Source organism: Sparus aurata, chromosome 11, assembly GCF_900880675.1.
Source record: "Sparus aurata chromosome 11, fSpaAur1.1, whole genome shotgun sequence".
Lineage (NCBI taxonomy): Eukaryota > Metazoa > Chordata > Actinopteri > Spariformes > Sparidae > Sparus > Sparus aurata.
This window is the reverse complement of record NC_044197.1, coordinates 24,436,627-24,580,022: the sequence shown is the minus strand read 5'-3', so window position 1 is coordinate 24,580,022 and position 143,396 is coordinate 24,436,627. Positions and strand designations below refer to the sequence as shown.

At 39.8% G+C, this 143,396-nt stretch overlaps 7 protein-coding genes across 17 annotated transcripts in view; 5 read left to right on the top strand and 2 right to left on the bottom strand.

The window, feature by feature from the left end:
- Positions 1 to 7,777, top strand: part of LOC115591869 (dipeptidyl peptidase 9-like) — a 16,303-nt gene extending 8,526 nt beyond the window's left edge. The window contains exons 8-21 of the mRNA XM_030434245.1: positions 161 to 289; positions 803 to 864; positions 956 to 1,056; positions 1,180 to 1,357; positions 1,439 to 1,598; positions 1,774 to 1,853; positions 2,058 to 2,228; positions 2,495 to 2,630; positions 3,255 to 3,400; positions 3,871 to 4,017; positions 4,224 to 4,376; positions 4,925 to 5,067; positions 5,292 to 5,403; positions 6,541 to 7,777. Of these exons, the coding sequence (XP_030290105.1) occupies positions 161 to 289; positions 803 to 864; positions 956 to 1,056; positions 1,180 to 1,357; positions 1,439 to 1,598; positions 1,774 to 1,853; positions 2,058 to 2,228; positions 2,495 to 2,630; positions 3,255 to 3,400; positions 3,871 to 4,017; positions 4,224 to 4,376; positions 4,925 to 5,067; positions 5,292 to 5,403; positions 6,541 to 6,633 (1,811 nt within the window). The 3' untranslated portion in view covers positions 6,634 to 7,777. The remainder of the gene's footprint in view (positions 1 to 160; positions 290 to 802; positions 865 to 955; positions 1,057 to 1,179; positions 1,358 to 1,438; positions 1,599 to 1,773; positions 1,854 to 2,057; positions 2,229 to 2,494; positions 2,631 to 3,254; positions 3,401 to 3,870; positions 4,018 to 4,223; positions 4,377 to 4,924; positions 5,068 to 5,291; positions 5,404 to 6,540) is intronic.
- A 1,382-nt stretch (positions 7,778 to 9,159) lies between these two features.
- LOC115591871 (angiopoietin-related protein 4-like) lies at positions 9,160 to 19,386 on the bottom strand. 2 transcript variants are annotated; one of them, XM_030434255.1, is made up of 9 exons: positions 19,253 to 19,386; positions 15,128 to 16,010; positions 12,269 to 14,122; positions 11,874 to 11,984; positions 11,493 to 11,574; positions 10,845 to 10,958; positions 10,185 to 10,280; positions 9,807 to 10,097; positions 9,160 to 9,663 (listed from the first exon to the last, which is right to left on the bottom strand). In XM_030434255.1, the coding sequence occupies exons 3-9, from the start codon at positions 12,743 to 12,745 to the stop codon at positions 9,482 to 9,484; spliced, it is 1,353 nt and encodes a 450-aa protein (XP_030290115.1). In that variant the 5' UTR covers positions 12,746 to 14,122; positions 15,128 to 16,010; positions 19,253 to 19,386; the 3' UTR covers positions 9,160 to 9,481. The 2 variants fall into 2 exon arrangements, with proteins under 2 accessions (XP_030290115.1, XP_030290114.1); XM_030434254.1 differs by lacking the exons at positions 15,128 to 16,010; positions 19,253 to 19,386 and having other exon boundaries at positions 12,269 to 14,328.
- Positions 19,387 to 30,883: 11,497 nt separating this feature from the next.
- kank3 (KN motif and ankyrin repeat domains 3) lies at positions 30,884 to 71,789 on the top strand. Of its 2 annotated transcripts, none has more exons than XM_030433615.1 (12): positions 30,884 to 30,969; positions 57,194 to 57,268; positions 58,516 to 58,600; positions 59,368 to 61,149; positions 61,907 to 62,009; positions 62,194 to 62,421; positions 62,572 to 62,662; positions 63,305 to 63,524; positions 63,716 to 63,858; positions 68,949 to 69,149; positions 70,650 to 70,751; positions 71,554 to 71,789. In XM_030433615.1, the coding sequence occupies exons 3-12, from the start codon at positions 58,564 to 58,566 to the stop codon at positions 71,614 to 71,616; spliced, it is 2,970 nt and encodes a 989-aa protein (XP_030289475.1). In that variant the 5' UTR covers positions 30,884 to 30,969; positions 57,194 to 57,268; positions 58,516 to 58,563; the 3' UTR covers positions 71,617 to 71,789. The 2 variants fall into 2 exon arrangements, with proteins under 2 accessions (XP_030289475.1, XP_030289474.1); XM_030433614.1 differs by having other exon boundaries at positions 58,512 to 58,600.
- A 4,449-nt stretch (positions 71,790 to 76,238) lies between these two features.
- On the top strand, positions 76,239 to 78,515 carry LOC115591544 (GTP cyclohydrolase 1-like). The gene is made up of 6 exons (XM_030433628.1): positions 76,239 to 76,569; positions 76,840 to 76,949; positions 77,320 to 77,375; positions 77,502 to 77,533; positions 77,635 to 77,719; positions 78,010 to 78,515. The coding sequence occupies exons 1-6, from the start codon at positions 76,305 to 76,307 to the stop codon at positions 78,137 to 78,139; spliced, it is 678 nt and encodes a 225-aa protein (XP_030289488.1). The 5' UTR covers positions 76,239 to 76,304; the 3' UTR covers positions 78,140 to 78,515.
- A 3,536-nt stretch (positions 78,516 to 82,051) lies between these two features.
- LOC115591542 (phosphatidylinositol 3-kinase regulatory subunit gamma-like) lies at positions 82,052 to 102,066 on the top strand. Of its 4 annotated transcripts, none has more exons than XM_030433625.1 (12): positions 82,052 to 82,655; positions 85,774 to 86,515; positions 88,880 to 89,020; positions 89,848 to 89,953; positions 90,059 to 90,157; positions 91,323 to 91,503; positions 91,785 to 91,910; positions 91,992 to 92,134; positions 92,272 to 92,448; positions 93,910 to 93,981; positions 94,358 to 94,519; positions 94,987 to 102,066. In XM_030433625.1, exons 2-12 carry the CDS (start codon positions 86,278 to 86,280, stop codon positions 95,174 to 95,176), a joined length of 1,635 nt encoding a protein of 544 aa, XP_030289485.1. In that variant the 5' UTR covers positions 82,052 to 82,655; positions 85,774 to 86,277; the 3' UTR covers positions 95,177 to 102,066. The 4 variants fall into 4 exon arrangements, with proteins under 4 accessions (XP_030289485.1, XP_030289484.1, XP_030289482.1 ...); XM_030433624.1 differs by having other exon boundaries at positions 88,868 to 89,020; positions 91,788 to 91,910; XM_030433622.1 differs by having other exon boundaries at positions 88,868 to 89,020.
- A 2,391-nt stretch (positions 102,067 to 104,457) lies between these two features.
- ifi30b (IFI30 lysosomal thiol reductase b) lies at positions 104,458 to 109,344 on the top strand. The gene is made up of 7 exons (XM_030433627.1): positions 104,458 to 104,681; positions 106,093 to 106,281; positions 106,397 to 106,468; positions 106,559 to 106,648; positions 107,190 to 107,342; positions 107,898 to 107,966; positions 109,131 to 109,344. The coding sequence occupies exons 1-7, from the start codon at positions 104,544 to 104,546 to the stop codon at positions 109,188 to 109,190; spliced, it is 771 nt and encodes a 256-aa protein (XP_030289487.1). The 5' UTR covers positions 104,458 to 104,543; the 3' UTR covers positions 109,191 to 109,344.
- Positions 109,345 to 109,402: 58 nt separating this feature from the next.
- LOC115591540 (cAMP-specific 3',5'-cyclic phosphodiesterase 4D-like) overlaps positions 109,403 to 143,396 on the bottom strand; it is a 102,736-nt gene continuing 68,742 nt past the window's right edge. For 4 of the 6 annotated variants that reach the window (XM_030433616.1, XM_030433617.1, XM_030433621.1 and 1 more), the window contains 15 exons: positions 130,286 to 130,477; positions 129,534 to 129,575; positions 128,260 to 128,296; positions 124,954 to 125,027; positions 124,821 to 124,870; positions 124,318 to 124,430; positions 120,885 to 120,978; positions 117,974 to 118,146; positions 117,787 to 117,885; positions 117,318 to 117,482; positions 117,012 to 117,111; positions 116,031 to 116,185; positions 115,263 to 115,385; positions 114,586 to 114,768; positions 109,403 to 114,303 (listed from right to left, as the gene is read on the bottom strand). In XM_030433616.1, coding sequence (XP_030289476.1) covers positions 113,746 to 114,303; positions 114,586 to 114,768; positions 115,263 to 115,385; positions 116,031 to 116,185; positions 117,012 to 117,111; positions 117,318 to 117,482; positions 117,787 to 117,885; positions 117,974 to 118,146; positions 120,885 to 120,978; positions 124,318 to 124,430; positions 124,821 to 124,870; positions 124,954 to 125,027; positions 128,260 to 128,296; positions 129,534 to 129,575; positions 130,286 to 130,477 — 2,158 coding nt within the window. In that variant the 3' untranslated portion in view covers positions 109,403 to 113,745. The remainder of the gene's footprint in view (positions 114,304 to 114,585; positions 114,769 to 115,262; positions 115,386 to 116,030; positions 116,186 to 117,011; positions 117,112 to 117,317; positions 117,483 to 117,786; positions 117,886 to 117,973; positions 118,147 to 120,884; positions 120,979 to 124,317; positions 124,431 to 124,820; positions 124,871 to 124,953; positions 125,028 to 128,259; positions 128,297 to 129,533; positions 129,576 to 130,285; positions 130,478 to 143,396) is intronic. The other 2 variants (XM_030433618.1, XM_030433619.1) reach the window with 1 other exon arrangement.

Below are 143,396 nucleotides of genomic sequence, written 5' to 3'. Positions count from 1 at the left end.
ATATTCAGGTAAGAATTTGAAAAAGTGGTTGAAAGCAAATACAGAACGTGTTAAATGGATCAGTCATAACAACAATGAGGTTACCTGTGTGGTTTGTTGCTACCTACTTGTGGTGTTCTCTTTCTCTGACGGGTTTTACCGGCCTCTCTTTCTGTTTCAGAATCAGATGGCGGAAAGACTCTGCAGATTCTGTACGAGGAGGTGGACGAGTCCGAGGTGGAGATCATTCACGTTCCATCTCCAGCTTTGGAAGAGCGCAAGACAGACATCTACAGATACCCACGCGCAGGTACAAAGAAACGCAGAAAAAAAGTTGGAATTTAATAAACTTTACTGTCCAGCCAATGTAGGAAAAATTTCTTTGGTCTAACCAAGAAAATAAAAACACATCTGTAAGATACAGAAAAGGTTGATCTTTTATGTTATTATTTATGTGATGCATTTGATGTGTACTGGTTTCATTTGTTTTTGTAATTAAATAAACACTTCACACACAGGCTGTTTTCTTGAAATCCAGCAAAAGTTTTATTAACATTCAGCTCACAAAAAATGCTGAAGAAAGTGAATGAATTTCCCTCCTCCTGCAAGCAAAAAAAAATAATGATATAAATAAAAACCTGCTCCTGAGTGCTCCAAAGGGAACCTTTATAAAAATCTTTACATATTTCTTGTGAAGCTCAGTCAGTACAGCATAATATTTCTATTGGCTAACAGTGTTTATCCAGGCCTCTGTTAATATCATAAAGGTTTCATGTGTTTTTTATGTATGTTTTGTATGTAACTCAGTTTTGTTTGTGTCCAGGCAGCAAGAATCCCTATATCACTCTCAAAATAGCAGAAATAAGGACAGACAATCTCGGCCAAGTGAGTGCCTGCTCAGTGCCACAAAACTTTTTATTTCACCATGAAGTTTGTCAGAGAGATGTTCAAAGTCAACCTGGTTTTTCCCCATCAGATTGTCAGCACACAGGACAAGGAGTTGGCTTTTCCTTTCAGCAGCCTGTTTCCTGAGGCCGAATATATCACCAGAGCCGGTTGGACCAAAGACGGCAGATAGTAAGTATTTTCTGTAAAATCTAGAAAAATCCTGTGTTTCTAATATGACCTTTTAAATATTGAAAAACTCCAGATGCTTCAAAACCCAAAACATATTCAGCTCTTGCTCTCTGTGTGTGTCAGTGCGTGGGTGGTCATGATGGACAGACGGCAGCAACACCTCCAGTTGGTTCTGCTGCCTCCAGAACTCTTCATTCCAGTACCTAAGGACAAGACCAGCAGGCAGGAGAGCCTGGAGGCTCTCGGAGACCGCGTTCAGCCCTTCATCATCTACCAGGAAACCAGCGACATCTGGATCAATGTGAGGCCCGACACCACAGCTCTCTGTTCTGTTGTTATTCATGCTGATGAGACCCGTCATGATCGTCTCTTTGTCTCTCAGGTCCACGACATCTTCTATCCATTCATCCAAACCAGCGACGATGAGATCACCTTCATCACAGTGAATGAATCAAAAACGGGTTTCTGTCACCTGTATAAGATCACCTCGGTGTTACAGCGGGGCAACTACGACTGGGCCAAAGGATATAATCACTCTAATGGTAATTAATGGCCCAGCCCTCATGGCTAGGGTGTACCAACCAGTGATTAATAATGTAGAATATAGATGCAGTTTTAACGCCGGCGTATACAGAGTATTGCAAAGTTGAATGATTACACAAAACTATTATGCTGATTGTTTTTCAATGAATCCACTCACCTTCTCTTCTCTCTCAGATGATTTCAAGTGTCCAGTCAAAGAGGAGGTGACAGTAACCAGTGGGGACTGGGAGGTGCTGGCCAATCATGGAGCGAAGGTAAAGCCCAGAGCAGCACTAATAAATCACCACAAGCACTCATCAGTGCTACCTCATGCTACTCTGAGTCTCTTATTTATTTATTTTTTTTTTTACTGTAACTGACGCAAATTAATGTAAAAAAAAAAAAAATGAGATAGTGATTCTTTATCTCTTGCACGTGTCTTTACAAGTCCTTTTTTGTTCTTGCTTTGCGGTGTTCAGCGTTCATCCAGTCCTCAGATTTGGGTGGACGAGGCGAAAAAGCTGGTTTACTTCCAGGGAACCAAAGACTCTCCTCTGGAGCATCACCTCTATGTAGTAAGCTACGACTCGCCCGGTGAAATCGTCCGACTCACCAAACCCGGCTTCTCCCACAGCTGCTCTGTGAGCCAGGTAAACCAACACACACACACACACACACACACACACACACACACACACACACACACACACACACACACACACACACTCCGTGTCAGTCCCGTTTCTAACAGATACCTAAAAATGTGTATATATAATATACTGCATATGTAAAAAATATTTGTTAGTGTTCTTCTGTACATGAAGATATTGTGTTCCTCCACGGCTATCAACAGAATATAAATAGTTGTAAATGTTGTTTAGCCTTGTCATGTTTTTTTTTTTTTCCTTCCATGCAGACCTTTGACATGTTCGTCAGCCATTACAGCAGTTTGACCACGTCTCCCTGTGTTCACATCTACAAACTGAACGGCTCGGACGATGACCCGCTGCACAAAGAGCCTCAGTTCTGGGCGAGCATGATGGAGTCTTCTGGTACCGAGAACATTCTGATTTAACTCTTTGTTTATCGCAGATGAAACGTGAACTTTCCTTTCGTTGCTTTGCTTTATCACCTGTTTAAGATGACACTTATATCCGGTCATCGTTTTCGAATAGATCACATGAAGTTAGAACAAGCGAATCAACCAACTGATTACTGGAGGTCGTGCACCTCTATACTTTACAGCTCTTTATTTATTTGATTTATATAAAGTTCGGCGGTGTATAAAGCTAACTTTGTTTGCATGCTAGCTGTTTAACATATAGAGTGAATGCATAACTTACTGGTTCATAGTCGTCTAACAAAATACAACTCCACAATGCTGGGTAAACACCTGGCAGGTCAACCTCCTCCGTCACCATTCATTTTTGTTCCCATCTATTTCTCAATAATACTGCATAAACATGATAAAGCAGAGAAAAATAAGCTTCTCTCACGTTAGCGATGGCATAACTAAATGCATTTCCTGGCGCAGGAAAATAGAGGCATACAACATAAAACAAACCTGTGTGGAAACGAGGCTTTAAACTGAATAAAATTACTTTAGACTTGTATTTAAAATTATGTTCTAACAATATTATATTACATCAGTATATTTTTTATTTTTTTCCCCCCAGGTTTTCCCTTCGACTCCACTCCTCCAGAGATCTTTAGCTTCACAGGGAAGTCGGGCTTCGATCTGTACGGCATGTTGTACAAACCACAGAACCTGGTCCCCGGCAGGAAGCATCCCACCGTCGTCTTTGTCTACGGTGGTCCGCAGGTTTGTTCTCCTCTTGTAGACTTGGCTATAAAACAGTATAGGATTTGTCTTTTGTTCTTTGTCAACTGAATGCATCTGAGCAGAATGTGATAAGCAGAAAATATGGATTTAGTTTGCCTGCATTACAGTTCTTCTGAATCTTAATGAACCACCCTGTGCTCTAGCTGCTGATTTATTACAAACTTGCTTAGTGGAGCCAAAAAAGTGATGACTTTCTTTTAATTACTCAGTTTTCTTTTTTGTCAGCAGCTCCTGTTTTATAAAACCATTACAGTTCTGCTTTACATCTATAATAATACATCATCTTAGATTTAAGGCAGATTTTCGAGCAATTAGCTGATCATGAAGAAAAGTGGCAGTCAGTGTTTTGCTTGTGGACACTGTGGACAATTTAGTCACTGTGACGACGTCGAAGTGACGGTTGAAGCTTAAGAGTTTTATTTCTGTTAACACATTTTCTTTCTGTCCAGGTCCAGTTAGTGAATAACTCTTATAAAGGAGTGAAGTACCTGCGGCTGAGCACACTGGCGTCTCTGGGCTACGTTGTGCTGGTCATCGATGGGCGGGGTTCCTGTCAGCGAGGACTCAAGTTTGAAGGAGCTGTGAAGGACAAAATGGTAAATTAAACCATAAAATCTACATTAAAGGGATTTAGACATGTATTTATAGGATAAAATGTATTTATTTACTAACATAATTTGGTGTTTAATGACTATATTACTAAAGTTTGACTTTATGAACTTGGATAAGTAGTTGTGTACAAGTTGTTAGTTAAAGTGTGCCCATGCCAGTTGAGTTCACCTCTCTGTTCTCCTCCAATCAGGGGCAGGTGGAGATTGACGACCAAGTGGAGGGTTTGCACTACGTAGCTGACAAGTACAAGTTCGTGGACCTGAGTCGTGTTGCAATCCACGGCTGGTCGTACGGAGGCTTCCTGTCTCTTATGGGCCTCATCCACAAACCCGACATCTTCAAGGTCAAAACCATGAACGTTTACTCTTCCAATGCTTTAGTTAACATTTCAACTACATCACAAATGAAGGGAGCGCTGGTGTTTTTGTACCTTGTTGTTATCATTTACAGGTAATTTTGTGCAACTCTTTTTTTTTTTTTTTACTGTTACAGCCACAGTTACTATTGGTGTGACTACCTGCTTCCTTGAAAACATAGCCCGTTGAAGCCTGAGCAAAGAAATCTAGCTTCAAACGATAGATTTAATCCTGCATAATCTTTAATAACATTTTATGCATTTCTTAGTGGTACGAGTGAATCTAACAAAGTAATCCATCTTAAAACATAATCATGGCATACATGTTTCTGTTCGTTTCACCTCCCAGTTGATTCAGCATGGTTTTACAGAATTGTAACGGGTGATCATAATGACAAGAATCCAGTTTTGCATTTCTGTCCTGTTTTGCAACCTAATTTTCAATGAGAGAATCATGATGTATGTATTTTTTTAATTTTTTTTTTAAAAAGCTTCTGTTTGACTTCCTGTTGTTCTTTTTTGTTTGTTTTTTTCAGGTTGCCATCGCAGGAGCTCCAGTGACGTTGTGGATGGCCTATGACACAGGCTACACAGAGCGATACTTAGACACGCCTGAGAAAAACCAGAAGGGATACGAGGCTTGTTCTGTTGCGCTGCATGTCGACAAACTCCCCAACGAGTGAGTCATTTGTTGCTACTACTGTACCTACTGTCATAACAAAAAGGCTGTTTTCAAGAGTTAATTTCACAAAATTACACGGATTGTAGGTAATTTGTAGGTACATCTAGAAGTAGGTAGAAAAAGAAGAAGTCAGCTGTAGTATAAGTTACACTTGCTTCTCTGTGTTTGTAGGTGAACATGAGTAGAGAAACTAAGAGATCTATCCTTTTTGTTAAATGCAGGCCCAACAGATTGCTCATCCTGCACGGGTTTCTAGATGAGAATGTGCACTTTTTCCACACCAACTTCCTCGTGTCTCAACTCATCCGGGCAGGGAAGCCGTACAGCCTGCAGGTGAGAGGATTCACTCTTAACACTTTAGTGTAGACTGTCATAAAGATGTAAATCGGATGTTTATCTTGTTCATAAACTAAAGCAAGTCAGAAGAGGTCAAAGCTCCAGGAACATTTGTAATTTAAAGAATGACTATCCAAAGACCATCAGTGTCATCAAACGGCACATTACAAAGCACGTTTTAATATTAGTATGAAACAGAAATGGCCTGTTATGTTGGATCTTGTTATCATTGCAGTTTTTCCTGTATTTCTATCCAGGACAGGGTTTCTGAGTCCTTCAAAAAGTCTTAAGTTGAATGTCTAAAATGAATTTGAAACCTTAAAATATTTGATATCCGATTTTGACAGGTCTTTATAATATACTGGATTATAAAGTTAACGTTGCTTTAACTTCAGTTTTGCTTTTAATTTTTTGAGAAATAATTCTACAAAAGGAAACCAACATGAAACCAATAACGTCTGAAACATCAGAGCCCACCCAACTAATGTGGCATCTCTACTACTACTTCTATAGATATGAACTTCTATTTATGTAAATGATCCTTTCATCTAATATGTGTACGGCAAGTTCAACAAGATCTGGCCCAGGCCAATCACATTTTGTGTTTGATCGAAGCTTGTTTTAAAATAACCAATAATGATGATGTAATAACAAATTTGGAGACAGCTGCACCGTGTGCAAAAAATGTTTGAATTAGGAACCTTGGTGGGGCCCGTCCATGCAGTATTTTTCTGTATTCACATTGGGAGCTCACCAAAGTCTCAGTTTGCGCTAATGTTAATTTCTGCAGCTCTGATAAGAAACCTCCAAACAGTAGGTTAGAGTATGTATGTGGAATAATAAATTTTCACTGTCCATCAATTATCTTCAAAAGTCTTAGATTAGCTCGTTAAAACCTGCAGAAACTCCTGACGGGTTTTGAAAAGCTTATAAATGTATTTGATAATTTCCCACCAATCAAGTGAAGTAAATGTACAAAATTGCTTGTGAATACAATCCTCCTCACCAGCCGTACATCGTTTATCATACTGTTTGATCGAAAAATGAATGTAAATTATCGGAATTAAAGAAATGAGGGGGGCCAAGTAGAATCCAGCGAATTCTGCCATGATTGAACGTGTTTCGTTTTTCCAGGTTTATCCCAACGAGCGACACAGCATCCGGTGTCCAGAGTCCGGAGAGCATTACGAGATTACACTGCTGCACTTCCTCCAGCAGAACCTCTGATAAGCCTTTCTACACACTGACCTTCCCTGTCCTTGCTTCCTTCCCTACTCTCCCTGCCTCATCCATTTATTTAAACCTGCAGTTATTTCTCTTTCACTTGATTTTATGATGTGTTCAATTCAAGCTATGCCAAACCTTATCACACCTCAAGAGTTGTTGTCAGTTTTACACGTGCAAAAGCATTTCAGCATCAATAAATCGTCACAAGATTCACACTTTAGTAGAGTCCCTGAATTAGACCATCAATGAACAAAGTCTGTGTATTGCAGTCGAGGGAAATCTGCTGATTTCTTTTTGCCCCTGACAGCAGAGGGCACCTTTCATTCAGAACAAACCAGACTGAAGCTCTCTTGAGACTATGATGATGGTAGACAAAATCATGATGCGACAACGACGACGATGATGTTTAAATGCTGCTCGTTGCACCGCTAACACAGGTCAGCAATGCAAAAAATACCCAAGTGGACCTGCTGCGCCCAGGAGATTTCTCTTTTTTGTTGTTGTGCCGTTTCCTGTTTTTATTGAACTCTCACTTTGTTTTTCTGGGACCCGACTGATAAAGTCTTGTTTCTGTGTCTGAATAAACACTGGAGTGAACTCAGTGAAGCTCTATGAGAGCAGACGAGAAAGCTCTTTAACCCCCTTTGTTGTACACTTGTGCTCTCGTGCTGTCATAGATAACTTTATGTGGTGTGTCACACTTCTATCTACATGAGAAAAAAAAAGGCACATACCACATTTTTATGTGTATTGGAAAAAGGTATTTTTATGATTCTTATGCATTCATAAATGGTGGAAATATGTAGCGACCTGTTGCTGTTTCACTCGCTTGCTTTAATTTTCCGGGGAGCTTCTTTTTCTTCTGCTGCTGAGGACTTTTGCACATATTACATGTTTGCCTTGGTGCCAACAAACTGACCAGTAAGATGATGTTTGACCCAACTGTTGGCGGTCTGAGGTGCCTTGTAAGAGTTTAAGAGTGCCTGCTCATATAGTGAATATCAGGGAATCTGTCTGAGGACCTACAACAGTAAAATGCCTTGTTACATGTGTGTCTGATGACCATCTGTATCATGACCTGTACATGGTGAAATGTATTCTCAGACATTGAAGAAATAAACGGAAGTGAACAATCTTTTTCAAAGTCTTGTCACCAAATGAATTGTTTTTAAAAAAGCAGTTTAGATGTAATTCTTTGAATGAACTAACCAGCCCAGTCGGCAGGCAAAAATGATGCCTTTACTGACCAACTGATTCATCACATTTGCACGTGTCAGAGGCTTTGCACCATAGTGACATTCAGGAAAGCAGATGGAGACTGCTGTCAACATTTTGAAGAAGGCCTCTGCACATCTCCAACCATGTTGATTCAAAAACTGGTATATTAAGGCAAAATGTTCTTTTTCTAACCCTGACAAAGTTGTTTTTGTGGCACAGCATTTTCATAAAACAGAAGATTGAAGCTAAAGAAATGTAAAGTTTCACCATATCTGTAGTCTGGAGGAACATAGGCTACTTTGCCAATATTTATCCTGGCGATTGGGTTGAAATAACTCAGAAATGTTAAACCAGTTTTAGGCCTTTGTTAGTGTTAAAGTACAATGAAAACGATATATACTACGGTGGCCTAAAGTTACAGGTGGAGATTCAGCAGTGACAATGTTTTAAGTTGTGAATGTGAGACTAAAGGAGTTTTATCCCCTTCATATATATCTTGTGATGTATTAACCCTAACCCAAGACGCATCTGTAGTACCACGTTCTCCAGCAGGGAGCAGTAGTTCCAAGCAAATTATGGTCAACCCTTCAAAAACTCAGGAGATGTTAAAACAAAATTAAAGCATGCGAGGATAGCGTGTTGGAAGCCACTGAGAGGCATTCGTTGAAAATCAGATTGATTCCAAAGTTTCCCTTGGTGACCCTATGTCTTCATAAATATGCAGTCAGTCAGCTCAGGGGCAACAAACACTGAAAGCACAAATGACTTAAAATAACTTGCATACTTATTGACTCAGTGACAGCATTGGTGTAGGATGTGAGTTGTTAGTTCACATGTTGACAGATTTTTTTTATAGCTGTATTTTGGGGCAAATGATTCTCCGGTCAGAGAAAATTAGCTTGAAGGATAAAGTATTACATAAAGTAAACAATTCACCCTTTACTTGAGTTCTATAGAGACTCATAATAATTTAACCTTTGTGAAAACAGCCCTCTTTTCAGGCTTAAAAGAGTTATTTTCTGATCTTATCTTTTTAAACAATATGGTTATTGTTACTGTCTTGTTTATAGAATATTGATTATTATAAAAGAGAGCATTATTTATGCACACGTATTAATATCCGGGATGATATAAACATGATATATACAGATACTGTACATATGGATGAAAACAAACTTTAAAATGACTAAAGATGATGGTTAAATAGGTTTTTTCTTAAAATAGAATAATATGTTTCTTTGTGGTTTTCGTTGTATGCGTTGTGTTTTTTGCATTGTTGCACCTCCAAGCATGAACAAAGAGCCAGAATTCACTCAACCTTTTAAAAACTTTATTTCCATCTACTTCATAAAAATGAAATAAAAAGTGTTTAAATGTAATAAAACATCACATCATCAAAGTATTTAAAAAAAACATACATATTACAAAATAAGGTTAAGAAATGAAACCCTTATAAAGGGAATAAAGTAGAAGCCATCAATATGACTGAAACATGAGTTATCATATAGCATAGCATAGAAATGTGAAGACTGATCAGGAGATCAATAATGTGCAGATTGGAATGAAATCAGTCTGTTGTCGACATTTAAGTGCATAATGTCGTCTTTGGTCCAGTTTGAAACTGATGTGCTCATTGTTTTATCGTGGCAGGCTTGATCTTCAGCAGAGTTGTCTTCAAAGAGACGTTTTGTCCCTTTGAGGACGTCCAAAACATCCCTCGTCTTCTGGACTGCTGCGGTCTGACCACGCTCGGCCTTCTGGGATATCTGCCGTTGAGGTTCGAGTTACCACAGCTGTTGAACCACCAACCGCCTACAACAAAAGAGGGGATTTTTCGTTATGAAAGAATGCACTGACCTTCAGTTTTCACGTTTTTGTTGCTGGTGTTGAGATTTTAGGTTTATTTTAAGGATTTGAGAATCTACAAATGCCCAGAGACAGTGAAGCAGTCGCACCTGAGAGCAGCTCAGCACAGTTGACGTCTGCAGCGAGGTCGTTGTCTCTGTCGGCCGTGGAAAAAGGAAGACCAGACTCTTCGGTCGACATTATTTTCTCCTGACTGCCGGATGAAGCCTCCTCCTGCAGGTGGAGACTGAACTTCTCCTGCTCTCCCGCAAGCTGGAATCGATAACGAGCCGCCTGCTGCTGCTGCTGCTGTCCCTCCCAATCAGAGAGCTCCACCTGCAGGACGTACTGGCCTTGTTTTGAGAGGGAGTGGATGTTCTCCAAGCCCAACCAGAACTCACCTGAAGGACGACAACAATCAGATTAATTTTGAGGTCTAGCGATGCAGATTGTAAAGAATTTTTTCAGCTTCTTCTGCTCGTGCTCACCGTTCAGGCTGCCGAAGCCTCTCTTGTAGCTCTCCCACAGCTGGTTGAAGTTCTGGGATCCATCGAGACGTTTCTGGATGACGGTCCATCCACCTTCTGCGGAGAGAGCAGGGGGAAACGGTTGAGCTAAAGAGGCTCAGAGCACTTCACAAGTTTTATTTTATTGATGCTATATTGGGAAACTTTCTCTTTGTCTACTGAAGTGGAAAAATGTGAGATTCTTAGATGTTTTAGGGCAGAGCTGATATCCTTTCTCTTCTTGGCAAGAGCTGCAACGATTAATTGATTGCGCAAAAAATAATCACAAACTATTTTGATACTTTCAGTCAAGTTTTTGGATTCTGGACAGTTGGTTGGTTGAAGGAACGAACTAATGACGTCGCGTTGGACCCTGGAAGACTGTGATGAGCACTTTTCACAATATTTTTTAGCATTCTATCGACTAAACAAACAACTTATCGTGATAATAATCTGCAGATTAATTGGTAACGACAATAATCTTTAATCGTAGTTTTTTACACAAGGGTGGATACTGAACACCAGGGTGGACACTTTGCTCTGGAATGAGTGGTTACAGCCGTTGAGACAGGTGCGGTTTTAATCAATCCCTCTCCTGCAGTGAATCAGTGTGTTTTAAATCAGAGGACCTGTTCGACTCACCTGAAGTCATTTCACAGAGGACGTTAAAGGGCTGTGTGCCCTCCGGTTGGATCATGTAGACGCCGCTGGCTCGCTGCCCTTGTTCAAACAGATCGTGGCAGTCTCGGGCCAAACCTGAAGAGAAACCAAAGCACAAAAAAATTCAGTAACGGGGTCATCGAGTATTTTTTACATTTATTTTTTCGTTCAGACTGAAACAGCGGAGCCGAGCAGTCGCTTTTCAAGTATGATTCATTGCCTTACATGTTACTAAAGAGCAAAGCTTAGTGTGTCATCCAAACGTACAGTTCAGTACAGAACAGTAGGTGTGTGTTAACAGCTGATCTTTGGACTGCGTGAGCTGCTCTGCCAGCGAGTCAAGTATCATAAACTCGGGTGCAAAGGTGAACACGTTTTTTTACAACTTTTCTTATTCAACGTTGTCTGTCGACGTGCACGCTGTCAGGGAATCATTTTGCACCTCAAAAATTCGCCAAAAAATCATTTGAGGAGATGTTTTTCTTTACTTATGATCATAATATGAGGAGACATGAGAGTTAACTTGCTCCTGACTGAAGGATCAACAGTCGAGGTCGAATCTCTCTCTTTTTCTTTGCAATGTGCATCTTCCATCACTTTTAAACCTATTTTTCGAACACTTTTTCTCACCTGTGATGCTGTGCTCCGCCTCTCCTCTCAGCACCGTCTCTTCGTCTCTCCGTCTGTGTGATTTGACTCTCTTGTGTCCAACCTGGTGGATCACAGAAGCATGGAGACAATAAGATTATCACTTTGTCACATAATGATAGTAATGTATCCTGTTAAAGCTGCAGAAACTCAAAATCTCTGCCAGTGTATTTGCCTAAGGTCTAGTCAAAATATCACGTTACAGTAAGGATAAGACACATTATCTTTTTGTTTTCTCATGATGGCAGACGTTTGGTTGGCTGTAGCTCTCAGATTTTCTCTCTTTAGCCTCCAGCTGGTTCTTTTACCGGTAAACGTGGGCTTAGTCATGTCAGGTGTTCTGTTAAATGTGGTGTGGCTCACCTTGCTCTGCAGTGTCTGCAGGTGCAGACTCTGCTTTTCCAGTTTGTCCTGTTGCTGCTTGATTTTCTCCACCAGCTGATCGATGCGTCTGTTCTGAGACTGCATCAGCCTCTGGAAACAGAAAGAAAAGAATATTAGTTTTGGGAAAGTAGGTTTTTTTTGTCATATTTGTTTTTTAGCTAACTACAATTTCCTGGGGTATTTTTTGCCTCCAGATAATCTTTCTTAAAGTTTAAATGATCTCTGATGGATGTGGACACTTTTTTGGATCATTAATTGATCTGTGTGTTCAATATTTTTAACGTTCTCATTGTATTAATCGTGACGTAATGACACAGGACTAATATTTCACATTTAAGCGAAAAGGACAACATGAATTAGTCTTTTTATCTCACCTGGATAAACGAGACTCCTGTGTGATCACTTATGTTGCTGTCCACGACTGGCACCTCATCCACCTTCTCCTCCAGCCTCTCCATCCTGGTCTGGACGTCCTCGCTCTGCCTCTTCACCTCCTCCGCCTTCACCCTCACCTCCTCGGCCAGCTCTGCCACCAGCCTCTCCCTCTCCTCCACCTCTTTGCTCCTGGCCTTCAGAGCCTCGTCTTGCTCCTGCTGCCTCCTCTCCAGGTCGGCCACCGTGCCGTTCAAGGCTTTCAGTTTGGTGTTGACGTCTCTCATCTGGGCTTTGGTCTTGTCCACGTGCTCCTTCAGACCCTGGCCCAGCTGCAGGAGGCCGTGAGCCACCACGTTCACGTCGTCCCAGGAGGCATGCTTGTCCCGGCCCGGCAGAGCTCTCCTGTCCGTGGGGAAACCGGCTGCTGCGTGCACCAGGATGGTCAGCAGGAGGATGAGGAGCTGTGGCATCTTCATCTTGAGAATGTGTTTCAGTTTGAAGACTGGATCTGATGTCTCTCTGTGTCCCTGTTGTCTGCAGCTGAATGGCAGTGTGAGGGTTTTTATAGCTCAGTGCTGCAGCAGAGGGCTGCTCTGATTGGCTGTCAGAGCTCGGAGGTGGAGATGAAGGGAGGCGGGGGATGTGGAAAGTCTTTCATAGAGGTCTCCCTGCTGAGGACTTGTACCATGATGCAATCAGTGCTCTGAATTACTGATTAAACAGTTGCTGCAACAAGCCCTGTGCTCAGATTTGGAAACGACAAGATTAACTGTCGTGTTTTACAACTAATTAACTTTCCGTATTTCTTGTATTTCAAAGGTTCTCTGTGGAACCTCTGTGTTGTGTAGGAAGCCAGTCGTTACTTTGTGTGAGCAGACTCCATTTCTCAGCTAGTGTTAGCTCCTGCTGCTCTCTGCTAAAGTTTGACGTCATGTTACAATCCACTCACCTATGACCAACAGAAAAGTGATTAATGAATGTAAATTGTATAAATAATTACAAAGTATGAGGGGTAACAACAATGATAAAAATGGAAGGCCACAAAGAAATGTGAATTGAAAAATGAAGTGATTTGATCAATTCAAAGACGATTTGATTCAACAAGTCATGATTTGATGAAAACAGAGCCATGTTTTATCATTTAAAAAACCTGTTCCTCCAGGGTGAAAGAAACCAAAAACAACTGACAAAAATAGGAAATGACTGAAAATGCTCACAAGTTAATAAAGAAAGTGGAAACAAAACAGTATTTCTGAAGAACTTTACAAGTCTGCAGCAGATTGTGGTCCAGTGACAGTTTGTAGTTTTTTTTAAGAATGTAAACATCCAGCTTTAATATTATATCATATATTTGCTTTAAAGACAACCTCAAATATTCTAAGTGTATTTTCATTATCAGTTAACCTGCTGATCAGTTTCTCTAAAAACAGATTTAGAATTAAGTCTTATTTCTTTCTGTCGAACAGTCCAAAAAACCCCAAGATTTAGAGTTTACTACAAATTAAGACCAAGAAAATATGTTAACTTTCGTTTTCATCCTTAAAAAAAAAATCCCAATTTTACATCCCCACCTCACTGGAGATTTATAAATGTTGTGATATACTCTGTGATTCCCTTGTTTCTACATTATTCTGGCAGTTAATCCAAAACGAATGAACCCAATGCTGAGACGTCTGTTTCACCCGTGTAAAGTTTTGTGTGTATTAACATTGTACACCCTCAAATAATGACCACGGTTGTCAGATTTAGTATCTTTGTCCTCCACAAATAAAATCCACACAGCTGAATCTTGTTGTTTTTCTCAGCGAGTGAAGCCTCCTCTTGCTGTGTGTCTTCAGCATGAATTAGGAATGCTGGGGGAAAAAAAATCAAAGATGGAGGAGTCAGTGTGAGAAGTAGGGGAAAGTTCACCCCTCAGGCCTTTTTACACACTCATTCCTGACAACAAAATCCAACAATCACACATGCATGCACACACCCAGACACAAGGCACGTGGTGCCCTGATGAGGTGCAGATGCCAAACAGTCAGACACACACATGCAGGACATTGTGGCAAACCACATTTCTCAGAACAGGGAAACACATGACACACTTTACAGCCCCAAATGAGACACTTCTAGTTTCTAAATTGTGAGAATGTACTGCTTTTCTTTCTCTCATGTGATAGTTGACTGGATATTTTTGGGTTATGGACAAAAACAAGCAATTTAAAGATATAAAATGCAAGAATTCCTTAAAGATCCTTAAAGAAATGTTGTTACCTTGTTGTTCACCATGTTCACAATCATAGTTTAGTCTGTTGGCATGCCAACATTTGCTAATCTCGGCCTTGTGATGGCGCTAGTCGAAAAATCAGTGGATCAACAACAACCCAGCCGCTAGATTAAATGTTGGCAATCTGCGTCCAAGCGTTTGTTGCAACTTTATGTTTCTTTATGTTCAGTTTTCTACTTTATGTTGTGACAGTGTTGTGCTTGTGCTGTGGTTAGGTTTGGGCGCAAGAAGAAAACTTGGTTAGGGTTAGGAAAAGATCATGTTTTGTCCAAAAATAGTTGTTTTGGTCGCTACAAACACAGCTTGAAATTGTCCCCAGGTCTCCTTAAAAACACCCGTTAATATCACGCTTATAAATGTTGAAACACAACATGAACAGCGGTCACTGGCTTGGCAGCTTTCTTGCCTGTAACTCCACCACCATCCGCTCCACCTTTCCGGAATTGAGTCAGTTCATGAACAAGTACTGAGAACGTGATAAGGTACTCATTGTAGAAATGTCAATATAGTAACTATGACAGGTACAAATTAGAGCGTCAGATGTTAGTAGTATTCATCCTCTGTGAACCATGAATGTTTGTACCGGTTTCACAGCAATCCATCCGATATTCATTTGGATATTTCGGTCAGGACCAAAGTCGAGGACAGAGCAGCATTTCCACCTATAGAGCCACGAGTCCAGCAGAGCGTGAAAACAATAACATGTCAACAAAAGGTAAAATGTCAGTGTGTTTAAAGTTTGCCTTTAGTCACTGGGTTACACCCTGCTGTAAGACAAAACATCTATTATTTTCCTCAGGAGTTTGTGGAGACCAAAAACAGATCTTTAAGAGAGTAAATATTGGACTAGCATTCACCAGGTAGTCAGAAACCCGACTCGTGTCAACAAAAGGTAAAATGTCAGCGTGGTTACTGCTGCTGTATGAAAAACAACGATTGGCTCCATTTTTAAAAAACTAAAACTGAAAGAAACATTCAGTCAAAGAGACAGTCAAAGAGAAACTGTATTGTATATTTGCATGACATTTTGCACAGTTACAAAGTGCATCGAGATAAAAACTAAGACAAACATTGACTAATATGAACTAGGATACCTGATGTGTTCTAAATATAGCTGCGGGACGTGTACCTACTGTTTCAATATTATTTTCTGTCAAAGTTCAGACTGCCCTGAAACATGACGCTTCAATGAGACTCTCCTGCACATGACGGGTCCCGATCCCCGTGATTCAGCGCACGTATCTGTAGGCTGCTGTTCTGCACGTATCCTGAAACCTCCTGCTCTCAGCTGACGTGAGGCCAAGCATTGTGAGTAATGCTGCTGTCTCCTGAATCAGCTGGACGAGGCAGTTTCCACGTTACTCGGCTGCATCAGGACAAAGTGTTCGACTCGCAGACGAGGTTGTGTTTGGACGTGGCAGCTTCCATGTTCACGCCTCGGCCGGGTTACAATAACAGCTGCTTTCCTGCAAGTGAGAATAAACATTCAGGGGTTCAGAAACTGGAAGATGAGAGTGTTTGTGTTTTAAATTTTGTGGTGGTCATCAGAAAATCCTGTAACTAAATCTTCAGAGTCAGGATGTTCTGAAATCAGTTCAGAAAATGTTCGTGCTTTGATCCAAGATTTTATTGACAGCTGCGAGCAAAATTTGAGCCAAAATTCACAATAGTCTTCCACATCCTTGTTTTTTTTTTTTTTTTTACTTATGTGACGCTTTTAAGAGTTGAACAGTCTTTGCCTTCATGTTTTGCTTTTTGTTAAAGCTGCAGAAATACTGTCACATCTCCAATTAAAGACTGCAGCTCACAAGCAATACCTTTCAGCTAAAAAGAACCAAGAGCTGCAATTGCATTGCACATCATCACCTCCTCTCATCCTGGTTTCACTCTAATTTTAGTTCAGAAACGTTTTTACACCGAAGGATCATAATTAAGTGGTATTTGCTCAGATCACTTAAAGGTGGCAGATCTGGCTTAACACCACAGCCAATGTGCGTTTCTGCAAACCATCAACATGTTGCAGCTTTTCTTTAGGTTCAGTATTATGTTTTGACAACGCTGTCCTCGCGCTCTGTTTAGTTTTAGGCAATAAAACTTCTTTAAGGTTAGGAAAAGATCATGTTTTGGCCTATTTGACCTGTTTCGGTTGCTGTAGAAATGGCTGAATATGTTCCCACTTTGAGTCAAAGACATCTGTTTTTGTCGGCACAAAAAAAAAACTTGCTGGTGGTGTCACACTTACAAATATTGAAACACAGTCTTGATCTGTGGTCACTGGCCTGGCAGGTTTAACTGTCAACATTTTATCCTGGCGACTGATATCAATTATGGGTGTCACCAGTGTAACCGCCCGAGAAACTTTAAGAGAATTAATTTTCAAATTACATTTCTACAAACAAGGCCTGATATTTCCTACACTTGCTGAACTTTCACTGGCACATCCAGTGGACACAATAAAACCCATGTAATGGTACGTTCAGGCGACGTCGTGTTCAACGTTCATCGAAGAAATCCATTCAATGAAACACTGAGGTTGATGATATTTGGTTTCTTGACGCTCCAACTACACAAACTGATGTATGTTGATGTGTTTATGCAGTCGGACTCACAACTGAAAATCTCTCACAGGGTTTTCGGTCACCGTAGGCAGCTGCTTTTAGAGAAAAAAGCTGAGAAAACAGCCAGAAACACAACTCCAAACTCAAGATAACGAGTTAACTGCTGGCGAGTTAACCATATCCACTTTATAAGGTGACTGATTAAATGTCAGTGTGTTCACAGTTCATTTTGCATCACAAAAGTCACCCAAAAAAATCACTTAACACAGGTTCAAAGTGATGCTCCACCATAAAAAAATCTTTTTGGTATGAAATATTTGCCCTCGCTAGACTTAAAAGTCCGATGCTGCATTCGTTCAAACTATTGAAACATTTTAAAATAAAACTTAAACACTGGACCATTCTTTTTAATTGAAAGGAACTTCAGGAATTTAAAGGATTTTTATGCCATTAAGGTCACACATGGCTGAAATATGAGATGAAATGAAAAACTTTTTGTTTCAAAAAAGATTCTTTGCATTCCTTTATCAAATTACAATCAAGTTTTCTTCATGTGAAACAAAATATGACGCATGCTTACGTAGGCTCAACGTTTAACGGCCAAGACCAAAGATAAATAGAATGAACTCACTGACATTCACTTAATACACTCCGGTTCAAATTAGCCTTATTATCAATGTGTCAGTGTGGCAAAGTTCAGTTGTAGATGCTGAGTGCCGTCATCTCCCTGCATGTTTTTTTGGATAAGCTTTACACATCCATCTCTGTATCTGTGATTTGAGAGAGGTGGATGACACTGACAGGCAGATAAATGAGAGCTTTGCCCCTAAACTTCAGATTAAGCTCTCATCTCCTACACATCCTCAAACAACCCTGTTTGTGAGGCTCGGGGGCAGATTACAGCTAAACACCATGTCCCATCGGATCTGCACATGTACAGCACATGAGCTTCCACAGCAGGGCGGGGAGTTACTGGTGGGGGGAGACAGTGTTTTCAGGCATCAGTGGGTTAGTGTGTGAAAGGTGAGGGTGTTGTCACGTGCCTGGTATGTTGCATCAGCCTCTCGGGCAGAAAATATCTCAGGACTCTGTTAAGGATCAGACATGCACAGCTGGAGGGCGACTCGCTGGGAGACTGAGCCCAGAGCGACAAAAACATCCGCAAGTGCTGCATCAAGATCAGAAGTTATTTTAAGATTTAGTCAGGATTTTTGTATCAGTTACTTCAAATGACACAGTCAGGTTACTTTACAGAGACTTTAGCCAACATCAAGCTTATTGACTGATTTTGTAAGCCGATAAATACACCGAGTAGAATTCTGCTCACGCATCCGTATCACCTCAGCAATGGCATACACAATTAATGTGGATTAAAGGAAAGGAATAGTTTGATATTTTTTGGAATTTCACTTATTCAAGCTCTTGTCAAGAGACGATCGTACCGAGACATGTCGCCAGGCCCCAGGAAGAGCACAGGCTCTGACGGTGGATGGATTTCTTTGAGCATCACGACCCAAACTGTGTATTACCATGTGTTTTTTTATTTGCACTGCTCCTTCTCAAACAAACTAAACTAAAACATTTGAAGCTACCGCTAGCAGTTAGCTCATCTTAGCATAGAGACTGGAAACAGAGGGAAAAGCTAGCTGGGTTTCTGTCTGAGGACAATGAAATCCGCCGACCAGCACTTACTCTCACAGATCTACACGTTATGTCTCATTCGTTAAGATTTTTGGTTTCCAGACTATTGCCAGGCTATTTCTTGCCAGTATCAGTAACTTAATGGAGCCTAGCTGAGCAAAGGTTGAGCAAAATTGTTAGTTAGTGATCTTTAGAGGTGCTGGTAGGTGGGTTCTGTTAGCTTTTTAAACAGAGCAAGGCTAGTTGTTTACAGTCATTATGCTAAGCTAAGCTAACCAGCTGCGAGTGTCATATCTATTGGATGTGTATGAGAGAGAAATCAATCCTCTCATCTGACTCTCAACAAGCCTACCTCAAAATGTCAAACTATTTATTAAATCAAAATTTGCTTTGCAGTTTTTCATGATCTAAACAGCAAGTTATATCTATTTCCAGTCTGCTTTTAAATGATCTAATTACAAACGGACACAAATCACAAGAAATTCTTATAAGAAATGCCATAATTTTACCTTAATGTTTTATTCTTCTGTTTGTTCATTCACATGTTTCCAAGAATACATAACAAGTTTTGCAAAGCAGTCTTCAAGTCTGTCTCCTGTCTTCTAGCAGCCCTTCAGTACATTTGGCACGACAGAAAAGTGTGTGAAAGGTAGCGCTCGGGTACAGTTTCATATGTTGATGTCATGGGGGACGCCTTAAAAGCAGCTGTTATTTACAATTCAAAGGTTGATTCGCTGTTCGTTCACTTGCATCACACTGACCTTTTACCCAGATTCCACGCTCACACAGCATCTGTATCCCGGTGTTCCTGCACGCTTTGCGAGCTGCTGCCTTTTTTTTTCCTTTTCTTTTTTTTTTGCAATCCGATTCTTCAGCTTGAACTTTAACCTAGAAAGCATCATTACCATCAAGGCATCATCTCCCTGATCAAAGAGTGTAACTTTACTTTTCCTGTTTTCATCAGAGTGTTAATGAGGTCACAGGGCAACAACTGTTAAACACTGTCTCTGTACTTTAAGGCTGTTAAATTAGCACCTAAAGCAGAAAGTTCATTTTCGTTGAAGTATGTGTTTCATGTTTTCTGCTGTGCTTCAAAAAAGTCTCCTTATCATTATTGTTTTTGATCAAGCAGCATTATCAAGTCAAACTAATTTGTTCAATACTTCTGACAACTCCATTTTTTGCTTTTACTTACTTTTACTTTTTTGACTTCTGTGGATCAAACGACTGGTGTGCTTCTAACAAACTCGCTCATGCGACAGTTTGGCATTTTGACAGCTTGTTTTTGTAGACAGCCATGTCTGAAGACGGGGTAAACAGCTGGCCATTCCTGAAAGATACAAGATACAGGAATTTACAGATGTAGTGTAACCAAAAAACTAAAATATGTTCTGATTTCCTGATTTAAAAAGACACACAGGTACACTCAGTTACCTTACCTAAGTAAAATATTACAAAAATGCAACCTGATTACTATGTTTCTTATGGATTACCTCAATATCAAACATATGCATTGACATACTGTACTTAACTAACACCGACAACGGACGAGTTCTCTGCTTCAGCGCATCATTATGAAGTAAATTATGATTGCACAATGTGATGGATATAGAACAATGAAACCATCACATTTACACTGGTTCCCCCTATCACTGTACAGTTTTACGCGGTCACTGGGTGATTGCATTAAGTCACGTCTCGTCCTGTGTTGTTGTTATCTGCAATTCTGAGGGAAACAGAAACAATCCAGTCGTCTTCAGCACAGTGGCACCAACAATAGTGCACCTCAGGAACTTTAGGGGGGAAACATTTTCTGTCGCCACTTTAAGTTCCGTATATAACCATAACTATGATCTTTTTCTCACCTGGTAGTCTCGATGCCTTAGCCTCACAAAACTGTGACAAAACCACAACAGTAACCACATGATTAATACTTTCGACCAATAGTAGTTACCGGATGTAACTCCAGTTCTATGATACATGCGGCTGTTGCAGTTATTGTCAATTCAATAACCTATTCTATTGTTTTGGTGTGAGGACTGAGAGAAAGATCACACTATGTTAACTGTCTCCCCTCTGCACTTTGGATAATCAAGATGTAAACCTGTGTGAATATCCGAAAGTTACAGAATTTGAAGGATGCTGAACCTTGAGTTTGCACATTGTAAAAATATTTGTGTGGCTGAAGGTTTCCATTACTGTTGGACCAACAGACGGCTTCTGCTGAAGCACGTTAAGTCTTGTTCAGACTAACATGAGGAGGGTTTGTTTGTGCTCAATGGGCAGCTGGATTTTGTGCTTTTGTTCAAGAATGAGATGAGCTAGTGTCTGTTTTGGCCCAGAGGTTGTGTTTGCATCAAGAAGACCAATTAATATTCTTTCACATGAGACCTCTCTGTTTACTGTCTTTCTCTTAAATCCTTAAAGTCCCTACAGGAAGTACGGTACTGTCTATAGGCCCATGCTGCCGAGAAGAAATTCACCTAAACTCAACTAAAGCTCCATGGGACATGCGACTTCGACCACATCAGAAAATCAAACAAGAGTTTCATCACTGAAATGACATGTCCACCTTTTAAAAGAATAATGCTGGTTCCTAGTTTCATCACATTTCATCTTTAAACTCACCATCTCCCAGTCTTTTTACATAAAATATAAATAACTCATCGATCTCTGCTCCATTTCTGAAAATATAACCCCAGCTCACCTCTCTTTGTCAGGGTTATAACCTCCGTGTCAGCCTCATGGGGCATCACTGGTTCACAGCACCCTCCCATCACGCTTTAAGCTTTGCTTAGCCGTGAACTCACTGTGATACAGGTCAAACCGCTCTCTTACAGAATTCAACTTTCACCCAGAAAGCAGGAGGAAAGCCTGACGGGGGTGAGAAAGAGAGGGAGGCGTTTATATGTTCAGCCCAGATGACTGCGTTTCTAACCACATGTGTGGTGTTTATAGTTTTTAGGATGTTCTGAGATTAATATAAAAATCCAAAGAAAATAATCAAAATTCTTACTTACTTATTTACTTACTGTGTCTATTATTTAATTCCCATGGACCAAATCTTTCTGCAGACAGTGGTGCAAGTCGTAATCAGAATATCATGAAGAGATTTAATGAGTAGGAGGAATATTTAAACTGCAAAAGGTGTGAAAAAGTCTTTCCTGAAACCAAACTTAATAAAGCAAACATTATTCACATGATTTCATAACATTTTTATTCAACATCCCAACATTAAATACCATCACATTAATAATATCAAAGGGGGAAAAAGTTAAACTGGATATTGTCAAATTATACATATTAACTGGGATTTGTAGATCTTTGTTAGCAAAAGACTTACGTTGACAGAAAAGAAAAAAAAAAGTGTTTAAGAAATAAATTGACTTTTGTTTTACAGTCATGTTGATAAATAATTTTGTAGCTTCAGTCCAATGTCACCATTTGAGTCTTGCATAATGTAATTTTTCTTTTCTTTTTTCATGCAGTTGAGCTCCTTCAGTCTCAAGATATGGGTCAGTTTTTCCATTAAGAATATTTCCTCAACGATTATTAGCCGCTGGTTCTTTGTCCACAGAGCCACCTTTCCCCAGTTTCTTGGAATAGCTTTTCTCCTTGCTACTTACACTCATTTAATCATCTGATTGATTGGTTTGATTGTGTCACTTCCCCTGAGAGAAATGTCAGAAATAAAAAAGTGGGCCAAGTAGTTTTAGCTGGTTGAGTTTGACGTGTGCCATTGCATCGTCCAGTCAGCGTCTTCTGCATCTCAAGCTGCAGACCAACAAATGTGACTGTGTGGGTGCCTTCATCTGCTCGGGAAGGTTTTTTTCAGAGGAACTTCAGCCCTGGACGAGGATCCTTAGGAGGAATCAGCTGGTCATTTTATTTTTTGTACGATGGTTTTTGTTGACATGTAAAAACAGCTCAAGCTTTTTCATGAGTAAGCCAACTAATTTGCCTGATAACAGCAGGTCTTTTAGATGGCAGGGAAAAAACACACAACAATGAGTTGAAGGAACAATGAGTTCTTGAGGTTAAAAGTTCTGGGTGCTCTGGGTGGAAACAGAGCTTTGGATATCTAATTCTTGGAAGAAATATTAAAATGCATTCAAATGTCTTAAAATCCACCTGTTTGCTCAAGGTAATTTAGATTATTAAGTTGCTTGTCACTGCTTCTGGGATAGGGAAGTTGGCAAATGAGACTAAACTTAACATAAACAGAATTCAATCATTCCCTCGTCTGTGAACATTTGTGTCTGAGTCACGTCAGATAGATTTGTATCAGCAGTGGTTGTTGTTCAGTAGTGTATTCACCATAACTGAATCATGTGTGTCCGTGTTGGAATTCAGTTGAATGTCTAAACTCAGCACTCACCAGAGAGTCTGGTTCTCTGTCGTCTTTTCCCCTCTCTACTCTGTAGCGTTCTGTAGTGTTCACTTTCATGAAGTGAAGTACATTTCCCATCCAGATCCTGCCGATGGTCAACATAGAGCTCTCCTCCACCGATCGCTGCTGCAGTCAAATTGATAAACTTGTTGATAAACAGGAGGGAAGATGAATTCACTTTTTGATCCGAAAATTACAGAGGTAACCTCTGAGCTCTCCTCGCATTGGTAAGTGGCTCCGGATCAGAGCAGAATTTAACTCTGGGATGTTTATTCCTCCATAAAGTCTATCTCACTGTCCTCATTTGATTGAGTTTATCTAATGAGCAAACTTGAAGTTGACATAAGAATTTGTGTTGTGGAACAAAAACAATTACAATTCAAAGCGCCACCTTGCAATAAACACTACAGTAAATGATGATTATTATTATTAGCTTAATAAAAACATCAATCATTAATGAAACTTGTCATTTTCTGAACACACAAAGGGATATTCCGGTATATGTTTAATCCATGGTCTAAATCACCGTGACACTGTGTTAGACTCCCTCTCGAGAGATCAAGTTAGCAGGCTGCTAATTTACGGAGTTTTATCAACCTCAGAAACGACCGCACGACAACAATACATTGCAGTAAATGGATCCAAATATAAACCGCCACCAAAAAGCCACAAATAATGCTCAGAATAGCACCAAACTTCAGCAACAGCACAAATAGGTTTCTCAGCACATAGTCTGGGGCATCAAACCTTCGCTAGCTTAGCTAGGGAAGCTATTGTGAAGCTAAAAACAGATTTCAACTCTCCTCCATCAGCTTCCGGGTCGTGGAAGTCCCGACGCGACGATTACCGAGTGCGATTAGAAATGCTCAATTCCGTTCTGTTCCCTGTCCGCTCTCGATAGTAACTGTTATAAACTGGCAGGTAAGACACATATGAACTTTGATTGCTTTTCCATGGAGTCATAATCATACATTTTCATCCATAAGCAGCGGAACTCTACTGCACTTGGTAATCGAGTCGTCGGGACTTAAGCTTTAATGCCCCAGACTATGTGCTGAGACCCTATTTGTACTGTTGCTGAAGTTTGGTGCTGTTCTGAGCATTATTTGTGGCTTTTTGGTGGCGGTTTATATTTGGACCCATTTACTGCAGTGTATTGTTGTCGTGCGGTCGTTTCTGAGGTTGATAAAACTCCGTAAATTAGCGGTCTGCTAACTTGATCTCTTGAGAGGGAGTCTAACACAGTTTCACGGTGATTTAGACCATGGATTAAATTTACACCGGAATATCCCTTTAAACTTGTTTTTCTGAAGCCAAACCAGGAGCTTGTTTCCCTCCTCAGAGACCTTGAAACTTATTCAAATGTGTTTATGGCTTCTTCCTGTTTGGTCCAGCCTGCACTCTCCTTGAGGCCCGGTGAAAAGAAAACATGTTTTGCTGCCAGCGCCTCTGGACTTTGATTCATACTCACTCAGAGCTGACGGACAGGTATCCTCCTATCTCCATCCTGTCAGTACCACTCGCTGCTTGGTGCGGAGGTGACTTTATGGGTTTTTGTTCTGATAAAGAGCTGCTGGCCTCTAAATGTGTTTGCCCCTGCTCAGTCAGTCATAGTGTACAAAGGTTTATACAAAGTTACAGTTAAGAGCGTTTCAGCTAACGTTCACAGTGAAAACAACAGTAGAAGTGACCTGACATGAACCTGAGATCACGGCTGAGGTGAAAGCAAAAAGTAACCTGTGAGCAGATAGAACTGTAAATATTAGAGGGGCACGCACCCTGGTCTTTACAAAACAACAACAAATCACTGTTTTTTTTTCGGTTTAGTCTAAAGATCAGGGTGTTACTTTCACCTGTGTTTCATGAGTAATATAAAAACTGACACCCAAAATGATCAAACCCTGGAGGAATCACTACTTTTTGAGTTTTCTTGACTTCAGAAGTAATAAAACATGATTTGATCAAATACAAGATGGAGTAGATGAATACAGGGATTGTTTTTCCATGAGGAGAGAATGATCCATCCTGTTTCCAGTGATGTCACTAAGTGCTTAAATTGCATTGTGGGTAAAGTAGGTTTTCAAAGGGAATAAAAATAATAATAATAAAAAAGAAAAGGCTGGTTTTGCTGTAATGATTTGTTTTTCAATCTACTCATAATGAGTGCAAAAGGGTTTTAAGACCAGCCTACATTACCCAAAATGCAATTTAGCCACTGAGTGACATCACTGGAAGCAATTCCTCAGATTACATACAGCTTCAACCTTGAACAAAAAAACATTGAATAGTGCAGCTTTAAAAAGAGAAAAACATGTTCTACTTATATACTGTATCTAAATATATTTAATATATACTGTAGCAACAACAGCTAATAAAGAATAGTATAAGCTACTAAATTGTCTTGCTGCAGAGGAAACTGCATGTAATCTAATGAACTGCCTCACGTGATGTCACTCAGTGGCTAAATTGCATTGTGGCTAATGTAGGCACCAGATTTTGAAAAGCACTCCACTGGACTCATTATGGATAGTTGAAAAAAATAAATCATCACAGCAGAACAAGAGAAATCACCTTCTTACTGCAAATATTCTTTTGCAAAACCTTGTGCCTACATTACCCACAATGCAACCAAGCCACCGAGTGACATCACTGGAGGCAATTCATCAGATAACATGCAGCTTCTTTTATGCAGCTGTGAAAAGTACAAAGTATGTGTACGTATGTATAAAACTCAAATAGAGTACAAGTACCTTAAATCTGTACTGAAATATACTTGAGTAAATTTACTTGTTACATTCCACCACTACTTACATACATGTGGAGTTAGCACGAATTAGCAGTTCCTGGCTTTGTCTGTGTTTCACTCATAAATAAAAACCATCTCGCCCGTGGAAATAATGACGCTGTCTGAGAGCTACAGCGATACTTTCTCCAACACCCTCTTCTCTTTGGGTCCTTGACTCTCTCTGATCATTTACGATGTTTATTGCCACCAAAGTTTATAATGTGATAAGAGGCGTCAGTACGCGGTGTCGGACTTATAGGACTGACAACAGCTGATTAATGGTTTGTGTCTGAGCTGTGATGTAACAATGAAGAACAATATCTTTAGGTCAGGGTCATGTCATAAGGGCTTTGAGTGAGATAGATTTTGTTTCTGAAATGATAAGCAGAAAAGATAAAAATGTACTGTGCAATACAGGATTTGCACGACGACAGGAAGTTGTTGTTCCCTCACTTCACAAAAATAAGTGCAACTACTAAATGAAGGGACAGTTTACCTTTATATGACCTCACTTCCTCTATTCTTTGTTCAGTAAATAATTCTTGATCAATAAAAACCTACATCTGTTCTAAGAGAATAATACAAAAAAATAAATAAAAATCAGTTTAGCTGACAGCAGTCAAACAGGGTTGAGGAGGATGAAGGTGTGTTCATGTCTCTTGGGTCTGATCCACGTCACTGAGTGAGTGTGACCCTGTGGACCAGAGGTCAGGCCGACCTGGAGGAAAGAGAAACTATAAAGTGTCTCAACACATCCGTCATCCTGCATCTGTACGCTCCATCAGGAAACTGTCCGTGTGTAAACCGACTGCTGCGCACGTTCACCCAGTGGGAGGGAAACAGCTATTCACGTGTTGATCATTAAAATTCAATTATGTGATATACATTCTGCATAATGAGTACTTCTACTACTTTTTATACTTCAAGTTAATTTTAATTCAAAGTAAAAGCAAAAATCAAATGCATTTCTACAAGATTGAGGTACTTTTTCTCTCAGTTGTAAAGTGTAAGTAGTAAATGGAAATACTCAAGTAATGCTACTGTAAAGCACTAATACTCCAAAATGTCTTCTTTGAGTAAAAAGATGTCACTAGAACTTGATTAAAAGTAAAGACATTGTGTTGAAATATTACTTTGGTAAAAGTGAAAGTACCTCATATGAATAGTACTTAAGTTCAACTCTCAAGTACTGTGCTTAAGTACAAGTTTGAGGTACTTGTACTTTGCTTGAGTATTTTCATTTTATTCTACTTTATACTTCCACCGCACTACATGTTGGAGGCAAATATTGTACTTTTTACTCCACTACATTTATATGTTAACTTTGTCACCTTGCAGATTACATGCTGCATCAGAGCCAAAGTAGTTTTATATATATACATATATATAATATAATATACAATGTCCTAAAGTATCAAAAGATCAAGTAATATATACTACGGGTCGACCGATTATGCTATACATATATATATATAATATTATATATCAGAGTCAATATTCCGCATTTTTCTGATTATTATAATTGTGTTTTGGTTAGGGTAAGTGACTGTCGATAAAATCAGTTCATTAAAGAATGCAATCTGGAAAGTAACTTGTACCTAAAATTATCCGATGTACTAGTGTAAATAAATATATAATAATATTTTCCTCCACAAAATAGTGGGATGAAAGTAGCGACCATGGAAATACTCAAGTAAAGTACCTCACAGTTGTATAAGGACAGTACTTGAGTACTAGTTACATTCCACCCTTTGAAAGGAATTACTACGGGAATCAATTTGAGGGTCTTTCCAAATGACCACAGAGGTCACATATTTGGTATTGATAAGTATCTGTTTCTCCAGGGTGACCCAGGAGAGGTTTAAACTGTTGACCTCCTCCTGCTCTGGCCGGTGCTGCGGTCTGCTCGCAGTGTTTTGACAGTGTCATGTTGACAGTTTTAATCCATTTCTAAGGTGTTCATGTTGTTTCTGTCGGGTCACGGCGACCTGCCAATCCCTGCATTGTTCCCTCTGGTCACCAGAGAGCCGAGCTTTCCTTCCTGACAGAGTCAAGACGCCTGCACACTTGAGTATCACATTTCTGTCTTTGTAGCAGCAAGATAGAAAAATAAAGAGTCGTTGTAAGTTGATTTGACGTGAATATCAACCATCACTGCTGCTGTTCTCATCGGTTAGATTCACACTGTTTCCTTCAGGTGTTGCAAGGATTTAATTTTGTGTTTTTATTTACTTTTTTTTTTTAACTTAAAACTTTAAAATCCACAGAAATCCAGCCCGTGAGTTTGAGAAATTTCAAGACAAGATCCATCTTTGTTGAACACAAAAACCTTTACTCAAGCCTCACTTACTAGCTTTTTCTGAAGCTTTCAATCTTAGAACAGCATAGAGCTCGCTCTGGTCATGTGATAACAGGTGGTGATATAACACCTTTTTACCTGTTTTGGGGAAGAAAAAGATACTAAAGGTCTGCTTACTAGCTTTTTTGCTAGCTTTCAACCACATCTCATGGGGTTCTTTACTGGTTTGAGTTGATGGTGTTTGCTTTAGTCATGTGATATAATCCCTTACTATGTTAGTTTGTTTGACACCCACATACAACAAAAATCTCAAGGGTGACTTACTAGCTTTTTTCAGAGCTATCAGTTACATCCCATGAGCTTCCTCAATTAATCTAGTTTGATTTTGCCACTTTCAGTCACATCCCATGGGTCCCTCAGTAAATGGTATTATTTAACTAGTTAAGTTAACTCAGGGGCTAATGGATGAGGATTTTGTTGGTCATGCGATAACACTTTTTAATATAACCCTGATTAAAAAACAACTTAACTCAAGCTAAAGCTACTGGCTTCTGTTTAAGCTTTCACTCCCATCTTCTGGGCTTCATCAGCAACAGGCAGGAATTTACCCAATCGAATATGAACAGGGAGGGAGACAGTGAAGAAGAACTAAGAAGAAGAAGAAGAAGGAGAAGGAGAAGAAGGAGGAGGAGGAAGAGGTCTTCAACAGCCTGAAATAAACTCGTGTAGCGGGCTTCAACCTGAGAGACAACAGCGCCCTCAGCTGCGGGTGGCAGGTAATGCAGTGTATGCGGCTCTTCTAAGGCGTTCATCTCCATATTAACACGTGTATCGTTTGTCTTCATGTGGGAGCGACCTGCCATTAAAAAAAAACACAGCCAAAGGTTTCTTCTCGTCGCTGTCCTTTGATGTGATCAGGTTGGTAGAGTAACATCTGTGTTCAGACTCTAAACTATGTGCTGAAACGGAAGAGAATATGGCCTCTGCTCCAGGCGGATAACTGGGCTGAAGAGCTGGTGAGTCATTCTGACATTACCATTACAGACGAGGTAATATTTGGTGAGTCTGGCACATAATGACGCCTCTTGTTGCCACTTTGGCGCCACTTGAGCGAACTGACAAACAAACCACGCCCATCTGTCGTCACCGCCCAGAGACTTGGGATCTCGCTCCTCATTGGAGGATCCAGCTGTCTGTCATTGATTCCTTCTAGCGGTGATCGACGCAAGCTGCGTCAAAAACACAGGAAGTGACAGGAAGATACATCGTTATGCCTTCAAAATAAAGGTACACAACGGTTTTAGTGAAAGATGAGCCTTGAGGAAGAACTCATATTTCTTTACTGAAAAGTCATATTTAAAACATTTTTGTGGAGACAAATAATAATCAAACAATCTACAGAGCTTGCAGAATAAAATGAGCACTTTTCCTTTAAAATCGTAGCATGATTGTAAATCAATCATTTTAAGTAATAGTAGCAATACCACAGTGTAGAGTAAAACATTAAAATATCACTTCCATTTAACTAAAAGTACGTAGTTAAAAACGTGAAGCAACAACAGTAAAAGTATTCATTAAGAACAATTGCATATTTCAGATGAATGATTTAATTATTAAAAATATGATGATTACCATGCTCATTATGATGCTTTCATGTGTACATCACTTTAATGTTGCAACTGGTATAGGTAGAGTTAATTTGAACTACGTTATGTACTTATAATGTACTACAAATTACGAACATCCTAATTCAGTTTGTGATTAGGTTATATTTTCTATTAGTCAGCAAGTTTAATATATGTAGGTGTGCACCAGAATAATACAATATGACTGAATAATGATATTATGTGTTTATTATTATATAGAGAAATGTAATTGAAATCTAATCTAATAGATCATATATAATAGAAGCATAATAATATACATCCTACAGCATGTGACATAGAATACGACATACAATAAAATGTAATACTATAGGATAGTATAATATATGGTATAGGAATATAGCATGAAATAGAATATAACATATAGTACTATATTAATAATATAATGTGAGTATTGTACAAAATATAGTAAACATAGTTTAACATATAACAAAATATAGTAGTCCAAGAAATGCTAAAATGTAGCATGTGATGAATGCTTTAAAATTATGTATACATTTCTTTATTCAGATTTCTTTATATTTATATATTCTATTTAATAACCTTCATTTAATCAGGTAAAATTGTACAATGTCATAAATAAAACCTTTTACTGCTCCTAGTCTTTTATCAGTTTTAATTCCTATTATGTGATGTCTTCTCTCTTGTTGTTCTTTACTTCTTTTATTATTTTATCTATTTATCTTCATCTTTCAGTTTTCAGTCTATTTTTGCATTACCTTTCCTATCTTTTCATTCGAGTTAGCCTGTTCTAAGTTTTTATTCCATTTACTTGTAATCATGTTGTCTTTGTGCATTCTTTACATTCCTGCTCTGCCTTCTTGTTTTTAACCAGGCTTCCTCGTCCTTCACTGAAGTCCTTGACTTCAGTGTGTTTATTCTGTAACATTGTCTTCCATGGCTACCTGTCCAATATTGGCGTTTTGTTTTGAAATCGAGAGCCGGATGCCTTCCATTAAACGTCGTGTACCTTGACAGACGTCACAGGGATAGGAGTTTTTTTTTTTTTCTTCTCCTCCCAAACTTTTCCTACCTTATCCGAAAGTCATGACAAGTCCCAGTGTGACTGGACGGACAGAAGCCAGAAGGTAAGAAACAGACTGAGGGATCGATTAACACACATGAGACTGATACTAATTAGCTGATTAAGGCCTGACTTTGTGACTCTGTGAACAAACGTCAAAACGATTCACACTGCATTAGCTTCAGCTGTGTCAAAGTGTTCTGTTGAATTATTGATCGCAACTGATGTTATTGTCTCTGCAAGAAACCTATTGACTGCTCAGCTGTGGTATTTTTGATGCACAGAGGTGAACATTTGCGGAACTTTTGTTGTCCAGTTTGTTGTCACAGTTTGTTGTCCTTTGCTTTATAGTGTTTTAAACTTTGGTGCATTTTGCAAAAATCTATAAACATCTCAATTAAGACTTAAAATGTCTATTTTTAAAGCAAATCCGGATTTACACCTTGACTATTAAGGTTTTTTATAGACCTACAAAGTGAATCCAAGACTCTGTCACTTCTATAACTGACAATGCAACCTCTTCATCATGTGTCATATTACAGTTTCTATTTTTGAGACTTTAATTCACTCAAAGATAATAAATATCATATTTTTACTGTTCTTTTCACACTTACCTAACTAAAGATGATTGTATATTCTTGAAATTGAACTTAAAACTGGTGTCTTGGTGACTGTCTTATCAGAAACATCTGTTGTGATCTCCAATCTCAGATATTGATCTTTCCAGCAGATTTGATGTGTTTCTGTGATTGTGCTTGTTGCTCCTCAACGTTGAAAGCGCCTCAGAATCAATGCAAATCTTTTTAAAGCCATTTCGTTTTCTTGGCTTTCTCGTATCCTCATTTTATATTTTGGGTTCCTCCATTTTTTCAATAAAGCACTTTTTGTTTTAAAAAGTGCTCTATTAATACAGTTTATTGACCTAAAGAGAACAGATGTAGAGCAAATATGGAAGAAAACTCTTTTTTCCCCCTCAGACGTGTTGTGGGTGAGGCTGTTACATGGGATGGAAATCCCCCCACTCTACGACCTCCTCTATTGTCAGAAGTGTTGAAGCCCTCCCCTGGCTGGTCTCCTGTCTGTTATTACTGTGCATCATCTCACAGCTTTAATCTGTGGTGTTGGATGTGCGGATGTTGAGTTAGTCACAGAGAGGCTGAACAACGCAGACGTGTCTCTGCAGCTGGTCGTGTTTCATTCCTGCAGAAAATGTCTCCTCCAGATCAGCTGATTCTGGGCTGCAGTGAAGCCTGAGAGCAGGACATTATGAAGTGATTCATACTATAAACAGACTGGAACATCTTAAAAGCAGTAGTGCCGGGAGAAATCCACCGTAGAAGGGACAGAAACATCTGAGTAAACCGTGGTCCCTTCCCCTCCCTGGAGGTTGCTGAACTGGATTCTGGGAAATGCAGGAAATCACAGCCTTAACTCGAGACTCCTTGAGAACATTTAACCTGACAGATTGACGAGCTTTGACTGTTAAAGGATACAATGTCGGCTTGTTTCTTATGTAGCTGGAATTGTTGTAACTGGGGTTTTCCCCGAACCCTAACCTAGTGTTTAGTTGGCTAAACTTAAAGCAGCTGATCTATAATTTGTATAACAACAATGTAGAAGAGGACGCTTGCAGTGATGAAACTAGAGAGGATTATCTCGTGAATCTGAGGCTGGACTCTGATGATGTCACGTTGGTGATGCTCCACCACTGAAACTCAACAATCACATTTTGGTAATATCCTAACCTAGTGACTCGGGCAAAAAGTAAGAGAGAGGTTATCAAATCATGTCTTCCGTCACCTAACCAAGTGTTTTATTTCCCTCGACCTAACCAAACAGCCACAGGAAACTGAAAAAGAAACATGAAATAATAATCATTATATAATTCTATCCTATACTAGGACAGTGCTTAGTTGGTGAACACAGCAGAGCATTTAGCATCTGAAGAGAAAAATCCAGACTGAAGTTGCCGCACACAGACACTACTGTTGGATTTCAGGAGTTTTGCAGAATTGTTGGCTATCATTGTTCTTTCTGGTGATGAGGTGTGTCTTCACATATAGAATGGAAGGTATTGTCAAAGCAATTTGGCCATATCAAAATCACAACGTTTTGTTAATGGCAGTTGGCTTGCTTGGTTCCGACAACAGCAATATCATCATAATGTTTTTTTTAATTTTATTTTTTTTTTTATTTCACTGAAAATGAAAAAATAAAATACCCCTCCCACTAAAATCTTGACTTTTATCACAATCGCAATATCTGTGAAAGTAATCTCAACTTTTTTTTGGCATAGGCTTGGTAGGCCAAGGCACTCAAGGCCTCATTTAAGGAAGTTCATGTTTTCTTGGTTGTGAGGGAGAATAAGATCAGCGTGAGCCACGCTGATCTTATTCTCCCTCACAACCAAGAAAACAGCAGTTCTGGCTTGCGATTCTGAAGAGGCTGCTGAGTCATGAAACCCAGTCCTCACCTTTGGTCATGAACTCTGGGTAGTGACTGAAACAATAAGAGTGCAGATAGTGAAAATGATAAACCCTTGTGTAGTTCTGGGTTCAGTCTCCCAGGAGCAGGAGCTCAGAAACTTGGAGCCACTCGCCCTTTCCACACAGAGACTCTGCATTATCGGTGCAGCAAAGGTTCGCCAATTCTCCACCTTTGTTTGTTCACACAGAACCAAGCAGTGCCGGCGTAAAGCCGCACAATATGTCAATTCATACGGCATGATGGTGCTGCAGATCCAAATTGGCGTGGTGGTACACGTCAGGATGTTGATGTCTGTGTGTTTCCCCCAAACCCCCCTGTTAATGTACTTGCCAACTGTTTTATAATCATATGTATGCTGTTATAATTGTGTTGTGATTGAAATTCTGACCCACCAAACGTCCTGGAAAGTGACAGAGTAAATTTTTTTGCTCTAAATGACATAATAACATAATCAACGTCAGTAAACAAGACGCTGTCTGACTCTCTCACTCGCGAGGAGGGATGCTGTTTTCTGGAGGAATGATCAGCAGAGAAACTGTCCCCCTGCTCTCCGCATTTGAAACTTTCACACAGGCGGCGATGCGGAGAATCGGCGCATGATACCCGCACTGAAAGGGCAGTGTGAATGTGGCTACCTCGGCTCCTTCATGTTCAGTGCACTCACACATTTGAGCGTGAGATATTACCGTCAAATAATTTGATAATGGTGCAGAGAAGGGGGAGATCTATTGACTGGTTTGGGAATAATCATGGGAAGAGAGTGAGTCAGGATGTGGAGCATTCTTAGACAGAGGTTGTTTATTGCTTTTGGGAAATAAGTAAAAGAAAACGTACCAATTTCTTTTTGCTGTTGAAGGATCAAGTGTCGGATTCACTTGTGCTGGAATCGTCCTTTTTAAATATGAGTGTTAATCCTTTAATAACTTTTTGAAGCTCTCTCTGGGGAAACTGTCTTCCTGCAACAGGAGCCTGAGGTTTGACTTACTGCTGTCGCCTCAAAAATAGACTCTCTGTAAATTTAGTTAGAGGTGTTGGCAGGTCAGTGTTACACTCTGATACCTGTCCCGATATTTCGTCTTTCGTACAAACTTCTAATTCATGCCTCCTTCCCTGTGTACACCTTGGAACAGGACGACAGTTTATCAAATTAACACTGAATTACATTTCAGTCTACTTGTCCTCACGGGGGCTGCTGCTTGATAAAATACATGCCGTCGTATTTTTAGCGCTATTACGAGTGGGTTTAATTTTAGCGCCTGAAGACTGAGTTACTCAGTTCACTGCAGTGACTTAATGCAGGAAAGAGAAAGCTGGACCCACCAGTGTATCCCACAGTGAAAAACAAAATCTGCATGTTCTCACAGGTAGTATCGTGGGTTTATTAGGATTTAATCACTGCTGTGTGCACAAGCCTCCACCCTGAACTCATTCACCATCTTCCCCTTTTACATTTAACAGCTGTCTTTGTTTTGGACTTTGTCATGTTTTTTTCCGGCGTCGTCTCCAGAACTGGCGAAAAACGACAGACTGAACACAGCCTCCGAGACCAACAGAGGCCAGTTTGACCACAGGGAATACTGTGCAAGCCGGTGTTTGGCTTCCCGGACTAACCCCGCTGTAGAAACTCACTCAGGCCTCCAGAGGCAGGCGTCGACTTGACTGATGCCCGACCTCCCTGTAGCTCCTCTCCTGTCCCCGCCTGAACCCGCTGGGCCGTCGCAGGAGTCAGAGGCGCTGAATTTCCTGCTGTCAAACCAGCCATCTTCAGTCTTAGAGGCTACTTCGGTCCCGGCACTGTCGTGTTCTCTGGGGGTGTAAAGACCAACACATCCCTGTAGCTCTCAGCTCCCAGTCTGCGGAGCACCGGCTAACATTGACATTAGCTGCACGGCCAACTGAGCTTAGCAGCTAATGGCAGCTACAGTTAGTGGTTACTTTAGCAACAGGCAACGCTATCCCTCCATTAGGAAAATCTGTGAATAGCTGAGAGTTGAAGCAGAGCAGCCAGAGGAGGAAGAAGAAACCCGGGAAAACCAGAAAATTATTTTCTCCATAAAATGTGATCCAGTTTCACCCAAATCAGTGAAATAAAGTTGTATATTTGTGCATCTTCTTGTTTTATTTGTGGTTTTGAATCATCGAGAAAAATCGAGGCAGCGCGTCCCCTCAGTGTTGTCTTAAGGCAGCAGTTTATTAGCTCATCACTGTAGCCGCCGCTGTGGACCACCGTTGCCCTGACACGTCGATGGCATTGTTCATAGGCCCAACCGTAGTTGGCAGTGTGTGTTTGTGCAAACCACTGATATGTTCACATACTGACATTTTCTACAGTACATGTCACTGTCACATAATGTACAAGATACATGTTCACGACCTGACGTTTATATCAGGAGGGGTAGAGGATGGTGGTGGAGTTACAGGCCAGAAAGATGCTAAGCCAGTAAATTCAAATGTGTTTGTTATGACAAAAAATTATATTTTTTGACGGCAAGGCGGGACGCCTCCAGCCATGTGTGTAGTATCTCAAACCAAAACAGCGTTTGTTTCAGGCGTAATTCCGCCTGAAAGCACACTTAAAGGTCAGAGCCATTAGTTTATTATTTCAAGGAGGAATCTTGAGTTTGTCATCCGTTTGTTTTTAAAGCACTAAACTGATATCCACCGATTGCAACAATAATCCCAGGAGATTTTAAACATGTTCATTCTCTGTGGTTTGTTGAAGATTTTAAAGCTCGAGCTCTTTATTTGTCTGAGGCAACAATTAGTTTTAAGTGTCAGGGCTGCACTGAACCTGATAGCAGGAGGCTTTCATCATAATAAGCAGGCATCCAGGCTTTGAAAATGGAAATTGCCACTTTCGGCTTCACATCAGATTCTCTGATTGGAGTGGCTCTCCAAATTGCCCTTGAAAAGAGGAGAAGCTCCTCAGAAGTTCAGTGTGTTTGAGAGCTGCATGTTTTGTATGTGTAGCTCTAGTTTTTACAAGGCAGGAAAAACTTCACGTGATTTCTCTCAGTTTATTGTTTAAGCTCCAGACTGGAAGTACACTGCACACAGCAGAATGTAATAAACAGGAATTAAACAAATATTTAATAGTGAAACAAAGTCAGTCAAAGTTTCTCTCTCTCCTTGGTAGAGCTGGGGGACGCTTTGATATTTACAGGAATCAAGAGCGGCTCTGTTGCTCATAATTTTATTTCCCTTGTTAGTCTCAAGATCACGACTGATCCAACTCAAGTAAACAATTTACGTGTTTTTGCAGTTTGAGTTTTTGCAGATCGAGTTTGAATTTAATTGTTGTCTCGAGACACAACGCGTTTTAATTCATCTCAAGATGACAGATTCATGTTTTTGGAGGAATCTGACTCAAAAAATGTAATTTAATAATGTTAAATTTGATTGTCTGAAGTCCTTCCTCTTGACCTCTTGAAAGAATTCAAGCAATTGTGATCCCTTATCGTTAAAAAACAATGAGATATTTCAATGGCAGTTATCACCACCACAAAAACTAACACGAGCATCTCAGACTCATTTTATGTAAGTTAATGAGATAAAGTGTAAGTGGTGATTAGAGGAGAGCAGAGGTTGATTTCGTAATGAAGCCCTGGAAAGACCACCCATACGTTCTGTACTTTTATTTACTGATTGCTGGGCTGGAAAAGGAAAAGCAGCCAAAGGTCGTTTCTCTGAATGGATGTACAGTCAGCTCTCGCCTGAGGCCCCGGACTTCTTATCTCAAGGTCTGACTGTTAACACACAGTCTTTAAGTGGGGCGTGCAACAGTTGAGTGAGAATTAAAAGGATTTTTATAGGATTAGGCGAGAAGTTTCTTAGCTATTGTCAAAACCTGCAATGCGACAGTCTCTCAGTGAATACTTTTTGACGTGTACCCAGTGCTTCCTGCTGAGAAAATCTTCAATGTTCAAGGTCGCAAATATGATGTTATAGCAGTTCTTTGGCTGTCTAAAGGCAAACAGCTGGTTCTAGAGTCAGCACTGGCTCCAAACCAGCACCTGAACTGGCGTAGTCAAAAAGGGACCATTGAACAATGTGGTTCATTAACATGTATTAATGATGGCGGAGACTCAGAGGCGGTGGAGAGTCTGTGTGCTAAATCAAATTTTTAGGAACAATTAGTTTGTGTGGAATTTGATGGGATTTCTTTGTTTTTATCTGTTTGCTTTAGTTTTATGTATTTTTGCAGATGTTAGCTGTGAGTGGGCTTCAGTTCCCTGAAGCTCATTCTTAAGCTTTTGGATCTCTAAGATGGCCTGCTGGTTCTTCCTCTCAACTGAGATCAGAGGTTTCTGCTCGTGAATCTTCAGCTACAGCCTCATTTTCTCTGGAGAGAGCCTTGAATCTCCCCCTGATAGATGCTTCTCGGGTCAATCTTCAAGTGTTGTGCTCTAAGCTTCTCCATCTCTGATATCCTGAATGAGGCGGTGATAAAAGTGTTTCTCCTGCATGGGTAACAAGTGAAAATTATATTTATTAGGTGTATATATTAGGGCTGTCAAACGATTAATTTTTTTTAATCGCGATTAATCGCATTTTGTCCATAGTTAACTCGTGATTAATCGCAAATTAATCGCAATTTTTTTTGCACATTTTTTTCTGTTCTAAATGTACCTTGATGTATTTTTTAATGTTCTTAATACTTTTAACAACATAAGAAAGGGCAAATATGCTTGCATTATGAAATTTTTTTTTCAACACTTCAAATCATGCAGGAAAATAAAAGGCCTTTTTTGTTGTCTGCTTTTGGCGGGGGGGGGGGGGGGGGCTCTCTGCATCTGCCGTGTGTTTGGCTTGCAACTGATATTTGAGACTCAATGTACTTCGATGGTAACTCATTTCATGTCGATAGTACATGCAGATAACTTTTGTCCTATGGACCGAACCATCTGGCTGTTTTGAAAGTAGTTTGCCGTTCATACCGTAAATGACCAAATAATATCCGGGTTTCAATTAACCACAGGGTCCCTTTAAACGCCGGTGCAGATGTATATTTTGGTAAATAACCGCCGGTTCCAAATAAATGTCGGGTCTAATTTTTAATTTTTTTTAAAATTAAGGAAGAAGAGGTGTCCACTGACACTGCACGTTTTTCTTCTTCGCCTTTTTCACGCAGTGTGCTGCTTTCTGTCAGTCAGTATCACACTGATGATCGCCATGGCTCCGGTTCAGCAAAACAATAAAAAGTACCACTTGGAATTCAAACTTTCTGTCGTAAAATATGCAGAGGAAAACTCGGGAGAAGCAGCCGCTAGATGTTTCTCTGTCGACCAGAAGAGAGTGAGAGAAACGGAGCTTGAGCGTCTGGCCGAGGAGGACAGCAACAGGACCAGGCTGCCTGCTGGAGGAAGGAAGAAGGCTAGCGAGGAGCCTGAGATAAACATGCGGGGATGAGTTATCAGCAAACGCGCACGCCATGAGAGAGTGTCCCAAAAAATGATCAGGGTGATGGAGAAACAAATGTCCGCCACCATGAGTGACAGCAGAGATGAGGAGTTTGCAGCGAGTGCTGGTTGGCGGAATTGTTTCCTCCGCCGCAACAACTTCACTTGCAGAAGGATGCCAGAGAATTCACAGAGAAGCTGGAGAAGTTTGTGACATTTTCATCCAGGATTATTGTGAGGAAGGAATTAAACGCCTGTCCCAAATTGCCTTTTGGTCTGTTAAGTGATTTGAAACAACTAAACCCCCCGGCTATTATTTGGTATTTTACGGTAAGTCCTTTCTCAATTTCCTCACTTTTCAGTCAACCGTGTTTTTCCCGAACCGCCAACCCTGCTGCTTCTTCTTCTGATTCCCTTTCTGCCACCCTCTGGATCAAGACTACAGGTGCCACTGACGGCCGTAAATCTTTCAATGCGCGTTTTGTTTTTTGTTTTTTTTATACCGAGCGTTAATCGCGCGTTAAAAAAATTAACGGCGTTAAGAGGATGTTGCGTTAACGCGTTATTAACGCGTTAACTTTGACAGCCCTAGTATATGTGCCTTTTTTGCAATATCTAAAACATTACATCATAGAACATCAACGCACATAGTGACCTCGCAGAACCCACACATAGTGACCCACACATACCCACAAACACACACCTTAGGTTGAATATTGTTGCATGCAGGCATACCAAAACACTACAAGTATAAAAATAAACGTACTCATGAGGCTGCAGAATGACCTGTAGTTGTAATACCATCATGTCATATAACATATAATCTCTGTTGCTGTTGGTAGTCTGACCCTTTAAAGTTCAGTGTGTAGAGCTGCTGTAGAAACATGGCAACCAAACTTATATGGAGGATGGGTCACAGCCCGGAGTAGACCCCAGTAGTTTTTGGTGTAGATCTAAATAAAAGAGATCCAGGAATTTTTCCTTTACCATCGTGACATAGCCTTTTTAGGAGCATTTATATTAATTTCTCGGGGAATAAGCTTGAAGAATAAAATCTAGTGTATTTGGATGCCAAGCAAGCAATTTTGTGTCTGAAAGAAGTACGATAGACATCTATATGTGAACCTGACATCTAGCGTTAAACACAGCTCAGATTAAGTGGATGTCTGTTTGAATACTTTAATTTAGCGTTCACATTTAGACCATATTTCACTGGATTTGGATGGAGGCAGGATATTTTACTAAAATATTTAAGTGACACAAATACAATGAAATCTTAAACTTCGCTATTCATCAATTTTATTTTGTTCATATTGCTGCAAATCACTTTTCTTTTCTGTCATTTACCTCTGACTGTGAAACAAATGGCAACAACGAAACAGGGGCCCTTATTTATAATAATAATAATAATAATAATAATAATAATAATAATAATAATAATAATAATAATAATAATACATTTTATTTGTACAGCGCTTTTACAGCTCTCAAAGACGCTTTACATAAAACCAAAAACAGAGGAAAAATACATAGAGAAATAAATAAAAAGTACATGTAAGCTCAAACAAACAATATGCAAGTAACTGTGTGTGTTTGTGATTACAAAAAAAAAACTGATGGGGGGCACAAGAAGATAGCTATTATTGCAGGTTAAAAGCAGATTTAAAAAGGTGGGTCTTGAGTAAAAATGTTTTTGGATTTATAATTGAGCTTAGTCTTAAGATGATTTCAGACATACCGCTTATGTTTGATTATTAAAGGATGCTGAGGCGTTTCTTAGAATCCCATTTGTGACTGTAACTCCTATAATCTATAAATCTCAAATCAAGTCATTTCAAGTCAAGTATTGACGTCACTTGTTTTGTGATTTCCTCTCTTATATTGCCAGCAAAAAGGGAACTTAGTTGGGTATAGCCATGGATCAAAGGAGGAAAATAGAATATTTTTAATGGTAGAGGAGATTGAAGCCAGACAACAGGTATTATTCAGTGGACTAAATGGTAGGTTGACAAACAAAGCCAAACAAAGCCGAACAAGCAGCGTCAGAGTGTGTCGCCGCCGCACATTGTTCATAAAGTTCACCACAGGCATGGATGTGTGCACAATCATATAGAGTTTAGAATTTGCTTTGAGAAAAGATCATTTCCATACAAAAGTAAGGTTTTAACCTCTATGTGGTTTTCTGCCCGAGTCATACTTAATATCAAACTTGACCATTAGTCTGAACAACAGTATGGATTTCCAGACTTGTCATTGGGGGGTCTACCAATGTGGCCCAGTCAGACGTTCCTCCCACTTCTATCTCCACTGCCTGAGAAACTCTAAAAATACTCACATCACCCGAAGTACTGGCGGATCTTGGGACAAAGGCCCTTATCAAACTGTGCACTTACATCAGAGTGGGAAAACACCAAACTCACCAATCATTTTTGTAGCATCTGGTGAATTTGTTCAATCTATCAGGCCCTGTTTATGATTTTTGGCTGGTATGTGGTAGTTGGCAGACTGGTTTGAAGACAGACCACAGTGTTGTGGTTTGAGAACCAGAAAGGTCGGATTCTGCAGAAACTGACCACTTCTCTTTGGAAGAACCAATCCGCGACTGCTTTTGGAAACACTTACTGCGTGTCACTGCGATGCAGCAAACCTTTGAACCTAATTTTAATTTTTGGACCGAATAAGTTTAGTTTTGTTTGACACAACAGAGACAGAGAGAGAACTTTGCTGTCACTTATTCTGCTCTTTAATCTGACGCCTGAGAAAATGTCTCTGAGGGCAAAGTGAGACCCTGAACTCCAGTTTCGAACTGGTTTCCCAAACCCTTTGCAGCACAGAGATCACCTCTGTTTACTGGCTCATAATGGAACAAATGCTGTGTTTAGCACTGAGGTGCTGCTGGAAAAGCGCCCTGCCCTATGAAGTCATGTAAAAAGGCTCCAACACTGCAGCCAAACAAGAAGAACACAACCCTTATATTGTAGTTTATTCCTTTTTTTTATTTTATTTTATTTTTTTAAACTTTTTTGGTGTTTCCATCAATATTTCATGTACTGTTACCTTTTCCAACCTCTTCCCTCTTGTTTTGTAACTTGTCTGCAGCTTCATGTATATGCGTCATTTTGTAAAGCACTGTAACTTTTTTAGGAAAATGTATCAAATTAAATAAAATAAAAATACTGGTGCCACTTTCTAATAGAGTGCTCTTTATAAAGGGTTTAGCAGTTGTATCTTGTGGCCTTATCATGGCTAATTAATGATTTATTACTTAAGTAATAAAAATGTTTGGTCTGCCATTTTGTAAAAAATCTCTGTAGCTGGGTTGTCATTAAAATGTTGTTGATACAGGGGGTGAGAGTTTATCTTTAATAAACCAAAATTAAATGTTAGTTAGTTGTCTGTAGTTATTAAGTCTTTGGTAAAGGGTTATAACAACTGTTATAAAGTTATTTATAAATGGTTTCCTCTGCCAGAGGTACACAACTTAACATGTTGTTTTTGCTCATAACTCATCTATAAACCTAAATTATGCACATATTTAATATGTTCACCAAAAAAAAAAAAACAGAGTGGAAATGCTGAAAATTAGAGAACCAAAGAAAGGCTTTTACACTTTTAAAAGGTAGACAAGTTGGTGTATTTCTGAAAAGAAAATCTGACAACGTGCAATGGACACAGATGGAGCAGATCAATCACGACGTTCAGTACATAGCATGTTTCATTAATGCTTGAAACAAACAGACCTGGGCCCGTATTCACAAAGAATCTTAAGGCTAAAAGTAGCTCCCTGTCAGTCGTAACTTTAGGACTCCTAATTTTTGAAAATAAGAGTTATTCACAAAACATTTTAAGCCTAAAAGTAGCACCTAAGTCTGGGAGACCTTAGAAGTAGTCCAGAGGACTCCTAACTTGCTCAGACCTGGTCACAGCCAAATGTTTTGGATGCGCTAAATGACAGGGAATTATTAAAACGATGTTGGATGGACTGTGAAGGGACTGAAGTTGTGGTTGAGTTGGTGAGAGACGCAATAACGTTCCCAACCAACCGAAACAATCCAATAACGCCAGAGTTAAAATGTTTGGAAACACTCCGGTATTTGGCTACGGGGAAAATGCAGCCCTTCGCACAGGACTAGTATTACCTGGGGACCTCAAGTGATTTAGAAATTATCCCACCACGTCCGTGTTTCGTGCGGCGCATTCGCAGAGGATAAGCAAAGTCTGTGTTTTAACTCTAATTTACTGACATTATCCCCCGGGTCGAACGCATCGGAGCCCTTACTGGAGCAGCACAACGGTTAGATATGGATATTCTTAATATAATAACTGATGAGCCTGTTGAAAGATGGAAAAATGTTCCTTACCGCATGCTGCCATGCATGTAATCCATCAAATCATCTTTCGAAATTTCGCTCTTCTGATGAGCCTCCTGAATTTGCACCCAAAATGCTGTCAAAACTTGGGAAAAGGTGGGAAACACAAAAAAACCTTAAGAAAAACAGAAAACGACCCCAAATCACAGAGATGCCGATTCGCACGGGACTGATATTATCACATGACCTCTGTGTTTGGTGAAATATGGTAGGTAATTTGCGGTGGAATTTTTACTTTACAAATTATGGACATGGCAGATTCACACGGGATTAAAATCACAGGCGACCTCCGCAATTATTACAAATTACTGGAGGTCCCCAGGTTATACTAGTCCCGTGCGAATAGGGCTTTTGTCAATTGGAAAAAGTGAGAGGGAGAGGGGAAAAAGTTGCATTCCATCAATACACAAATTGTCTTTGACGCATGTTACAACATACTGGACATTGTTGCGAAATGGCCCGGATCAACACACGATTCCCGAATTTTAATGGAGAGTGGTTTGACGCAGCTTTTCGAGCAAATGCCGCTTTTATTGGCAAATCACGTTTTTCATCGCAATCTTCTAATTTGTCATTTTTGTCCGAAGCGTTTTTGTTGGGGGGGGAGGGGGGTACTTAATTCTCCTCACTAACACATTTCTTTATCCAATATCTCTTCATAGGCTTTGTCATGGGCTTGTAGGCAACTTCCTTATTTTCACTTCATGCATTGCGTAGCCTAAATGACTTTTCAATGGGCTGCCCTGTCACTCAACAACCAATCACCGTTGTCACCGCTTCTAAGTGCGTCCTTATAAAATGACGTCATCCATAGCAACAGAGAGTTACTTCTAGTTTAGGAGTTCACTGTTTTCATAACTAAAAGAAGGTCTCAGCGGCTTTGTGAATTACTTTTAAGTACTTTTAAGAGTACTCCTAACGTTAAGATAAAAGTCTTTGTGAATACGGGGCCTGGCGTAGTTCCAGCATGTTTTTATTCCTGCCATTTGAGCTTTGTCCTTTGTTATGCTTGCTGTAGTGGTATGAGGGCACCTGACTGGAGCATCAGTGACACCTACTGTTTATCTCAATTAACTAGTGTTCATACAATGGTTTTTGATGACAACGTGCATTTACCTGCATTTTGTTTTGCCGATTTTACAGAAGCGTCCTTGCAAACTGCACAAACCACATGTCCTCCAGAGCACGCCCATTTATACTATGAATATATCCAGAATATATAAAATATAGGCATTTCGGCAACGTTTAAGAACCAATAATGATGAAAAACTATGAATTGTATTAACTCAAGTGAAAGAATATGCATAACTGTGGATATCGTAAGCCAATACGTTGAGTGGCCTGTTCGGAAAATTGTCAGATAAGCAGCTGGCCCTGTATAGCTTTTGAGGGCTTTTATTGTGAAAGGTAAAGAAACAGAAAGTCTGTTTATGTGCTGCAGTTATCGGCTACAATTTTTTGGAATGTTTTTGGTCTCTTCTGTGACAAAATAAGCCTGCAAACCCTGCACATATTTGACAGTTCAACTGCCTTCCTGTCCATTCTGTGGCTGGATATACTAACCAGTTTGTTACCGAAGTTCTTTTAAGATTTGCGTTGCATCTGGATGGAGACCCTGCTAGTGAAGCATTGGTAAATTACCATTTTAAAAAGCCATTAGTTGAAACTTATAAACCCTTGGCAAAAGGTCTCTTATCAGAACGACGCACCAAAACACTGAAAAAGGATTCATAGAACTAATCTACTAAAAGAAGAACAGTTGCATAATAAATTATATGGGCAGAATAAATTCAATAAAGCAACAGACAAGGCAACTGAAGAAAAAACCAAACTTTAGGAAGGGAGTCTCCTTTGCAATTTGGATGAAATCACTCAGCAGATTATCTGGACGACGGTATGTTCGATTAAGTTTGGTAATGCCTGGCAGACATCACATTGGCTCTGAGTGCGACTGCAGGAGTAATGGCCGGCCCAATTCTGAGGAGCTAACGGAATCAGTGCATGATGGAAAACTGAATTAGAGCCCGCAAACATGTATTTTCCACGGGAGCTGCTCCATGGTGATGGAGGTGTGTTCTTAGGAGCTTTAGGAGCCCTTTCAAAGCATTTCAAAGACCTACGTACATCCAGTGCCTTGTCATTACCCCGAGCCTCTCAATGAGAGAGATGCTGAACTGGTATAATTTCCAGCAGTAAGGAAAATAACATGATAATGGACACATTTTTCAGTCGTTTTCTGGGCAGAAAGCGGCGGCAGCGGCTGACATCTGGTCTTGTTCTGTATTTATGAGAATCAAACATCTGGAGACTCGTTGCTACTGTTGTGAAAGAGACAAATGGGTCACAGTCTTACTGTAAACACAAATCTGCAAGCTGATATGTAGGTCAACTTAGAGAGACTCAGGAAGGTTTATTTTTTTGTTTGGTTAAAAAATGAAAAGAGCTGAAGTGATTAGAGAAAAAAGGAAATGAGGGGAAAGAAAGACATGTACTCAGTTTAGAGAAAGAGGGCTCATATATATTTAAAAAGCAGCTTCCACAAAGGTTAGGCTTGTGTGGGGAGAGTTTGTGTCTCACCATGGAGGGAAAACAAGGTCTGCTTGGTCCAAAATGCAATGTGACATCTGAGCTGGAAACTGGCTAATTGGGGAAAACTCGATTTCTGAGCGCTGCTTTGTCTCAGGGAGGGGCAGCCAGCCGTCAGGCATGGGACTGCCTCGGTCTCAGCTGACTCTCTGCTGCTGGGATACAAACTGTGAGCAGTTTGGGAAGTTTAATACGGCAAACATCATTGTTTCCAAAGAAGGAACATATGATGTTGTTTATCAAAGAATCCGTTCATGTCCAGTCAGTCCTTTGGTTCTGTAGTCTGAATTCTTACTGGATAACATGAAGTTTTCCCCGACAGATGCAGAATGTTTCTACTCGAGAGAGAATCTCTGACAAAATACTTTTAAATTTGTGAGTGATTTTTATAAAGTTGCTGTGTTGTAAGTGTGAAAATTCCAATACTTTGGGCGAAGTTTTTTGTTTTGGGTTTCCACCATTTTTTTGGAGGGGGGGGGGGAATCTTCTGAAGTTGTAACAGTTGTAAGATTATTTGATGCCCAGATACGACAGAAGCAATTTATGACGTTTTTTGTTTTTTTTCCCCAAACGAAACCACACCTATTTGCTTTTCCATCACCAGTTTCACTGCTCCGGAGAAGGGCCAAGTCGCGCTTGCCACACCTCCAAGCGGGCTGCGATGACGACTCACGACTGCACCCAACCTGTAACAAGCACAGTCTCCCTTTCATTTGTGTGTGTTGCAAATCGATACTCAATTCATGTCTGAGCAGGAAACCTGAGAGGAAGACGTTTTTAAAAGTCTGTGTGTTCAGCTCTCCGTCTTTTGCAGCGTCTCACTGAATCTCTTTACTTTCTCTTGTCCTGTTTGTACTTTCAGACATCTGTTTTAGTGTTTCGGCGTGTTCACTTTCAGCTGTTGCAGGAGTCATGTTTAGTTACTGCTGGTGAAAACACAACATTTCCTGTCATGCTGCTTCATAATAAGAGCTTTTAAATGACTTAATTATGGGTGGCTTTATTGTGAAGAAATTACGGAAAATTAAATGTGTTTGTTGCTGATTTAGCGGAGCCACTTTGTTAGCGGTGATCCTTTGATAGTACTGCACGGATTAAGACAAGCACTTCATTGCCTACAGACACGCCTTCAAGCAGGTAGCCCATTTGTGGCGAAAATGCAGATCCCTCCTGCGCCGAGCTGCCATGCCGACTTAAACCGATTAGAGCCAGGCCAGCAGAAGTGATAGACAAAGGGCCTAGGGCTGCTACCAACAGTTATTGTCATTGTTGATTATACGTCCTCAAATAATCAGTTGTTCGGACTATTAAATGTTAGAAAACGCTGAAAAAATGTTAATCAACAAGTTTTTCACTAGTCTTCCTTTATGCTGTCCAAGCTACATCAAGCAAGAGACACGGACCAAACAAAGTCCAACATATCTAAATCACTCCCGTCATAATGTCTGTCAAAATGAATTCCCCTAAAGCACAAACTGAGTTGTATTAAAGGTGGAGCGATTCTGGAGAAAGAAAGTTGATTGCTGAGTCTCATTCCCCGGTCATCAAATACCGACCATCAGCAGTCTCTGTGATGATGTTTCTAAGCTCCATTAACACAGATAATAAATCGATCTGAATTTCCTTTTCGTGTGGGACATTGAAATCTTCCAGGACACACGTGGTCTAGCAGAACGGAAACCCTGTTTTTGGGAAACACAACAGATCAAAGCTCTGAATCTCTGCCCAGCTCTCACATCTGTTTCAGTGAGTTAGAGCAACTGTCACGAGAACGCGTCGCTTTGATGTTTGGATGGTCTTCACAAATGTTAGACTGAAAAAATTATCTTGGCAGGCATTGATCTGTCACGACTAATTGGTTAGAACAAAACAAAATAACAGGAAATTGGCAACATGCACACATCAGACTGAATAAATTAAAGTGAAATAATAATTCAGTTTGACTACTTAGACAAGAAAAGTAGAAAAAGTTGGACAGGCAAATTAAATTGTTTCATCAGAGCGAGGAGATCTTATAGTTGGTTCTGGATGTAGGCCTCCACTCACAGGGGCCTCCTTTTATCCTTCATGAGAAGCTTTATGTCAGACTTTAAATCAGCTGGTCCTCAGCATCTTCAGCTCCACTGTGTGGGAGCCTTTAGCACTCGGCAGCCAGACTCTTCACCGTGTGACGGACTTCCCCGGCGACTTTATTGAATTCACTTAGTGACATTTTGAACCTGGACACAGTCTGGAAAAGGCAGAGAGCATGGGGATGGGGGGGGGGGGCTGGTGTGGAGAAAACAACGAGGCCTCACAAAACTTTTCGAAAACAGCGTCTCCACCAAACAGGCATAATGCCTCATTGTGGGGGCTGAATGTGGCTGATTGTGTTTGCTGGAGGATCTGGAAGGAAGAGGGAGGGGAGGCATGTGATGTTTGAAGTTGACCTGATTGTGATAAAAAAAAAAAATTACAAAAAAATTGATTTGTGGTCTGGATAGAGCAGGACGTACAAGATGTTAGTGATGTGACGTCAGAGGCTGATTTATGTTTCTGAGATGGGAGACAGGAAGTGGCGCCTGGTGGCTGAGAGGTGACCGAGTGTTGCTGTGAGTGTGTGAGCTTTAACACACACAAACACTTAAACACTCGAGTCCTCAGCCAGAACTGATAACATGTTATCTAACCTCAGTGTGATGCATCATGTGATGTCAGCCTTGATGCTGTTGGCTGCAGGATGCCTGTGTGCGTGTGTGCGTGTGTGTGTGTGTGTGTGTGTGTCACTGGCTCTATTTGTTCAGCTCTCAGTTTCTGCTTGTCTTCTCTCTGGTGTTTTCCTGCTGCCTTCAGGAAGCAGCTTTCAGGACGGCCTGATGGGTTTCCTGGCAGGACCCCCCCTCCTCTACAGTTCCTACTGGGAGACAATGGGAGGTCTCCCACAGGGGCATGAAGGGGTTGTGTGTTTGAGTCTGTGTGTGTGTGTGTGTGTGTGTGTGTGTGTGTGTGTGTGTGTGTTGATGGGGGGGATTTATTGGGGGAGTAGTAGGCTTCCCTTCAGGAAACTGCAGATTTATCCCAACAGCAGAGAGGCCCTTCTCTGTGTGTGTTGTGTTTTTATGTCTGTTGGGCCAAAATGTCTTCACAAGGATAAAGACATGAAAGAAATCCTCTCCACGTTTCTTACAAGAGCTCAAATTCAGGATTAGCAGCTGGTTTAGGATAAACTGGGATGGGAGTTAAAGTTTGTAAAAATGGACGTTTACATTGAGATACAGTTTCTTGGTTCAGAAACAACAAAACCAGCCAAGGGTCAAAGTTCATGCTTGACATTGGGAACAGAAGTTACACAACAATCTCACCTCAAGGTCCATGAAGGAGCTCTTCTGGAGCTTGTGATCACATCACATGATGTTGCACAGATATCATGGAAATCGCAGATTAACACGTTTCCTTTTATTCTGAACACTTCTTGGGAGGGCTGTTCTGAACAACGTTTTTTGGGGGCTTCAAACCTTCAGTGATTGAATATTTAAAGCTTCAACTGAGGCAATGTTGTCAAGTTGAAGTGAAAAACCTAAACCTAAAAATTATGTGTACTTTGTTTCACCCTGAAGCACAATCATTGGGACAACAGATTAGAGAGCCTTCACTTTCGCCTCCATTGAGTGAAAACCTGCTGGCTATGACGTTGGGCATTTTTACTGGTCTACCTGGGAAACTGGGCATACGTGTCATCACAGAAATAGATCATAAAATTGTGGTATTAATGGTTGTTGCACAGTTGCCTTCAGTTTTGATAGGTATAACCACTTGTTTGGTTACATGTCCAGTGTGAACCTTATCCATTTGTTTGTCGGTTGGTTGGTTGGTTTGTCTGCAGGACACACAAAAACTACTGAACAGATCTCCACGAAACTTGGATGGAGGATGGGTCTCGGCCCAGAATAGACCCCGTTAACTTTTAGTGTGGATCCAGAAAAATGGATCCTTGATATTTCTCTCACCTTCTCTCACAACATTGTGAGCGTTTTTTTTTTTTTTATCATTTTCGTTCAAGGAATAATGCATCTTGATGAAAGAAGGCGCATTTAGGTGTCTGGTATCTATGAGTGATTGCAAAAGGGGACTTTTGGGCCTTGGCTGAGGTATGCACTCTACTGGGTGCCATTCTAGATCAAAACACGGTGACGTTGTGCTAACAACAGTTGTGGAGATGCGTGAAATCTGCAAACATGTTTATTTATGTTGCTATTTTTAGCCACACCTGTAACATTTAAAGATGTATAGTAAAGCATGCTGGTCCGACCTGTGGACGTTTGTACTGTGTTGCTTTGATAGAATCTTTGATATCTACTTGGCTGTTGTTATCTGTAGTCTGTGGCACAACCTAGTGTAATGAAAGTTGTGTTATTAATAAGTTATGATGGCATCAAACATGCATTTTTGATGAATTAGATGTACACCCTTCAAAAAAGCATAATTAAAGAAGACAACTGAATTGTATATAAGCTAAAGCGTGATGGAAGGGTTTTCTACCCAGACGTAGTTGTAAACAAACATTGGGTCTATAGTTTAGACTTTGATTACTAATTTGATTATTATTGAGTCATTTGGGTCAGCCCTGCAGAGTTGGGAAAATGGTCTTGACTTGAGGTACATTTAGTAGGTGTTCTTCTGAAAATGAAGGTAATGAAATGTGATCAAAATCTCCAGAGCAGCTTATAAATGGATGTTGAGGTGAGATGTAGTTTAAGAAAAAAAGACCTTCAGAGTTAAAGGTTCACCTGAAGTTGTTAATTGAGGTTTATTCCCAACTCGTCAAATACTGATGCTTTGGCGACCGACCCGCCCTGCAATCCTCAAGTGTCGGTATTTGAAAAGTTGGGAATGAGACTCAAAATGTACAAACTGGATTATGGCTGCACCTGACAATTATATTCATTGTTGATCAGTCTAATACATTTTTTTTCCTTTATTCGATGATTTTAGTTTATAAAGTGTCAGAAGTGTCTCTTGCCTGAACAACAGTTCAAATCCTGCAATTTTTTATTTACTTTTATTTACTGTGATTCAAAACTGAAAAGTTGCAAATCCTCAAAATTTAAGAAGCTGGAATGCACGTTTGCTTTAAACCACAATTTTCATCCATAAAACTATTAGAGGAGGATAAACTTAGACTGGAAGTTAAGTTTGTGAATGTCCTCACTAGTGTAGTATGTGTGTGTTTATCAGGGGCGGAGGCCTGTGTTTGTATCTCTGGTTCTTTGTGTGTGTGTGCAGATTTCTGAATGGGTTTTTTTCTCATGTAAAGCAGTCTGAGAGTAAAAGTTTCTGTCAGTGAGTTGATGTCAGGATGTTGGCTTTTACCCCCTCCCTTGCCCGTCAGTTGTTCTCTCTTTGGCTTCTCTTCTCAGGAAAAGGGTGGCGGTGGGGATGAGATCACTGTTTGAAAACATGGCCCGATTCTCGAACCAGCACAACATTTCCTCTTCCGCGAAGCGGACTGTACACAGAACAAACTGATGTCCTTGTCTGCATTAATACTATGTTCATGACTCTGCTCTGGGACAACTACGTAGTTCTTCACTTGTCACATGTTCCTGCTGAACCAGAGGGCAAAAAACTGAACCAATACGTTGCAGCATACGTTTCTCTTCTTTGTTGTCACTGAAGTATTAAACCATCTCAGGTATTTTTATAGCAATACATGTGTTTGTTACTCCCAGATCTGCTCCAAACGTTTCAAATCAGAGTAATTAAATCTTGGAGAACATTGTGTTTTTAATGAAAAGTGAGCCGCTCATTTAGTCTCATTACTGAAGCAGTCAGTAAGCCTAAATGATTCCCTCCAGTCCAGTTTATTACATCCTGGGTCTTATTTTCGCAGGTTTGGGAACAATAAAACTGTAGCTACAACATTAATTGTTGAGATCTGCAAACACAATAACGCAAATGTTTTTTTCAGGTTATAATCAAAACCACAGGTAAAACAAACTTGTCTTGACTCTCGTAGTCTCAGTTTTCCTGTGTTTGTCTCCTTTGTTTTTAGATTCCTTCTCGATCAATTCATTAAACAAAGCAAGGTTTATTGTGGTTGGTTGATCACATGAAATCCCCTAAAAAATCAGCCCAGTCAATCTGGAATGATATATTCTTTCAGAATAGAGCTGTTCAAATTATCTGGTGAAGTTTCTGTATGATTTCATACTGAAATATGTATTGCAGAGAACTGCAATATGGCAATGTCATTACCCTTATCATGCAGTTCTTTTATCAACATGTATTTGAGCTGTTTGTGTTATACAACAGAGTATTAGTTTGTGGAGTAATGCTCTGAGAAAAAAGAGTAAAGGTGAGAAAATTACAAGTAAAAAACTCCAGCCCCAGTATGCCGTTGTAGTGTTAAACCTCCAGATAAAGTGATTCAGATCTTTTGGATGAACTGTTGGCTTGTTTACAACCTAATCATCTGACTGTTGGAGTTTCTATCCCCATTGGACATTGTTGTAATGATGTTACCGTGTTCCCAGACTTCATAAATTACATTTGTGAGCACAATGTCATTTCAGAAATGCTAAAAATTCCGACGACTACTAAAGCTTTACTTTACAGCTTGCTAGTTTCTTTAGTTTAATTTACAAGTAATTAAAAGTAGAATAGACATGTGCTCAAAAGACGATGTAAAGAATAAATCATTGTTATTTTGCTACTGGATTTTTTATTTTCCATATTTGTTGATTTGTTTGCACGGCTGCAGACAAATTTCACATATTTGCACATTCAGCTGTCTTTCTGTGCGCCAGTTAAAAGACTCAAGAGGTTACTCCAGAATTATTTAGCTGGAAGTACACCAACTGAACTTATTGGAAAGTTTTGAAGAATAAACAAAACATTTATCGTATACACAATATGTGTGTGTATATATATGTGTGTATATAGATGGATAGATGTACACCTTTTTTGAAACACATGGAGTAAACTACAAATGTTAACTTCACTCTTCTCTGTTAACTTCATCTCGATTATGTACTGTACGAGCATTCATTCCATCTTCTTTGGAGCTCTGGCTTTATTTGACACTTTTGGAAGTGAGCTGCTGCAGTTATGGTTGCAGCATTGCATTTCTTCACAATAGAACCTCTTGAAGGATTTACTAAATTAAGTTGGTACAACCACAATGTTTTGTAGCTGTGGACATTATCTTTGTCTGCCTGCAGGATCCCGTGACTCGGTGTCTGTGTGTATTTTTGGATGTTTTTGTGAACATATTCTCATATGTTTGTGTTTTTGCAGGTTTCGCAACTGTGTGTGCGTTTATGGGCATTTTTGCAGTTTTGTTTTTGGCTTGTGTGAGTGTCATTATAATCATTGTCACTCAGCGGTGTGTGTGTGTGTGCATGTGTGTGTGAGACTCGACAGTGTGGCTCTCAGCTGGTCAGGACTCGGGTGTAGAGGGAAGGAATGCAGCTTCTCTGTAATTTGCTGTCTGTCATCAAATCAGAGAGAGAAACGGCAACACTTGAGAGGAGCGGAGGGAGAGAGAGAGAGTGTGTGTGTGTGTGTGTGTGTGTGTGTGTGTGAGTGTCTGGTGGGTGAGCGGAGAAATGAGTCATGTGAGGAGGGTAGAGAAGAGGAGTAGAAAGGAGGAGGTAAGAACGAAAAAGCGGAAAAGAAATAAGATATAGAATAAACAAGAGAAATTCATTTTGGATTCCTCTCAGCATTTCATGAGTTACTGGTCGTAAACGCTGCAGTCTCCACTGCGGTGGTCTTTGCAGCAATCATCTTTCTTGTTTTTGAAATTGTTTATCGTCTTTGCTGCTGTGGAGGATGAATAGTAAAATTAAAGTGGATAATTGCGCCTTTCGACAGTGTTAGAAAAGTTTATGATGCTATTTCATGGAGACAGTGTAAATGCTGTCAGTCTGGTGCTGTCAAACCAATAATTCATCCTTTATAAATAAATTAAAAAAAACAAAAAAGCAGTAATACCCACCAACATCAGGGTTTTGTCTTCATTGGTGAAGAGTAGAATCATTCACTCTTCAGTAGTCAAGGCTATTTATCGGTTCCAGTTCTGATTGGCAGTGATATGACCAAGATGCACAGGTAGACACGCTCATTTTCACCCCCTTTTCCAGTGTGACACTTGTGTGTCGCATGTTGAAGTGTACATAAATGTCTGTCTGTCCATCTCTGAATAACAAAGAGAGACTGAAGTAAAGATTTGAATTTCTGGTGCATTCATGAACTGTCTCGCCAGAAAAAAGAGGCAACCTCATCTACTGGCCATGGCAGTAGAGTCAAAAAAATCCTGAATATACACACAAATTTTGGTGTAAACCGGTAAGACTCAGCATATTAATAGACCTTAGCGCTTCGCTTCACAAAACCTTCTCAAAACAGTTCGTTCTAGGTGCGGGCTTGTGTTTCCACTGTGGTTGCTTTCTTGATACTGTGTTTGTATTTAGTACCACCTAATGAACAGGGTGGAAAACTTGTTTAAGAAACAATAGAAAATGGACAACAGTGAAAACTAAAGCATAATCTGCACAGAAGAATGCATGTTAAGCTATTGCCAAAACTAAAACTAGTTTGTCCATATTGTGGTTTCACTTTCGCTGCTTGGTAGATCAAGGCCAAGGTGTCTTTGTTGATCTTATTGGAACACGTTTATGCTGATTCAAAGGATTCTACCTGAGCTCCGGCAGGAAAAATTCACTTTAGTCTGAAAGTCCCTGATTAGGATTGTTCCCAAACCTAATTTCTGATCTGATTTTATGCATGTTACAGCTCTGATGATCTGCAGCATGTCTGGGTAAAACTCTCATCACATGTACTTGGCATTCCTTGTTATATTAAATTTGGTGTCTATGTCAAAATATAAATGACGTAGGGTCTACAATAAGGTGCTGATGTGAGGAAAACATTGGTGCCCTGTGTTTCTGAGCCAGTTTTGGTGATGTCACACATCAGAACTGCCGAATGTGAAACGAATGTCCTCTTTGTTATTTTTTTAAGACACATACTATACATACTATACGCTGTCACTGATACAAACCATATTACAACTCTATTGGAACTGTACTCAGCAGCCCAGTCGCCCAGCAAAACATTTTGGCATTTAGAGTTGATGGCAACCACTGATGTTTTTACATTTGTACGTGTCAATGAGCCATATTGACATTTCTACAAAATGTGTCACATCACGTTCACATGACATGTTTATGATATTTCATATTGAGTTTTGGGTTGCCAGTGACTGCAGCAAAATAATTCGTGTCACGTTCAATTTTAAAATCTCCTTTTCACTCATTTCATCCAGTCAGAATTACATGTTTTACTAAAATTGCCCAATAAACAAACCACTTCTGAGTCATATGACCTCGTTTATAAGCTCTGGTTAGCTTGTTTTCATCCTAAACAATCCCAAAATACAGTAAACTAACTCTCTCTGGTTTGGACCATCGAGGTGAGGTCACATTGTTGACAACCTCTTTGGCCTTTGTAAAACCTTGTGTGTGATTGGCTCAGATGCTGCAGCATCACCACGTTTGCTGTGATTTGACAGGAACACTGAGGAGAAACAGAGCTGCCACTGATAAGAAGGGCAGAAACATCGTTATCAGTTAAAAGGATTCTCTTTTTTCTTTCCATTGCATATTTCAATTAATCCATTATCCATAATAACCCGTAATATGATTTGTGATAACTCTGTCTGACTATTGTGGTCTTTACTCTGACAACAAATTGTCTTAGGCTGTCTGAGCTGACAGATGACGAGTGTGTGTTTATATGTTATCAGTAGTCAGTCAGCTAGAAGGACGGCCTGCGTGTTGCAACAGCGTGTGAGGAATGTGCCCGAGGCAGCTGGAAAACACATCTGTGTATGTGTTGTTACAATAGTGTATGTTTCAAACAAATTGAGTAACTGCTTGGGTTTTGTGTGTGTGGTTCAAATTACTACATTTTCATATCAAAGAGTGTGTCCGTGTTTCTGTGTTGCACAAATATTTCTCTTTGTTTCAAGGAAGAGACTGAGATTGGCACTCAAAGTATTTTTATGTCTGAAGCACACTAATTTTATGTGACCCACATAGACAGCAACCCCTGTAATTTTCTTTGTAAACACACACACCTGCGATATAGAGTCTCGTGGTGGTGCAGGTGGATACATACCATGCCTCAGTGACTTGTTGTCCACTGTCAAAATGTTCTCATATTTGCACATCCTTCTGTTACGTGATTCTTCTCTCCTAATGTGATGGCATATCTTCTCTGGGCTGTTTCTGTTGATGCTTTCTGTAACAAATCGAGTGACAAAAGACTCCCGAGGGCAGCACCGGAGTCACTCAGTAAGGCATCTACACATATGTGATGAATTGTGAAAAATATATGCACATTGTTGGGTCCCCACGAGCCTTCAGAACAGCTTCAGTGCTGCTTTGTAAAGACTCTGCAAGCACGTGATTTAAAGGGATTAACCACCCAATCGCCAGAATAAATGTTGGCAATAGTGTAAAACATGGAATCTGGTGCAACTTTACATTTATTTATGTTACGTTTGGCCACGAAGAACACTTAGTTAGGCTTAGAAAAAGATGTGTTTTGGCTTAAAACACCCGTTTTGGCTGCCACAAACACGTCTGGAAATTTCCCCGGGGTCTCTTTAAAAATATTATGTGGTTTCACACGTACAAATGTCAAAACACCAGATTGAACTTTGGGCACTGACTTTGCAGCTGGCAGCCTTCCCGCCTGCAACTCCACCGCCATCCCCTCAGCCCCCTGATATGGAAGTCTCATACACGTGTAATGTGAACGTGATCTGACACTTTTTATAGAAATGTCAATAAAGTATGTAGCCTATGAAACGTATCGGGGCTTTGCAAACCGCCATCATTTTATCCAGGCGACTGGGCCGGGGATCAAATATCATTCTTTCACAACTATTGACTCATTTAGTGTTTTGTTGAAATCTGTAAAGTATTTGCAGGTCAGTCACAATTTATGGAAATATCTAATTCATTGTGTTTGTTATCTGTTTGTATTATTATACGGTCAGTGGTTTCTCTACTGTAATAAGGCTTCAACGCAGCACCCAAGCCATTTTGGCCAACATCATAGCCAAATTAATTAAAAATCAATGTTGACAGCATCAAAACTGACTAAATGACTTCTTTAGCAAGTTTTGTCTCTAAGCTTTTTGGGAGTTGCTTATTATCTGCTCTTGCTTTTCCAACTTTATGTAAAAAAGCGGATATAGTAAAAATAATGATCCAAAATAATGTGAAATTCCATATTTTTTATTGAATAATGTTCTTTGGATGACACCCTGCCAACTCAGCCAACCATAAGTCTATCACATCCTACAGGGATGTAAAGAAAGCGCTGGCTGTGTCAGTTTTTGACTGTGAGAACTGATCTTAAGGTTTACTGTATGTTGTCTCTCCCTCTCTTTCAGGGCTGTGTGGAGCAGGGAGGAGGAAACCGGCCTGAACTCCAGCTGCATGAATCGCTCATTGAGCGGCTGAGAAAGGTAAACTCCATTTTAAACACAGGACTGCAGCATCCGGGTACTGTTTCCAAAGATTAATCTTCCTTCAGTTCTGTGTAATGGTTATTTGAATATCCAGAAAAAAAAAATAAATAAATAAAAAGGTTTTCAAGGTGTTGTTAGGAACTCTTGCTAACTGGTGGCTCTTTTCCTGAAGCACATTTAGTGTTTTATATTTCCTGTCTTCTTCGGAACAAACAGATGAAGAACCGGGTTGTTAATACTGTATCATCAGCCATAGCTACTAAGCCTTCAATTTTAGATCAAACTGCTGTCAGACTTTTGCAACTTGATTCCTAAAGTATATTTATAAAAACTGTAAGTGTAACAATTTAGTCAGCCCCCTGAGAGTTTCTCTGTCAAGATATCTGACTAAATAAAGGAAGTAATGGATTTCCCAGAGAAGCAAGTTTGAGCAGTGTTGTGGTGAGAAGAATCCTGTGGTTTTTCAGTAGAGGTTGATGGTTTGATGCTGTCATTAATGGAGCAGCTGTCTTGTGGTTTTTGGACACTGTTCAGCTCTTAGTTGTTGACTTTGTTCCGAGATGTTTCCCCTGACTGCTATCTTCACTGTGTGCCAGAACATTCTATACAAACAACCAAGTGTACATTTAAATTTTAGGCATGAATTATTGGTGCCTCACGACTACTACTGTGAAGAAAGTCTAAGCTCGATCCCCTGACAGCTCAAGAAAAGCCACGAGCAATGAAGCTGAACGCAGAATACAAAAGCTGACATGATGTCAGGTTTAATGTCCTTCAACACTTCTAATGGGTAAAAAAAAAAAAGGAGACCTATGTAACAAAACCTGTGAAAGATGGGAATTCACCTTCTTTTGAATTCAGTCATGGACTGTCACACGTGCTAACAAGCCATAAGACAACATAAATGTCTTCAGGCGTTTCCGCACTTTGTAGTAAGTTTACAACCCCTATAAAAAAGCATCTATGTCCGCCTTTTAAGTGAAAGTGAGGAGCCATTCGGGTTTTGGAGAAGTTATATTGTTTTTGAAGTTTTATGTGTAAAGCTGTCTGAGTTGGAGCGTGTGCTTTTGATGCTTATAGAAAAGTCTGTCAATATATAATCAACTCCCTTGTTGACAGTCAGTTAGTAACAAATGAGGGACTTGTGTCTGTGTTTCCACCAAACTACCGTGCAGTGTTTTAAAAATGACTTCCTCTTGGTCCTGACAGATGCACTCGTGTCACTATTTGTTTTCTTTAGCCAGGTGTTGATTTGAAGCTGCATGTGTGCTGAAAGGTCCAAGTCCTGAAAAATGACTCAGTCGGTGCAAGTGAACCCAAAGCTGCCTGGTAAGAAACAGCCTTAATATGCCATTGTTTTAATATTTACACCTCATGTCTGAATTTCTCTTAGACTATGAAAATGTAACTGTTTAGTCTTCTTTCTATCTTCCCTCTGTATACTTAGTTTTTTTCAGAATAAATCAATAATTCATGTAGTAAATCAATTGTTTGTTTCAAATTGCCATGAGAAGGTTTGTCAAATTTACCAAACATAACCAAAATGTGTTTGAAATCATTTGATGTGTCTCTGTGGCATTTGTACCATAAACACCACAGATCAGATACCTAAACCAGCTCCAAACTATGACGCACTGTAGCTATGCTTTATATTATATCAAATTTGTATACTGGTTTAGATTATAACATGAGCATTATTACTTCTGGTATTATGTGACGTAGTAATTTGAGATGAGAGATTTGTCTGTTTCTAAAGCTGTTGGAGTTTTTGACCATAAGTTGTGTGTTATGGAAGAATGTTTCACAAGTAAGTCCAAATCCATAAGCTTTCAGGAAACATGCATGAGTAAAATAAAGACGAAATGAACGTATCTGTGTCTTCAGTGACCATAAATTAGCCACTGCAAGCTAGGAAACATGGATGATTTAAAAATATTTAAAATGAGCTGTGGTTTTTTTTAGATATAATTATAAGTTAACATGTGTTTTAGTTCAAAGCAATTAATGTAAACATATGTTTTGTTTGTTTACAATGAAACTTTATGGAACATCTACAGCAAGTTTGTTTCAATAAGTTGTCTTCTTTCTCCCTTCAGATCTGGGCTCTCCCTTTATCTACTCCAGTCAGGAGGAGGCTGACCAGCCTGGTTCCTACTCCGTCCAAACTCCATATGGTTTTCAGCTGGATCTGGACTTCCTCAAATATGTAGAAGAGATAGAAAGTGGGCACAATATCCGTCGAGCCCCAGTCAGCTCCCGGCGCCGAGGGGTCAAACTTTCCCAGAGAAGTCCAAGTGTGGGGGGACTTACCAGTGGCTGGACATCTACAGAGTCTCTGGCATCTCCGGCCAGTGAAGATGGCAGGGCTCCTCCACCGCCACCACCACGCCACCGCCTTGGGTCAGCACCCTGTGAAGGGCTCTCTCTTTCCCCTGTGACCCTCCTAACTGTTCCTCCTCTGTCTGCTGGAGCCAAGGTGCCTCCTCCTCCACCGCAACGCAACCCCAGAGTTGAGCGGACTCTTCTGGAGACCAGCCGACGGCTACAACAGGAACAAACCCATCAGCATCAGAATGGTGGCCGATTCCAGCTCGCTGATCCTCCAAAACAGCTCTTACCCTCTGCATCTACTCTGCAGAGTAGCTGGACTAAACCCAGTCCTCAGACCTCTGGGCTCAGCACTCCAGCTGCTGGCACCACAGTAACCCCAGTCCCGCCCAGCCAGCTGCAGACGGTTAGAGAGCAGATGGCTACAGCCTTGAAACAGCTGAAGGAGATGGAAGAGAGGGTAAAGGGTGTTCCTGCACTTGAGAAAGAAGTTGCCAAGCTTCGTGCAGAGAAAGACATGCTTCTGTTAGCACTGCAGGAGAAGAAAGTAGCCATAGAGATGGCCCAGCAAAAGCAACAGTCCACAGAGTCTTCAACTCAGACCACAGAGACTGTGGAGACAGCTGAGCACAGTGTCCAAAGTCGATTGACTGCACCAATCTCAACTGGACATAAGGGCCTTGTGAAATCTGGTGAGCTGAAAAAGCTGACTATGAAATTTGAAGGGAAGGAAGAGAAAGCTACAGAGACTTCATCAAAAGGTTTAGTAAAAACTCCAGAAAAAGTGTCTGTCATTGAGAAGAAATCAGTGGCTGTTGGGGATGACGTGCCAATGGACTCTGTTGTTTTCTACTACAGTCAGGGTGTGAAAGATGCTTCTGAGGGCACCATGGTAAATGTTTGTGAGAAAGGCACCGGGACAGAGGCCCCTCTGGTTCATGAGGAGGGAATACAGACCAGAGTGGAGACAGAAGAAGCAGCAGTATGGGTGATGGAGTCACTACTTGGGCTGACAAGCGAGGCACAGCGGGAGATTGACACCTTACAGGACACCATTAAATTCCAGCAGGAATCAATTGGGAGTCTTGAGGACCGGTTGAGTGTAGCCGGCAAAGACCTGGTGATCCTTAAATCCCAGATTGAAGCAAAAACCTCAAAAGTCACATTTGAGAAGGGGGTTCTTGCAAAACCAGACACGACGGATACCCAGGTAGAGACACTGACTCCTACATTAAAGCATGCTGCAGTTTTGTGCTGCCCTGAGCTGAGCGATGCATGTGTAGGTGAGAGTTTAACAGCTGATCAGATTGAACAAGGCACCCAGACGGATGCTATAGCTGAAACGGGAGAACCAGTTCCTGTTGCAGTGGTCAGCACTGGGTGCCAATGGGAAGACTTGTTTGAGAAGAAGATGGAGGAGCAGAAAGTGCTAAAGAAGAGGCAGATGACCATCACTGATTACAAAGTTTCACCAGAAGAAGTGGTTAGTGTGGCTGAGAACAAAGAGGAAGATGACGGAGATAAGTCTACACCCAGCAACACCAAGACAGGTGAGAACTTTGGACTAATTGTCTTGATTATAGGGTTTAAGAAGATAAGGGTCAGGACATTATGGTCCAACCCCAATACAAACTCTTGCCCCTACCACTTTGCACCTACCACGTCGTTGTGTGAGTTCATGCCTAGGGGTAGGCAGTCCTGATTCTCATTGGGATAGAGGGGTCAAAAACGAGGGGTAGAGGTAATGACTAGAAATAGTTTAGACTACATGTGGTTCCTTCAAATGTTTTATGTCACAAAATATATAAAATGTAGAATAATTTTTCCTTGTAACATTATTGTAAAAGCATAGCAACACATCATTAGTAAGTGCATTCTGGTACAGCTTAATGGATGGACTATACACAAGGTACATCATTTACAAATAATTTCAAAGAAGTTCTGTGGAAAGTCTTTATTTTTGTTTGTGGATACTTATGATGAATTATATGCACTGGTAATTAATTTGAGTGTACCAATTAACAGTTGTCTTTATATAATGATTTACAAATTACATTGTTTTTTCCATGCAGCTGATTTGACATGGTATAGAAATTACAATGAACCATCGGACATGAAATATTTTCCACTGAAAAATTATTGCCACTAATCTTTCTTTTTCGAAAGCAGTCGCAATAAAAGTACCAAAAATAGATATAGACTCACAATCTTACAGCAATAGAGACGTCATGTGTCGTGTGAGGTATGCGTTTCTTTGGTGTACTATTTATGCTATTGTTGGATCCATCTGCTTCCTTATGTCAACAGGTATGCTAAAATCAATCATGAAGAGGAAGGACGGTAGTAACTCAGGCGAGAATCGCACTGCTGGCAAGAAGAGCCTGCAGTTTGTTGGAATTCTGAATGGAGGGTGGGTAACATAAAACCTAATTTTATTTTTCATCCCAGAAAAAATTAAATAAGGGCGGCGGTAGGTCTAAAGGATTGACCAGGTCACAGTTTTGACAAGTTGCAAACAAAAGCTTTTTTTCTAGTGCCTAAAATGTGCACAGCACAATTTTCTTTGTATTTGAGCAAATATTTGTGTCTCCCAGGTATGAATCTACATCCAGTGAGGAAGAAGAGGAGGAGGAAGAAGAGGAGGAAGATGGGAGTTCTTCTGAAAGTGGGGAAGGCGAGTGCTTGGACAGCACAGAGGAGGATGAGGCAGCTCTGGAGGAGGAGACATCAGAGGAGGAGAGAAACGTGAACCTGGATGAGAGCGACACTGATGAGGAAACCCTGAGGGCTGCAAATTATTCATCTGATGCTGTGAAAGAGAAGTATGTTGATACGCAACAATGACTAAAGTGTAGTGCTGCATATATAAATGCTACCAAATCTTACAAAGTCTTATCATGTAAACATTCATATGCAACACTTATACACAGTAACATTCAACACAAGGGTGAACATGATTTTCTTCATAATAGGTTTGAGCTGAGCTCAAAGATGCGTGAAGCCTGTCTCATCATGAAGAACCACCTGAACGATGACATCAAAACACTGAAGAGTAAGGAAGTGGTGCGTTCCTGCATGCTTCTTCAAACCATTTTATCATTTATCTTCAACACTTCGTTATTGGAATAAAGCAAAAATCCTAATTACTTTAGGCTGATGAAAATTGTGGGACTGTTTTTTTATTGTTTAGGGATATTTACAGCACCTGCAAACATTAATCACAAACAATAGGAGCTTCGTGTAACAATAACAGAGGAGTCTAGACCGAGAGAAGGCTCAGGAAATGAATCATTGTTGGCTCAAGTAACAGATGCCAAAAAGGACTTCCCTTGACATTCAGTGGAATGCAAAGCTGCGATTAGCTATTTAACTTGCCAAAATAAACTGTATATGTTTTAACTTCACTGAATTAAGGGAAGCTGTGGGTAAGTTGCAATAGTAAGATACAACCCTTAATTCTCTGCTGACACAGATGCTGTTTTGCTCATTTGTTAATACATAAATATGATAGACCTGCAACTGATTAGTTGTCAACTATTCATTTAATCTCAATTAATGAAAGTACTTTGATAATCAATACATTTGTTTCATAAATTCAAGATTCTTCGATTCCAGCTTTAATTCCAGCTTCTTTGAACCATTTGCTGATATTTTATAGACCAAACAACAAATCAAGAAATTAACAACATATGCCCTCACCTTCAGCTCTCCAGCAGCCACACGGTCCAGCTCGAGTGGTTCCGCATTTCCAGCGCCAAGATGGCTCAGCCGTCGCGGGTCTCAGACTACCTGATGGCATTTTCTGAGGTGTCGTCGGTGCTGCTGGAGCATGTAGTCAATATGACCGATGGCAATGGCAACACTGCTCTCCATTACAGTGTCTCCCACTCCAACTTCGGTGTGGTGGGGTTGCTGCTGGACACAGGTCAGTGGCCAAACAAATCACATTACACTACCGAATGAAACCATACAGTAAGGAACAGAACAGAATCTAGTTTATAATCCTGTTGTATTGGACTAGATTAGTTTTAGTAAGGCGTACAAAGTTAACTGGTAACTGAGTGTATGTACATGTGCATTTCTATATAAATGGCAATGTGTCCTGTCTATTTACAGGTGTGTGCAGTGTGGATAAGCAGAACAAGGCAGGCTACACTGCCATCATGCTGGCTGCTCTCTCTACTGTGAAGGAGGAGGACGACATGGCTGTTGTCAAGAAACTCTTCGGTCAGGGCAATGTCAACGCCAAGGCCAGCCAGGCAAGTCTGAATCAGTTCATCACACCTCACAAAGCTGTTTTACAAGACACAAACACTTATATGTGTCGTTTACTCCTCAAGTACTGCTTGTAGATAGTAGCCCCATTCACACTGCCGTTTGGATGCGAGAGTGACAGACAGCGTCCAGTTTACTGATGGCGATCATTTAATTATATAATTTAGAGCAAATAACATAACTTTCCAGGATGTTTGGTGGGTCAGGATCTCTCTCAGCATACATATGATTATAAACTGTCTGCAGGTTTAGATTGACAGGAGGACACCCAGGCACAGACGTCATCATTAGGGATGCACCGAAATGAAAATTCTTGGCCAAAACCGAAAATGAGGAAGCCAAGGCCGAAAACTGAAAGAAATTATTATGCCAATTATTAGTACCATTGCATTTATGGCTATGACTGTGTACTAACCTCACTAAAATCAAGGCACTGCAATTCAAAGAATAAATCAATTACAAAAGCATGAAAATGTTTATTTAGGACTGACATTACAACAACGCACAATATAAAATAAAATAAAATTCCAAATAAAATGTTTAACTTGACCCCACTCGTGTACATTAAATAAATAATAATGTACAGGCCTATAACTGACTGAACTGCTGAAAGTTTGTAAAATTAAATGTGTTCTCTCATAAAAACATAAAGTGCATTTAGGTCAAGTGCATTTTAACATTTTCTCTGTAGGACTACCTATTATTTGGTGCACTCTCTTGCAGGATCTCATTGAACATATCTGACAATAGGGTGCATGCCCCTCATCTGGTGCAGAGAGACGAGTCCTTCTCCTGCGCTGTGCGCTTCTCCGTCTCCAAGCCGGTTCTCCGCATCCATCGCAGCCTGGATCATTTCTCGTGTGCGCTGCTTTAATCCCACATCCAAGTAATGATCTTTATAACGAGGATCAAGTACAGTCCCGATGAAGTTCAGAGGATCCGAATAGATCTCAGTGAAACATGTGCTGACAGACTCTAAGAGTGTACTTTTCATTGTTTTCACTCTGTGGTCTGTCTGAACCTCTTTGCTTAGAAGACGCTTTAGTGCTGTGAAGTGAATGTCGCGGGGAGCTCGTGATCTGCGCTGTATGCAGCAAAGACTCATGGGTCTTCCTCAGATATATTGAAATACATCCACACCGCAGACATGTTGGCGCTTATCCAGACAAGCGTGTGCTGGCCGCAGTTTTTGTTTGCGTCATCACAACTTTCTGTTTCGGCCATGTTGTTTCGGTGATAAAACTAAATGCGCTTTTGGGCCATTTTTGGCCGAATATTTTCGGTGGCCAAATATTTGGTGCATCCCTAGTCATCATCATGACGTATACCATCACACTTCTTTAGGAGCTGCAGCTTTCTGTGTGAATTACACAGCGGTTCGCATTAACGCTGGCGCTGCTTGGCTGTGTGTGAATGACCAACGGTGGAGAATTGGCGAACCACCGCTGTGGCGATAATGCGGCTTCTCTGTGTGAAAGGGGCTACTGTCTCTTATGTCCTCCGTGTTCCCAGAGTAATTTTGCTGCGCTCATTCCTGTCATATGAGTGTTATTTTTGGTATATAGGTCCTGCCTGTTAAAGAAATGAAAGGTTAACCCGGCACTGAGATTACATGTTAGTACTAGCATGTACTCAGTAAACGGGCTTTGTTCATGTTGTTGTTCTGAACAGCACATAACAGTTTAAATGACACATTGGGAATTTATTCTCATTATAAAAGTAAAAATACTTGTGCCACAAATACTGACTTATTTTGATATGCAAAGATACAGATATCTGTTTAATAATCCAGTGTGTCAGATTTAGGAGGATCTATAGAGTGGCTCAGGAACAAATCCACAAAAGACATCTGTAAAAACACCCCACTTGGGAATTTTAAAGCGTTTATGTCTTTTCAAAAGGTTGTTTACAGGTGGCTTATTGAACATTAATACATTAATTTGTACGGCAAGCCCGGATTCTTGTACGTCTTTACAGGTGGACTTGAGCTGCAGACTATTCTAAGCTGAGAACACTATAGCGTAGTAAGAAGATTTGTGGTTGTGATTCAAGCACAGTGTAGTTGGTTCATAGCCTAACATTTGCTTTGTATCTCTGGTCATTTCATTTATGCTTCAAAAATCATAAATATGTTCATCTGCGATGATCATCTTGCTGAACATAACACGTAAATATCATAGAGCTGCGTCTGCCACCAAACTTGTTTTCTGCAATAATCAAACTGAAAAATCCCAAAGCATTTTTGAGGGAACCAAGGCTGATGCGAACATCTGGGTCAGCATACAAAAATGTCATCCCTGTCCGACTGTGTTGACGGAAAATAAATCTAACACTCAAAATGAATGTTTTCATTAGTGTTATAATGACCTGAAACTAAGAGTAATTGTTCTTTTGTTACCTTTAATGATAATTTTATATCTACAGAAGGAATGGGTCCTTTACAGCGCAGCCTGCCATGTTTCTACATTAGCCCAGAACTGATAAACCACACCACACCTTTAGACACCTTAGGCTTTAGAGAAGGACTTTCACATTTTTAGCTCTACCATGTTGTGATACCATTACCCAGTTCACAGATAGATGCTACTTAATCTTACACACTGGTCCTTAAAAAGAAAAAAAAAAATCCTTAGAAATGTGAATGTCTGAAAGGTCCAAAAGAGCTCCTGTGAATCAGTTGTGGGCTCCATCAACCAGAAGCATTTTATCACTTAGCTCAGCTGACTTTCTTTAATGAATTGAATCTGATTTAGACACGTTAAACTGTTAACACAGAAGCAGAAATATAGAACCAAACATAGGATCAATTCCACGCACAACAGCCCAATTGAGGTGACCGAGTTACTAATCTGATCTGTTAATGAGCTTTTGCCGCATTCTTTTACTGAATCTAAACTTGATCTAAACTGACCTTTTCCCTGCTGGTTAAATGTGTGTCGTTGTTGCGAATGCTTTTGTGTTTGAAACACTTAAAGACATTCAACTTGTAACTAGTCCTGATTGAATGTGTACTTGATTCGTACAGCTAGTTCGAGTAACGGTAAAGAAGAGGATGTTGTTCTTTGTTCTCTGTTTAATTCAACAAGGGAAGGTTATGTTGAGGGCATTTCCTGTGTTGTAATGAATTGCTACATTCAGAGCCAGATGAATAGTTGTAATGGGTTAGATTGGGTTAGAGAAATAGTAGCCTAAAGTGACACTCAGGTCATTTGTGAGAATCTGTTGAGTTGAATGGTTTTATCTCTTGGCGTGATCTAATCAGGCTGTGTAGTGTATGTGTTCGGACCCAGCGCCTGACAGGCTCTCACACTGCCAAGTCACAGGACTCTGAATTTATAGAATCACTGGCTATAAATCTAATTACTGGTGCTTGTTATTGTTGCTGCGGGTAACAACACAAGGCACGCAACGCAATTTTAGAGACAGGAATTTAAGATGTACTTTTTTACGTTTTTGCTGTTTTTTGAGTTGTGCTTTTCTTTTTTTAATAGTTGACTCCCGTTTTGAAGCAAATTCTGTATCATTAAACTTATAGAAACTCTAGAGAATTCACTTCTTTATGGCCTTAAGTTTGTTTTTTGGCACACTGCATCATTTTCCATATCTGTACTGTTCTCAGAAGTGTTTGAAGACCATATTTAGACTTGGCACTGACATGCAGTCTGTACATGTATTAACATGTGTTATTCCTTTATCCAGACAGGATATCAAAGGTGTAGATACACTCGTAACTCTCTAGGGTGACACTTTGTAATAACCATAATTAATAAATGGGAACTGTATAGTTAATTCGACTTTGTAAACAGTGAAATAACAATTAATTAAATCACTATTGTCAAGCAATTTGTTTTGTTAAGTTGCAACTTATGATTATAAAACTTTGTAAATGGTTAATAAACGTGTACTACCACAAACATTATTTGGATGTCCATCGTTACGACTGCAACTGATTTATAAACCTTCACAATTGTCTAATAAATGGTTTACGAAGCACTTAATAAAAAAAAAAATGTTTTACTTATGTAATCTACAAAGGTAATCTACCTTCATCGTGTTCCCTTGGTTCCAGATTTACCACATTATAGTTGATTTAATAAAGAAAAAAAAACAAGTTTTGAACCAAACCGTGGATTTGGGTAGTTGTACACCCCTAATAATCATGTCTCACCAAGTGGTGAACCTGGACCCATCCCTGCTTGTGAACGACTGAGCCTTTCGAGGATGGCCCTTTCATACCCTTGGTTTCAGTGCAAATCAAAACACGTAATAGGCTCTCACTTGTTGTTACTTGAATTGCATCAGAGCACATTTGCACAAAGTTTGGGCTTTGTAAACTTTCCCCCTGTAGTGCTGCTGGGTGCCTTTCAAGTCTCTGTAGCTCAGCGGGTGGCCTGGGGTTGCAACGCCAGGTCCCATTTATAGTGAATAGCAGCCTATTGCTGTCCCAGTTTTTGAGTCTTTATGTGTGAACTGGCCATAAGAGTGGGCACTATTTAGGGGAAATAGTAGCCTACAGGGCTAGAGAAGCAGGTTTCAAGCTTCAGGTTTCATGTGGGATGGTCAGTTATTACTGACAAGAAAAATCAGGGTTGAGTAAATACATTTTTGCTGCAAAACAACTTAAATGCTCCTAAGCAAAGCACTTCAGATACAAAGTTTCAGAGGAGAGACCGGTTGAACTGCAGTGGAATTTAACTTGGCTTTAAAATGAGGTGCTGCTTAAAAACAGAAAAAATGTATGTTTAGCAAACGTCACCCCTATAAATAAAAGGAAAAAAAAAAAAAGCTTCACCTGTAGTTAATCGTTAAGGTAACTAACTTACTCATTCACACTGCTTCAAATAGTGGAACAAAAGGATCAATATCAGTACGTCAGTGTTGTGTTCTTTTTTATTTTTACCTCTGCAAGGAGGTTATGTTTTCGCCTGTGTCCGTTTGTTGGTTGGTTTGCCAGCAGAATTACGGCCCAGGGGCCAAGTATAGAGCCCATTAACTTTTGGTGTGGAACTATTATGAAAAGCTCTCAAAAACTGCATGTCATTTCACCCTAACGAATAATTATTTTTGTTTACAGGCGGGCCAGACAGCGTTGATGCTAGCTGTTAGCCACGGGCGGCAGGAGATGGTGCGGGCCCTGCTGGAGTGCGGTGCAGATGTTAACGTACAGGATGATGAGGGATCCACGGCCCTGATGTGTGCTAGTGAACATGGCCGTGCTGAGATTGTCAAACTGCTCCTGGAACAGCCTGGCTGCGACATATCCATTGTTGATAATGTAAGGCATTTATTCAGCTGATCTAGTCATTAAGGGACACTTTCAGAAAGCTTACAGATGAAGCCAGCTGTTCTCTGACTGCTGAAAACATCGAAGCACTTTCTTGTCTGGGGTTTAGCTTAATCTGTGCTCAGGAAACGGCTCCTCATGGGAAATTGGTCCATGCAGTTTCCTCTTCATGTCGCCTCCCTTTTCTCCTTCTCTTCTTTCGTGTTTTTCCTTCATTAGCAAGAAAGGCTGAGAGCTAAAGAGCCATGATCAGATTTGTTTCATCTGCCTTCTCCTGAAATCAGTGCTGTTTACAGGAAACACAATCACAGGGCTACTCGCAAGCCCCCGGGGGATGAATTAAAGAGCCACAACTCCTCTGTTCACAACCGCAGACTTGTAGATTTCAGACACAATGCACTGCACTAGACTCTGAAGGATCCAGACTGTAAAAGACTGATGATTTTGTCAACCACTTAACTTATATCATCTACCAAATTTCAGTGGGAACATTTACTTTTCTCAGTTAGCATAAATCTTACCCTGGAACAAAACTCTTTTCATTGCAGCTTGTGACATTTCTCGCACTGGTTAATCTGCACAGCCGTGTGTTTTAAAGTGATTTCACAGAGGATTGGTCTGGATGCTTGAAGACAGGCCAGGCAGACAGATATTTGAGCATTCACATCTGTGCCAGAATGAGTTGGCCATTCAGTGCCGGCAGACCCAGGATTGTGTTTCAGTGCAGCACAGCTGGACCGAGAGGTAGACTTGGAGGGGGTGGAAATCATTTTGAAAGGCCCCCAGCTCCCCTGCAAGACACAGCAAAAATGCTTGATTGGGTTCAGGAAAACATGATTTTGGATTAAAATAGACCCTTTCACAACATTTACTATGTTACAAAGGATAACTTGCTCCAGAACCAGAATTGCAACTGACCAATCCCTGTTTTGGGACAACATTAATTATAGGGGAACAACACCAACGAGGCGATATCCGATCGTGTGAAGGGGAGTACAAGCTGCAGTTTTCCTGGAGAATAATGATTGGATGTACTCTCACTATAGATATCAATCATTAAGACACCTCTATTACTCCTTATTATATGTTTTATACGATCCAAATTAGCGCATCATTATGTTATGTCCTGCTTGACATGTTTTATGGAATAAGCAGGGAAAGTATTATTATAAAAACAAAGAAATGCTGAAGAAGCAGGATGGATACATGTTCTGCTTGTTTAGCAGCCAATCAAGGATGCATGACAATGACTTGATTGATGTGAATGGTAGCACTGCCCCAACATCCTTCACATGTGATGTAACACACTAGAGCAGTAATAGTTCGGAAGTACAGAGCGTGCTGAAATGGCTGGAAGAACATCAGCCGTGTCTAATGTTGATCACCTGGCCCATGCTAAACAGTTCAGCGCTCCAATCTACTTTGAAACTTCTCGTGTTTTAAGGCTCAATGAACTCAATCTAACTGCTTCTCTCTCTCTTCTGTCTGTAGGATGGCAGCAATGCTCTGTCCATCGCACTGGAGGCGTCTCACAACGACACCGCTGTGCTGCTCTATGCTCATATGAACTATGCTAAAACCCAGCCTGCTGTGGTGAGTCCACCCTCACACCCTCTCCTCCTTTTGAGGAGACAGGGGTGTCACATGTGAATGTGACAGACATGATGACCTTTTTTTTTTTTTTTTTTTTTACATGTCCTTTAAAAGTTGCAGTATAAAAAAAAGAGTCGCAACATTTGACCTACCTTATAGCCATATCTCCCCAAGTTTGAATTTAGACTTGGTCGGCTCTGTCTTTTATCACGTCTAACAGCCTGAAAAGAAAGAATAAATATCAACATTTCGAGTTTTCTTTATAGATTACAGGGCTGTCTTTGGGTCACAAGGCTGAAAGGCCATAAATCTGCTGAGACATGGCATTCAAGCTGGCTGAAGTCTGTGCAGGTCACAGTCCCAACATAGCTGTACAGTGAGCAATGTCTCTTGTATTTAAAGTGGGTAGGATCAGTTCCACGGCAGTGGTCCAAGCTACAGTTTGGGTGTGGGCAGCACTGACTGAAGGTACTCTGCTGCCCCCTAGAGGTCCTACCAAGCTCCAGTGGATTGTGTTTTCTGTTAGAGGGTAGACAATTGAATATTTTAATTGCTATATACAAACATTTCCATTAAATTAACTCAGTTCCTATTATGTCAAATGGTAAATTGTTTAACTAATTTTAATAACAGTAATAAAGAAGTTACTATGCTTGATTTTGTGATTGTACAGTGCTATATCCCTCAAGAACTGATGCCTCTTAAGCCCTTTAAACTATTTTTAATTGAATAATTTGCAGAATAATGAGTTTGTTTAATATTATTTAAAAGCCAACCCTGTTCTTCACATTGTTCTTTTCAGGGAAGTCCAAAGGCCCAGCAGAGGAGCCCCACCAGCCCCCACAAGCCCTGGCCTTCAGACTGACAGGATCATGGTCGCTTGGCAAACATAACTGGATCTGAGCTGTGAAAAGCTCCACTGGAATTTACTTAAATATATATGTATTTATATATTGCAATATGTCCTGCATTTATAAGTATTGTTAATATGAGAATATTATTTTTCCATAAAAGTGGTTATGTTATATACTTGACTAATATGAGCTCCTAGCATGTCTGAATGAGGTCTCCAGTTTGTGTTTTTTTTCTGTGACATGAGATGAGACGTAACCATTTATTATTTGCACTCCACTAATATTTTACTGTAAAGGGCAACACACACTGGTGGTTTATGATGCACGTCCAAAAACCCGCACCCATTATTTTCCAGCAGCATAAACACACACTGAAACAACATGTGCGTCAAGATACTTCACTCTCTTACAGGAAATTCCAGTGTCGACGCTGCAGAAAACGTACTACATTAGCTCCCTGGATTGGCAGATCTTGGCCACTTTACCTTGACTACTTCTATGTGCATGCCCGCTGTGTACTGCTGACGTCAAATGACATGACACAGCAGAACAGTGTGTGTTGCCCTCTAGTTTTTCCTCTCTGTCCTGCCTTGGTTAACTGACCCGTGAACCTTTTCACCTTCATAGTCTGCACTAACTGTCTGTGCATTGTATGTTCATATAAATATATATATACGTATAAATATATTCAAGTCTGAAATAAACATTTACATAAAATATGATCGTAACAAATTGTTTCTTCATTAATGTTTTTTTTTATGCCAAACAACTGTTGTGAGGAGTTCTTAAAGACTATCTCTTACAAACAAGATGCACTGGATACACCAGTTCCTAAAAGAGTCTCAAGGGACACACAATGTGGGTTACCTACACTTTCCTACTACTTAGCCTGTGAGGCATTAGCAATCTAAACTCACTGTTTTAGTAAGTGACCATTAAAGCAATTATATGAATTAATTAATTGTAACATTACATTCCTAGGTGGGCTGAACTGATGGACACACAACTATTCACATGAATTATAAAAACACACTTGGATGAACAAAAAGATAAGTCAACATTCTCCTTAAAAACTGAAGTAGATGGGAACATTAAAAAAACAAACATAGAAAAAATGGCTTCATACAGCAAGACTCTGGAAGCTCAGAGATCCAAAATTGTTTTGAAAAGATGTTTTTTTTTGTTTTTTTAAAGCCAAGACCTTCACTGTAGCTGTAAGACTAAAAGCATTAGCATGCACCTTGTCTGAAGTGGGTGCACAAGCTCGACAATGTGAGATTAAAGTATTTTCTATCGATTCGATCTGATCCTACGTTTTCCAAAATCACAATGCTGCTTGGTAAGCAAATTATTGCTGGAAACCTGAGGCACCGCCATATGTATAACAGGAAAACAAAATCCACTTGACTATCCTCTTAACAACAGGCATCAATGGAAATCTGAACATTTGCATTAAAGGAGTTAAGGATAATTTCATCCAGCAATGTAAAACATAGTCATTATCTACTCACCCTCATGCAGATCGTCGGGCAAAGTTTTGGACTCCACAACAGCATCGCAGCTTTCTCCTGAAGATGTGAAGTAGATCTGAACTCTAAAAAGACAAACGAAAGAAAAGAAAAACATAAAATGCCTCTATATAGATCGCCAAACATAACAGAACAGACAGAAGCCTGACACGTTACTGTAGCTGCAATCATCTGGCATCAGTACACACTGTCTGACATGGGTGACTCCACCATGCGTTGAGGATATAATGTCTTTTCATATAAATTGGTGATCTCTGGGCTTCAAGAGGCTTGGATTACGCTGACGAGCTGTTTTTAAACTCTTTTTTTTGTCATTTGTTTACGTCATCATTTGTTCTTTTACTGTCTGTGAAATGTTTAATGATGCTGTCTTGGCCAGTACTCCCCTTTAAAAGAGATTCTGGATTTCAACAGGAATATCAAAATAAAAAATACATTAAAAGCATAAATTTAATTTATTTAAATAAGTAAATACGCATTTTCTGGACGACTCAAATTCAGCTGACTTTGCAAATGCATGGAGGTGAGAAAGGTAAAAACTACATTTTCTTTAAGTTGGTTAAACCACATATCTGCTTCCCAAAATTATTCAATCCCAGAGTCATTGTCACACCACTGAGTAAAATCACTGATTGCAGGGCATGTGAGGACTTGAATCTGACAACAACTGTGTAATCTTTGGATTTAAGAGTATACCTGTCTATATACAGACTTCTACAGTTGGTGTGGAGGATGAACATGTAAACATCTGAAAAGGTCACAGCCCTGTCTGGTGACGTCACAATCACGTTGCCTCCTAGTTTACGACTGTGTGCAGCTGATTTCTTAACAATTCCCTGCCTCTAGGAATGCATGGGGAATTCATTTAAGCATCATTAGTCAAGGCAGCATTGTGACAGTCAGCTAACTGAACCTTAGGTGTGACTACACAGGCATGCCCTGCATAAGATCATCCCATTAAATGTATGTTAGACCCAATACTCCTCATTAACACTTTTTATTCCTGTTATCACTGAAATCACCAAATCTATCACAAAAAAGTCTTGTTGTACCAGGACAAATCCTTCATAAAAATTTCTAAATGATCCATACGACAAATTTAATGATGACATAAGCTGACACGTTTCCCTAAAATTATCAAAAATGCCCCCGAGTTCATCTTGAAATATCACAAGTGTGTAGATAGCAGCATTATTCAAAAGCACAAGACAGTCAGCAGGGTTGAATGAGATCCTCAAGTGTGTCGTGATATGTGGACCCAGGGCTCTGGAGTCAAACTCTATACTTTGTCCATCCACCCAACAGACTGACCTCCACATCCCAATATCATACTACTCCTGTACTGGAACAACATTTTGGTATTAACCATAATTATAGGGATCCACCAATGTGGAATTTTAGGGCTGATAGCTAATTTTCTCCTTTTGTTGTAGCCAATACCGACGCAATAACTGATAATATCAATTCTACAAATGTATAAGTGTGAAGAATAGAACAACATTTATACATTTTTAGATTAATTTATTGTAAACTTGCCCCAATTTCTCAGATAACTTGAGGGAAAGAAGTAAAGTTCTTCTTCCTTGAAACCAAAACTCACATGCCATACACAAACCATGTAAATGTATGTAAACGACAAAATTATACACTTTTAATGTGATCTTTAATCTGTCAGACAGGGCCAAGGATGTACCTGAAAGTCTAAGTCCCAATTTAGACTGTGTTTATTCCAACGAGGCAACTAGTCCATCCATCTCATAGGCGTTTATACTGATCAGGGTTGACCTGCTGTCTGACTTTAGGTTTGAATGTGACTGTTTGACTATAAACTGCTTCAATACCTTCTTTCTTTTAGGTAGCCGTGATAGAAAAAAGTGTATGAAAGGGTAAGACAATAAAGCATAAATTCCTTAAAAATTTGTATTCCTTCTAAAAAGATTTTGTTTTTTGTCAAATACATAACATACAATATAAAATGATATAAAACTGAGTGGGTTTGTCTTTGGTAGACAGCCATTGGTCAATGCAATTCGAATACCAAGAGTCTTGTCTAAAGGATCCACACGATGAGACTGAGACAGAGTTATAATTAAGCTACGTTTACTACAACTGTTTGTCTTTGCCACTGACAGACTGAGATCGTTATTCTAGGTGTCCCACAAGATGACGGAGAAGTTACGACTGTCAGCTGAGGTGATCTACTGGACCATTAAAAAACTCATCCCCTTGTAATGTATTTTCTATGTTGGCTGACAGACATTTCTGACGGTTGTTACCAGAGTGCAAGATTTAGTGTATTGTCCACCGGCCAAATGGATCGTAACGTTCAAATTTCATCTCTTCTTTTTGACTGGTGGGTGAATCAAATCTACCACCACCTTGCATATCTGAGTAGCTACACTGGTGGCCGGTGCCAATTCCGTGCCTTGATTATGACCAAGATATTTGCTGAGTGGGACATTTTAGAGTTGTAATTACATGCAAACCCTGCGTCTAAATGACACATGACATCCCTTTTGTCACTCAGTGGCCTGTATAAACACTGTTTTCTGTGACGTATCATGCAAGTATAGGTAATATGGATAATATAATAAAAGCAGTAAAAGTAATATATAATAAATATATATATATGAAATAAATATACATATAAATATACATATAAAATAAATATAAGTATACGTGTGTGTATACAATATATATATATATATAAACTGTACACAGATACACAGTGTCTGTTATGGTTATGTTATTATTGCACAAGGTAATTGTATTGTACATGTTTAAGTCCATGTACTATCCAGTCCAGGCCTATATTTTAGATCTTTAAATTTCATACAACTTTTATTTCACCTCCCATGTACAGTAGACAAAGACCTCAAAAGCATGTCAAGGCTTGCACATGAGTAGTGGTTATTCCACGCATTCAAGCGTTCTGTGAAATCTAATCAGAGCAACTGACTTCAAGGTATTTAACCTTAAATCACAGGATCAGTCAAATGCTGCTCCATAGCATTAAATTAAAGGGAATTTGAAACTGATTTATGTGGTCAGTTGCTCCCATGACACTGTTGCCTGAGGGCCTCACATCAAGCTTTAAAAACAGGGGACGTCCTCACTTGTTTTATTGTGTCCTGCTGCATCGCTGACTGAAAGTAGACCAAAGAGCCAGAATGGAGTACAACAATGCTTCAGCAAAGAACGGAGTAGCTGATGAGAATCAGAACATGTGCATCAATTGTAAACATAATGGTTTGTGCAGAGAGGTCTCCAGGGAGTCTGCAGACGCTGACAAGCTGTCTCACATTGAGAAAGCCTATACCACCGTATTGAGTGAGCTTGGAGAAGACGTTGAGCGGGAGGGCCTTCTACGTACACCACTACGTGCTGCCAAAGCCATGCAGTTCCTCACTAAAGGCTACAAAGAAACAACCCAAGGTAACAATACTTTTTTCTCTTTGAAACTGAAAACTACTTAAAACTTTTAGTAGTGCCAAAACTTTTCATATCAATTTTGAAAATAAAAAAGGACAAAGTTCATTTTGACGACTACAATACATTTTGTGACTACCCTACAGCAGCGCCATACGTTTAAAGCCCATCTTGGGTCTCATTTCTGATTTGTAAAACGAAAGTGTCCATCATTCTGTCACTTTTGATTTCATCCTTTTGCTCCAGTATGACAGAGAATGAATATTTAATCCACAGATATCTTAAATGATGCTATATTTGATGAAAACCATGAAGAGATGGTGATCGTCAAGGATATCGACCTGTTTTCTCTCTGTGAACATCACCTGGTGCCCTTCTTTGGCAAGGTAATTATTCGGGGTCATTGAATTCCAGTCAAGTGACTGCCAATATTGATATCTGATAATAATGTGCTGCATAATATCAAATTGCAAAGATAAAGATAAAATATATGCCCTAAATTTGGGCTAGTTTGTCAGTGATCTCCTTTAAATCAAAGTTTTGGTGGCACTTTTCCTTCAAGCATACCGTTCCAATGTTTGTTTCTGTAAATCATCAGCTGACATTTACACAATACCAATTTATCTGTGATCAGCTTGTATAAATTGATGATATTAATGTCTAATCACTACTTACAGATACTTTTGTTCTGATCTATCATGCATTATAGACTGTATAAAACAAATACATTGATAATACTTTGTTTGAATGTTCCAGGCCCACATAGCGTACCTCCCAAACAAGAAAGTGGTTGGACTCAGTAAGCTTGCTAGGTGGGTGATTGGAAAACACACACACAACACACACACACACACACACACACACACACACACACACACACACACACACACACACACACACACACACTTATTACATTCTCTTTGTTTTTATTTTTTCAGAATTGTTGAGATCTACAGCAGAAGGCTTCAAGGTAAAAATAACTAATGTGTTACTACTGAAGACTATTATGTATTCCTTTGTTATCATATGCTCAATTTAATTTTGGGACAAATTTTGTGTGACTCTCTACAGTTCAGGAGCGTCTAACCAAACAGATTGCCTCAGCCATCTCAGAGGCATTGGAGCCTGCTGGAGTGGCAGTGGTTATTGAGGCTGTGTGAGTATTTTGCTTTTATTTCCTCCACATTAGACAGAAACATACTGGAACTTGTTTTTTTTTTTCCTAATCTCTTGAAATTGAAGTATTTAACTTTATCATAGCTACTTAGATATTGATAGACATATTTGGAAGCAAGACACTTAAAGAACTTCAAACTGGGATCAGACTTTAGACGGCACCTACATTTATCCTGCCTTTTTATTCCTTATTTCTGATATCTAATAGGTTCAGCGCAAATCACTGACTTGCTCTTTGAAGATTTACATTTTCCTTTCTGTGTCTTTCAGCCACATGTGCATGGTGATGAGAGGAGTGCAGAAGATGAACGCCAGTACTGTTACAAGTGTCATGTTGGGATCATTTAATGATAATGCCGTAACCAGGAAGGAGTTTCTTGCCCTCACAATGCAGAAGTGAAGAGTTTCTTTTACATCAGCAGACAGTTCAACTGTGATGAAAGACAACAAATGAGACACTATATGTGTCCTTGCAGGCATACAAAGAAATTCTGTTTGGTATCTCTTACAATATGCAGTATAAAAATTTAATATTACAGATGTAATATAGATTGTATGAAATGAATGGTTTAAAAATTGAAACTCATTTTTTTCCACATCAAACTCCATTTACGATTTTGATTGAATTTGTTTTCCTTCTCAAACTTCAAATGATAAAGAAATTATTAAAAGCATTGCATTTATTTTAATGCAGTTATTTTAAACACATTTTCCCTGCCATTGTAAACAGTGCACCTTTGAATTCACTTGAAAAAATAAATAAAAGTGCATCCTTTGGAAAAGAATGTGTCCCTTTTTGATAAAATGCTTTTGTAAACATACATTTAACATGTCAGATTGCTTGCTATTTTAAAAACAGATCATTTTTCATATTGGTATGGATAAAGTGTGAAAATAACCTTCATTAAATATTTTATTTTGCAAAAGGTACCTTTTTTTTTACAAAAAGTATTTTATATCCCTAAAGATATGTAAACTAAATTAAACATCTGCATGCATTGCATAGTAAACATCACATGTTGGCAGATGTACAGGACGTGAGGTGTGTGCTTGCTCTCCATTTTACACATTTTTGGCCAGGAAGACGATGTCTACCAGAGGTAGTAGACCTGTCTACTACCTGTCTGAGACATGCCCCGTTGTGGCAACACAGCACAAATGTGTGGTCGAAAGTTTTCCGCTATGGAAGAACCTCTGGCTTTTCCACTGTTTATACGGGCACAATATCTTTAGCGAAATGCAAATGTGACTGCATCCGTAAAAAGAGCTGTCCACACGCCCCCTTTCTTATCATGCGGTACACAATGATTAAATGATTCTGCTAATGTTGGCTGCTTTTAGCAGGTATTTGTGGGCTGCCGCACTCTTGTGCATCTCATAGTGAACAACAAGTCTCCCACTCTGATGCAGGCATCTGTTTGAGATGCTGAAATAAAGTGTCGGTCCACTGCCTTTAGTTGCAACAGCCTTTGAACAAACTTTGAAGCAATCCGTGGTTTGTTCGAGGTCCGATGTCACAAAACCGAACTATTGACAAGACAGTGCCTTTTTAGGAACAAACTCTTGGCTTGCTGCATGTTGTTGTTTGTTTCTCTGTGGGAGGTCAATGCGGGGGAGGGGGGAGCCAAGTATGAACTAAGGGAGCCCATGGGGAGCAGTGACGGAGCAAGTTAAAGATAAAATCGATTATTATTTTTCTTAAATTGTCCTAAACCACAAACTCGAATTAATAGATTTTAACGATTTATCGCCCAGCCCTAACAAGCACACCTGAAAACACACATCCCATGGCTGTATGGCCTCGTACACTGGGCTAGCGTGTGCAACTGTAAAAAGGAGCCGACTGTAAACTGTGGTGGGTTCCTTAGTTACAGAAAATACTAGGCAATAGCAAGGCAGTGAAACCTGAATTCACCTTACAGAATCTTCCTGAATAATTCTATTTTGTCAGCAAAACATTACAAGCAGTTGGTATTGTCTCAATTCCACCACTGTATCATCAGTCTGTTTGTGTCCTTCTGAATATAAACATATAACATCCATTCCGTCAACGTATAAACTCAAACACTCAAATATCATAACACATACACTACTCAAAATGAGTTAGGCATATTGGAATGTTTTACTGTTTGACTTGATTGTTTATTCTGTCACATATCAAATTTTTATTTTGTGTTTTGTGATTTTTTTTTTTTTTTACTTTTTTGAAAACACATTTCATTTGACATTAATTCAATGCACTGGTATGTTTGCAACCATATCCCAATATACCTAACTAATTTAGAGCAGTGTACTCTGATGCTACATACACTGACATGTGTGTTCCAGCGTCACTTCGAAAAAACCTCCGTTTCATAGTTTGTGTGTATATTTATCCTGGGAGTAGTTTTGAAAAAGGCTGTTACATGATTAACATGACTGTTTCAGTTACCTAAAACGTTGTTCCAATTTGTATAAAAAAACAAAAACGCAGACATAAGGATTTGTTTTTTAATAAATACCCATTTTTGTGTGGACAGGTCCTAAAAATCTCTCATATAGCTGCACATATACAAGCAGTTACTCCGAACAGCCCCACCATCAGCTGAACATGTAAGATGTATTTACAAGCTTGGTAAGCAGATTTGTGAGAACATCACATTTCTAACCTCTTTACATCTAATTAACATATCATTAAATTTGATGGCTAAGTCAGCACCGCATCAGGAGCACTTACTCAACAGCTGTTTGAGACCATCACTGCAGAGAGATAACCACATCATCTGTAAAATAAAGTCAGTTAATATGAGATTATCAAAAACATAATCTGTAATAAATGTAAACAAAACCTTAAGTATAATCTCCGTTTTAAAATAACAGATAAGAAATGGTATGTTTTCATGACATGGTAAAATCAGATGATGCATCCATACCTCAGTGGGAGATGAGAGGATCTGTGGAGCTTAATGAGGTGAAAAATGTACAAGATTCCCTGCTTTCCTCTGTACGTTTTACAAGAAACAATTACAGTTTCTCAAGATCAAGATTTAGATGTGATAAGAAATAAGGTTTGAGCTTTTAACATTATCCAACATCTAACAATCATTTTACTAATGTTTTGATTTCTGTTCAAAATGTTTGATTTCTTAATGTTTTCACAAAACACTGAAATAGAACAAAATAACCTATTAATTTACTAGCCTAAGACTTCTGTACAATGTAAACATACTAATTAAAACAGGATACAAAATAAAAATTGCCAGCCCAGCTAAGTCATCCATACAACATCAGAACCATCCAGAACATCTCATCTGTGTCTCCTTACAAATTACAAATGAATAGATATTTAAGAAATGTATTGTGCCTGATTTGCATCAAAGAATAAAAGTAAAAGCTGCACATATCTACAGGGCTCTATAATATCACACGTTGGGATTCTGTGAAATCCATTTATATGACATAATCGAGTTTGTCAATGTGTTTTAAAAAATGTACAAACAAGTAATTAACAGATAAATACATGATGACGAATGTGTTGGACATGCACTGCCAGAAGCCATGACCTCAAATTAGATAGATAGAACTAAATGTAAAATCAGTTGATCTGAAGACAGCTTAATGTGTGGAAATGTATAACAAATGCAAGGTATAAGGGAAAACGGCACCAGCCTGCTTTAAAAAAGGCATTTTTTCGAGGCTCACTAGTCGCAATTTCTTTAAATTTTAATGCAGGGACCTACTTTATTACAGCAGAACCTGAAAACCACACGGGATAAGTTGTTTTCATGAGCTAAATTTCACCCAAATAACAAAAACTATTTCACAGGCTGCATGTCCAGAAAAACAAAATGCAGAGAAATCACAACATGCATTGGAATTTCATGAATATCAGAAACCCGAACCGAAAGATGAATCTGTTTTCTCCATCTCTGTCCGTTCGTAACTCTACTGGCTGGGATATCATGGAGGCAGTTGTGATGGTGGTGTTGGTGGTGGTGGTGGGGGGCTGTGTCTGCGGTTTTGTCTACAGTGGCGTAACATTTTTTTTTAACCAGTTACTTCCACACCACTTCTTTCATTATGCTGATCTGTGAAGTGGAACGTAACGCTGGCGGAGTTGAGAGGTCAGGGGCTCCCGCTGCCTAGATACATACAGTCTAATATTAGAACATTTCCTTGATTTGTTAGCAGCATCTCTGCTGACTCCCGAGCACATGGCAACAGGCCGGCCAATCAGATTTCAGGAGACCACTAAGCCCCCTGCTCTGTATAGCAACAGTGGCATCCTTCCCTTATTTATTTATATAAGAGTTTTTTTTCCCACCGACTCATTCTCATGCCTCTGTCCCCCCACTGTGCAGCAACACTGAGCTCTCAAACTGTGAAAAAGAGTTACGGTGCGAAGAGTAGTGCTGCTCTTTTACTTTTGCTTTTCCTTCACCTGCTTAAGCTCTTAAATCTACATCATTTTCATGGATTTTTTTCATACTTAAATATGTTTTTATAGATTTGTTTTATACTGCACTCCAAAGATGACTGGAGTTATTTTTTTTTTTGCTTGAACATTGCATGTGAAAGTCAAAACAAAGTGGAAATTGTCTTGGAAAAGCTTTATTTTTTCATGAAGACATGACGTGTATCGAAGCTGAACAGAGGAAATACCCGCAGGAATGGCATCGTGGGAAAATGTGGCACTCGAAGGGGACGGACAACCACCAAATTGAGAGGATCTTTAAAAGATGGAGGACACAGGGGGAGAGACAGTACGGGATAGGAGGAGTGGGGGGGTGGAGGGACACAGGATGGCGTGAGGACCAAGGCCTGTGGTTGGTTTGATCTGAGCCACGTGTGCGTCCAGCCACGTCTCCTCACCGCTTCATGGATGTCGATGAAACGTTGGCTTCCCCCTTCCGCCGGTCCCTTCTGTCTTGGCCCAGGTAGGTGCGTACTGTCCCGTCCTGCTGAGTTTCCTGATGATGTTTAATTTTTTCAGGCTGTTATCTACATCAGAAGTTGCCATTTTGAAAGTTCTGTGCATGTTCAGCCTTCATGTCTCTTCGTCATTACAAGCTTAGGTATGGGACGATGGAAAGCTTAAAGGCGTTGGGGAAATATGGCGTACATCAGCCGTCCTGTTTTTGGGATGCAACGCTGATCGATAACAGAATACGAAGGAATTAACAAAAGCATGTTTACAGGATGGTCATCATTGGCAAAATAAATACTTTCAGCATTATCTGTTGTATAGTGGATTGACGATTTCAATTGCCAGGCACTCGTTGAAAGTATGTGACATTTTCAGCTGAGCGCTGCTGCTCAGTGCAACATACCTAATAAGATTTTTATGTTCCAACTTTGCTTTTCCTAATGAATCCACCATCCAATAACAGCAAACGTGCAGAGCAGAGCAAACACCATTGACTTTGTTTGTATCATTAAAACACAACCTAGTTTGGAACGATACTTCAATCTTTTTTTTACAGTTTTTTTACTTTTTTTAAAAAAATACAAACATCAATAGCAGCGTTAATTGAGACCAAAAATTTTATAAATGAGTTGAGATGACGGATAACCTAGCTGTGTCGTCCAATGGGTACTGGAAGTTTTTTGGTTTTTTAGGACACACGTATTTAAACATGACAACATAGGCTTAACAGATAAAGATCGTAGGACTTTGTTTTAAATTGTTTATTATTTCATTTCACCTTAACAAGAACTGGACACAATGTTCTGTGAACATCGAGCCGTGAAGAATTCATGGCTGCGTACCATTCATCAAAGTATTTTAATGCCGACGCCATTTCCAATGCCTCGACTTTTGGTCTGCAGTGTTGCATCACTCACTAAATTTTGATACAACCGCTTTGTTTATAGAAACAGAACGCAACACCAACTATAATCAGTATTTTTAAACATTTCAATACCTCTGGCATTTTAGATTAACACTGAAAGTATAAAGTTGTCCAGATTTAGAAGTAAAAAAGTCAGTTGGTGAAACTAAAAGAGATTACGTGTTTTTTTTCTATTTCGGTTGAGTGATCCAGCTACCATCCATGAACTGTTTTTCTGTTTCCTTATCCATGGAGATAGGATCAGATCATTTGTGTTTACAAAAAAAATGTGATCTTTCATCACAATACATTTTTATATAGTTTCCTCTTGTAAAGCAGCTTGATGATACCCCTACTTCACATCCGCTCAATAGGATATCATAATGTAAAGGGTATAGGAGGATAATAAACCGCTGACTTATCCCAAATGCTTAGGAGAGGAAGATTTATCCACAGTCCTCCTAAATGTGTTACCATGTAATGGCAGGGTTTCATGATATAACCACACAGTCATTATATAAAAATTTTTTTAAACAGACTTCTCAAAAAGGTCAAATCCCATGAAATCCATGTAATCATAAAAGGTAGTATCCCACACTCTCTTGGACTTGACATGACTTTTTTTCCTCTACATTCAAGGGCAACACTCAAAATTAATGTGTTCAGGGAAAGATATGCTTGAGGCTTCTTGTGAGAGAATTTATTTTAGTGGGGATCATCACTACATGGTGAGGATGGTAAATGTTGATACTGAGACAAATCAGGTCAAGTGCTGAAGCAACATTATTTTGATGTTACACTGAATCTGCTTAAACATGATTCCAGTTTTTCTGTCAGAGCAGATCTTGTCTTGCAGATAGCAGAAACTTCATTCCCAAATTAACCTTGCATTTAATAAAAATATTTACTGAGACTTGTTGTGCCACAGCTATTTGCTCTGATAGATGACTGTATTGGGAATTCCTTACAAGTTGGACCAAAAACAAAAAAACACAGAATGATCATGATGATGGTCCTCAAACATGGTACAGTATGTGTCATTTTACATATAAGATTAGAGGTGCAAATTAATCAAAATATTAATGAAATCCGAATGTTGTCAAGTGCAACACTCAATTCATTGGAGCTGTAATTTCTTGATTAAGGTCAAATGTGTCAAAACATGCCTTTACAAATGAAGCATTGTGGTCCCGCAGAGTTGCCATGTATTCTCCAGATGTAAGCAATAAGAGGACATGTTTGTTTGGTGTACACTCCATCAAAAATCGCATCATCATCATTTTCATATTTTTCAGTGAAATGAATCTCGACTTGTATCATAATATCTGTTAAAATAATCCCAATGTGATTTTGATGTGAAGGCCCAATTTGTGAGGTCGTTTGTTGAGTCTCATTCCCAACTCGTCAAACACTGTTAGTTTCAGGAAGTAGGTCAGGCTATCAACCAAAAGTGGCAGTATTTGACAAGTTTGGACTAAGATTCAACAATCAACCATATTACAAACTGGACCTTTAAATATATTTTTCAGCCCTAACATAGATGTATATTGTTCCTGGCAAATCAATTGCCAATTAACATAATATATAATCAGTTCAAATATTCTTGAGCATCAGCATTCTGGGCAGCAAGTCTGGACCATGAAGGGTTAAAAGGTAAGGGTTTCAACTGTCCTGAATAAAAAAATAACAGCCGTGTATCAGCACAGGGGAGAAAGTTTTCAAACAGTGCATATTGGGGCTGCACAATATTGGAAAAAATTGACATTGCAATATTTTGATTTTCTCCAACATATATCAAAATAGAGGAATTTTCATTGATAAAATTGATTTGGTAATTATCAATCATAGGCCCTGCTTTGTTTGATAAATTGATCAATAATGATCAATGAATGTCTCTCACAAGCAACCATCTCCCATGTTTCCAAGAAAATCATCTAATATTAGACTGACTATTCTTATAGATCAGTCATGGAAAATGAGAACTGTGCACATATTTAATTTTGAATCACAAAGACAAAAAAGGCACGATATGTGTTTGAATTACTTGATATTACAATGTGACTACTGCGCACACATGGAAACATCGATGCTGAAACGTTTCTGTGCAGCCCTAGTGCAGACGCTTTACACCATTATATGGCTAGATGTTTGCATGCACAAAAAGTGCATATTTTCCCCATTTCTGTGGTACTGAATCTGAAACTTTGTGCCTCTTTTGTTTTAGGTTTTCTGATATGAAATGAAGCATGAGTCCGTGAAGAAAACAATCCGAAAGTCGTGCTCCAGTTTGTCGCTCTCCAGTGGGTTTACAGCTCAATAACTAGTGTCAAGGCATCTATGAAGGAGGCACTCAGCTGTTCAGTAACCAACTGTGGTTGTTCTGGGTAGCTCCCAGGTATGAAGCCCTTTAAGCAAATGACTGTGAAGCAGAAAAGTGCTCGACTATAGAGAATTCCAACTGAGTACATAGTAAAAACTCAGGATTTATTGGCAATGTCATCGCTCTGCTCTGTGATGAGGTTAAACCGGGGCTTCAGGTTGAGGAACATGCTCTACCTCCAAAACACAGGGCAACCTTGAACCTGCACCGTCACCCTCTCTATCCTCAGCCATGAGTATAACAATAAGCTGATAGTATGTGATCATCAGCACCGTGGAACCAACCATCCTGCTGCTTCAGCACCTTAACAAAACTTAGGAGGAGGACAATTCAGTCAACGTTGTGAAAATGGCAGAAGAGGGTTTCGAGCTCAGCGCGGAGGACAACGATCACCCAACGTCATCACTCGCATGCCTCCATCTCAGGGACGAGGCTGTGGTCATCAACGAGGGCACCAACCATATGGTGGATAATCCTGAGCCCCAATCTGTATTTCCTGTGATGATGTCATCACCGCTTAACCAATCACGACAGCAGATGGACATATCCATGGCTACTAGGCCTGAGCCTTCACCAGCAGTTCAAGGTAAGATAAAAGGTGCAATACGATGCAATACGAATCATTTTTAAGCAGTGATACTGATATTTTGATTATAACACTAATTCTGATGCATTTCATCATTATAATAAACAGTTGAAAATGATGATGCAGAAACATTCTCACAGAGGTGCTGGCTTTGTGTCACTTCATCCTTTTTTGTGCAAAACATTTTCAAACCAAACTACTGTTTAGTTTTCAGACAGGCTGAATGCTGCAAATGAATCTGATGTTAATATATCCAACACAATATGCGTAACTGCTGTGATCGATGGCATTTACTTATATATTTCAGTCATCCAGGGCTTAGTGAGAAAAAGCCCTAGCCGTTGACCAGCAGTTAGAACCATTTCAAGGGCTGGATTCTCATTTAATTCTCATGAAAGATGGAGCATGTATGAAAATAATATAGTTCTTTGTTTTTAAAACAAAAAGAAAAAAGGAGATACAATTACTGCGCACATAATAAATTAATTATTAAGTCCACTCAAATGCAGCAGAAGCATTGCCGTCAGACACATCCAGTCCGCACAAAATTAAAACTTTGTAGAATCCAGTTAAGACGTCCAGCAGTTTGAATTTGTGACTTTGGTACGTTTTTAAATAAATTAAGTGAATATAAGGCATTACATTGCTTTCATACTGTAAAGTTGAAGTTGTTCACAGACTGTCACAAGTCTGCTATGCATCTTCTGCTGGCACCATTGCCATTGGAATAGTAACGGAGGCTGTTGATTTCTCAGAAACACGGTCAAACCTTTTTTAATTAATGGTTACAAAAGAAGACTACAGGAGACTATTATACTGTTATTGACGATTGCTTTTATGATTATGATGAATCTGCTAGTTACTATCAATTTGTATATTAATCACTTAGTGTTTTAAATATTAGATGCCATCAAATGCAGCATCTTCAAAAAAATATTCAATTTATTATGAAAAATACAAAGAAAAGCAAATACAATTGAGACGTTAGGTCTATGTAATGTTTAAACTGCTACAGTGGCACTCAGTAGAGCGCATACCTCCACCAAGGCCCAACTTTCACCTTTAATTGAATCAAGCATTACCACTGTTGTTCCATTTCTGAATCCCCATTATTTCAACTGCACATTGTAGGCAGCTGCAGGTTTCTATCCCTATTTGATACCTGTAGAGACTGAAGAAAAGCCACTCTTCATGAAAAAGTATTTAAAACCCCTATTAGAATCTGCATCAAATTGTATTCACTCATAGATGCAAGCTACATTATATGCCTAATGTTAACAAAGTCTATTCAGAGACCCATCCTCTGTCCAAGCTTTGAGGAAATGCTGCCTGTTGACAAACCAACAAACCGACAAACTAACTAACAGACAGACACAGCTGAAAACATAAACTCCTTGGCAGAGGTATTAAGTAAAATATTGCAATATTTGCCAATATTATTTGTGATGAGAAACAATTGATCAGCAAACTGTTTCTGCTCTAGACAACAATATTTTCATAAACTCAAAGATAAATGGTAACAGTTAGGATCACATGGGTTAAGGGCTTGGTGAGTTGAATGATTCACCTTCAAACAAGATTTATTGCAGCTTTTATTAGGTTTTTCTACCAGGCAAGTTTTGACAGAGCTTCAATGTTTGTGGGACCTGGGTTAATGAGTTTACGCCCTTTCTAATTTTACAACAGCATACATATGATTCCACATGCAGTGCTGTCTGCTGCAGCGATTTAATGCATCTCCAGGCATGCCATCACAAGTGCTGAAGGGATGATTTACCTCAACTGCTAACAGTACGCCCCACACAACACCCATAAAAAGGCATATTTGTGTATAGCCACATACTGGTAAAAACAACAACCTCACACATAAATGTAATGCTTTCAGGAAATGCCTGACAGGCAGGTTCACACCTTTCCCTGCCTCCCTAATGCCACATTAACACAAAGGGACAATAAACACAAACGGGGACAGTGGCATATCAGCTTGAGTCCTTCAGGCCCACATGGCATCTCGCTGTAGACAGCTGTTGTTTGTTAGGCGAGGCGGGCGAGGCGAGGCGAGGCGAGGCAAGGCGAGGTCGAGCACCAAGCAGCACTGACTCTGGCCGAGTGTGCCTGAGTGTTGAGGAGTGTCCGTTCTGGTATTTTAGGCAGTCAGACAGTGTCACCTGTCAGCAGACTAGTCTGGACAGAGTCTCCCACATGGTGCAAGACTAAGCAACACAAATGATATCTCCCTCTGGAGTCCTTGTCAGTGGGCCAGCAGTGTGTGCTGAACAGCCACAAAGTGCAGATAGCCACATACAGACTGGCCTGAACCGACATAAGGAGTAACACTGGGTCACTGTGCAGTTGATTTTGCAGAGTTCTTGGAGCCGGAGATGGGCCAAAATGACAGCGAGGCTCAGTCTCACACCCTGACAGCGTTCCTGCAGGACCCTTCCTCCCCTGTTGATCCTGATGATGTGTTCCCTGCCCTGAGAACCAACATTGCAAAGGAAGGAGGTACTCTCCACCATCTCTTTGTTCTGCTTGTAAGATGTAAAACAGAGCTTTTGTAGCATTTTTAAATTGCTTTTAGTGTGAGCAATACAAGTTAGTATTGTCATGATACCGGAAATTCTTACTTTGATACAATATCTTAAAAAATATTTATATTCTGCACATCTTAGATTTGTATTAAAAGATAAATAACAAGGCTATGACATGATGACCTATAACTGTTCTTTTCTCTGTAGCAGTAAACAGCTATAGAGACTTAAGTAAACATGAACTTTTTTTTCCCTCTTAGATTAGGCCTTTAGAAATACTGTGCGTGTTAAGCAAAGGGCAGCTGGTAAAAATGCATCAATACTTCAGAAAATGTGTATTGAAACTGTTTCAGATATTCAGAATCAATACATAATTATATTTTGATATTGTTGGCAACACTAATACAAACATCCCTCATATTTGTACCTCAATTGCTTGTTTTGTAATTTTATAAATCAAAACTTGATTGCTGGGTACATGCTGTTGATCGATAGAAAGATGATGCTATGTAATGAGTTTAAAAAGGAAGGAGAATATGATGAATCATCTTTTATGGATGTCGTTTTTCATACTGAAAATTGGAACAAAGCAACAGGGATTTTTGACACAGAAAGAAAGCCCAGATATATAAATTCAATTCTGTTCAATTCAGAACATGCATGGTTTTATTCATAACAATAACAGTGAGAATAACAACAAAAAACTATATAAAATAATGCTTGGTAATCCTGCTAATCTCTTTATTTTTGTGTTTATAATTCTATGTTCATAACCAAAAGTTCTAATCCCTTTATGGTCAGAACTTCAACCGAAGAACAACATAACCAAAGCGATGGCAGCATGTGACCCTGGCTCTGATGACAACCATTTGTCTGAGGCAGAGTGGTACTGGGGAAATATCTCGAGGTAATAATACTGTCATAGTACGTGTTGATGGTTTGATATGAATTGCTTTTCCTAAAACTCCTACATGACCTGTTTAAAACCATAGTGTGTTTCGTTACTGTCCAGAGAGGAAGTAAATGAGATGATGAGAAACACTCCTGATGGCACATTCCTAGTCCGAGATGCTTCCAGTAAGGTTAAGGGAGAATACACCCTCACACTAAGGTAACTACTTTTAAAGTCTATTTTGTGACAAGTACACAAAATGTATGTACAGTTTTCATGTTGGTTTTTCACAACTCATAAAGTATTCTTGTCCTTTGAGCTGCTGATAACATAATAATTATCAGTAATCTGTATGGAAAGGGTATGATCGACCCAACTTGCATTCATGTGGTCAGAGATCAGTTAATAGTTCCTGGTTTCAAAGTCTTAATTTAGTTTTACTGGTTTTAAAAAGGTAACTTTATACATGCCCTGGTTTCTGGCCAATTCCGGCTGAATAAGGGCAGTCTGGTTTCTGATTCAAAGCTTTGTTGATGAGCATTTGGCGCAGACACCAGCGGTCAGCAACATAACACCCTCCTGTCTACAGACGGTGTGTTTCAGTCGTGTTTTTCCAGTCACCCATCTCACATTTGTCTGAAGGAAGGGACACGCTCCAACTTCAGTCAACGCTGTCTACGCAGTCTTCTTTAAACTTGGCACCTGCTTTATACGCATGTCTACAACCCAAAGCTCCTATTAGGTTTTAAGGCTATATATTTTGAGTGTCCACTGCGCTGTTGATTCTAAAACGCTTCCTTTCTGAGAGCACAATAAGACTGTTGTTGAACAGACAGAAAGTAGAAAAGTAGAAAAAAGTAGAAAAGGTGTTAATTTGGATTATGAGCCGATACTGTGTTGGATTGATATTAGCAACCAGGTAGAGGTCTGTGTGTGGTTGGTTGTTAAAGATAAAACATTTACATCAGTGGGTTAAGCCCCATAAGAAATGAGTCCCTTACTTCCATATCTGAAATTCATCCCACACTAATCCCACAAATTTGATGCTGACCGGCTGCTCCTGTCTTACTCTGCGAGTAAAAATATCTCACACCAGCAACACTTGTGCTAGAGTTCTGCAGGGCCCACAAAGTTTTTGGATCACACACCAGGCATGTGAAATGTCCACTTGTCAAAGTATTTAACTTAAAAGGAATCCAAAGTATTTGTGATGCTCCAATTTGTTTCTTCTTTTATTCTAAAGGGGAAAACAATCTTACTGTTACTTGCTTCACAATCAGATATTCAATTTTATTTAAATGGAGAATGGGAGGTGTTAAGAGAGGGGTATCTTTTACTTTGTGCTTCAATGGGAGTATTGGCACTTATACTCTCACTTTTGCAGAAAAGACGGCTCCAATAGACTGATAAAGATCTTCCATCAAGAAGGGAAGTATGGTTTCTCTGAGCCACTGGGCTTTCCCTCTATGGTGGACCTGATTCAGTATTACCAGAACAAGTCATTGGCCCAGTACAACTCTAAACTGGACACACGGTTACTCTACCCCATATCAAGATACCAGCAGGTGGGTTTATGAGGCCTTGAGCTGTGAATCTGCTATTATTACAACAATAATTCTGCACTGTTTTTATTTATTTACTTGCCTGCATTAGAACTGCAGGCAATTGTATTTGCAGTTCATTTCAAAGATGCTTTTAATTCTAATTTCTCTTCTAGTGTAAATAAAATGATTAATGTCACATTCTGAAACATTTTGCTGGGGTTATTTAGATCAGACTAACTGCATTGCAGGAGTTTTAAAAATTGACCTGGTCCTAAATATCTTTTACATTCTTGTCTGTAAAGCAGCAGGTTGTGATGGAAGTTGACATCGATGCAGTTGGACAGCAGCTGAGGATATTCCAGGATCAATACAAAGAGAAGAGCAAAGAATATGACCATCTGTATGAGATGTTTAACCAAACTGCCCAGGTACAACAGCATCCTAATCACTGAGACTCACAACAACAGCCTTGACATTTAAAGTAAAGATCTGTTTCCTCTCCTCTCCAGGAACTGCAGAGCAAGCGGACAGCCATAGAAGCTTTCAGTGAAATCATTCGGATCTTTGAGGAGGAGTGTGAAACTCAAGAACGCTACAGCAAAGAGTACATCGACATGTTTCTCACAATAGACAGCAGTAAAGAGACTGACAAGTATGCTTCCTATGCCAACCCCGTCTTCTGACTCCAAAATGTCCCTTTGTGTATTTCACAATGAAAAAAAAAAAATCATGCTCTCAACAAGCTAGCAGAAATCTTTACGGAAGTTGTTCCTCGTCTTCCTCCTCCAGGATACAAAGCAATTCGGGCGAGCTACACACGAGAGTGGAGGAGATCCACAGCAGCAAGAAGAAATTGGAGGAGGAGTTGAGAACGAAGGCTCTGGCTCACATGGAGGTTGACAAAAAAATTAACAGCATGAAGCCCGACCTTGTGCAGCTCAGGAAGATCAGAGATCAATACCTGCTGTAAGTTCAACCCTTTAGCAAATGATTATGACCTAGACTTTATATTGATGGAGAAAAGATTCCGGTTGTTTACTGGCCTGTGATTTCATGTTTGCGCCTAAAATAGTCCTTTCTACTATCTATATTGAAATGTATATCAAGAACATGGGCGAGAGGCACCCATAGAAATAAAAAAAAATAAAAATAGTCAGAATAAATCAAATATGAGATAAAGTGACCATACTTTTCTGTATCAAGCAGGTACATCAGTCGTCATCATTATCACACAAATCTGTCTGCATATCAGGTGGCCCCACATATGGTCCCAAACCCCAGTGCAAATTATGTGTGTTAACATAACTCTGTTTGGTTAGCTGACAAGCTAACATGAGATGAAATCCATCTGAGATATCACTGATAAAATGTTTCATTCAGAACAGTGTCACATACCAATGACACAGCTGAGTTGTAAACATAGAAAAAGCAATCAGCTGTTCTCATTGCACTCATTGCCACAGCTGTGGATCTCCAGTATGCTCAGTATGGGGGGGTTCAGTATGACCCTGATGGGAAGAGATGACTCCTACTCATTTCTTTCTTCAGTGAATTCAAAGAAGCAGATGTAGCCTGTTCATGTTCTGACTGTGACTGAAAAGTTTATACTTTCAGCCTTGAGTCTTTTCGCAGACAGGTGCTGATAAAGTCTGATGACATTATTAGTATACATTACCAACTCTTGAGGTAGGAAAATTCAACTTTCTCTGGATGGTGCCCCATAGATGTCTTGTGGAAATACAAGTACACCACAATCAAAACACTACACTGGACACTATTATAAACTGCCTTTTTTGAAGCTCTCTTGTCTTGTAAGAACTGCCTGCTGTCTCATCTTCAGGATTATATTTAATATAACAAAAAGAGAACTGATAAGGCACTAGGAGCGACATTGCCATGATATCGGATGTCCAAATCAGTTTTAGAATGTTTTTTTTTGTTGTAAATGGTAAATGGTCTGCATTTTTATAGCGCTTTTCCAGTCTAACGACAGCTCAAAGCGCTGTGCAATACTTGCCACATTCACCCATTCACACACACATTCATACACTGATGACAGAGGCTGCCATGCAAGGCGCCAACTGCTCATCAGGAGCAGCAATTTGGGGTTCAGTATCTTGCTCAAGGACACTTCGACATGCAACTAGGGGGAGCCGGGATTCGAACTGGTGACCTTCCGATCACTAGACGACCCGCTCTACCTGGCTCAGTACACGTAACATCGGCAACAGCAAATAAGAGACAAAGACTGGTAAATAAACAGGAAACAGAACTCTATGGCATTTAATTAGATATTAAGATTCACAGGTAATTCTCATTGAAGCTTCGAGGCCCAACATATTGTATGGTTGAGTCCCATAGGGTACATCTTCCAGAATTATTTGCACATACTGCAGCCCGTTTTACTAAGTTTTGCTTATGTTTCAGCTGGCTCACCCAGCAAGGCACTAGACAGAGCCAGATTAATGACTGGCTGGGCATCAGGAACGAAGAGGAAGAGTGAGTATCTTCATCAATCCAGGTCAACTGAGCTTATAGATTTTAAATCAAACAAACTTTTTTTTTTCTTTTTCACATCATACAATCTGCCACTCACTAGAACCTGAATCATGTTTCTACCTTAATATACATGTAAATGTTTTTAAATATCCATACCATGAACCATAGAGTATGTCAGCGGAGAATATACACAGCACACAAACGTGTTTCAACAATACATATTACAAAATGGCCTAAATGCATCTGTGCAACAGTGTTGGACACTCTTCTGTTGGTAAGATCAATTGGCACAAGTCAGTTCTGATAGCTGTAATAGGTGTGTGATGTTTATATTTCCTACCTAATCTAACTCTTCAACCTCCATATCATTCCTTAGCCCATACACCCTGGCAGATGTTACCCACCAGGAGGAGAGGAGCTGGTATGTTGGCGGTATGAGACGAAAGGAGGCCGAGGAGCTGTTAAAGGGGAAGAGGGACGGGACCTTTCTCATCAGAGACAGCCAGACCCAGAAAGGCTCCTTTGCCTGCTCTGTTGTGTGAGTAGCTATATTCCACTTAACATCTTTTAGGAATTCATAATTCATTTAATTAGGGCTCCTGACTTTTTCATTTAGGTACACCAGCACATAATTTAAGTACAATCAATAAAACATTAAATTCAATTTAACAAATTATGTGCATGTTAATAGGGAAACTCATAATAATAATTCCAACAAAGTTCAGACCCAGAGAAATCCATGAGTGTACTCAAGTTAACGGTGCATTTCAATAGCTCGCTGCAAACAAGACTACATTTAAGGTGAATAAAACATGATAAAAAATAAAATAATAATAAAACATGATCTCATTCAGCCATGCACACGTGCTGCTCACGTGCTGCTCATGCAGGCAGTACGTTCAGCCGGTTACAGAACATTAACACCTGAAATCTACCCTACAATCATCCATATTATTATCACGTGTTGTGTTGTCCATAGAAAGTGACAAATTTCCTCTCATGCAGTGTGGATGGGGAGGTGAAGCACTGCGTGATCTACAGGACGTCCACAGGTTATGGCTTTGCTGAGCCCTACAACCTGTACTCATCTCTGAGAGAGCTGGTCCTCCACTATCGACACACATCCCTGATCCAGCACAACCAGCAGCTGAATGTAACCCTGGCCTGGCCCGCTCTCAGCCAGCAGCCCAGCTGAGACACACCAGCATGCCACCCTGATGGCACTTTCCCAAAGCTTCACTGTATTAGCACTGAGGACGCACCAATATGGACACAGTTACCACCAGGCTCTAACAGAGCACCGGTTAGTGTTGTCACCATACAAGAAAAACAATGCTCACATTTGGATGTCTAAAAATCCTACACTGGTAGGAACTTTCCTGAGTAACAATCACTGAAATTGCTTAGTAAAATTACCTACAATAGTAGTTTCTAGCATCAGCCAGACAGCGGTTATCTTCTAATCTACTTTCTTTATTAAAGCTATTATGACAAAATCCTATTCACTCGCCATTTGCACAAACAGCTTGCACAACAAAATTTGGATTAAGTACTTGGCATTTACAGCATTCAACGTTGAATTAAATCTTTCGCAGCAGTACTGAAGTAGTACTGACAACACTAGTACTGGTATCAGTGAGTTTTTCAAATTAATGGAAGTTATACACTATTCCAGACACTACATGTTTCAGTACTTTTTTCCTGAAAGGCAAGCACAAGAAATTCAAGAAAATAAAGTTTCACTGTTAAGTTACAGTCAAAGACATTCTAGCCTTCTCTTAAATATTTCAAAACAATTTTATCCAACAATCCAAATGAATGCTCCATATTGTGCTGTACCTGATGTCAGACATTATGTAGTACTCCAAGTCTAATTAACTTAGGAATTTGTTCAATCACTCCACCTGTATATTTCTTAAATTAATATGTAATCAGTGCAGTTGCAGTGTTTAGGTGCTTCTGGGAAACTGAGCTCAGGATGGGACTCTGTACTACCCAGCAGCACATATGCATTATGGGTAGTAGAGACACAAAAGCACTTTATCCAAAACAAGACACACACAGACACAGAGATGGAAACTGTGCAGCGAAATACTGACTTCACATATGATGTTGCAGGTTTAGAAAAAGGTGAAAATATTTATTTTAGCGATCAGGAATATAAAAGTTATTTTCTTACTGACATCAGTGTTCACTCAGTGGTAATTTAACTCATGTCCAGTCTTCATTCTGCACATTTATCTTCAGGACATAAAAAATGTGTAAATTCTACCTCTGGGGTGTATTTATGCTTTACAGCATTGCCATTATAGCAACTTTATTCAACATTATTGTGATGGCAGATGTTGACTTTGTTTGTAGAAAACTTGGACAATCACTGTAACGTTTGAGGAATCTTTGAGTTGCTTTTAGTTCACTCGTTAATATCTCAAGTGTTAGTTAAAGCATATGAGCGTGTATTTACTGTGAAGTAGCACAAGGCAAATACTGAAAGCATTTCTGTGTGTCATGTACATACAAATCTCCCAAAAAAAGCACAGTTACTTAGGTGTATGTGAGATTTCTAGTCTGGTTCAGATCGGTCTTTGACGAGTCAGACAGGTGTTTGTAATGATTCCGTTTTGTTCTTGGGATTCTGGTTGGACTCAGTGATCCAAGAGCTTTGATAAAACCCTGGATTTGTAGTAGTAGTCAGATTTCGGGTTCTGGTTGAAAAGTGCCCTTAAGTGTTCTTGTTCCAGACAGTATAATTTCATTTGTGTTACCCTCAGGACAGGTGTCTCATCCCATACATAAGACAATAATTTAACCAAACAGTGATGTTGTGTCTAGCTGAACACAAGGCAACAACAGTACACATACCCTGAAGTACAATGAGAGTATTATATGGTTGCTTTCATATATCTCACTGCTTTTGAGCGTCAGATTTAAATCATTATATTTAATCATTTTGTAAAAGTGAGTGTCAAACTAAACGTATTCCCCCTGCAGTTGCCAACTGAATTTACATCACACTTGGTATGAGAAGTTGCTGACATGGCCAATATAATCATTGTTTCGAATGTTTGTACTTCAAACTAGGGATGTCCCGAGCTGATCTGCAGGATTGGGATCAGGGCCGATATGGGCATTTTGCCACTGATCGGGATCGGCAATTTTGAACGTGGACCCAAGGCCGATTTCTTTTTTTAGGGCAGATCACAATTTGTGGCAGAACTCAGAAGCGCACGTAACGGCAGACCTGTGGATAAAATGTCTTCAGTGTGGAAATAACTTAAATTAGAAAGTGAAAGCAGTCCAGCAGCGACATGTAACATCTGCAATACAACCGTTTCGCGAAGGGGTAACAAACGAGCTGCATTTAATACTACTCATTTGGTATGATAAAATATTACAGAGAAAGTAATTAAATTAATCGCTCTGGATAACCAGCTTATTTTCGTGGTACAGGATCAGGGTTTTCTTCGTTATCTGGAGTTTTGAATCCACAGTATGTCCTACGATCTCGGCATTCCATTTAATTTATTCCACTTTCGAGTTACAATGTGCCGGTATGTGCACAAGTTTCTTGGGTTTCACAGACTCATCTGTTAACACGAGGCAGATGGTAGTCCAATGTTGCAATAGTATCTATGCAGAATAAGAAAGAGCCATTTGAAAGTATATACTTTGTTTAAAAAAAAAAAAAAAAAAAAAAACTATTACGGAGCAGCTTGGATGCAGATTTTTTTTCTTAATGCAGTATTATCCAGGACAGTATTAGTTAAGGCTAAGTATCGGATCCGGACTCGGTATCGTCAGATACTAGGCCTAAGTATTAAAGGACTTTGATCGGGATCGGTGTAAAAAAAAAAAAACCTGATCGGGACATCCCTACTACAAACTAATCAGAAAAAAAGAGATAGATAGATGCTACATTTTAGCCCAAACTTAAAGAGTATAGCTGGGAACTGGATAAATAAAGACAAACACTAAAAATTATGTCAGAATTATACATAGTATTAAAAAAAAATATTGTTACTTCAACTTCGTCACATTAAGACTTATGATTGACCAAAGAGGTGTAAAATTATTAACATGACTGCTTGAATTATGCAGCCATTGTAGCTAGTTTTGCTGGCAAATGAGCTACCAGCTAACAAGCTGTGATTCCAGCTATAGTGGACCAAACAAGAGTATATTACCATAAAATGTGAAAAAGAAAATTATGATATTTCATTTCACCTTCTGTGTTAGGTCAATCAAAATGGTTTTGGAAAATTACATCTATAATGATGAAGATCATTTTGAAATTAAAATTGTTTACATTTCTGCCTGGAGGGACTTACAGGGACTCCTTTGATAGTGCACTGTGTGTGCAGAAATGAAGTGGCGCTTGTGGGTTACAGTGATTCATTAAAAAAAAATGTATAGGGAAAAAAATACATTAGTGATTAAATATAGCCAGTATAGGTTGTCCATTCATTTGAAAAGCATTTATGAATCTTTGATTTTACATTTTGTCACTGGTTTGATTAAAAATTGTTCAGAGTTCAAGTATTTTTTCTGTTCGATGGGTCACCTAAAATGCACTTCAGTCTTTACGGTTATTATTACGCGTATATGTACACTTGAAATTATACGTTTATTGCCATTAATGGAGTTGGGAAAAATTGATCAAATTCCTACTCTGTGGCAGTGAAAAGCTGTAAATGTTTGATTTTGCATGCCACTGTTGTGTAAAGGATTACCTAGGTATTACATGTATTACTAATCACATTATGGACATCATGGCTGGGTACTGTTTTGATATCAGTTCTGGTACAATAAGTTCACCACCAGCTATAAAACATACGTTTTGTTACCCTTCTTTGATTTGGTTAGCTGTAATCTGTGATATACTCAAGTTTTTCTCTCATTTTTGTTGTGTTTTTGTTCTGTTATTTGCTTTGTCTCCATCATTGGTGCTAAGCACTCATTGCTGTAGTTTTCCTAAAACACACCTCTCCAAGGTCACCTGTCAGTCATGCAGTATGAGTGATACTGCATGGAAAAGCTTGTGGGGTTGTGATCTGTTGTAAACACAAAAGTCTGAGCTAAAGTATTGCACCTTAGTAACATGTCAGGTGTTAACTTGCACAGAATGTGGACACATTGTGCCACAACCACTAGATGGTGGTGCAAGCAGGACTTAACCTTTGTTAAGCCACTCCTTAAAGCAAAGAAGCAAATTTCGAAATTGTGATCAGCAGTTCATGCTGTTTTGTAATACTCAGTGCTTATGTTCAAGCAGTACTACACTTTGTGTATGTGTAGAAATGTGGACTCTTAAACAGTGGTGTAGTCTGAAGTAAAATAGAGGGAATACTGGTAAGGGACACGTCATTCATATCGACTGCTGAGCTTTCATATTTGTTAGTCTGGATTTACAGGATATTCTTTTAATCTGATTTCCTCTGTCATTTAAGATATCTGCATATTTTTTACTTTTTACACACTGAACAACTTAATCGGGTGTTAATTAAGTCCATAACTTGGAATTTACTATAAATGTGAATTTGAAAACAAACTGTACAAATCCCAGTTAATTATGTAGCAGGAATACAGAAAAAGCTTTTATGTGCACAAATATAAACTACACCACTGCTCTAGATTTAAAGCATAGCATTTGCACAGGTATCTCATATGAGGTGGAGATACTATGACTGTCTTCATGTACATACACCCTGTTACTGAAGCAGGTGGTCATGTGGTGCTGCTAACTCTGGACAAGTTGCTGATGAGATTGATATGTCATAGCACTAATAAAGCACTGATGAGTTTTTATGGTTTTTCAAAAAAAATTCCGTCTCTTTAATAGGCTGACCACTTAGTAGTAATTAATTCTGTAAAATCAGACATTTGTCACTGTGTGTGCACAATCTGGGTCTTTTTTCTGTTTTTACTGTCTCTTTTTGTAACCTTACCATTTTATCATTGTGCAAACTAAAATGAATTAGTGACATACTGAAAACACACTACAAAATGATCACTGTAGGAGAATAACTGGTGTCTCATATCATGAAATGTCTCATGAAGTACATGCAGATGCAATCATGTTAAGTTGTTCTCTGTCAATTTAATATTTATACTATAGGTTTCCAGGTGCTAGCTATCTTGGTAAGCTATTAGGTTAGCTTGCCGATCTTTCAACATCGTAAATGCCATGTTTATGAATAATGAGAGGAAAAATAAGTGATCCTGTTTTCTTTATTTTTTCTTTTTAGATCTTTATTTTTATAATCCTGTTTTCTTTATTCAAATTCACCAATTTGGTAGCATCTCACCAAGGAGGTTTCAAATCAATGAGATTTCAGATTTTTTTTGTGCTGGATACAGTGGTTTATGGCAAGGAAGATTGAGCCAGTCAAACTGGTGTTCGATGTTGACTTCAAATAATTAAGACCCAATTGGATGTCCTTAGGAAGGACTTCCAGTTTGGTTAATCAAGGCCATTAACCAGGGTTGCTGGAATTGATTGAAGATGGAATTGATTGATGAGCTTGATATGAAGAGAGGTAGAAAAGACTGATTGACACCTACGGTGTACATGTTGAAAGTTCTGTGGTGTAATGAAATAGGGATGGTTTTATCTGTAATAATGCTAGGTTTAATTTGTAAGGAAGTTAATTTCTAGATTCTGTAGGACTACAGGAAGTAGAGTGTCACAGGTAGAGAAGCAGAAGGTGGGGGTGTTAAAGCTGGGATTTCGGATAAACATGTAAAATGTTTGATACTGACACTGAGACCAGAGTGTGCAACTTGTCTTAGACCAATAATTAAGTTTCTTTTGTATGTTAAACCATGAAAACATGTTTTCCCAGCCTTAATGGTGTTATTTGACATGCATAATTGCCTGGGATGGATATCATAGGAATAATTAAGTAAAAAATGTTGGTACTGAATGTTCACAAACGCCTGCAGTGAATGCAATTTTGAGTATTTTCACAGAACTGGTCAAGATCAGTCTTCTGTGGTGAATAGTTGGTGATACAGTTCAATGCTTATGAATTGAATCAATGTCACGTTAGACATAGTTAAGTGAAGGAACTGGTAATGTGGGTAGAGTGAAGGTAAAGAGGGTTTAGTGTTGGAGACAGATAAAGTTAATAAGTTGGAACAGGGACAGTTAAGGTTAAGGTTTTGTGTGGTTATGTGTACAGTAAGAGGAGGGAAGTGGTATGTGCATTCACACTAGGGCTGCACAATTAATAGCAAAATAATCAAAATAATTCAAATGTGTCTCACAGTATTTTAATAAAATGTTGTAGTGCTGCAGAAATGCTCTGGCCTACAAAGCTTGTTCTCCAGATGTAATTAAACTTCTTTGCTTGGCAGAGACCTGAAGAAATGCCACATCATCAGGATTTTACTAGTTTTTCAATGAAAATGAAAACTGTCACAAAAATCGCAATATCTGTATTATTCGCAATGTGGCTTTTTGACCATATCGTGCAGCCTTAATTCAAACAGTCCTCGGCTGTCATTCTCCATCAACTCTCTTCCATGCCATAGACACTGTGGGATCTAGCAGTCAAATTTGTCAAACAGAAAACACAACATTTCGGGGGATCGGTTTGTTTTTAGGTGAGAAGATCATGAAGGTTTTCAAATGTTTGAAATCCAGTGAACTAATATATTTACACAGGTTTTGTTTCACTTTGAGATGTGCATATGATCAAATAGCTCGATTTGTCTCCGCATCACATAGTCAACATAGTACTTGTTGAAAATGATGTTTCTGTAACTTTGACTTTTAATTTCCCAATGTGGCTAATTGGCCTTGTCTTTCTGCTTTAATCTGAAGCATTTAGCTGCCCTTTGTGAATAGCCTGTTGCTGTGAGAAAATACTGTTATTGTAAATGTTCATTTACTGTACTGATTATGCAACATTCAACTTTTTGGAAATAGCTTGTGTTTTCTTTAGGAGTCATATCTGAGGAAAATTGATGGTTTCAAACATTTTTTTTGTTGGTGTGAAACCTGACTTGACCCACTTCAGAACATCATTGTTCATGTATGCACTTTCTGATCCCCAAATAAATTTGAGATGATGGTTAAATGAATAGCTGTGTGTATATTTTGATAACTTCAGGATTTCGACACACTCTGGCCTGGATTAACAACGTATATGCACACACATCACAAATACCATTTACTAATTACAAAATAAGCCTAGCGCAAAACTGCTAGATTACACACTACAGAGACTGGGGACACCATGTACTGTGCCACATGCTGTGGTTTACAAGCGCCAGTAAAACAAAGGAATATTTTTTTTCAGACATGATTTACTAATCGATTACTTATGATTTAACGACTATTTGAACAATGGAAAATCATTGCCCATCTATAGTTTGTAGTAGTAATACTCCCAGACCCCTCTCTTCATACGTGTATAACAGAGTTAGCAGATTATAAAATTGATGATTTGACATTTGACATGGATTTTTTGGGGATCTTCACAGATGGTTTAAAACCCATCTGGAACTGCTCTCAGAGCCCAAACCTGCAAAAGTGCATGAAGATAGTGAACCATATAAGAACCTTGCGGTCTTAGAACAAGTGTTGATATGAATCAGATTTTACATGGAACATGCTGGTACCTAAACTTCTATACAACTCATACAGTAGACAACAAAATAAAAATGAATGCACTAAAAATACAAAACCATGACTTCATTGTTATGCTTCCGAGTGTTTTGTCCCAAACTGACAGTCAGCCAATGTCATCCAGGAAAATGCAGAAAATAGAAGTACTCAAGTAAAGTACAAGTGCCTCAAAGCTGTACTTTAGTACAGTACTTTAGTACAGTACTGTAGTAAATGTGATTAGGTACATTTCAGATCAGATCTACACAGGTAACAAACAACTGCCTGGTTGAGGTTCACACTGCAGTTTAACCTGTTCTCATTTTTGGTCAACTTGAAATCCTTTGTTGTCACTGGGCCTGAGACACAAAATCTTGTCAAAGAACTGATACCAACCACTGAAATCAGATCAGAATACAAGAGGTACAACCATGTGGTCAAAGATGAAAACTGAAGAGAAGTTTGACTGTTAGGAGGCCGTTGAAAACACATTGACAGTCACCAAAAACAGCACCGACATGGTCAGTAAACAAACTGAGTCTTACCTTTAAATGAACCTCTCCTCAGGCCATCAGGCAACTGAACAGTTCATGTTCGTCATGTTCCCAGGCTCATTGAGAGTTTCATGTTCCATCTGCTAACGCCGAGTCAAAAATCTATTATTCTTCTGCGCATTATGTTCCGGAAATGGCAGTGAAACAGAAGTTGCCGGTCACCCTCTCCTCGTAGCTTTCCTCCCGCCATTTTAGTAATGTGAACTAGGATAGGGCTACTCAGCTTGTCGTCCTGACCCACCGAGCCCTTTCTCATTTACTGCCTGATATCGTCCACCAGCATGCAGAGGAAATACTTGCCTCAGAGGTTTCCATGTCCCGGTGTTTGCACCGCAAAAACAAGTCAACACATAGGGACGTTTCTAGCTCTGTTGAGGAGAAATTTAGCTAGGTTAACAGACTCTGTGCGACCAAACCATTAGACAGTTGTCGTATATATAAAAAAACAAAAAAAACAAAAAACGTGTATAATAGCTGAAAATAAATAAATTAAATAAAAAGGACTGGGCAGGTGAGGTTCTCGGAAACAGTTTAAGAGATTTTCAAGCCAATTCCGGCCGTTTGTAAAGTAATAAACTCTGGCTTGGTGAAGTTGGGCGCAGGTGAATTGATTTTGAATCCGAAATTCAAGAGAGCCTGTTTCCCTCTGGCTCATCAGCGTTTGTTTTTCCATTTCATTCTGCAATATGTTGAAACATTTGGGGTTTGTGTCCTTATTTGCTAAATTAAAAAGATATCTACTATTGAAATGGCTCATCCTTTTTTAAGCTCATCATTATTTAACTATAAAAACAAACAAGATTTTTCCTTAATATACAAGAACTACACTTCCCATGAGGCTTAACTCAACTTCAGTTTGGAGTTTCTGTACCGTTCAGGATTAAGACGATAATTTGTTTTTACGGCTTTTACGGAATAAGGTATTTCATTAGATGATAAATGAGGGTAGGACGTGCTTGTAAACCATTTTCTGCTCGTCTGGGATCACTAGAGGGAGACCACTTGCAACAACCCCAATTATACCCTGTATTTAAGTTGGAGATGTTATCAAAGAGTTGTCATAACATTTGTGAATCTTTTTTTTTCTTTTTCTTTTTTTCTCGTGTATCATCATACATATTTGTCACTAACACCAATACTTAATTATACAGGATTAAAGTGTTCCAATTGTTGCTAATTTTGATCAGCCACAAACTATTTATTGTTGTTTTCCTCCCATTCGTGAAGCGAGAAGTAGGAGTGTCCGAGGATCCTTGAAGGCAGCGGCGGTCGGTCACACCTGGTATTGATCGTGTGGTGATGGCGGTAGTTTAATTTGAGACGGTCCTGTGGAGGAGGAGCAGCTTCGGTCTTCAGACATCTCCACTCACTCCCTCTGTGGACAGCTGGTGTCAAACATGAAGCAGTCAGGGCTGTTTGTGGTGTTTCTGCTCCTCTGTTTTGACCGGAGAAGCTCCGGCTCTCATCCCAAACCGTCCTGCCGGTACCCTCCATCTCAGTGGTGTCGGTCCCTGGAGATAGCGATAGAGTGCAGGGTGAGTAGAACAAACACTCCGGGGTCCGTCTGCAGTCAGTGGAGGCATGTTGGCCATTCAGCATGTTGGCTCACAGCAGAAAATGCTCAGATATTCACTTTAATGGTGAACAGAAACAAAGCTCAAGACAATAACCTTTTTTTTTTTTTTTTTTGTTACTGGGTGAAAATGTGGAACAAAACAAATGCAATAAAAATTTAATTATATTCTTCAAATTATTTGTAGGTATTTCTTAATTGCTTCAAGTGTTATTGAAATGGTAGAAATATTAAGTGTGCACCTGCAGAATATTATAAAAGGTGTTTTTTCTTGTTTTGTTATTTCTTTTTCATTGATTCTGCTGTGGCCTACTTTTTTAGATGCGTTTTTGACATTTTAATCTTAAATGTTAATCTTCTTTTCATTATCTGAAATAGCCTAAACAGTTTGCCAAATCCTCCGGAAGAAAGGGGGGGACAGGCTGATATTTTAATATTAATATGGAGTGCAATAATGTTAATATAATTGAGCATCCTAGTCTGAAAACAGGAAATGTTGCGTTCAAAGTCTCCCTGGGTTTAAATGAGAGTCATGCTTCAGAAATTGAACACCAGTGGTTCTTCATGTGACCGGTGGAGCAGCTCCAAGGTCAAACACTGAATCAGTTTAAACTGAAAGGCTGGAAAAATAAACCAAACACAGTGTGCTTTATGATCAGTTTTGAGCTCCAGACTGTATAATCAGGCTCTTATTGATTAAGTAGGTGTCATGCTGCAACTCGGCAAGTACTTGGAATCATACAATCTGCTTCTATCTAAAGAGTAAACATTGTAGATGGTGCCTGCCATGATATCTTAAAACCCTTTTTTACACCCACAAAGCTCAGTTTCCAAGAGAATGAAACAAAGAGAAAGTGAATCTTTTAACGTTGTTAACATCTCCCTAAACAGGACCTGCTCGCCTCTCATTTTCACTAGTGTTTGGATAAAAATTGTCCCCTTCTTAATGCCATACTTGTAGACAAATCTTAAAATGTAACCTGGCAGTAACTACACTAAGAAGGTTGACCTTTCTAGAAACTGAGTCCAAGCACAGAAACAAAACGTTTGCCTCCAGTTTTTGCTTTTTATTAAACTTTGAAAGAAGTGTCTCTTTCTAGAGTGAGAACTGTTGTACAGTTGCAGTTGTAAAATAAACATAAGAATTACAATAAGAGGGGAAGCCAGATAAATTGCTGCTGAGTCATAAACTATTAATATTTTGTTTTTCACATCTAAGACACATCGTCATAGTGTTCATTTAAATTGTAGTAACAGCCCTCAAGTTCTTTTAGGGCAGCATGCAGGGCTCATATTTGTATTTCTATTCTATAAACTTGAATTTGAACATATTTTGGCACAAGCTACTTTCTTGTTTTTGGGTTTTGTTTCAGGTTCAGAAGCAGTGTATGGAGGTGAATGCCACTGGACCGAACAAGTCTGTTCCTCCAGTGTCTGTCACTCTGTACTATGAGAGTCTCTGTCCAGCCTGCAGAGTCTTCATCAGCCAGCAGCTCTTCCCCACTTGGACCATTCTACACGACATCATGACCGTCACTCTGGTCCCCTACGGCAACGCTAAGGTACACTGAACCTCGTTAAACTCTCTGAAAGTAGAGAGAAGATTTCATGTCGTCATTTCTACAGGAATATTGCTCTCCAGCTAATAAAATATCTATAACCTTCCCTCTGTTGTAGGAGCTTCCATCTGCAAACTCTCCCTTCACCTGTCAGCACGGAGAGCCTGAATGCAGAGGAAACATGATCGAGGTTTGATCACCTGTTCTGCAGCTCTGTCACGTTTTTTTTTTATTAACACAGAAACACGATGACTTCATATTGACTGCTGCTGTCCCTCAGGCCTGTATCATCCATCTAACTGGACACTCAGCATTTCAGATCATCCACTGCATGGAGTCTGCTGCAGATGTTCTCAACGCTGTGCAACCTGTGAGTATCTACAGGGAAAAACAATCCATTTATCGTATCTGCACAGTTTTGGCCGTGAATCTCATCTTCGTAATGAAGCAGGAGAAATGAGAAGAAAATAAGTTTGAGATGCAGAGGGAGATGAGATGAATCCATTTAAAATAGAAAAAGGAAAATAAATAAACACTTGAAATGATTCAAAGGCAAGTCAAAACGGATATATTCATTTTACACTTTATATATTAAATCATGTCTACATTCATTTCATGTGTTGTATTTAATGGCATTGATTTATTCATTAAACTATTTGATTTTGAAAGTCTCAGTCCTCCATGAAAGACTCCTGTTATGACTTGAGTCAAAAGTATTCAGGAGGAAAACCAGTTGACTGAGCCTTGTGAAGTGGAAAGTGTTTGGTATAAATTATGATAGTTTTAAAGACAATCAATGTTTCACTAAATGGCGAAGAAAGAGAGGGAGGGGGAAAAAAAAAGCTGAAAAATTCTTGCCTTAAAAGATTCTGTATGCGTTTTGTTGCTGACGCCCTGTCCTGTCGTCTCAGTGTCTCCAGCTGTACGCTCCCTCTGTCTCCTGGTCCACTGTCGACTCCTGTGTGAAGGGAGGTCTGGGAAACCAGCTGATGCGCGACAACGCCGCCATGACCCGAGCTCTGAACCCCGCCCACACACACGTGCCCTGGGTCACCTTCAATGGGGTAAAACACTGAAGGCATACTGGATAAGACGGTGTCACAAAGAAGTGATAGAGATCTAATTTCTGCTTTTTCTTGGATGAAAAAGGCCAAATTATGATTCTGAATTAGTAAAATCCAAAGCCTTTCAGCAGTGGAGGAAGTTTTGAAATAGTTTACTCAAGTAAAAGTACTAACAACACCATATAAAAATACTTTTTTTTACAAGTCCTGCACATTATTTGGACTGCACCTAATTATCATCATCATCATAGGTGAATTGGCCGATTATTTTTTTCTCCATTTGTTTTGTTTTTTGTTTGCAAAAATTCCCCAAAAAGTGAAAAATATAGGACACCTTCAGAACGCTTCATTTGTTTAACAACTATTAAATGTAGTATGTTTGAGAGATGACAAACAGTCTTGACAGTGCAGAATAAAAGTTAAAAAGGAAACTAAATGTAAATGCGGTTTGGGGTAACTTGGGTTTATCATGAAAATTGTAGTTTGGGATTAAACACTCTGCCTGACATGTGATGTTGTATCTGTTACTGATCAAAAATCAAACTGTTGTTTCAGGAATACACAGAAGAGAACGAGGACAAGGCGATGTCGTCTCTTTTCCATTTGGTTTGCCAACTGTACAAGGTGACCACTTTAATGTTTCTTCTTTTCTTTGTTGTCACTGAAAGTCTGTGGGATATTTGAGTATCAGTAATGGTAGGAAGTACAGGTGAAGGACAATGGAGAATCCCAAAATAATATTTCATTAAAGGAAGCCTGGGCGTGAGAAAACTTAAAGGAGTCATCACCTGGTTTTTTACATATCCAGTCCCTCTTGGATCGCTTTGGATCATTTCTTAAAACTTATTATTTTTTTTTTTTAAATCAAACAGAGAGCTTGTTCTGACCCTTTTTCATACCGCGACTTTCTCACGCGAGATTATGCGCGAGGTTTTGACCGGTCCGGATGTGCATTGTATTAATATGTAATGAGGCGCGCGTTGATTGGCCGCAGGAAGGACAGAGCCGGAATGGGGGGCTAGCCTGCATGCACACAGACTCCAAAACATAAACAGCCCGCTGTCATGGCACACACACTTAATGACGAACCTTACGGAATTCAGGCATTTATGTACGAGCCGGAGTCGGAAACCGAACGGGAGAGTGAAGAGGCAGAGACGGTGAAAGAGACATGTTAACAGCAGGATGTCTCTGAATGGTAAATTCTTTGTTTTTTCCTTCTTACTTTACACACTCGTGTTTTACATGTAAGACCTGAGTTTCAATGCTGGCGGTCACGATGTATGGCGTGAAAATGACAGAGAAATAAGCAGATTTGGCGTGCTCACTCAGAAAGTCTGGCTGAGGACGGCTGTGAGCCGATGCTTAATATGCAAGTAGCCTCCTGTGGTAACGTCACCACCGGAGCAGAGTCAAAATCTTGTGCTTTAGGAATGCGCACTACTGTGCGCTATTCCTGTTCGGAAAAAGAGCCAAAGCGAAAAAAATAAGCCACTTTCAAACTCCAGCTTTTCAGGCAAGTTTCAACAGAGGTCCAACACCAATATGCATGATTTAACGAGAGAAATTGCGATTTCCGGGTGATGACTCCTTTAAATCAGAATCTCAACATTATAGTTAAAAATTAGATAATGTGTATTGTCTACATTTGTCACTTAGCCTGATGTTTGAGTACATTTTAGTGTCTTTTTTTTTTTCTAAATCTCCAACATCATCTCCACCTGTGACTGAAGTGATTGTGTTTCTGAATATGTGTGTTGTGACTGTTACTGTGTGTTGTGTTTTCAGGGGGTGAAGCCTCCAGCCTGCACCGGAGCCCCGGTCAGACTGAACAGAGGCTTCTGCTGAACAATCTCAACCCGCAGGAAAAACAACTTGACATGCATACAATGATGTACCAAGTATCGCCATAGAAACCATACTAACATGCATGGGAAATCATACAGTGGATGTTTGTGTCTTTGGTAAAAGTGGAATAAATCCATCTTGTCTTGCATAAAAATTTCATGAATGACTTTATTTACATTTTAAAAACACAGAGAAGGAACAAACACAACCAGTCTGATAAATTTCCATATAATTTATTGGCATTTTCCACTTAAAACACCCTGAACTCCCAAGACTCTTTTGGCTTAAAATAATGAACAAAAATATAATTATTTTCTTTGACGAAACATTGGAGTGGCAGATGCATACATACTCGTAAAGTATACTTGATTTTTAGGCTCCAGAACATAAAATCAAATGTCCTATGTTACAGTACTTTGTCTCGACAGACACGTTTAAAGAATAAATATCTTTTATAGAAGTTTGCACGACACAGAGAGGCTGAGAAAACGAGACGGCGCGAACATTAATGGTGGCAGTATCAGCGCAACACTATAACGGAGCGAGAGCAGGAACTCTGCTGCTCGTTAACACTTAACACTGCATGGCACTGATGTCTTCCTGTAAAGAGCCACAGTTCTGTGTTTAACATGCTACTGTGACGCCTCAGATCCCTGAGCTGCACACGGTATATTCAGCTGACTAGAAACTGTTAAATTGTCTTTAAGTTGTATTCACACAAGATGAAAAGGCCATGTCAAACCAGTTTCAAGTTCTATTCACGTCAAGTTTAGTCTTGTTCATGGTCTTCCTTCCTAACTGACTCATTATCTGAAACTAAAATTACATTTTAAAATCTTTTAAACATTTGGGATAATACAAGTACACAACTAAACAAAATTTGCGACAAAGGTTAATACTTTTAAGGTCGTTTCACACATTTTAAGGCAGAAATGTCACATATCTTTGGAGTGATTACTTGGCTTTTTGGTGTTTTCCAGACTAACTGGAAATGTATAAAGTCATCACTCGATCAGAGCTAACAGATTGTGTTAACAATCGAGTGGATCACTGCTGTGTTTCAGCTAATACTTACAGGGAAGCACAGAGTTTGATTTTTACTTTTGTTTTTTGCTCTAAGGTTATACCGAGAATGTATTTTCTGAAAACCTTAATAGTTCAAACAACTTTTGGACATACGACGAGGAACTTTGACTGGCTGTTTCTGTTATAGTTAATCTAGTTTTTGTTGATGCCTGTCACCAGGTGGGAAAAATCATTAAATCAAAACTGAGTATGAGTCCTGCAGTACGGCACTAAAACAAGGTTTCACCATTGTCATCTTACACTTACAAAGTTACATCTTGCAACAGTATTAAAAACATGTCAGATCAAGATCTTTATAACAGAATGTGATGATGCTCATACCACTTGTCTACAGGGGGCGCCACAATCAACACAGTGAAAATTATTTGTAGCAGCATTAAGAAGCAGAAGGTGTAATAATTTAATGTTAATGACTGTTGCTTAATATTTTTGAATATAATACAAATTCCAGCTGTATGAGCTCCTTGATCCCAATTCTAGTCAAACTAACTTGAAGAAATGTGCTTTTTAGCCGGTGATAAGCAGACCAGCAGGGTTATTGGGTCAATTCACCAGAGATCATGCGACTGGTATTTTATACTGAACAGGCGATGATATATTCAGAGACATTTGGTAGCAAAACTAAAATAATAAAAGTTTATATCAAGCTAAGTTGCTTTTTCTTCACAATACAACAAAAAAGTGTTAATGTAAAACAAAAATAACATGGTGCTTTTGCTATTTTTAGAACTTAAGGTTTGTTGCCGGAGTGATGCTGAAGAAAAGGCCACAAGGGTCAGAAAACATAAGAGATCATCAGCTATCAAGGCAATCTGCCATCTATATTCTGACATTTCTTGTTTTTAACTTCTACTTTTGCCTGTTGAAAGAGGTAACGTCTCAACACGTCTGAATAAACAACACATTAGACAACACAAAGGGGGATTACATGGCGTTTTCATCGTGGGATTTTGAGGGAATTTGACACTCGAAAGCTCAAGATAACGCGTAATCATTAAAACTCGGAGTGATGTTTAACATTAAACTTAATCTGTCAGATAATCACAACAAATCTTTTACAGTCAAAATGACAACAGAATGATAAGGACAGAACCAGAATATTGGTCCTGTCTTTAAGAATAGTTTTCTATTTGTATCCAGATTCTTTGTGATTTCATCTGTTCCAGTTTTCCAGAACTGCAGCTCAAATGATACTGAGTGTGTGCATGTTAAAAACAGCGTAATGGTCCTTTAACATTCGGCCCTTTTACATGTAAGGTTGATCAATAAAGCTTACTAGCTGAGTTAATGAAATACTGTTAGACTAGTGTTTTCTACTACTGCCTGACCAGGAAGTGCATTGTTTCTTGTGTAGTGCTTGTTTGCTTCCAGGCCGTTCTACTTCGGTGACGGCGACATTAAACATTGCTCTACACTGAATGTGGACAGAAAGAGTCCTGAACTCCTGAAACTACACACATTCTCAAGTCCCAGCTGTCTGATTAGGAAAAAGCTGAACAGACTGATCGTAAGTTGCACAAAATCTAGCAAATTGTCTGCTTTAAATACTGTGTACATGTATCATTCGTAAAAACTAACACTATAAAGTCAATGACTTCGATACAATCATCAGGTTAAAATCTCTAGTGTAAAAATGTACAGCATCGTAGGCTGGCAGGTGTTTGTGTGTTTTCAACACTTATGGCACACAGTTATCTTCGTCGAGCACTAACTACCAGATAAGACTGAAAACCTGATGGGATACAATCTGTTGAGTATGAACTACAGGCGATTGATTTTAGTCAGAAGCTGTGCTCCTTCTGATCTCCACAGCCCATCGGCAGGAAACTAACTTCTTGGTGACTTCATTGGAATTATAAGATCCTTGCTGATTTAGGGAAAAGGGATATAACTTTACATTTAAAACAACGAAAATAGAATATTTTCTGTAGTTCTGGATAAGACGACACTCACCGATGGTTGTGGCTGATGATTATTTGTTGTCACATCAGTTTGGCGCCGGACTATAAAGCATCACCCAGCTATTTTAAAACATCGGTATCAGCCCAGAATCTCCTTGCTTCTACAACTGTTTAAAAGTGTGCTTAACGCCTCTGCCAACTTTGATTCTTTGGACATAGGAACTGATTGTAGCCAACATTTACACTTATAAATTTGCCTTTAAAAAGAAAGTGCGACCCAGGTGGATCCATTTATAAGTTGACAGAGTTGTTGTTAAAAACAAACTTCGACATCATGAAACAGATGTCAATACTTCACTAAAGAAGAAAGAAGGAGTCCTATAATTCCAACAGTATCTGACCATCAGTGGCTTGTGAATTTTCGAGTCCCTCTAATCCTCTGAAGTTATTTTCCTGCTTTTCCCTTTCCTTTCCGGCCTTCTGGTACCTCAAGTCAGATGTCCTGTGCTGTGTTGGTGTGATCGGTAGGCCTACAGTGGGTGAAGCCCTTTGTGTGACTGAATAGAAGAGCTGAAGGGCAGAGACGGTAAAGTGCTACTGCGGACTGGAGGCACCCTGATAATAAAAAATGCTTTTCAAGCACATAAACACGGACAAGACCAGCAAATGTACAACAACAGAACAATGACACCGTTTTTCAAATCATCTCAGGTAAAAAAATAAAGTCATTATACAGGTGGTGTCTTTTTGTATATTCAACAGGTGAGACTGGGCTACAGTCTTCTTCAGTGTTCAATCTCTGTGCTGCTACAAGCTGGTTTAAATACACATTATTTCATTGCTTCAGTTGCCAAATTTTCTCTTAAAGGGATTTGATTAACTGTAGAGACACACAGGTTAAACAAAGGTTCAGGTGTCTCTGGTTTGGAGGTAAATCAAACAGGACAAACAGTTTGGGGTTGGGGGTATCCACTACATCCGTGCTACATTAGATTTATTTCTCTTCATACCCTGAGGTTTAGGTCCATCGATTCTCTCGCTGCAAATCTACATCGTGTATTTGGTAAAATGATTCATCTCTCACACCATTCTTTAGCAAAGAAATCATATACACTTATTCCAACCGGACTCTAATTTAAATGAAAACTATGGTGCAAAATAATTTCCAAGACCCTGTCGAACCAGAGCGATCCTCGCTCGCTGCTCATGTCTGAATGTCTCAGTTATTTTGGAGGAAGACATTTCCTTTACCTTTTGTTCTCGTTAAGTGCTTCACGCCTTCGCTCCACTCTTCTTCCCAGTTAAAATGCAGCAGTCTTTGTCTGGGACGCTCCAAACCGAAGCTACAATGAAGCAGGATGGGACATGAAGACCAATCAGGCACCCAAAGAGTGGCTTAAACGATTTGTCTCGTTAATATAGAAAATAAAACAGTTCTCCAGAGAGGGTGTCTCCAGTGTAAAGGGACTGTAGTGATTTTACAGACTTTATTGGTGAAGGCCTGCCCTGCCTCCATCTCACTACATTCAGCAATCGTGTCCCTCAGGCAGGGCAGGTTGTGCTGGTTGTTACGTGCCCATACGCAGGCAGGCCACACCGTCGCCCTCCTGGCTCAGTTCTCTGTCCCTGTCAGCACCCTCCAGCGTCCTGTGGGGGCTCCGCACCGACATGGCAGCCAGATTCAGGGTCCGAGACGGGTGAGGTGAGGGGGGACGGTACCTGCTGGTGCTGCCGCGGGGGTCTGGAGACAAGGAGGGGGAGGGGGAATCTTGGTGTCGCTCCCCGCCTGAATGAGGCTCCTCCTCTAGGGGGCTATCCAGGTCCGACTCCACCTCCACCTCCTCCTCATCTTCCTCTTCCTCCTCCAGAGTGAGTTCAAATTGGAACTTGTCCCCCCCTCCTCCTCCTCCTGAAGGGACGGCTCCTCCTGTGCCAACAGCTTCTCCTGCTGAACCGAGCTCTACATGGTGCTCCTCTGGGCTGGAGGGCGACGGACTGCGGGGGATCATGCTCTGGTACCACTCCCTGTTATCCTCCAGCGTGTCAAGGATGTCCTGGGCGTCAGGGTGCACCAAGTCAGCCCAGGTCTCCCACAGAGGGTGGACAATGTAGTCAATAAAGCCCACCTAGTCATAGAATGTACATAAATAAATATATGAGTATAAGAGGAGTGAAATATGAAACAAGATAATAGGGGTATCACAATTTTGAAATTATCGAAATCCAATGGATTATTGTAATCAAGTGCAGTAACGACCCTGTCGAGTCTTCCTGCTGGGTTTTGGTGTTGTTTATCTCTGTAGATTTACCTGCTTCTGTCCTCTGCTGTCTGTTTGTGCTGGAGTTTTTACACATTATGAGGGACTTCATGGTGCATTCAGGTGCATGTCTTAAACTCTGGGCCTTACCTGGGTTTTCTCTATGGAGGCGTTGTGTTTGTCACACATGGGACTAATCTCCATGCCCTTGTCCCGCTCCCGGTCTCCCTGGGTAAAGAATTCCACCATGATGCGGTCTGTCCACTGTCGGTAAAGCTGCAGCGGTTTGGTAGGGTTGCTCAGGTCGGCACAATGGACCATGTTCTGCAGAACCTGGAGGGGAGACACTCAGTCAGACACACTTCAGGCTGGTTTTCCTTTTTCAGATGTGCCCTGTTATCAAGACTTCACCAACAGTTACTTGAGGTGGCAATAACTTGAGGGATGTAAGTAGAATTCCATTTATTACAGATATAACGTGACCCAGTTCTGATTGTGCTAAAATACAGTGAAGAATAGCTCACAACTCTGTGGCGCGGTGCAGTTACCCCTAAATGTCCAGCAGGAAGCAGCACTTTTACACAAACGGTCTCAGTTTGTTGTAAATGGAAATAAAAAATGCTGCTGCTAATGTCAGAGATCTGCTGCTTATCAAATAATGCTCACTTTTAATTAAAAAGACTTGAAATTTAAAACTGACTCAATTCACTGATGGCGCACCTTAAAAAATTGCTTAAGTGAACAGAGATTGTACACGTTCATATTTTTTGTAACACCATGTACTTTGATTTAATATCTTTATTCACTACCAACTGCGGCATTATCACCTGGATGCGGTCAGAGTAGTTGTCCAGCAGCAGGACTCCCAGACTGGTCACCTTCTTGGTCTCCACCATCGTCTTCATGTCAGCCAAGAAGTTCATGTGTTTGGACATATCTGTGGCGAGCACCTGATGAGGATGACATCCACACAAACAGAGACTCAACATCTTCAGTAACTCTGTTTCAATAACACGTTATCCTGTCTTCTTTTCTTTATTGTGGCCTAACAGTTCTGCAGGCTTTTGAATGGTTAATGGAGCATTGTGAAGGATGAAGTGAATGTAGAAACAATATACTGTATGTCTTAAAGAGTTTCTATGAGATAGTGTGGGCTGACAGTTTGTGTTTATTAGTCCTTGCACCTGTGTAAAAGTTTTAACTATTTTGGTATGTTTGGTCATTCAGTTTCTATCTTTTTAAATCACGCAGATTTTAAAACACACTACATATAAAATACAGTCTTTATATTAGTAACTACGATTATTCTGAAAAATCTGGAATCATAATGTAATTACTTTTATGTACTTTGTATTGCTACGGGGAATCCTATTTCTCCTATTTTGTTTTGCTCCATCCAGGTATAACTGACCATCAACTGTAACTGTTTTCTAATGGATATACCGCATGGTGACCAGCCCTGTCAAAGTAAGCTGTGACTAGATAGGAGAAGCCAGAAACACAAACCATAATGGGAAACCACACTGTTAAGCTACAGCTCAGGTACAGTACGGCTGAATATCAATTCAGGGTTTAAAAAATGTAGCAGTTCTCACCATATCAATCACCATCTTGCGGAGGGAGTCTTTCTGTTTCTTGCTGAGGTTTTGGAAGATGTCACAGTTGTCTTCTTGGAGCAGTTTGAAGCCCACAGCGAGGTGGTGATTCTCCAGCACTGAGGCATCGTTGTACATCAGCGCCAGCTCTGAACCTGCACAGATGTAGGATGAAATACCTTATATTGTACAACAGGAAAACTCAAATAAAATTGTATTTTTTTTTGGTGCTCTGAATAACTGCTGCACACTCAAAATTAAATGACCAAGACCAAGCTCAGGGGCAGCTTAAAGGAGAACTTCGGTCGATTTAAACATGCAGCTTCATTGCTCAAGCTACCCTTGACTTACCAGTACCGAAGACGCGAACAAATTTGGTCCAGCCATTACAGAGCTCCGTGAACGGAGATGTAGCATTGAACGCTAACAGCATGGGGTCAGAACTTTACACTGTGTTTTAAGCGTCTTAACATGCTCCACATCTCACACCAAAAGTTATGCAACATCAGCAGACACCTTAGCACACAGCACTGTAGCGTGTATGACTCAAAATGAATAAAAAAGTAGTTAAAACAATGTGTTTGTGCAAGGAGCTACTTACCTGTTTGTTGACATCCGCGTCTTCCAGTAGCTAGACCAAACTAGTCAATCCGTCGAGCATGCACTTACTCCCTCACTGGCGGAGACGGAAACGTAATCCAGCATTTTCGTGTTTATGTTCATAATGTACATGTCCATGTTACAGCCTGTCATGAGCCATGAGCCTTACAATAGCCTGTTAAGCCTGTTAAGTGCACACTCGATGGATATGCTAGTTTGGTCTAGCTACCGGAAGATGCGGATGTCAACAAACAGGTAAGTAGCTGCATGTTTAAAACGACCGAAGTTCTCCTTTAAGTAAAAAAGAAACAACGTTCAACCTGATGTTTTTGTTCTGAAGCCTGTTGTGGTATTTGTACACTGAGACAAAGAGGAACCTACTGGTGTTTATTAGGAACTGGTTAGTGACTCCTGGGTGGTCGACATCATGGATGGCACTAGCAAACAGAGCAGCCATAATCTCCAGGTCTGTGAACACCGCCTGGGATAATAAGAGAACAGGAAACAACTTAACTCAACCAATACATTGATATTATATTGTATCTGTGACTTATTTTGAACAAAAAGTATCTCTATAAAGTGCTCTAACCAGTCTGAGACCTGACTGCTGAAGCTGTATATCAAAACCTATTAAACTTATCATGTGCAATGTAACCATAAGCTACAACAGCAGTTTCCTCAGCTCACCTCTAAAGCAGGGGTGGACAGGAGGACGTGGGTAGACTGCACTACATCAGCTGCATGAACGTTGTTGTGATAAGCTACGTCTGCATGGTAGTGGTCCTCCAAGGTCATCATGAAGGTGACAAAGGTGTCGTTGGGGATCTTAAAGGTTTTTAGAAGGTCTCGCTCCTGTCCGGGTGAGGATGATTACAAGATGGGAAGCAGATTCACATCAATCACAAATGACAGCTTGTCTTTTTTTGTGGCAATGATTCAAATGACACCACGAACAGATTCTTCTTTAATCCAAACTGGGAGGGCAAAGTGTAAAACGCAGAAGCACTTCACAGTTACAAGTAACTTCTTCACTGCAATTATACTTTTTTATAATCATGTCTTAATTGTTTGATGTTCCAACATCTCATGTGAAAAAGTCAATTCATAACTTTTTGTTTGTGAGGTAAGCAGACTTTCAGCAGAAGGATCCTCCTACCTGGAAGACAGAGTACATGATCACCGTCAGAGGTCGGTTTCCGGAAAATTCTGCTATCTTGAATATATCCAGACCCCAACGGTTAATGTCCTCAATCTCCTGAAGAAGTAAAACAGAACATCTATAAGACTCAGTGTGTTAGTTTGTGTGTGTGTTTCTGTCTGTGTGTGACTGTGTGCGGACCCACCTTGGCCAACATATTCTCTTGTGGCGTGCTGACTCCAAAGCGAGGGATGCAGGCAGGTGCTAAGCTGGGGCTCTGTGTCACCTTTTTCACACCACTGATCTGTGACATCGGCCTCTTCTTCTTCTCCTTCTCCTTAGGAGATGGAGACAGGATCTCCACATCATGTTGTTTCTCTGCAATGTGTACAAACAGACGTGGACACACACTGTGAAATGTCTGTCTTCAAGTGATTTCAAACATGCAGACTTGATCTCTTACTTGATTAGTATAACTTTGCTGCATTGTCAACATGATCGTGTCAAACTGGTATCCACAAGGTTCTAATTTCTCTGTCAGTTACACTATATTTACTCACTATAAGAACCTGTAAGCACCATGTCAACTGATATTACCAAACCTAACCCACACCCGAACAACTAAATATTTTTCCAAATGGGTCAGGTATCTGTCCTCCACACCCTACTCAAGTTAACACACATATACAAAGATTTATAGTTATTAAAAACATAGTACGATTCTCCTCCAGCAATTGAACAAACTCAAACAATATCTCGCCTCAATGCCTTCTTCAGCTTCAGTAGACAACGATTTTAAAGCTTATGTCATGTCTGATTGCTAACATGATAGGACTGCAATCAGTACTTTCGAACTCTAACAAGTATCAGAAAACTGTCATTTAGATAACATACAGCTCTTAAACTGTGTGTAACAACATGAAACCTGTCTTCTCCAAACACACATTATGGAGGAATCAAATGTCCAAATCACAGGCTATAAATCTCATTTATATCTCACATCAACTGTTCACATCTGAAACTGTCTATGTCATTTCAGCTGAGCTAAGACAAGGCTAAATGTAAATCAGTTCACAAGTAAAAACAGGTGTCACATGTAGATCCTGTTTGCAAAACACAAATCCACTTAAATGTTACACATATACGAAAATAGATACAGAAAAATGAGTCGTGTTCACTGTATCAACACAACCATGTTTCCTAACTGGGTGAGCATGCATTTTTGCTTCTTCTCAATCAGAATCTGTGTTAAGGACCTTGTGAATGCCTAGACTTTGATTTGCTCCTATAGATCATAACTCATAAAAAACAAAAACATTTGATCGGTAAATTGGAGATCATGCCTATTGAGAAAGTGTATAAAGTATGTGATCTAACTGCCTAGCAAAACCGGAATGTATTCAGGTATAATTAAACAATCCCTCAGTATACTGTACAGCTATATCGTCACAGCACACCGGACTATATACATGAATGGACTGCATAGCAGAAGGAGCAAAATACCAGTTGTAGAACGCTAAGGATGATGGGTAAAACCGGGTTGTCAGCCTTGTCTTAAGCACAATGACAAAGTCCTTCTCATGTTTTTCCAAATGTGAGTTTGAAAAGGCTTCATCACATTCTACAGGTTTTTTAACCCTCAGTGGAGGCTGTAATCAAAACAAGGCAGCATCAGCATCATCTCCATATGATCTGTTGACACAAAGGTGCTGCCCCAGCAGAAACGATAGTGCTGAAAATGACTCATCCGTATTTATACAAACCAAGGAAATAATGATCCCATTGTGACATCACAGACTGTCTGCTTCACTTCACGTCCACAAATCATCCTCAGTATTTTACATCCACGTTTTCTATTAGAACAGCAGGAATGATTTCCTCAACAACATCCAGATCTGAGCCCCGATACAAACACATGCCACCATAAGGACGTAGAGCGACCTGAGTGGCAGCATCACACGAAGAGCTGTCTGGCCTTCCTCACCTCTCTCACAGTGCCTCCTCTTCCTCACACCCAAAACCATGGGGTTCATTTCCAAACGCAGCCGGGCTCAACGCCGAGGCACTCATATCAAAACGGCATCCGATTGACAGCTCCATCCTTGTTGGGCTGGACCTCCATCCCCCCGGCAGGGCTGTTGAAGACTGAGCCTCCTATTGATGCAACACGCCGTCTAATAATATTGCACCCTGTTGCTACGACAACACCACACAATGTGTCCGGGAATGCTGTCGCTGCGCCTCCTTCTCGTTTAAGGAAGAAAAAATCCTCACCTTATCCATCCATCCCTATTAACAGTCCTCCCCTTTAAAATCATGCTCTCTTCATACTTTCTCTTAAATGTTCCTCCTTCTTTATTTCAAATACTGAAATTCTCCTCTTCCTGTTTCTTTGTTAATCAGCCAGTTTCACTTTCTGTCCTGCAAAATCAACCTCTTCCCACTACCTTTCAAAAAACCTTATATTTTACTTCTCCTCCTTCCTTTATTATGCTTTTTTTTTTTCGTTTTTTTACTTTCAATCCTCTTCAACCTCATCCCTTTAAATATTCCTGCTTCTGCTTCTCCCCCTCTCTGCTCCAATAATACAAAATCATTCAAGACTTCCTTTCCTTTCCGCATATTATATACACCATGCTGGATGACGCATATCATTCACATTAGTGCAGCTTATTTTTTAACACTCACGTAATACAACTGACAGCAGAACAGTCAATTAAGCCTAATGATATAATTATGCAAGTTGTCATTCAGCACCAGAGACACAGTTTTTACCAACATTTTTGAGATATTTCTAAATATAGTTGAACATATTTTGTCATCCACACCGTTGGAATGTGCGTGAACTAAATATAACATACCTCTTAGTATATGGCAATATAATACAGCACCATAAAGTTTACATCTTTCTGAAACAGTTTCAACAAAAACTGAAAATCACTATTTCTATGAATGTACAATTATTTGCAAGACAGTTGTATAAGTCCACATCTTTTTCAGCAAACATATGGTTTAAATCATTTTTCATTTAGCACAGAGGTCAACGGTGTTCAACAGCTGTCCGTTCCACAAAGTGGGTGTTGTTTCATTCATTTACTTTAGGTTTTGAAACTCACCTAGGAAGGTGTTGGCGATGAACTCTGACACCTGATTCCCTGAGCGGCTTGTCTCTGAGAGCTGCGTCAGCTCACGATTTAGCATCCTCTTAAACTATGTAGACACAATAAAAACATAATTAGAAGTGCTGTTAGTCCTGGGGTCTGTTTCAGAAACAAGCCTGAGTTTAATCCTGAACTCTGGTTTGACTAAGCCTGAGATGAGATTGGAAACTCAAAGATTTTGGTTCAAGAAAATCTTATCCAAATTAGCTCTTAAATCTTATCACAGTCACTGAAATGATGTTAAAACATGCACAGACTGCACAGCCAATTTTAAAAACTCACTCTCAGACAGGAATCGGGCTCACACAGAGATGTTAACATATCTCTAATATTAGGATTCATGTTCCATCAGTGCGACATATATATATAAACATAGATGAAATGGTCTGGAATGTCATGTCTCCACAAATAAACAATAATTCTCTGGTATATTCAGTGGTTAATTCCCTAATCTTGTCATTGATATGTAAACATTGTTCTCATCCTGTGAGTTAACTCTTCCATATCATAGATTTCAGTCAGAATTTTTATTACAACATAGCATGTGTGAATTAAAATTAAAAGTGCAGTTATCCTGAGCAATTGTCCTTCCTGCACATACCTGTATGAGAACGGTGAATAGACAGTATATATTTATCATTAGTTTTTTCTACTTTATTTGTTATTTAATTTGCTTTGTTTTGTTTTGTTTCATTTGTATCTATCACTCAGTCAATTTTCCCCTCTGTGTGTGACTCAGCTGCTTTGGTTTGAAAGGCAAAAATCATTTGGGGGCACTCTGCACTTTTATTTCTGTCTATAAAGCCTACAGTCCATGTTCATCCCTTTTGAAATGCAATAATTTTTTTCTAATATGCATTTTCTTTGCTTAAAATAGTTTTAATAGCTAACTGTGTCCGTGTCTGTTTGCAGACGCCAGGGAGAAATCTGCACAGCTGGTCCTAAAGAAAACACTGATGCCAAAAAGTTTTCAAAAAACAAAAGTGTCCCCCCCTTCTAGTTATATCGCAGCGGTAGCTTCCACACTGATTATGTAACAGCTCTGGCATGAGGTGGCTGGGGGAGGTGGGAGGGGGTCGGTGAGAGAGAGTGTGATGCTGCAGTGGGCACACAGTTACTATCTGACACACATATGGACACACAAAAACAACATCAACTGAAATGTGTCTGTTCATCATCTGTTTACATCTCCTGTAGCTTCTCAACACCTCCCTCTATCATGCGTTTACTCGGATTTTTTCTACACACACAAACACACAATCATGCTCAAATGTTTACAAATGACATGCAAGATATTCCTGCTGCTGCAAACCAACCTCTTAGAAATCTGTTATATGTGAAAAAACCATGACAGCTTTTTTTCCTCCATTTCTCATACACACACTCATACATATACATGGAAAGAGACACACAGAATCTCAATATTCAGCCTGTTTGGTGATCCACTCCTGAGTCAGATCTGACAGGCAGCCTCACTCAGCATTCAGCCCCCTGCAAAGCCTGGACTGCTGATCAATACATCCCAGTGTAAACAAGACGAGCCAGCAGCGATCCCCGTCGCTCACCTGTCTGAGTCTCCAGCAGAGACAAACGCTGAGAGCCGACGCATGCATGTCAACCCACGCATGTTGATGTTAGAGGTAAATCCAAACTGACAAGAAGACAAGTTTGCTTGCTCAGTGACGGGCTGAAATCTGCTCACTCAGCTCTGATTCACGCTTAAGGAGTCCGTTTGGAAATAAAAGTTCCCATAGTCCCATGTGCTGTCCTGAAGGTGAGGGGGAGGGGGTGGGTTTGGAGGGGAAGGGTGAGGTGGGGGAGGCTGGGGATGTGGTCTGCCATCGGGGGAGAAAGGGTGTGACTGCAGTCGACAATCCAACTACTGTCACGCACTGTCAATGAGAAACATAAAGAGGGAGAGCAAGAGCGAGAGGCTGTGAGGAACCCCCCCTCCCCCGCCTTGCATGCAGTTCCCCTTTCTCTGTCCAATCAGATTCATCTGCCTTCAGGGGCTGGGTGGAGGACAGGGATATGATTGGATGGAGGCGGGCTGAGTTTAGCCGCCAGATGCTGAAGAGAAGCAGGAAGGAGGGAGGTGAGGAGGCGCTGATTAACTCTTTCACTGGAAGAAGACGCCATTCATGAACCCGAGTATTCACACTGCAGCTGCCTGGGTCCTAACATCTGAATTACCCCCCTCATATGTGACTCAGATCTGATGTTTTCTAACAAGGAGAAAGTTGAGAGGATTTGCAATTTGTCCATGCTGCTCTGGACACTAGACAGGAACTAAAAATGACTAATGACTCTTAAGACTCATACTTGAAAACTAAAATGAAAATTACTCCCAAAACATGTGACAATGATTCTGTCCCCTGCTGCAAAAGCATCAAATGCTTTATGGGTTTATTTACTTGAGGCACATTTTATCGTAATTTAATTGCAGAAAAACTGTCATGTTTCAGATTGTCTTTCTGTGATATCCTGTTTTATTTGGAAGTTTTGCCCTCATGTGTCATGTATTGCTTTTCAGTTCCTCCTTTTGTGGGATTTCCTGTTCCTTTCTGTGTTCACCTGAGTCTTGTTCGTCATTCAGCACTGTGTGTATATGGTCTGTGTGCTCCCTGATGTCTTTGTCAGTTTGTCATGTGTGATTTCGCTTAGCTGTGTCACCCCGAAGTATATTTCTGTTTTTTTTGTTCCTTGTGTTTTACTGTTTTGTACTTTTGGTTATACTTCGTTTGGCTTTCGTTTTTGGTCTTTGTATTTTTTGTGTTTGCAATTCTTGGATTTAGGTTAGGGTTAGGGTCCGCTTTTTGTTAAAAAAAAAAAAAAAGCTTGCCTTTTTTGTTCTTAATCCTGGCTGCCTCCTGGGTGTTTATACATTTGGGTCATCAATATTTTTGCCTGAAACGTATTAAGAGCTTCAATATAATTTCAAATTGAACAGATTTCTTTTTCAATTTACAGCTGCATTGACATTTATTCAGCTATAGAAATAAAAAATAAAAGTATGTACTGCATGTGTGTGGGTGCCTGATGAGAGGAAGGGAGAGGAAGTGTCGATTACTAGAGAAAGACAGAATGTGTGGCATCTGAAAAGAAGTCTTTTGGTTTTTAGTGTGCATGTGATCTGCTTCAAACACCATCTCACCTTTAAAAACATGGCACAATTCAGGCACTCAAAGAAATATATCAAAAGAGGGAAGGAAAAGACCTTTTGTTACAGTGGCTAAATTACTAAATCTCCAGTCATTAAGGAAGTCAACATGTCCTGGCCACCAACTCCTCATTGGGGCTCCAAAGTTCTCCTTTTCCTGTTTTCCAAGAACACCTGATACTGTACAACAGAGATCAACCACTTTTCTTCTTTTTTCTGTCATCTCACCTTATTGGATGCCATCTCGCTGACCGAGTGTCTCGTCTGCAGTGTCTCCAGCTGGTCCAGACACCAGTCCAGCTCCTCCAGCGTCTCCACTGCCAGCTTCTGGTAGGGCTCCTCTGAATTGTCAGATGTTACAAATACATATGTTAGAGGTCTGTTGTGGGACTGCTATGAAAACAGCCACATGTTACATTTTGTAGAGGGATTCAGAGGTGTGGGATTGCTCTTGTTAATAATGTTTCCTGGGGTACTAACTGAAGTTTTGAAAAAGCTTGTCATGGTGCACATATTGAAGTGACGTGTTTAACATCATGTTTGTATTTTCACCACTATTATCAGCTTTTACACATGCTTTTCATATTTGGAAATGGCTGATTCAAAAAAAAATTTAAACTTACACCATTTTCACACTATTTTCATAAAAAAAAAAAACATTAAAGTATTTGCTGTAGTTCTGATGTGATATATCTCAGGGTGTCCCAACACAGGGTAATGGTTACACTGACCTGTAAGACATGGTTTACACATGGATGGCTGGTTGCTGCTCGTCGGCCGCCTGGAACAGGGAACAGATGTGGTTGTTAGCAGAATGAGAAGAACTCAGACAGTTAGTCACTCAGTCTGTTTTCTTGTTCTTACTTGTTTCCCACACGATCTTGCAGATGTGTCAGAGCAGCAAAGTTACTCCTCACTGTTCTGAGACTGGCAAGAACCTGAAAGGAGAAAAAGAAAAGGGTGAGTTTTGTAGTCGAATGAATAGGTCTGGATGGAGAAACCTGAGACATGCAGAAGCCTCACCTTTAAGTATTTTGATTTGCTCAGCCAACCCTTTTAGAAGTTTCACTGAAGCTAATTTTGAAATTTACTTTGAGCAGACGAACAGGAACCACTTTGCCTTGAAAACATAAAAAGCTACTCCCCCAGTTAATTTAAATTTTTTTAAGTCTGTAAGTAATTCCGCTGTTCAAGGTGGGGTTAGTTATGCTGGAGAAAGATGGGTGTCAGTATTTGACAACCTGTGAATGAGACTGAACAATCAACTATCACCTTGAACTACTAAGCAAGTTTGGTTATCTGAGTTTAACTCAAGTACTACAGTTGTCAACTGTCTCTTGGCCAAAAAGCTACACTTGACCACACCACAAAGACGGTACATTTTGCGCTTTCGTCAGAGCATATACCTCTCCATACCACCAGGTGGCGGTAGTCTGTATGTAGAAGACTCAGGATTGTGACTACACAAACCATAATATTGATCATTTTCACACTACCCTCACTAATATAGCTATTTTTAATGGAGAATAAGTCTGATACAAAGCTGAAAATGGCACTGGTGAAGAGATGAAGGTAAATAATTAGGAGAAACCTTGCTAAACGAGGGAAATCAAGGATACTATAGCTTCAGGTTCAACTGCTCGCCATGTATGTTTCTGTTTCTCTTCTCATGCATGAATTTGCTCAGCTGAAAAAACAATCACAGTGATTTTCCTCATCGAAGTGCTCTGTTACAGATTGAACATGCTCAATCAGCCGAAAAGTTGCCAATAAGTAGTATATACAATGGTGCCAATGGCCCGGGACACAAGGCAACCACAGGGTTCAAGGACACCGACAGCCCCAACATTGGCCCAAAAACGTTAAGCTTGGGACAAACCTGAAGAGTCGGCATGTAGTCTTGTTCTGGTTTTAAATGCCAATAAATCAGAATTATAGCTGTTTCTACTTTAGACATTAGATTGTGTATATATATAACATGTAAAGATTGTGTTAATGGGCAAATGCTAAAGTGCACTCATACAGTAAACACACACATAAAGACTCAGCAAGCTGTTCAGTACAAAGAAGGTGTGTGGGTGTTTTCTGTGAAAACGAAACCATCACCTATTTCTCAAATCGGTGAGTAAGGGCCAGTGAGGAGCAATTTGAGATGTGTGGACGAACCGGACACTTTTAATTTCAATGGAAATGCTGAACATTTGAATTTAATCTGTCCCTGAAAATGAGAAGTGCTCGATTGTGCTACCCACTACTACAGAAAAATATGGTACGGTAGAAACCTCAGACAACCAGGATTAGAAAAGTAACCTTAAACTTGCCTTCTATGAGTAGCATGAGTGAGGGTCTCAAATTGGGAACACCTTGGCATGACATCCTCAGAGGCTTCTATTGCATTCGGTTAACCAGGACTGGCTGGAGCAGGGCACGTCAGAGTCATGGTGGGTGGAGCTCTGAGTTTCAGGATTGTTAGGGCCACTTGTGGGTGGCTGACCTAGCCAGCCTTCATGTGGGTTGCCAGGACTAGGTGAGCCCAGGTGTGGATGGTTGTTAAGCTGTCTGGGGAGGGAACTCAGTACTGCATTGTAGGTTGGTGATAAGTAATGTTGTAGGCCACCTCCTCTGACAGCCATTCCAGTTTGACATAGATAGATTCCTTTACTCCTCTTTCAAACCATCTGACTTTTCATGTCAAGATGTTTACATTGTTGTCCTCAATGGAATGATTTTTATCCTTCAGATGAGCTGCTACAGTGGCAGTTATAACTGGGTCCCCGCTGGACAAATTCACCTGACAAGGCAGACGGAAATGGAGCCGATGTGGGAGAACCAGCTACAATGTGAGCACTCCTCCGAAGACTCAAAGGCAGCTTGGGCATGTTTCAGGCTGAGATGCATCACACACATTTGGTTAGTATCCCTGCTTGAAATTTTATTCACATAAGGACCTCTGTTTTCATGGGGACATTAGTCCCAGCCATAGTTACTAGCAGAGCAGTGAAGCGGTGAAGCTAATGTTTTACTATATACCTGTTAACATTCTCATGCTAATCTGGTGTGGTTACGTAAAAGCGTGGAAACACTGGGAGTGTTACAACTTCCAGGCAGAATTAACGTTATACAGATGAGTATTGCTACTCGGTACTGTGTTAGCTCTATGAAGCCAACTTCAGTTTGTGAAAGTATATCTACTTGGCAAGGTAATGCTACTGGGGAGTGTGGCTACTCGGCTTAAGCTAGCTGTTGAAAGTATTTCTACTCCCACAGTTAGCAACTCAAACTACTGTTTGTCGACAGGCTAATGTGAGCGTTAGCCTTTTTATAGGGGGCAGGTCTCCACCCTCCATGACACTGACATGCCTTGCTGGCAGAATGCAATAAGAGATTCTGATGAGGTCAAACTGAAGGTGTTCCCAATGTGAGAGACAAAACGAATGCTATGAAAGAGAACAGCAAGTGACAATACATGAGACAAATTGGGCATTTTTCTAACTACATTCGTGCCTTAACCAAAATCCTTTGGGACCTCCTAGGTTTTTCCGAACAGGACCTACATGAGTTTGCAGCCTTGTATATTACAATTTAAACATAGTCTGTAGATAGTAAATCCTAGTTAAAATGGCCTAACATTACCACATAATGAGCAATATGCTCTGGGAAAATTTTTTGTGCCACATTCCAGGCCATCATTGCCACACATTTCCATTATACTGAGAGATATCTTTATTGACGAGGTCCTTACATGGATTGTATCCTCAATTAATGGTTGAACAAAAAATCAGTAAATGAATAATTTTCAGAAATACTGTAGCTTAATCTCTGTACAGTTCTGCTGAAGTTAACTTCTCTGCTGGCCAGGACTCCACTGGCCCATAACTGACAAGAGAAGCTCAAACAACTTTTAAAAACTGAAAATTCATTGGATTCACATACGAGTATTCACTCAGACACAAATATTAAAATCACTTGTAGTGGTGCTGTGTTTCTACCACGCCTGTAAAACTGTGTTGTACGAAGTAGCTCCAGTGCTAAACCACATTTTTGATCGCTGCTGGCACTGTTGCAAAACAGCCAGTGGGTTTGGATTCTGTATTTCTGTACCATTGGGTATTATGAGAGTGGCCCATAAATTCTGGTTTTAAAGAACCACCAATACAAAATGCTACTAACCTGTGCAAATGGAGTCACTATCATGTCTTCTCCATGCCTGCAAAAACCACAGACAAACACACACAGACATCAAGTGAAAAAGCCAAGTGAGATGGGACAGAGGGGAAAACAAGTTTTTTCTTTTTTTTTTTAATCTTTAAACACAAATAATGTCTTCCTGTTTGTTTGTTTGTTTGTTGTCTTTGTATTAATGTGAGGGGTGTATAGGAATGTGACAGTTAGCTATAACCCATAGCTGGTCTCAAATATAGAACTGAATAAAACAAGTGGAGAGGAGGTTTTAGTTTTACAAATATTTCTTAAAGGCAAAGATGCAGATTAGAGTTAAACCTCAGCGGGCAAAGCCATAGTGCCACTGCTTCAGATAGCATTGAAACCAAGTGGAAATTACAATAAGTGAGAAAGGAGGGAAGATATAGCCCAACATTGGTAACAATGTAAACAATTATCAATTTTGCTGCTACCCCTTGAGGTTTAACCTAAACGTTTCTTTGAATCAAATGACTCAAATGAAACATTTTAGCTCATTGTTTTGGTTCTTTGACAAATTAATCCAAGTGAGTTTAGCAGCTTAATGCCAGATATTTGTTTGCAAGAGATTATTGAATTTACTTCAGTGGGTGGCTATAAACTAATACGACAGTCATAACAGCTTAATAACCCCAAATCAGGCATATGTCTGTACTAGGGTTTAAAAATGCTTTATGCTGATTTAGTAACTCTTAAAAAAGGAATGCCTCCAATCCAAAACACATATTTGTGTAACAATAACTTTGTGCAGGTGAGGAGCAGTGTTCATGCAGTGGGCGATGGAAAAGCAAACTTTTGGGGAGGCAGTGCTTACTGGATGCTTTGGGGTCACAACATGCATTTCATAACAATTCAGACTTTAAATCCATGCTGCCAGTGAAAAGTACAGTGTCAACTCAGCCTGTGCATCGCTGTCCAGCAAACATTTTGACATTGGGAAACCACAGCTTAAGTATTAAAAAAGCCATTCTAATATGATTATTAATATGCTTTTTTATCAAATTGGCAGATATTTGCACTTCCTTGGGTTAACTTCAAACCTGTCAAATCTGTCAAATGTTTGCTGGGGCTGTTTCAAATACTTTGAATCGTTCTTCAGATTGTGGCCGGGAAAAGATGACGTGTAAGCCAGGGAACAGGGGATGGGGTGGGGTGGAAGAGGTAGCAGGTTTGACTTATGATGACATTGCACAGCACAAAGAAAAAGGCAGAGAAATCACAGCAGTCTTCACACTTTGTCTCACCGAGGTAGCCAATTGACTTCCCAATGCTTCAATCCCTCCTCCCTTCAAAACAAAGGAGCGACAGCTATTGGTGGTCGTGGCCCCATTTACACTCTGGCTTTAAACAGACTTCTAGCTACACAGAGAAATCTTAATAAACAGGCTGAAACTGGAGGAAAATCGAGCCCTGTGATCAGATCATAGTTTAGCTGTACGTCTCGACTAAATTTGATTGTTTTGCCGATTACACTGACAAACATGAGCTCTGCTTTAAAAAGCCTCTTTAAAGCCAGACATAAAAAAACAGTTTTTTAGAGTGTAAATTGGACCTTGGGTGGGTTAATATAAAAAACTAGTGACAATATATTATCTACTGTAACAGTAGTGACACAATCCATGTGACCTGATACAGTATATCTATATCTATATATAGATCCCAACCGAAAGAGTCACAACATTTTTAAACCACTAATGAGTGATTTGGGAAACATGGAGATTAAGTGATTTGTTGGTATCCAGCAGCTAATCTGGACCCAAATTAAAAAAATAATAAATAGACATCCAAAAACGTCTTGAAACAACAATACCCTGGCAAATTACAAGGCACTTTCAGGCCTTCCATTATCTGTAGGTTCATGGCTGTTTCTTCTGGAGGAACCTCTAAGTTTCCCTCCAAATCCAGCTCAGCAGCCCCACAATATCAAATGCAGCATGTAGTGGAGGTTGATGGCTGGATGGTTTATTGGTGTTAATTTTGAGGGTAAAATACTCACAGGTCGCTGGCAGTGGACGAGTTGCGGGACATGGCTTTTGGCGAAAGGTCGAAGTCTGAGTCGGAGCGGTAAAGGAAAGACTCGCGACGCTGACTGTGGGGGAAATTGGCCTGAAGTACCAGACCAGAACCCGGGCTAGTCTGAGAGTCCAGTGGACTGCGACCCACCGACAGGCCATTCTCCACATCAAAACTACAGAAAGAGAGAAAAAGAGAAGAAATATATAAATCCTTATGTTAAAGTTTCTGTTAGTTACACTGGATATAGACTCGAACTGACTCTGACCGACTGCAAGTATTCACTCAACCCTGGTTCTTAGTACTTGCTACTTCTACTGCTGTGCCACAGTTACATAGTTACGCAGTAGTTACTACTCTAACTACTGCTAGTAATAATAAACTTAATTTGCATACTACAAATATCATTATAGGGTTACAATTTGCCGAACGCAGCAAAACATTAGATCAAAGCAGTGTAAAGACAACAAATGTTAAAATACCTTTAATCAAAGGAAAAAAACAAGGATCCTAAACATCTACAATGAAACAGTATAGCAAACCCCATGACACTCAATTAATCTGATATACTTCATCTAAATAATCCTATGTGCCTCCGTACACATGTAGAAAAGAGAAAAAACAGAGAGCTAAAATGAGGCTAAAATAAGATATGTATGTAAGAATACCCTCAGCATAGTGAGTGAAGCTGGAGGTTGTATTACCGAATATCAAATGTTTACCAAATAAGGTACCATGTTTCTTTCAGCAAATCATCCCAAACAAATCATCATAATGACAAAAACACAAAAACTATTTCTACGTGATGGTCTGAGCAGGATAAAGAGGCTGCATTAAAATTTTCTATCCTGAATGTGAGCATCTTTTTTAACAGGTGACCTTGTTACTTGCATTTTGCAATCAAGCGCACACTCACACACATCTTTCCCTCCGCTATCTCTGTGTGACGCCAGCAATGACTTCATGCAAGGTACGTCAGCAGAGCTACTTACCAGTCCAAGCGCCCGCTCCCACCTCTCCCACTGTCATCCCATCATAACCACCACAATGAAAGGCACCACTCTTACTGAATACAGCACTTTCTGCTTAAGCGTCACTTTAAAAAATTGGATTTTATTGGTATGATCAAAACGTCCCTTTTTGCCAGTTGGATTCAGTCCAACTCCTGTAACCAAACAGTGTCACAGCCGGACTTGGACCTGGTTCAATCCTTTTGAAATCCTTCCAATCGAGGGGTTAAATATCGGAAACATCCAATCAACAAATTCTAAATGTCTTTGAAACAAACAAGATTTTTTGTGCAGCCAGGAAAGAGCTATACAGAAAGATGAACAAAGAGGGGCAAAGGAGAAGCTTACACACAGAAAGGGTGTGTACAGGAGTGGAGGGAAAACATGGGCAATGTTCGTCTTTGCTGCATTTTTTTCAGCCTCACTGTGGTCCACATTCCCTCTATGGGGCTATGCCTTGCTCAAGGACACAGTGGCTTGACTGATCAGGGAGTGAAGTACTCTTTATTACCCTAACAAGTTTGAAGATTGAAACCAGTGACTGCTGACTTCTTCTCTGACCTTAATCCAGCCAACAATAAACTATAAGATAATGAGTGTTCCATGATTTAAATTAGATTTTTGAGAACATTTGAGAGGACATTTTGAGGTAATTTTATCAATTAAATGTATTGTGACCTCGACAACCTCCTTCCCTTGTTATAAAAATAGCAAAGAGAGCACCAACAGAGCAATGGCAGGTTGCCTCTGTGTCTATTTTTAGCTCAGCATGCCTGCAGCGCTCCAGCAATAGCGGCGCCTGATAAATGAACGATGGCTATTATGCAATCGATGTTGAATGAAAGACCCAATTCACAGATGCAGAGAGAGAGAGAGAGAGACAGACAGTCGGACAGACAGACAGACAGACAGACACAGAGGAGGTGATCAGAAGGCTGTATCCAGCACAGTGATGTGGTTCAGCATCTCACACCTGATTGGTGTGACGTGGCAGAGAGGGGCCGGGCTGGAGCAGGGCTTACCTCAATGATAACACCCCCACCCCACCGACACCATCACTACACCTCACCCAACCCCATTCTCCACCCTACCCTCCCCTCGGTGTAGTCGGCCATGACAAGGCTCCATCAGAGGAGACCAGTGACGACAGAGGCTAAAAATAGATAGGCCTGCCAGGAAAGAGGAGAACGGGAGACTTGTGATGGAGCTGACGTAGATACCCCCCGCCCCCAGACTGGGTGTAGATGATTTCTCCCCTCCTCAGAAACACATTTTTTTATAGGTTGATGCTTAAGTGCCTCTAGATGTAGTAAAAAAAAAACATAATTGCTATTTATATTCCATATTCTATTTTTATTTTCTATTCCCTGAGTTTGCAGGTAGAAGGTTGAAGTGTGTTGCTCAAGGACACTTTGACAGAATAAGTAGCTGCTGTTTGAACACGGTCAGCTGCTACTCAGGTAAAGCAAATCATTGAATTACATGACACAGTGGAAGCGGTGATTGTATTCAGCCGTGATCTGACCTCACGTTTCCTTCAGATTTTTTTCTCATCGGTGTGGAAAAGCCAACTTGAACCTTTATTTTTCCAATGAAACCCAGACTTTTTTTAATTTTGCGGTTCAGGTTTTTACAACAAGGTGACCTACCATCTCCATTTACAGTGATCCACGACCTTATTTTAACTGAGAATAAACCCTCATCCTACAGACACACCATTGAGCATTTCTGCTGCTGCAGCTCACCAGAGCTTACTGCTGGTCAATGGCATTTGTTCTCATTCAGAAGGAGAAGCCACCAGGCAACAAATAGGGAGGCAGCTCCCACTACTGAGGAAAATATGGTACTGCAAAATCTTTCACTAAAAGTCATTTTTTCTCACCATTGCGGCCGAGTGCCGGCTGGTGGGAGGGAAAGTTGGGTCGCTGTAAAGTAATTAATTAGAGTATGGTCTAGACCTGCTCCATTGAAAAATGTGCCCTTTTCTTAAAAGAATCAAATGTGTATGCTTTATAAGATAATGTGTCTAAATCCCAACTAACTTCCAGATGTGTAAAATTCATACCTCATGAAACTGTTAACTGTTAACTTTTTCTTAAATCTCTAAAATTAGGACTTTTACATAACTTCCTACAAAGCTCAGTTAGCTGATAGATGCCAATGCATAATCAGTTGGAACATGCATTTCATTGTGAGATTTTATTTCCTCCCATCACTCGTAAAATAACTATATATGCTATATATATACACATATGTATTGCACAGTCAGTGGATGATATGGCTCCTTAAGGGCGTATTATGTTTCTGCTGCAAGAAGGGAAAAGAAGTGAAGTTGCTAAATAAATGTCAACGATATTAGGCAAACAGCTAAAAAGGGACAAGAGTTGGAACATTTCAGCTCAGGTTATTTACAAGCTTTTATAAAGAGAATAAACTGTAATGTAGGAGGGATCGACCAGTCTGAGTTTATAAGGCCAATAGCCTTTACAGATTGAAGCCCCAGTTTTTGTAGAATACTCTTTGTGTTTGAGTATTTTTCAGTGTTTCAGCTGGTCAAGCTGGAAAATTCCTTCAGTTTGTAACATTTAGGCAACCATGAGTCTGTAAAGATTCAAATATCAAGGTTTTAAAACTACTACCTCTTGCAATATAACTTCTACTACTAAACTACTACTAGTACCACCTCTAGAACTGTTACTATATTTTATACTACTACTCCTGCAACATGTTAAGACATGCATCCTCTTTTTAACAGACAGACAGACAGCTTGGCTGGCGTCTTGTTCAGTTGCAGCATACATAACAACTTGACCTTGGTCTGCCTCCTGCTTGCAGCATTGTTCTCCATTGCTCTGACGTAAATGACAGCTCCCTTTTCTCTCTTTAACTGTGTTTTACCAAACTTTTCTCACACTCACACACATCGCTCGACACCCACATCCTAACCTCTGCTTTTGTTCCCAGGATAATTAGTTTTAACCTCATTGACATATTGAAGAAAAGAAATCCTATTTCTTAAAACAAACCAAAAAAAACCTGCATGTTTAAGTTGCATTATATTATCACTCAGGTTACATGTTGCTTTTTTCCTTACTGGAAGTTTAGTGATGAGACGGAATTGGGATGGAAGAATTTTGCATATTAATTGATCGTACGGTCAACAGATAATTTATCATCATATATTCTTTGCTTTAATTATCATTTGGGTCTCTTTCTGTTTCAATCGTCAAACATGCCTGACGTAGAGCTTCGGGATTTGCTGCATTTCTTTACATTATGTGAAGTTTTAGGCTGTTGGTCAGTTAAAACAAGCTTTTTCATGAGTCACATTTGGCTTTAGAAAACTGTGATGGACATATTTTCAATTGACAAAATTACTAATAAAAAACACAAGTTGCATGCCAACTTTCATCACTTTGTCTTCACTTTTGACTCAAAATGAATTTTTACAGCTACAGACACTATGTTCTTGCTGATCAAAGAACTGTAATGACTATTGTGTGATGGAGTCACTTAGGTGTTCAGCATTGCCCAGAGAAATCTTCACTTAAATTAGCAACCACATTTTTTATATAAGGGGGACCGTATATAATCCTTAAAAAGCCTTTTCTTTGGATTAGCCTCTGTAGCTACACTAACTTTTGGATGTATAATGCCAAGTACGACCAGTTCCACTGTCTTGTGGACTCATGGGAACCAGTGCCGAGGGGTTTTAGGAACTTGTTATGTATGTGAGAGAGTGATACACAAAACAACTGCCAGATGTTATGAGATGGGCCTATGACACAGGCCCAGGGTCAAAGGTCAAATTGCACACACACAAACGCTCCCTCCTGTTTTCTTCCCTCGCAGCGTGGGAATAGGCTGAGGGGCCTAAAACATCACACAATGAAAGGAGGCGAGAGGTGAGGAGGAGAGGAGGAAAACAGCATGGAAAATGAATGTGTGGTTTGTGCTGTGTGTGTGTGTGAGTGAGTGAGTGAGTGAGTGAGTGAGTGAGTGAGTGAGTGAGCGAGTGAGTGAGAGAGAGAGAGAGAAAATGGCTCAGATATAGTAAATATTTGATATGATTAAAAATAAAAAAACAGCACAAGTTACAAGGGCTGTGTGTGTGTGTGTGTGTGTGTGTGTGTGTGTGTGTGTGTGTGTGTGTGTGTGTGTGTGTGTGCACGCGTGTCTGTGTTGGCTGGTGAAAGAGTTGAGGGAGTAAAAAGGGTTTGTTTGCTTTACACCTCAACCCTATTGTACATTTGATCTGAAAGCAGCAGAAAAACAACCCACTTCCCCCTCATTCAGCCCTCTGCCAAACAGTCCTTTCCTTTAACTGTCAGTGTGTGACTGTATGTGTGTTTATATACTCATGCAATACACTAAGGGGATGTTGAGAAGCAGGGCAGGAGAAAAATAATAAACAAGTACGTTATTAATCAGGATCTGTACATATAAAAGCAGCAAATTAAAGATTCAAAGTCCTAATTCTGCAGTATTAAGCACAAAGAGTGTGAGTCACAAACACTTCTCTCTTCAGTGAAGGAGCATTATCTTGCTAAGCTTGTGCTGATATACACATTTGTAGACTTTCTGTTGTTTCACATTCATAGCATCTCAGCAGATGAGCTGATGCTCTGACTGGCAGCCAAATTATAAAGTACATTAGACAAAGGATGGAGACTGAAAACCAATATTTGGGAGCGATATTCACCTGCAGTAAAAATGTAACTCTTCGTGTCAACTTTTGAACAACCAGGGATGGAATAAACCGTACTGTACTCCAGTACTGTTGTTCAGTAAAATATCGTGGTACTTTACTTGAGTATTTCCATTTTCTGTTACTGTGTACTTCTACCCCACTACATTTATTTGATAAATGTAGTCACTATTTGCTTTGCAGATTCAGATTATTTAGTGTTATAGGGTATTAATTGTGATGTGTTACCAATCATATATTGTTGTGGGCCACACTAAATCGGTAAAATTACAGATTCTTCCACTCTATGTTCATGCGCTAATTCACTCAGCCAAACAGCCAATGAGAGATATTTCTTATACCAACTTTCTCCGCTACAGATTCAACATGCTCAATTGGCCAAAGAGCCGCTGACGAGGGCTGAATAGTGTCAATGGTGCAGGACACAGTGTGACAACTAGGGGCCACAGAAGCTCACTGATTGCCTCGACATTGGCATGCCTTGTGTGTCAGGGCCTTGAGATGCCAACAATGAATGGCAACTTCCTGGCTCAAGTCCAGCCAGGGATCTTTGCTGCATCTCTTTCATCCTCATTTGCAGTCAGCTCTTTTCTGTTTGTAAATGATGAAAGCTTAAAAATGTCACAAATACTATCAAAAGTTTGACTGAAATATTATCAAATGTGTCTGCTTTTGACACACAATCTTGTACACAAGGTACATGCCATGTGGAAAATGCCATGAATACTGTTAATCATAAATTCATCTTTGACCATTACAGTTTCACAACTCACAGTGCCAACATCAGTAGAACACTTCCAAAAAGCTTAACAAAGTCAGAAAATCACTCTTGGACAAGTTCTTTGAAAAAGGCAATCAGCTGCTTCACTGTTGGTCTATAGCCAGATGAACAGCAGGACAAAATGTGTCCAAAAAATTCAGCACAGCATCCCTGGATGAAGCTTGACTAATGAAATACTTAATGTGATTATACAGGAAATTATATTCACAGAAACTGGTAGACATGGTAAATATCTAGAAAAAATATCCCTGAAATCACAAGGGCCTCAGGATGCTGCCAATAACGCTGACAACCTGAAAGAGATGAAATTAAATAAATGTAGACAGAGGCTACACAATACATTACATTAATCAGTTCCAGTGAAAACTGAAGACAACAGATAAGAGCTGCATGTTTCAGCACATTACATCAAAGATATCTATGATCTTCTAACTGCACTCTCACCTCTTGTATGCTATTTTTAGCAAAAATGGAAAGACAGCAAAAGACAACACAAAAAGGGGTTTATCACAATGTAGGGGTGCACAAACTTCCCCTCAGAAAGCCAACATTGGCACTTAAGGTAGGACAAGGTCCAAATGCAAGGACTTGTTGTACTGTTTCATATTGGTAAAATGTGAAATGGATACTTGGATCTCAAGTTCCCTTAATTTACCAGCATTTTTTAATGCTGGTAAATTAAGGGAACTTGAGATCCAAGTATCTATTTTAGCAAAAAATGTTTTCCTTGCTAGAATTGAACCTTATGGAGGCCAACTTCGGCCGACAGGCTCCACTTTAGGCAGCCCTGTCCTACTGTGTGACACTGATGCAACACTTGTCACTTGCTCTTAGTTTTTCTTGTCTGCTAGATGATCTTTTTTTTTTTTTTATAAATAATTCCATTAGTTTTAGATATTTCCACCACCGAGCACCCTGAAGATTTATGCAATTGTGTTTAGGACATCAATGCTTTTTGATTTCAGTTACTGAGTATCGTGTATTATCATGCATCTGCTGTTCTAACAGCTGGTTACACTGTAAATGGAATTACTGCAGTCTTGCTGTACGTCAGTCTACTGCAGAATTACCTTTCCTTAAAAAACAATTTCTACTGTTGTATACTGGAATGAAACTCAGCGCCACACCGCCATAAAGAGCCAGTTGCTCTTTCCATCCACCTGACCTGCCACTGTGGATCGCTGTCCAAACAGAGCCAGTGCTCGATGTCCAACATCAACATCTGATCTCAGAGCAGCTCATGTCTCTCTAAATATAGCCAAGGGGAGGGGAAGGTTGCGCCGAGTCAAGTCAGCTGCTGTGTTTATTATTTTTCTATGTGACCTTTGACCTGTAGGCAGAGGAAGGACTTTTGCCTTTGAAAGCAGCACATCTTTGTTTGGATTGCGGTCAAGAGAGCGAGAGGAAGAGAGACAGTGGGGAAAAAGGGTGCGGAGCTAAAAGTTACAGGACTTCATTCATATCAGATTCTATGTGATGTCTATGTATATGTATGTATATCATTTCAGACAGAAGACTGTAGAAGATCCAACTTTGTATCTCTGCTGTAGATCTTTTTCAGATCAAGCCCTCTTTATCTTGCATTTTAACATCTCAACTTATCAAATGAACTACAAAACTTTTCCATTACTACAGTACATTAATGAGAGATTGGAGAGGGAGGTCGTAGTCTTTATCACACCAGCAGTATTCCGAATATTCAGTCTGATGATCACCTAGAGTAAAACTGTGAATCTAAAAACTCTAAAGTCTAACCATTACCATTAATTTTTAAGTTGGATTGTTTTCTTTAAGACTCGTGTTAGAGAGTGGTTTTAATATTTGTCTTGGGGGTTTAGAGGTTGGCCAGAGCTAGCAGAGATTCATTGTTTGGTCAAAGATACTTAAACAGGGTAGTGGTTCACTGTCTTGAAATGTGCTGTTGCCAATAAAGGATGGTCTGTATATGTGACAACATTACTAGAACAACAGAGGCCTTCTTTCAGCAGACTTGAACTTTAAATATGAATGTAAGCGGTGTAGTGCCTAAGTGGTTAAATTTTTGGAGTGCAGGGCGCCTCAAAGGTTGATTAACTCCTCCGGACGGGTATTGATCGTGGAGCCTGTGTGCAGTGATTAGCTCTGTCCGTCCAGCCAGGGAGAAATCCATACAGTGGCTGATCAGCATTAACATCATTAGAAACTGGTTAGGAGGGTAGCACACTGGGCCAGAACCACTCAGAACCGCACACGCACGCACACACACACACACACACACACACACACACACACACACACACACACACACACACACACACACACACACACACACACACACACACACACACAGAGGCTGTGTGATTACAGCCGCAGCAGTAGAGATCTAGATTTGGCTCCAGAATCGACCTGAAAATCGAACAACCTTACATCACACTGGTGCGCAACTGGACAGACTGGTTCAGGGCACGAACACACTGCACACACACACTGCACACACACGCACACACACAGTTTGTTTGTCTTTGCCCAGCAACAGGCCATGCCGAATGCTCCCCTAATCATGTTCATATGGCACTAATTGGCACCTTTCGGTATACAGTGATTGAGTCCGGCGATAAGGCAGGAGTTTGTCACTTCCTCCCCTAATTAGCAAAGGACAACCCAGGAGCAGCCAATCACATCGCTGATAAGAGGGAAACGAAAAGATGGAGACAACAGGGAGACAATGTTTTCTCCTCTGTCGTGCTTAGTTCAACATAACACAATCTTTCGTATTGACAGTAGTAAGAGGATATGAATAAAAATTACAACAACAGTAAATTCTATTTTGAATATACATTATTCTTGGGATGCACCAACATGTCAAACTATAATTCATTACCTAAAGATAGGGTGTCACCCTTGACATTACTGATCAATATTAAAAACAGTCTGTTTATTGTTTCATTATAAAATTGTTACTGCTGTCAGTTAAATCCCAGCTCAGGTTTAAATGGCACGCCAATCTTGAGCCAACATTTTAATTTACATCTATTCCAATGAGTGCGATGCAGTGACGCACGGAAATCATTTTGCACTGTAACGCGTAATAAGGCCCTTGTAAGTCATTATAAGAAGCTTATTAACATTATTAAGACTATATAAGTGTTAATTATAGCATCAAAAAGATGTTTATTGTTACATTATAAAACATGAATAAGGAGTAATAGGAAACCTGTTAACAGTTTGCTTAAGAATGTTAATAAAAAGTTTCCTGAAATTTTTTGTTGCTTAATTAAAAATAATATATACTGCATTATGCAATTATTAACAATTAACTATGGTTTTTGCAGCTGCCAGATATCATTCAAGAACAATTCCTCAGTGAAGTTAATACATAATTTTTTTCCAAAGATTAAAGACATGTTGCAAGTGCTCCATATTCCTTGTAATTATACAAATATAAGACACTAATAAGGCATTCATTAAAGTTCTTCAGTGTCTATAAACTGGTTTCTCGTAAGTGCTTTTAATGTCTTATATTCTAACAATAAACATGTTGTAATACTATTGTTAACACTAATATAGTCTCTGATGAGACTTCTTGAGGATTTACCTATCAATTGAAGCTTGATACAGGACTTTGACATAAAGCGTATCTCACTGATATCGGACATTTCCTCTCCGAGTTGAGGTATCAGGATGATACTGGAAAATAGAATCTTGGATCAGTGTGTTCCTATTTTTAGCATAAGTAAGATGGAATGAGTTTTATTAGAGAAGAGCTGTCATAGGTATTCATCGCATCAGTAATTGTAATATTGCAGATACTCGAAACAGTACCTATTTTAAACATCTTGTCTATCTAAACATCCTGCAAGAACCAGAACTTAAACATACCCTCATTTATAGTCCGTGTTCATATTTTGTATTTTGTAAATTTCCTTTTTTACATCTCTCTGCATAAACTGATGACAGCATCTTTGAAAACTTGCACACAAACTCACCATATTGTCAAGTATTTTCTCACACAAAATTAAGTTGTTGAAAGTCCCCTCCAACCCACAGCCTTTCCCTACCTGGTATCCCGCTGTGCAGGCAGAGCCCTCAAGTCTAGACAGGCGATCAAGTTCACCTGTGACAAACATGAGGATGCCTTATTTCCTCAGTCCATCAAACACACTATTGTCTAATCCTGCAACGGAATAATGTAACAGAGCCTCTTTGTGAAGTTGATCATCATTCCAGGAGTCACACAGATGTCAGGATAACACTCAGCCCACTATTCCTGCAGTGACACAAGTACACACACAGTCACACTTGTCTGCTGACGTCAGTTGTGGTTTCATGGCCGTCACTGCGATGCCAATCGACCAGCTCTCAGGCCTGCAATTATTCCCGGCCCGACACTCTGCGTGTTCTGTTTTTCCACCAAATATGAGACTACAACACAAAGGATGCTATGAAACATGCTAAAAAGATACAGGCCGGAAAACAGCTGGTTGAGCTTGTGGACACGGCGGGAATTCTGTTGAGTCGTGTTTGTTGTAGGAACGGAGAGGAGTGACTCAAGAGACGTGGAGGAGAGGCTTCCTGCGGTCCAGCGGGTTGAGGCGTCAGCCGTTAATATGGCAACGATTTGGGATCCAGTCCAGTAAACAGACACTGTCACATCAATATTTCCCTCAGTCCTCAGCAGGGGTCAAAAATTGTTTGCCAAAAAAGTCCAGATGCCTTTAAAATGTATTGTAATGAATGTGTGAAATTAAAGAATTAAAGGTGTATGATATCATCATGACATCACATGGAACAGCTGTGGGGAACAGCACAATACATCTGTGAAACGGCGAGGACCCTGGACAACTACATCCGTCTGTGAACATCAGAACCAAACCAGACAAGGAAAAGCATCAACCATCTTTATAGAGAGACAGGTTACGATCTCCCCTTCATATGAGACAACACACAACCACTCCAAACGTTTCAAACAACTGAGCAAACTTAATCCTCCAAGAAGTCTGTGAGATTCAAACCATATCCTTCTTTTTAGGGAGGCATGACAAGATTTTCTTTTCTGCCAATTCTGATAAGTAATATTAACCTGGTTCTCATTGTTGATGCCATTAAAATAACCGATACTTTAATATTTTTGTACTTTAAAATGAAAGGTTTCTGACCTGTAGTTTAAGCAAACCTGAGGGTAAGAAAGGCTAAGATGTAATGAACAAAGCTGGATGATTTGTTTTGTTTAAAGCATGTTGTCTTTTTTACTCCTTTCGGAACCCTTGTGGAACATATTGCAAATCACAGTTGTGTTCCTCTTCCTCTGAAACGGCAAAAAAACGTCAACATCTGCAACAACATGTTAGTCTAGTAGTTAGTCTACATTGCCTGGCTCTACCCAGGTGCAGCAGTTTTAAATAAAGAGCACAATGGGCTGCACTTCTTCTGCTTCTTCCTGTTCTTTTTCTTCTTCTCCTTTGTGTTTATTGGTGGATTGCAGATCAACTTTTAATGGTGCATATGGTGCTTTACGACATATTTATGTTCTTTTAGAGAATATATCTCGAGACTGATTAGCCGATTAAACAATTGAAGTGCAGAATTCAGTGTGGAGAATGACAACCACCTTAAATCAACCCACCAGATCACACCATAGAGATATGAGCTACACATGGCAAGAGATGCCTCTGAAATCCATCCCCACTCTCAGTACAGATGCAGTGGCATAATGAGAGCACTGATCATGTCTCACAGCTGACTCATGCTCACAGTGAACGCGACTTTAGTGCTCTGCAAGAACTAACGTGACTATTTGTTTACATTCTGTCGCAACATGCTGGCAGTTCAGTGACATTTGACCTCATGTAGAATGAGCTGTGCGTCATGTCACAGTGTGCTGACATGGGCAGAGGCCCCAGAAGGCTAGCAAACCTGTTGTGACACCGCCAAAGGTCAGATCTCATTTTTGAACAGTTTGAAAGGAGGCGCATTCAGCAAAAAGTCAGGTGATACCTGCACAGAGACTACAGATGTCTCTCCTTCAGAAGACACCATTACCGTGGCATTAAAGGTGGAGGGACTTTTATTTTAGCCAGCTGATTTTGCATTAGTTGCAGTGCGCAGCAACACCCATCAGGTGGCACATTTTAACAGTCCAGACTACAGGGCCCCGAGATTCTCTCTCCTTCCTCTAGAACCAGACATGACGTTTTATTTCCTCATTGACTTGGTCTGTATCTACGGAGCCCCTCGGGGGTCACATGGTAGAAAAAAAAATAGATGTGGAAAGCCATACGAACGGATTTGTAAACTGTGCTAGTGGATTTTGCCCTGTTCTCATGTATCAGCACAGCTAGTGATACTGAGATATGGATAGTGTTCAATAAACAATAAAGATGAAGAAAACTCAATTTAAACATTTATGAGCAAAATGCTCTATTGAACTGGAGGAGGAAGAGCACTGTGCTGCGTCTCTATGCGCGTAATGTGGTGTGCGAATCTCAGTCATCTGATTGGACCAGACAGGTCATAAGAACTATCATTTATCTATCAACTATCATGATGATTTTTAGACTGACGGTCTTAAAATGAGGTGTGATCAGGTGCTTTGCTGGCACATCTAGGAGCAGCCTTT

Excerpts from the sequence above, each read along its gene's own strand:
- LOC115591871 (XM_030434255.1), bottom strand. The coding sequence starts at position 12,745 with ATGAAGATGCCACAGCTCCTCATCCTCCTGCTGACCATCCTGGTGCAC. Across the intron at positions 10,959-11,492 it reads GGCGGAGCACAGCATCACAG|GTTTGGCCCGAGACTGCCAC; the intron begins GTGAGAAAAAGT and ends GTTTCTCTTCAG. Across the intron at positions 10,281-10,844 it reads CCTCTGTGAAATGACTTCAG|AAGGTGGATGGACCGTCATC; the intron begins GTGAGTCGAACA and ends CTCTCTCCGCAG.
- kank3 (XM_030433615.1), top strand. The coding sequence starts at position 58,564 with ATGACTCAGTCGGTGCAAGTGAACCCAAAGCTGCCTG. Across the intron at positions 61,150-61,906 it reads ACCCAGCAACACCAAGACAG|GTATGCTAAAATCAATCATG; the intron begins GTGAGAACTTTG and ends TTATGTCAACAG. Across the intron at positions 63,525-63,715 it reads GGGGTTGCTGCTGGACACAG|GTGTGTGCAGTGTGGATAAG; the intron begins GTCAGTGGCCAA and ends GTCTATTTACAG.
- LOC115591544 (XM_030433628.1), top strand. The coding sequence starts at position 76,305 with ATGGAGTACAACAATGCTTCAGCAAAGAACGGAGTAGCTGATGAGAAT. Across the intron at positions 76,950-77,319 it reads TGGTGCCCTTCTTTGGCAAG|GCCCACATAGCGTACCTCCC; the intron begins GTAATTATTCGG and ends TGAATGTTCCAG. Across the intron at positions 77,376-77,501 it reads GGACTCAGTAAGCTTGCTAG|AATTGTTGAGATCTACAGCA; the intron begins GTGGGTGATTGG and ends TTATTTTTTCAG.
- LOC115591542 (XM_030433622.1), top strand. The coding sequence starts at position 86,278 with ATGGCAGAAGAGGGTTTCGAGCTCAGCGCGGAGGACAACGATCACCCA. Across the intron at positions 90,158-91,322 it reads GAATACACCCTCACACTAAG|AAAAGACGGCTCCAATAGAC; the intron begins GTAACTACTTTT and ends TCACTTTTGCAG. Across the intron at positions 94,520-94,986 it reads TCCTTTGCCTGCTCTGTTGT|TGTGGATGGGGAGGTGAAGC; the intron begins GTGAGTAGCTAT and ends CCTCTCATGCAG.
- ifi30b (XM_030433627.1), top strand. The coding sequence starts at position 104,544 with ATGAAGCAGTCAGGGCTGTTTGTGGTGTTTCTGCTCCTCTGTTTTGAC. Across the intron at positions 106,282-106,396 it reads TCCCCTACGGCAACGCTAAG|GAGCTTCCATCTGCAAACTC; the intron begins GTACACTGAACC and ends CCTCTGTTGTAG. Across the intron at positions 107,967-109,130 it reads TGGTTTGCCAACTGTACAAG|GGGGTGAAGCCTCCAGCCTG; the intron begins GTGACCACTTTA and ends TTGTGTTTTCAG.